Source organism: Schistocerca gregaria, chromosome 9 (genome assembly GCF_023897955.1).
Source record: "Schistocerca gregaria isolate iqSchGreg1 chromosome 9, iqSchGreg1.2, whole genome shotgun sequence".
NCBI lineage: Eukaryota > Metazoa > Arthropoda > Insecta > Orthoptera > Acrididae > Schistocerca > Schistocerca gregaria.
The window spans coordinates 108,212,124-108,354,258 of NC_064928.1; the positions used below are offsets into that span (position 1 = coordinate 108,212,124).

Below are 142,135 nucleotides of genomic sequence, written 5' to 3' on the forward strand. Positions count from 1 at the left end.
ACCCAGCGTTTTAGCTTTATATTTTCACCATGGTTCTCTAAATTATCATTTTGAAAAATACTTTGCTGCCTTTATTCACCATGTTTCTTCAATTTGATTTTGTGCTCCATCTTCATTAAATCTGTAGTTCTTTGTTTGAATGGAGGTAGCTGCTCATTCTTCCACACGCAATTGACCACGGAGCAAATTCTTTTGTTTAAGTAATTTGGACATTCATTAACTTAAAATACCCTTAGAAAACTGTTTGTTTTCAGTTATGTGCAGTGTAGACAGACTGTCATTTGGTTATTCTGACATAATGAATTTGTACAAAATGTATTTATGGAATGTGACTAAAAAGCTGGTCTTTTTCGAGAGGAGGTGCATTTGTACTCAGGTTGAGTGCCAGTTCAGCTAACAACAGTATTTTTATTGAACCACACAACTAATGCCTGTGTTGTGTTTTGAGTAATCAGTCTTCTGGCTGGTTTTATATGGCCCAAACATGAATTTCTTTCCTGTGCCCCCTTTTTCGTGTGAGAGGAGCACTTGCAAGCTGCATCCTCCATTGTTTGCCAGATGTCTCCCAACCTGTCTTCCTCTACAGATTTTAATCACAACAACTCCCTACCGCCTGAGCTACCCAAGCAAGACTCATGCCCCGTCCTCACGGCTTTACTTCTGCCAGTACCTTGTCTCCTACCTTCCAAACTTTACAGAAGCTCTCCTGCGAACCTTGCAGAACTAGTGCTCCTGAAAGAAAGGATATTGCGGAGACATGGCTTAGCCACAGCCTGGGGGATGTTTCCAGAATGAGATTTTCACTCTGCAGCAGAGTGTGCCGGTGAAAGGCAAAGGTCCTGAGTTTGAGTCTCGGTCTGACACACAGTTTTAATCTGCCAAGAAGTTTCATATCAGTGCACACTCTGCTGTAGAGTGAAAATCTCATTCTGGAAACATCCCCCAGGCTGTGGTTAAGCCATGTCTCCGCAATATCCTTTCTGGAGTTCTGAAAGGTTCGCAGGAGAGCTTCTGTAAAGTTTGGAAGGTAGGAGACGAGGTACTGGCAGAAATAAAGCTGTGAGGATGGGGCGTGAGTCGTGCTTGGTTAGCTCAGTCAGTAGAGCACTTGCCCGCGAGAGGCGAAGGTTAGAGTCTCGGTTCGGCACACAGTTTTAATCTGTCAGGAAGTTTCATAACAGCGCACACTCTGCTGCAGAGTGAAAATCTCATTCTAGATAAGCCATTATTGGCATCTATTGTATTTTGCTCCTTTCAAACTGTGCTGTAAATAGCGGTCCTGGGTTGGCCGTTGAAATATTGTACATAAAATGGAAAAAACAACTTGGCGGAATGTCTGAAGCACATTATTATACCCTTTGTGAAAGATTAAACCATGGTTAGAGGTCTGAGCAGGTGCAGATATGTGCAGTGATATATACTACACTGATAAAATCTCAGATGTGAATAACTGCGAGTACCTGCAACTACTTTGTGATTAAAAGTTAAAGGAAAGAATAAGTATTGTTATACAGTCTCAAGAAATTGTGGTACTTGCAATCAGTGAACACAGTAATACTCCTTTACATTTTACTTCATTTTGTTCATTTTATTGCTGTGGTTTCTGTTGATACTTTCTTTACCTTCTTTGTCCCAAATAAAGTAAATAATTATGGATCATGTAGCCTCTGATGTGGGACTAAGGATGTTATTCTTCTATGCAGAACTGGAGGTTGTCGTGGGTGCTGCTCCCAACAGGAAATGTAGGCTCTTACTGGGCAATATGAATGATAAAATAGGAAGAAAAGACTATTCAACTACTGGAAGACACAAGTTACATGAACTCAGCAATGACAATGGCATCAAGCTAATAACCTTTGAAGCATTGCAAGTGATCTTCATCAACCACACAAATACCCTACAGAAGGATATCCCTTAAGGAACTTGGCTGTTGCAAGATGATAAAAATGGTTAATCAGATGTATCACATTGCAACTGAGATCAAAGCAAAGAACTGGGTGGTAGCTGTAAAAATAGCATGAGGTGCAATGTGCAAGTGTGACCATTTCCTAGTAAGAAGCCGGCTACAACACACAGCCAGAGAGGAGAGGTGTAACGAAGTGCAGATCTTTCTCAAGTTAAAGCACAGTTAGAAGAGGTATGGAGAACTATCCAAGCAATTCTGAGGAGAGCAGAGAGAATGTTAGTCAAAGGAATAATAGAGAAGGCTCAACAAGTTTTCCTGGGAAAAGAATCAAAAAAGAAGCAAAAAATTCGTCAAGGACAACAATGGCATCATACTCGTCACTGACTTCAACATTGCTGAGAGATGGAAATTATACTTCAAAGAGCTCCTCAACTGTGATGAACCTAAAAATCTGTTTGTATTTCAACCTCCTGACACTGCAGATTTATATTATCCACCACCTACACTGGAGGACATAAAGATTCAAATAATGTAGCTGAAGAAGAAGAAAAGTCCAGGAAAAGATGAAGTGCAGGCAGAAGTCATTCAATATGGAGGTGGGGGACTGCACAAGTAAATTCACCAATTAAATCAATGGGATCTGGATTTTAGAGGAGATCCCAGAAGATTAGAAAACAGTGGTCATCTTCTCTATACACAAGAAAGGTGATAAAATGGCTTTGCATTAACTTCAGAGGAATCACCCTCATGCTAAAGGTGTTACCCAAGTGCATACTGGAATACTGAATAGAATACAGAAGAACTGATTGGTGAATATCAGTTGGGTTTTAGACCCATACATATTCAAGAGACCCAGGCCAGCGTCTGGTAGTCGAAAACCGATCATTTTAAGGGGTTGTTAGTTTTAAATATCTGAGGTGATCTTTACAGAGGATACCTCATGTGAGGCTGAAATCAAAGCAAGGATCCAAGGTGCAGACCAATCATACTTCAGTCTGACTCAGCTTTTTAAATCCTGCAGGAATTTCAAACTCCAGTTGTGCCGAACACTGATCCAACCCATAGCACTGTATGGTTCAAACTTGCAGTGTCCAGAAAATAGGCATAAACAATCTTGTTTTTGAGGGAAAAGTCTTAAGTAATGTCAATGATCCAATACAATATGAGATCACTGTTGGATAGAGGGCCCAGCACAATTATAAGGTGGATGAAATCTACAATAGGCTAAACATCATGGGCCCGATGAGAAGCAAGCAGCTACTACAGGCAGAACATGTCACTCAGATGGAGAAACACTGCTGGAATTTAAAATCTGTCGATCTTACTCCATACAGAAAAAGACTACTAGGATAACCAAAGAAAATGTGGATAGATGAAATCCACAAGAACTTGCTGCAAATTGGCATAGAAGGTGATGGGCACCAGAAGGCACAAAACAGAATCCAGTGGAAGAGGAGTCTGTGCATGGTCCTCTGGGCCTGATTGTGTAAAGTAAATAGGTTGGTAAGTGAAATACAAAGAATATTCAGGAACAACTTTTCAAACTGCCTTATTGTGCACAGAATTTTTCAGCATATGTAATAATATACATTCCTTCTTTTGTAGTGATGTTAAGTACACCACATTACAGTAATGTTAAGTATACAACATCGTAATGGCGGATATCTGATGATGGTGGACCAGTTATCAAAAAATGTCTTCCTGTTTTCAATGAAGAGCTGGAACTCCTCTGCAACTCTCTCTGCTTTCGAAAGAAGGGAGACAAAAGAATGCATTGAAAGTAAAGTGAATCTTCATGCTGTGTTATTCTAGGTGTTAAAATTATTTAATACTTAAATATTAATATGACTTACTGTTATGTTGGAGCCAAAAAAAAAGCAGAGATACTGGAACATGATTGTGGAAATCAGCACCGCATTTTTGTCATAAGATTAGCTGAAAAATTTTAGCTTGTTGGCAACCTCGGAAGTCTGTTCCCATCCTGGCGTCCCCGTTACTACCACTTTTATTGCACCTACTGCCTATATGTTGTCACGACCTCATCATTAGTGCAGTCTGTGAAGCATGTTTTGGACAACCTCCTCAGCAGCCAGCTTCTTGTGAGGCACGAGCTGTGAAGTTTTTACTACACTCAGTTAATGCTTTGTACAAGTAGTTTATGAGTGACCAAATTAAGAGAGCATCAGACCAAACATTTCTGATAGTGCATTCATAAAATTAACACTATGGACATAATTTCATGTTAGGTCAAGTAATTTTAATGGGAGAAATCTAATTGACATTTCAGTTTGGTGGAAAATTGTGTACATTTCTTACACTTAGGAGATAATCAGACATTTGCATTTAAAAGAAAACCTGTTCTCACACTGGACACAAAACTTTAATAGCTATGGATGCAAATCAGAGACTTGTGTGTGGACTGCATTTCCCTTTTCTCCGCAATCTCTGACTTTGGGCCTCCGCCGACTTCATTCCCCTACTTGTGCTATTCTCGTATAATGTGGGTAACATATGTTTGGAAATAATAGTTAAAAACCAAATTAGTATTGAAATTTGAGTCAGAAATGGAGGCATACTGAGGTAGCTTACAGCAGGGCAGCCACCAGAGTGAAACATTGTGTGGCATGATATGAGGCAAACATCTAGCTTGCAGCTTCAATAGAACACACAGAGTCTAATGGAGGCAGTGCCTACCGGACTGACACAATGTAAATTTGCTGTATTGCATGCCACATGATGGCTGGATGTATGCAACATGCTCCACTTTTTCTGCATGCTACATCTGTGCTACGAACAGTTTATGAATGTTCCTGTTTTGGTTGGCAATTGCCTCTGTACCCAGGAAAATGAGGAACAACCCTGAGTTCAATATTTCTTTTTGTTGGTGTAATGGAAATATATCCTTGTATTTATGGTCATGGAAGTGCTGAATACAGAAGCAGGAATGCTCAAAATAAAGCTTGAGAAATCATTGTGAGTGAAATACCATAGACAGATAAAATAGTCTAAATACATTTAATTTGTTTATGGCAAAGAATGAAAATATGGAACACAAAAAGAATTATCTAAGTTTTTTGTATAAAACATGTCTGCTAATCTTTTTTACTGATTTGCTGGATCTAGTGTAATATCAGATTGTGCTGGTATGTAGCCACATTGGGGTGGTACTTACTTGGGGGTTACAAAAAAATGTCAGTTGATTTAAGCATACATCCATCCAGTTATTTTTCCTTTTGCCATGTTTTAATGATGTGCCAAGTTTCAGTACAATTACAAGGTGTACAACTTTGCTTCCGCTGTTTGCCGATAGGCGGCGACAACGATCAGTAGTGGTCAAAAGAAACAGATCGCAGACGTCAGGCAGTTAGCTTGGACCTCGGTCAACATAACCTCATTCATACATTAGTCAATTTGTGTCTGCATAATAAAGTTGTCCTTGATTGAAATGTCAGTTTACGAGCTTAATTCTCATCATTTGCTGTAGGTGTTATTGTTTTGTTTCCGTATGAATGAAACAGCAGCTGAGTCTCATCAAATACCCTCAAGTACATCTGGTAAGGATGCTATTAGTGGAAGAATGTGTTGTGAGTGGTTTCAACGCTTCAAGAATGGTGATTTTAATGTCGTAGACTGACATAGTGGTGGAAGAGAGAATGTTTTCGAAGATGCAGAATTGGAGACATTGCTAAGTGAAGACTCATGTCAAACTGAAGAAGAATAGGCACAATCAGTGGGAGTGGCACGGCATGCCATTTCAAAACGTCTCAAGGCTATGGGCATGATTAGAAGGAACAAACTTGGATCCTGTGTGAGCTGAAACCAAGAGACGTTGAACAGCGTTTGTATGTTTGTGAACAGTTGCTTCAAAGGCAAAAACAGAAGGGATTGCTGCATCACATTGTGACCGAGGACAAAAAATGGGTTCATTATGATAAGCCTAAACGTAAAAAATCATGGGGGTATCCTGGCCATGCTTCCACATCAATGGCCAAATCGAATATTCACAGCTCCAAGATCATGCTCTGCATTTGGTGGGACCAGCTCGGCGCCATGTACTATGAGGTGTTAAAACCAAGTGAAACAATCACAGGTGCTTGTTATCCAATGCAATTAATGCATTTGAGCAGAGTATTAAAAGAAACTCCCGCAATACAGTGAGAGGCATGATTAAATGGAAACATTAAAATGGGAAGTTCTACCCTACCCACCGTATTCTCCAGATATTGCTCCCTCTGACTATCACCTGTTTAGATCAGTGGCGCATGTTCCGGCTGACCAGCACTACAGGTCTCATGAAGAACAAATTGGATCGATTCGTGGATCGCTTCAAAAGATGAACAATTTTTCTGATGCGGGATTCGTATACTGCCCGAAATATGGGAGAAAGTAGTGGCCAGTGATGGAAAATACTTTGACTGATACATATGTAACCAATTTATTTCATTAAAGCCTCAAATGTTGGGTAAAAATGGCGGGAGCAAAGTTTTACACCTTGTAATTAGTATTAACCCACGCCCTAATGCACTTAAATATCTAAATAAGACTTAAATTCCGAAGAAAAGTGTGTATTTTTCTGTTGGCATAAACAATTTAAATCAGCCTATACATATTTCACAAATTTCCTTAAATATATTTAGATGGAGAAAATTAATTAATTTCTTTATTTATTGTTTATCTATTTATCTCTTGTTCCGGTGATCCATGTTGTGACACTATCACAGGATATGGAATGTGTCAATTTTACAAGCTTTTAGCCAGAATTTATGGTAATACATAAAACAAAACAAAAACAGTAAACAGTTCCTTAGGTCCCACTACAAAAATACATTTTAGAGAGAGATAAAGATTACAAAATAATAAGTGTTACAGAGAAATAAATATTGCAAAATATATGTTTACAATCAAAATATTCGGTATTACAAATACAAATTTGGGCAGACATTTGCAATTTACAATACAAGAGATGATAAACACTGTAGTTCAGGCACTCTTCTAATGTATAAAATGATCCTTGCAGTAGGAACTGCCTTAAGGTTTTTTTAAACAAGAGATCATCATCTACTAAACCCTTAATTCTTGAAGGGAGGGCATTAAAAATCTTGCAGCCACTGAAATGGACTCCTTTCTGCACCATGCTTAGATTTGGCTGTTCATAGTGGATATCATGTTTCTTTCTAGTATTGTGACTGTGATATGCACTATTCAGCTTAAAGATGGATTTTTCTTTTCTTATGCAGCACATCAACGAGAATATATATTGTGCAGTGGATGTAAGTATTACTATGTAACAGAACATAGAAAATGTGTGAATGCAACATAAGTCAGTGCTAGTTTTAGCATGGTCTTCTTGTCAGTGGCTTTTCTTTTTTTCCCAGTCTGGTGATTTTGCTCATATTGCAGAATGAATTCTATTCTTTTTCATTGGTTGTTAATAGTCCATTGAAATCTTACATTAATTTTACTCCTCTCTCATCTGTCACCTTAAGATGTTTCGTAATCTCTTTTGAATTAATGTAGGAAGTGTTTGAATTCCAAGACAATGGAACCGTATTTAAGCAAGCTAAATCTGTGCTTATTTACTTCAACATGTCCAAACTCTTGTGTGAAATGAACTTACCAATTTCCTTATCTGAAATAATAATAAGATTCAGAGCACAATATGTTAGTAGATGTTTTGATATAGTCTGAATAGTGTGTGCAAAAATGCTAAATATACATTTATAAAATTATATTAAGCCAAAAAATAAAGGTATTTAAAAGGTTTTGGAACTGCAACAAGTATCACGATGACTTCTTTTCAGTCCCCAAAGTTTTCCACTGCAGATTTCTAATCATACATGTTTTAGTGTCATTGTTAATATTGTCATCAGTGATAACACACAAATCTCTTCATTTACTACCATAAGTGGCTACAGAGCACTTGACGAAATCCTTGCATGTACTTCTTCCTACAAGTTTTTCTTTTAAAAAGCACACTTCATTGTAAGGTACACCACTTGCTGGTGAACTCGGAAACCACAATTTTGCACATACTTTTAAAACAAACGGATGAGTGTTCTTCAGACCATCCAATTCACTAACACTGAAGGATAGGTGAGAATTAAAGAGAAAAATGTTGAAAGAATAAATTCTTTTACCTATCCACCTTGCATGGTGTGAAGCTCCAGCCGATCTTTCTTGTAGATTCAAGTCCACAATAGTCCCCAGAAATATGATACGCAATTCATGGAATTAACAACAATATTTTTTGAGGTGTACTTCTTTTAGTAGTTTTAGGAAGAAGTTAGGTGCTTCATCAGTTTCAACATCACTGAAAGTCTCATGTAAATGGTAATGACCATATTTATTTATTTATTTATTTATTTCATGCTGTTCCACTTTTCTTTAAGTTGTTTGAAAAATTATCCATCTGGACTAATTGCCACTTGGGGTAACAAACACGCTCCATAGCACTAGCTCATACATGTGATGATGGCAAGAGAATAACAGCAGCTCCCTAAATACCTTGAATTCACCCTATTGTCTCCTGCAGTTACATCATTACAAGAAACTCAAGCTGAATTCATGCAGTGTTCTGTAAAAATTGAACCACCATCAGAATCATTCACTTCAGTGGCTTCTTGAGGTGAATCTCTAGTAGTTTCCAATAACTAAGCTCTGTTATCACTCATCATCTTCCTTGATTTCTCTTTTATAACTTTCCCCCTTTCCCCACCAACTTCCAGTCAGCACCTTCCAGATAACCTCTGCAGGTGGGCACTCTTTGATGTAATAGATGGAGTTTATCCTCTTCTATTTTCATCATGTTCAAAGCTTTAGCATTGGCATCATCAGAGAGAGTATTTATATTTATGGAACACTTATACTCTTGTGTGTCCTTTTTTGTGAGCATTTCTTCCAACAAGCACTTTTTTGCTGACAGTGTCACTCTGAATGCAAGTTTACGAGTTCCTTCGTACAGTGAGGTATGAATGCTGTCCTTCTCCCAAACTATTACAAAATTGTATGACTAAATTAGTACTTTCATGGATAATCAGTTTCACTTTGCTTATGTTATAAAAAATGACTGACAAAACGTATCAATTAGATGGTACTTTATGTCCACTGATCTAGTGCTTAACTTCACAAACTAAATAAATAACTGTATTATTAATTCTTAAACTACTTGCCATAATATAAATAATCATGCACAACATAATCAAATAGAAAGAGGCACTCAATTGAAAATGAACAGTACGACTGTGTGTGTGTGTGTGTGTGTGTGTGTGTGTGTGTGTGAAGAAATTCGAAGAATAAGGACCACCCTAAGCTATATACTTAATTTGTTCTGAAAAGACAGCCCGCATCTCGTGGTCGTGCAGTAGCGTTCTCGCTTCCCACGCCCGGGTTCGATTCCCGGCGGGGTCAGGGATTTTCTCTGCCTCGTGATGGCTGGGTGTTCTGTGATGTCCTTAGGTTAGTTAGGTTTAAGTAGTTCTAAGTTCTAGGGGACTGATGACCATAGATGTTAAGTCCCATAGTGCTCAGAGCCATTTTTTTCTGAAAAGACAAGCTCCACTTGAGCTAAGAAAGAACTTATATGGTGGATTATTCAGCTATAGCCAATTATGAAAAGAAGGCCAGCTCATTATCAAGCTGCAATGTGAAAATCCAAGATGCAAAAGAATCGGATTTTTTCTGTTGAACTATTTCCTCAAAATTGAATGGAAGCAATTGCATAGTAGAGAACACATGTAAATACCAAGACAGTGTTTTTGATTTTTTTTTTTTTTATGGCCACATTTAAAGTTTTACTGAGAAACTAATTATAGAGACTTATGCAGCTTTGCTTCATCTGCACAAAACATTAAGTTGACTAAAGACATGACTCCTTCTGGGTGTAAAAAAGAAATGGTGCCGCATTACTCACCAAATTACTTCTATTAGTGCCAAGTCACATGTGTGCCATGCCCACATTGTGTATCTGGTGGCAAGTTACACATCATGTCACTTCTCACACTACACCAGTGTTTGCCCCACCTAATGGTTAAGAGGACTGCCTGTGAAAAGCATGAAGTACCAGTTCGAGTCCTGAACTGACACAGATTTTCATTTGTCGCCAAATTTTAATTGTTTTATGTATGTCACCTGTAGAATCATAATCCACCTTCTTTTTCTTCAGATTTCACAATTTTATTCCGTGTTGCAGGTTGCGTTGCCTTCTCGGCCTCCTGTCAGCCATGCTGTAGCCCAGGCAAGTGTTAATTCTGGGCCTCGAGTGGAGGCATCGCCTGGTGTTCCAAGCAGCAGTAGCAGCAACAGCAGTGGCCCTGGAGGTGGTGGTGGTGGTGGTGGTGGTGGTGGTGGTGGTGGTGGTGGTGGTGGCACTAGCACTTTGGGTGTGAGTGCGAGTGTGGGGGTGGGCAGTGTTCATAGCAACCCCACCAGCAGTGTTGGCAAGAGTGTTGCCAGTGGCACTGTTAACTGCATTGCCAACACCGTGCCCCTACCTGCCCGGGCTGCAGCTGTTGAGAGTTCTGGCAAGACTGCCACCACCACGAGTTCCGCCACGCGGCACGTCTCCACGTCACCAGTGACGAGCAGTGGCACAGTGCGGACGGCAGTCACATTGGTTAACTTTGTTAGCCAGGCTTCTGCAGGTGCTGCTGCCAGGGCGAAATACCGGACCACGATAGCGACAGGTTAGTTGCCCCCACTCCCTGCGCGTACTGGGAAATATCAGCTCTTCCTTTCCTCATTATTAGTAAATCATTATACTCTGAAGTTGTTATTGCCAGTCTGAAGGCTGATCTGATGCAGCTTTACATGCTAGCCTATCTTGTAAATACCTGTTGAAACACCAGAGCATATGCCATACCTGACTATTTGTGTGTGTGTGTGTGTGTGTGTGTGTGTGTGTAAAAAAATAGGTATACCTGGACTTGATCACAGTAAACAAGTTCAGATGGAATGGAAGTAGGTTGCTCCAGTTATGCAGAGACATGGAAGCTAACACGTGGTATTTTTGTGGGGAGAGCTGCATCAAAACCAGTCTTCAAACCGAAGATGGCAAAACTGGCGAGAAAGGTTTTCCTGTTTTCTGTGTGCTCTAAAATCGATATAATTTATCCTTTTCTGATATGGTGTTTATAAAGCTTTGTGATATTTATACAAAAAAGGCTTACTGGAATAGAGTTCCCGTTCGGCTCTTCTGGCTAAATTGATAAAAGCAAATGACAGACATAATATTTGATACAGCTTGTAGCTTTATCAATTCCTCTAGGGTTGGTTATCTACATATGACTAGACACAACCACTTTGTTTAGAACTACCAGAAATATTTAACCCAACATAAAACCTCGAGTTATCTCATTTTTATTATTGTGATAGAAACTTAAAATCTCAAGTATACTTGGGCAACTTAAGATGATTTCTTGGAAGATAACTTATATCCGTTTCAGCCACCAGCAAAATAGCTGCCACTGTATGTGCTTCACCTGAAAGTCTGCTCAAAATACTGAATTGTACGGTGTGCCCTCTGATGTATCTACGACAGACAGAAATAACAGAGTGAAGGTATTTCATTTATAGCAGTATGGAAAGGATTGATTGCTACTCACCACAAAGGAGTGGCATTGAGTTGCAGACAGGCAAAGTGGAGCCTGGAGACAGTGGCCATGTGTGTGCGAGTTGGCTTGTTGTGTGTATGTGTTTTTCTGTTTTGGAAAAAAATTCTTTTGTCCGAAAGCTTAATATTTTAGCAGTTCTTTTCTTTGTGCCTTTCTGCAACTGAATACCTCATCCAGTGAGTACCAATCTGTTCTTTCCATGTTGTTGATATTCCATCTGGGACTTTCTGTTGTTTGGTATATTATTTATGTAGTATACATTGGTACAATGGATGGGTGGAAATTTCTTGGTATAAAGGGTAATTTAGTTTTACTAACTCATATCACATTTAGGCTGAAGTACAACTGTGGTAATTTAAAATGTAGGTGTTTCAGTGTTTGAACTTGCAACACTGTTATTAATCAAATAAATTTAATTTGATTATAGGCTTTCAATATTAAACATTGCAGGAATTATCACAGATAATATTAGAAATGTGTTACCTTATGAAGCCCAGCAATTGAACTGTTTTTAAATCACAGCCTGTCCTCTATTAAAATGTCAATCAAAAGCAAAACATCTGAACGTGTCAGGTGTAAACAGAATTGTTGTCATCAGTTTGAAAGCTTGTCTTAGATAAAATCCTATCTTGACTTTTCATTGCATTAGTCATTAGTGATAGTCATCCAGGTTGCTGTTGCATGTTTTCTAATGTTATCCACTAACCATTAATTAGTCCATCACCTTGATGTTTTCTTTTGCCTTGAAGCATAGCATAGAACTTCCTCATTCCATCTGCAGTCCACTAGTCTAGCTACCTCTCTCTCTCCTTCGTAACGTCTGTGAATGACTGTAAGAGGAAACAGGATAACTTCAGTAGAATTTTTTGTGTGTGGTATGATGAATGGCAGCTTGCTCTGAATCAGCTGTGACAGCGAAGCCAAATGAGAATCGAATAGAGTAAATAATTCATGAAGTGGCAAATTTTTGTGGTAGGAGGGACTGTTATTCTTGAATAACTCAAAAACCATGGCTTTTAAAAGAAATATTTCCCAGTAAAAAACTAAACTATGTTAAATTTCTTACAAAACAGGTCCTTTTCATTTTTCTCTAGGACTAATAGTTTCTGCATTGCAGGGAATACAAAGTCACAGATTATTAAAAATATTGTTGTAAAAGTATAAAATTAATACGTATATTCAAATTAAGTCAGGTAAAAACAAATATTAAATATGTATACCATGTGTAAGTTCAGTAGAGTCACATTAAGGGGTAAATTGTGTTCCGGGGTTGTAACAGGGTGAACTGAGGGGAGACAGTATGAAGTCTGAGGGAAGGTAGGTCACCAAACTGTGCTCACACATTTCCCTCCTTCCTTCATAGGTCTGTAAACTGAAGATCGAGAAAGTGATTCCTCACTCTATGTACTCCACTCTATCACAAGAAGCAGCTACTGCATGTTTCACAAAATCACACTGACCATTCACAGCACGCCTTATGAATAGTGTGTGCAGACATGCCCCAGGATTGTTGGTTTGCCACAAAGTGGATTAACACTACATGGAATACAAATCTTATGAGCCATTGAATATAATGCATACCTCAATTTTAAGAATTAATACCATAAAAAAAGTGTTTATTGTTGTATCAGTGGTTGGCTGAATTAATTTTACACAACAATGGATATATACATGAACTATTGAAACAACAAAAAATTTTAAGTGACTCACTGTTAAGTGGCAGTTATTATTAAAAAAGAACACCTAAGTTGATTGTCTACATGATGTTCAAACAAAAATACTATAAATTACAGCTATTACTAATCATTATTCACTAATATCATTATTTCTGGTATCCTCGGTGGAGTCTACATCAGAAACAGATTCATTTACTCTTTTCCCATCATCCTCAGTGATGTTCCATAGCACATCATCTTCACTGGCATCCAGAGAATTGGAAGTACAGTATCTTTGATACTTCGATGCTTTTCCAGGCAACTGAAACCCAGTGTGTAATAATGTGGAATGTCAGTTCACAGTTTTGTTCATAACACCATTTTTCATACTGTCCCTGAATGTGCTGTTGAACGATTTATTCACATTAATTTGTGGGTGTTGTAACACAGAGTCATTTCCAGGAAAAATGTCACTGGCTGGGCTATGGATCTCGGTTCTTACAACATATGCGAGATGACCACGAAATGCATTGAGACAAAATGTTAATGAAGGTTTGGAAAGTGTGATGCCATCAGGGAAACAGCTTTTCATTTTTATGGGACTTGGGGCTTGTTTCCTGCTTGAAGATTAAGAAAGGGTGAGGTTTGCACGCATCTGCTGTGATTGCTAGCATTACAGTTATGCCCTTTTTTTCCCCTCACACCCTTATGTTTTGATGATAATGACATAATTAATGAGGAGGAGACAAAAGAATTTAAGTGGCATATTAACCAGATTGGCATCTCAACAGTGTTTCCTTCTTTGGCTCATTAAAAAATTCTTCTCTTTTTGAAGTATGGTGACAGTCCACTGAAATTCTCTAAGTTCTTCTTTTTCTTCAGAATCTTGTGAAAGGTGTTGGTTTACTGTTGTAGAGGTGAGCCCGCATGTTTCATAAAGCGATCAGCCCATTCATGGCTAGTCTTAAACTCTTGACTCAGTATACCAAGAATTGCAGCAACCCCTTTTGCTTTGGTGATGGTGTCCTAGTCACACGTTTCCCATTATTCCTCCTTTTACAGACAAATTCCAAAACTTTTATTTCAGTGTTAGGATGTCTACTTCTGTGGAGGGCCAGTCTTTCTAATAGTGGTAGTAAAAAGTACTGCCAATTTCGTTTCTTTCATAAGCAAACGTTCTTGTCAGCTATATTGGAATTCTCATCCCACCCTCCTGTTACCATATTTTTCAACAAAAAGAATTACTTTACACTTGGAAATAACATCATACAATGTTTTTATCTGTTTGCCTTCCATTTAGTGACCACCTAGTGCTAACACACTGGCGGTGATAGGCCAACGATAATTGAGTGAATTTGTGACATGAGAAACAATACCTAAGTTTCAATGATATTGCCAGTGAATGAAGGATTCAAGTTTGTATGTAATGTGCCATCAGATTGCAAGTTCAGTCCAATTTAAAATACTACTTGTGGTAAAAAAAAGTGTAAATTAGACTTATACAAATACACTACTAATAATACTAGCACAAAAAACACACAAGACTGAATCTATACAAATCTCTGCGCACTGTTCTACACGCCCAGAGGGGAAACTGATTCTTAGTCATCCTGTTTGGCAGCTGTAGCAGTCTTCTGCCAAAGACACATTTCCCCACTGTCGGGGCTCCTCACTTTTCAGTTTACAGAGAGGCTTTACTTCCCTTGCATTTCCTGTCCAGTACTCTTATGTCATAGACAAAAATGTCTTTTTTATATAGTGGAGTTATTTTCAGTTCATTGAATGGATACTTATTTGCAGTTGTCAAGTGAGCTATTATGTTATCTGCCTTCGAATGGCAGACATACAAACAGACCAGGGGTACGGCCATGGGAACCGGGATGGCTCCTTCCTATGCTGACCTTTTCATGGATCACTTGGAGGGCATTTTCCTGGGATCCATAAGTCTTCAGCCCCTGGTTTGGTTTATATACATTGATGAGATCTTTACCATGGACTCATGGTGAGGCTGACCTGTTGAAATTCCCAGAATCTCTGAATAACTTCCCCTAATTAAATTTTTCATGATTCATTTCGAACCCCATGCTACTTTCCTTGATTTGATCTCATCCTCACTGAAGGCCAACTACACACCTCCGTCTACATTAAACCTACCAACAAATAACAGTATTGCGTTTTGACATTCTATGTCGTAAGTTCCCTCCTATACAGCCTTGGCAACTGAGGCAGACATATTTGTTCGGATGTAGACTCATTACAGTAATACACCACCATTCTCACCACAGCCTCCAGTGCACATAATTACCCCACAGCCTAGTTAAAAAGCAGATTTCCTGGGCATTCACATCCAATCCTGGTACTGCTGATCCCTCCAAAACACAACTTCGGACCACACTATGTGACCCAGTATTGTCCTGGTATGGAATGTATTAATCAGCTACTTCAACAGGGCTGAGGTCCATTCTGTCTGAAAATTTTCCCACAGCACCTAGACTACTTTTCCATTGCCCTTCCAATCTCCACAATGTTCTTGTCAGACCCTATGCTCCTTCTGCACCCATCTCCCTAACCTGTGGCTCGTACTCCTGCGAGCATTCTGCTACAAGACTTGCCCTCTGCACCCTACTACCACCACCTATTCCAGCCCTGTAACTGGCAAAACATATACTATCGAAGAGAGAGTCATGTGTTAAACAAAACACATCATATGCCAGCTGTTAAATAAACACTGTTTGGCCTTCTACATCGACATGACTACTACAAATTTATCAACTGTGATGGTTGGGCATAGGCAGAGGGTGTATACTGGTAACTTGCAATATTCTGTTGCAAAGCATGCTCTACAACATGACAGTTGTGACCTCGGCACCTGTTTCACCACACATGCTATCTGGATTCTTCCTCCAAACATTAGTTTCTCGGAACTCTGCAAGTGGGAACTAGCACAATAACATGTCTTTGGTTCTTGCCATGTAACTGGCCTTAATTTATGTTAATTTCTTCAGTCTCAGCATTTCTTCACAATAACCACTCTTTGCTTCACTGTGGTTTAGTTTTCTACATCTTTCATTGTCCTGCCATTCTATTTTTCACCACCACTCCTCCCACCTCTGTTACGTACAGTGTGCTTAGCTTTTCACTCTTATTAATCATCAATGGTTTTAAGCAGTAATCCCTGTCTTCATATTAACCTGTCTTCCACCTTTAAGCTGTCAGGCCTTCAATTCTTGTCCAATGCAGTCCCCAACAATCAATCTTTCCTGCATGGTAAGTCTCCCCTGACCTTTGGTTCTGGGTGACCTTCCCGAAATCTACCCCTTTTCCCAGTCCTCTTCAATCCTAACCCTTCTGCCTGAAGAAGGAGCCATGAGCTCCGAAACCTTGCCAGTTACAACCGTCTTTCATGTGTGTGTTCTCCAACTGCACAGCTGGAGATTTCAACTAAATACCACACTGAAGAGCCTGTCCTGAGTATAACATGCTGTCAGTATGTATTTAATTCTCTGCACTATCAAAGACTGGGATACTTTTCATAGCATGAGGGGTATCAAATATCTCACCCAACATGTGAAGAGGCCCAGGGGCTTAAATTGTCCCCCTCTGCAACCCAGGTCGGTCCCTTTCATGTTATGGAACTTCAGATAATTTCATTGTAAATCTAGGAACTATTTTTACAGACTTGAACATGATCAGTTCCATTTCATCAGATGTATTCACACCCATCTTGCAAGGTACACTGTGAAAGTTAGATAAGTGGTTCAACTTGGTGCTGTCCACTTTGTCAGCAATTCTTGACTGGGAGAGATTTACGAAGTCTACTAGCACAGTTAATCATGAGAGTGGTTCAGTATCTTTCTAGTCAGTCATTAATTTACCACCAAGTGATTACAGCACAAATGCATGGCTTTACAATACACTGTCAACAGCAGACGGCAGCAAGGTGCCACATTTAGCAATCCAGTTCCGTACCCCCAACACTGCAAATGTCACTGACAACATCACGCTTATAAATTACACGCTTCTCAGCCTTTGTTTATAGGAACACATTTTATCTTAAAACTCACTTAACAACTGAAAATGAGTAATTATTACACTGAAAAATAACTCCACTATATGTCAAGAGCTCTGTGATGTCTTTTAAGGGAACTGAACAGGAAATGCTGTGGAGATATAGCCTGTATGTAAACTGGAAAGTGAACAGCAGTTGCGGTGGGGAAACTTGCCTTTGCTGTAAGAACACAACAGCTGCCTTAAATGTTGACTGAAAATCAATATGCCCTCTGGCTGTGTAGAGCAATGTGCACAGATTTAAATAATTTCTGTCCATATTTTTTCTTACATTAGTATTATTAGTGACTCGTGTCTGTATTCCAAGTAGCGTTGGTGCACTTTGTCGCTCACTGTCTCACTTCACTTTTAAACTTGAAAGCCTCTGAAACCTTACCTCTGAACTTGACCATAGATTTTGTGTTGCTTAAGGTCCTTTTAATCAGTTCACTGGATTTTTCAGTTTGTGTGTCTGCTGAATCATAATGTATTTTAAATTTTTATTGGTAATATTTTTGTTAGAAGCTCCAGTTTTTGAGTTAATAAAAGTGACCTTTAAACAACCTCTCCTTACCCCACACACACACACCCTACTAAGCGATTTTTAGGATGTTGGTCATGACACTCCCTTTTAGCACTGTACAAAAATTTGTAGCTATATGGATATTTTCCCCTAATTTTCCTTTGCTGACGTGACTAAAAGTGGGAAAATAGAAGTTAATGCTGATGAACAGGAAAGGCATATGTTCAAATATGATATTAGTAGGGTCTTGTTCAACACAGGCTCGTCGATTAAATATCTGGGCATAGTGTTACAAATTGATATGATATGAAATGAGCATGTAAGTTCAGACCCGGAGAAAGTGAATGGTCAACTTCAGTTGTGTGTAGCTCATCTATAAAGGAAACCACATACAGGACACTTGCAGGACCACTGCTCAAGAGCTCTGGATCCCTGCCAGGTCTAATTAAAGAAAGACATCAAGGCAATTCAGAGCTGTACTGTTAGATTACTTGCATACATCTTTGATCAGTATCTGAGTATAACACAGTTTCTTTGTGGACTCAAATGGGAATCCCTGGAGGGATTGATTGATTTTAACAGGAGAGCTAAAACAGCTTAGGTCTAACCCACCACTGCCCGCACCGAAACTAGGTTTATTGTGTGGTATCGCTGCCTGTATATCTAGTAAAGCCAACCAGTGCCCTTAAATAGTGCAAGGAGTCCCTCTACTAGTTTTTTGTTAGACACAATTTCTTCAGGTCTAGTTGTCCCGAAGATTCTGTATCTTTTACTCTCCAATGCCATGCATTTAAAGATTAGGTGTGATGCAGTTTCTTCACCCTCATCACAGTTCCTACATTTAGGGTTCTCTTCCATTATCCCCATTGTGTGTAGGTGTTTCTTGAAGTTCCCATGGCCGGTCATCAGTCCAGTCATGAGTTTGATCTCTGTCCTGTTCGATCTCAGGATTACCGAGCTTCTTTTACAACATGGCTTGGGCATCAGTACCTTACCATGTTTTTGTTTATGGACCTTGTTCCAATATCCTATGTGCTGTTTCCTAAGCCAGTTCCATAGTTCTAATTTGATAATAGCCTTGGTGATTGTCAAGACAGGTTCCGGTCCAATAAATGGAGTTGTTGCCCCCACCCTATTCAATCTATCAGCTTGTTCATTGCGACAGATCCCTGAGAGGCCAGGACCTACACTAGGTACACCCTATTGCTTCCCCCTAGCTCCACCAGAACCCTGTGGCAATCTGCAACAATCTTAGATCTTGTTGCAGGAGCTGCCAATGATTTCAGGCCTGCCTGGCTGTCTGAATAGATGTAGATGCTACAGCCATTGTAGCACCTATTCATACTCTCCTCCACACGTGCCCTCATTGCAGTAATTTCAGCTTGGAATACAGTTTCCCTGGAGAGATGCTGCTCTCCAGTCTTGGCTGAACCCCGTACAATCCTGTCCCAATGCCTTGATCTGTTTTTGACCCATTGGTGAACCAAACGATGTCCTCCGTATGGTGTCGAACTGGCATTTCGGAGTTATTATATAATGAGCGGGCATTTCCCCAACCATACCTATATTTACCTCACTCACTATGTTAGTGTGTGATTCTGGATATCCGAGTGAGACTCAGTTTTGGCCAGTTTTAAGTCTGTATGCCCCAGCTGCTGCCTCCATCTTAACCCAAAGGTGAATTGGAGGCATATCCAGCATGGCTTCCATTCCAGCAGTTGGTGTGCTGCTAATTCCACCCATTATGGCTAGGCAGGCCAATATCTGCACCTTAGCAAGCTCTTTAGTAGCAACCTGCTGTTCTACCTTCTTCCACCACACTACGGCCCCATAGCAAATCCTAGGTCTAGCCACTGTGGTGTATATCCAGTGCATACCCCTGGGGCTTAGGCCCCAGTTTTTGCCACAAGCCCTTCTAGTACTCACTAAAGTGCTTTTTGCCTTGGAGCAGATACTCTTAATATGAGGGGTCCAAGTTAGCTTCTCATCCAAGGTTACCCGTAGATATTTCACTGTCCCCTTCACAGATAGAGTTTCATCGACAAGCTTTAGATTCCAACTTGCATGCTGAATATGTCTCTTCATAAGTGGCACCACAACAATCTTCTTAGGTTTAACTCTCATACCCTGTTTAATGCACCATTTTTGCACAATGTCTAACCCTCCTTGTACCATATTCCTGACTGTGTCAGTGAATTTGCCAAGTATTACTATGAAAAGGTCAGCTGCGTATCCTTCGCAGAAGCATTGTCTGGAATTTAGTTTCTCAATGAGTTCATTCACCACTAGCTTCCACAATAGAGGAGACAAAACTTCTCCTTGTGGGCAGCTTCTAGTGGTCTTAATTACCATCTTTTCATTCATCATGGTAGCCTCTACCTTCCTTCCACTAAGTATGGCTCTGGTCCAGCTACATATAGTGGTCCCCAGGTCATGCACCTCTGCTGCCCTTACAATGGAATCGAAGGTTGTATTACTAAAGGCCCCCTCGATATCCTGGAAGGTGCAGAAGGCTATTTCTTGGAAGTGAAGTGCTTTTTCCACCTTCCCGACAAGTTGGTGGAGAGATGTCTCACGTGATTTACCTGGTTGGTATGCGTGTTGGTTCAGGTGTAGAGGGACCCTACATAGCCTCCTCTCCCCAACGTATACATTAACCAGTTTTTCCAATGTTTTGAGAATGGAGGAGGACAGACTGATTGGTCTCATATCCTTGGCCTTGGTATGATCAATTCTCCCTGGCTTTGGAATGAAGACAACCTTCACTGCCCTCCAAACATTGGGAATGATTCCTACTGCTAAGCTAACCCTAAATAGCCTGGCTAGGATTGTTATAAGCTGTTGCAGGAGACCTGGAAAAATTCCATCTGGGCCAGGTGACTTGAACGGCTGGAATGTTCCGAACGCACACTGGGTTTTGTTGAAGTTCACACACTCCTTGGCCGATTCTCAGTTCTCTCTTTGAGTCTCTGAGAACTGTTGTCTCCCCGGGGGTACATACTGGTCTGTGTTATCTGGCAGAGCGTATTGAGGAAAGTGAGTTTTGAGGAGCAATTCCAGTGTCTCATGTGCTGTCTTTGTATATTCCCCATCCTCCTTCCTCAATGTACCTCCTGGACTAGTTGGTACTCTACCGAGAATCTTGTGGAGTCTGGCATGTGCAGTCGTGCCTTCCACTTCCTCACAGAATGCCTTCCACAATGCCTCCTTTGCTTGTCTTATTGCAAGATTGTAACTGACAAGGGCCTCAGGATATCTAGCCCATTATCCTCTACGTCTCACAATATTAAACAATCTCTGTACCTGTGTTCTTTGTGTTTCCAATTTGTTATTCCACCAAACACAGTCCTCCTATTTGTGCACTTCCTGGTGGTTATGCAGTTGTCCTGATATGAGGTCACTATGGCAGAGGTAACAGCCTCTGCTACTCCCTCAAATTCTACTGGCTTCCTTATCATGGCTTTAATTTCTGATAAGCCTAAGTCAAGGTCCATCCTATGTGACTCCTGGTCTGTTTTCCTAGGATTTCTGTAAGTCATGTTCTGTCTGATTCCCAATTCAACCTTGAATTTAATGTACATGTGGTCCGAGGAAGATGGCTCCAACACCACATGCTGTTGTTTGACATAGCTACCTATCGTCATGGAACCAAATGTTATATCAATTACTTCTTCCCTTCTGCTATTCTTGAATGTAGGTTCATTGCCCCTATTCAGGACCTCCAAGTTGTTAGCTAAGAGGAATTCAAGGAGGTACTCACCTCTACTGTTGGTGTCCTTGCTGCCCCGCCCTAGGTTGTGGGCATTGGCATTGCACCCCACCAGCAGTTGGTCACCTTGCCGATGGCAAGTCTCTACCAGCCTCCTCACCTCCGAGGGATGGGGAGAACTGTCTTCATAAGGAAGGTATGCTGAATCCGAGACAATTTCCGTCGTGGTACCTTCCTCACATTGCTGAATTTTTAAGGTCACTAAGTCCTTAGAGCAGAAATTCGTCATTGGCATGAAAGAAATGCTGTTTCTAACATAGATGCATGCTCTGGAGTTACTTAGATTCCTAGCATAGATTAGCTTACCTCCAGTGCCTCCAAGGCCCGATACACCCCCTTTGTATAAATAGGATTCTTGTATCAGGGCCACGTCCACTTCCTGTCTCCCCAGGCAGTGGCTCAGGGCAGCAGAGGCCCCTTTACTGTGCTGCAAATTAATCTGCAGCACCTCCAGGCTTCGTCTTACTGCCATCTTTGAGGTCTTTGAGAACCCTGATGGTGACCTGTGAGAACCCTAAAAACAGTTTCAGGTCCTGCTCCTGCATCGCTTTCAGGGACTTCTCACCGACCTTCACCACCAGTGTTCGTCCTTCCAGAGCAACCTTCTGGTTAATCACTCTACAGTCTTATGTTGGGACTTTTGGGTTCTGGGCCCCTATTTTCCCGAACAGAGTCTTGGGAGAGACTTTCTTAAGGATCTTGTCCTTGAGCCATTCTACTGTGTGCATCCCCTCGCAGACAAAAATGAGTGCACCACGATCTAGATAGACCCTCCTGAAGTTGGGACCTGGGCCAGTGTCACCCTCCTCCCCCCCCCCCCCCCCCCCCCCCTCCCAATCTTTTCAAAGAGGACCGTCTGTACTAGTTCCTCCTTCTGTGAGGTAATGGCCACCAGTGGATAAACTTCCTGGATAACTGCCATCCTAAAAACGGAGACTGCAGTACCATAGGTCTGTTTCCCTATTTCTTGCCTCGGTTTTTTCTGGACTCGCTTATCCAGGGAGGAGGGAGTCTTCGATTCCTCTCTTATCCACTTACTACCTGTCTTTGACGTTGTGGGGGTCTGCGTGTCCCCTTCAACCTGAGACGTTTTTTTCGTGGGGGTCTTGGGTTCTAGTCCCTTTACTTCCCTCCACTTGTGTTTAGGAATCCATTATTTTCCTTCCTTTTCACTCTGTTCCCTGAGTAGCTTCCTCCTTTGGTTCCCAGACAACCCTTTGATCTTAATCTGGTCTAGCTTCTCATTTACAGTTCCCACTTCTGGCTCAGGTCTAGACCCTAATACAGTAGTGGAAGTGCCTTCCATCGGTTCAGTCCCCGATGTTTAGGTATCTGAGGTCTCAATTTGCTCCTCAGTTTCTTTTTCTGTAGTCGTGTCCATGTTGGTCCTATGAGATTTGGGGATCTAGAAGGTCCACACCACGAATACCCTGCACGGTGTAAGGCTATTTACTCAGGGAGGTCGCCCGGTATCCCTGAGGCTCCATTTGCGACGCATTTTACCATGTGCCACACACCCCTCAGCAAGGATTTCATCACACCTTTGGTTGGGGCAGAGAATAGGGTAGGACTAGGAGTGGATAAGAAAGAAGGGACGTTGTGGGACACTCTTAGTCTGATCCATCGGCTGAGGCCTTTCCAGTAGTAGGTCCTCTACCTTCAGCATAGTCCTCAGCTTCCTGCGGATACACCAACCTCTCTACCTGCACGGACAGTGCTTCATCAAGGTGGTGTCCCCCGGAGAGGTCCCTCCTGGGAAGATGTTCTTTTCTTGAAACTCTCTTGAGAAAGTTTTCTGACAGACAGCAGAGCAACCCTACTGCCACCATTTTACATCTCACATAAATCCTGTGTAAATAAGAAAGGGAAACCAGGTCTTGTGCACAAATATATAGACAATTATTTTTCCCACGTTCTGTTTGTAAGTCAAATGGGAAAGTGAAGGAATAGTAGTTGTAGAAACTACCCTCCGCTGTGCACCACAGTGTCTCTTATGGAGCATGGATGTGGGAGTGTCCTAGAGAGAGGGATGTAGATAACTGTCTAACATGGCAGTCCTTTCTTGTTCCATCTCTTCATTGGTCATTGAGCAGTGTCCATGTCTACATCTACATGATTACTCTGTAATTCACCATTAAGTGCCTGTTTGAGGGTTCATCAAACCACGTTCAAGCTATTTCTCTAACGTTCCAGTTTTGAACAGTGCGATGAAAACAAACACTTAAAACTTTCCATGTGAGCTCTGATTTATCTTATTCTATTATGCTGATTATTTATCCGTATGTAGAGGGGAACGAGCAAAATATTTTCACACTTTGAGGAGAAAGTTGGTGTGGACCTTCTAGATCCCCAAATCTCATTGGACCAACATGGACAAGACTACAGAAAAAGAAACTGAGGGGCAAATTGAGACCTCAGATACCCAAATATCGGGGACTGAACTGATGGAAGGCACTTCCACTACTCTATTAGGGTCTAGACCTGAGCCAGAAGTGGGAACTGTAAATGAGAGGATCCTGCCGTAGTGAAAGACACATTGTTTTGAATTATTGACAGTCCACTTGGTGTATTCTTTCTGTGACACTCCCACCCCTGTTTCAAGACAATACAAAATGAGCTGCCCTTCTTTGGACTTTCTCACTATCCTCCGTCAATACCTGATGTGGATTCCACACTGCACCCAAGACTTCAGAAGAGGGCGCAGACGTATAATATAAGCAATCTTTTTAGTAGACCTGTGCATTTTCTGAGTGTTGTACCTGTAACTAAAAGTCTTTGGTATGTACAGATAGGCCAAGCTTGAGGTTTTCTTTGATTTGTTACAATGTAATGTATTTGAGACTCTGTAGTTGTTGAGAGGAGTTAGTTCAATTTTCTGATATAGTTTTCTAGAATTTTACTAACCCATTTTCTCTTTCTTTTTAAATATATAATAAAATATAAAGCAAAAAATTTGTACAAAATCGTCACTGCATTCCTCTAAGGCTGTATGTCTAGTTTACATAAAAGATAAATTATAGACTGACCAAAACATTTTTCTGGAACTTCCTCAGAATAGTTTCTGAATTGTAAATTAATGGTCAAAAGTAGGCAAAAATAGAAAATCATGGATAGTAGTGTCTAAATTTTACTTCAGCTTCTCTGTAGTGAACAATGAATGAATGTACGCGGGTCCATGTTAGGGAATGTGGGTTAAAAAACAAAGTGAGCTTTTTAAATGAATGCATGTCAGGTCTAAATCAGATTTACATATTATTAAAAATGGAAAACTGTTGTCAAAATTGTACAGATTCACTTTGGCAGTGGATTTATGGGAAGTTAGTTTTGTACTTATATTATTGATGGCCTGGGAATGCTTTTTGGACATACGTACCACTGCATACATGCCCAACTCCAGTTTAACAGTCATAATTGCTTTGATGTTTGCACAGAAGACTGTGTTTACATAACTTTCAGTCAAATTATGATTTTGAGTACCTTAACAAGAATATTGGCCAAGTTAAACAGATCAACACTTTGACCAAAACTGTCTCAGTAGGCTTCTAAACCTCTTGCCATTTGTCAGCTGCACTGTTTATTGTGCATACAAAAGATGGGAGCTGCACATTGCTTATGAAGCATTCCACGATCTTCCTTACTCAACAGAGGTTTTTTTTGAGACTTAGTGTAAAGTAATGACTGTATTACAATGAAAATAAATTATAGAATTCATGTGTGTAACTGTACAGTGTATACATTAAAGTACTGAAAGTCTGTCAAGAATATTTACACTGTGTGATTCAAAAGTTTCAAGACTTAACTCGGAACTAGAAATTTATTGGATATTTAAGTACAGTGGATTAAAATTCTTCAAAATATGATCATCCAGCATCAACATAGCACTGCCAGCGCATCTTCCACTGTTTGTAGACCTTCTGAAAGGCCTCGAGCATCATGCTATCAAGGGATCTCGTTGAAGCCTGCTGGATGGCATTGATGGAGTCGAATTTCTTCCCTTTTAGGCCTGTCTTGATTTAGGGGAAGAGGAAAAAGTCACTTGGAGCCAAGTCGGGACTGTAGGGTGGCTGCAGCAGTGTTGTCACATTGAACTTGACCAAAACTTCGGTGCCTGCGCATGACGTGTGAGTGGGCACATTGTCATGGTGGAGAAGCCAGTCACCCTTGATCTCCGGGTGGACGTGGTGAACTCAATCCCTCAAGTGGCGGAGCACTCCAGTGTAAAAGTCAGCCGAGTGAGTATGTCCACGAGCAAAAAACTCCTTGTGAATCACTCCTTTACCATCAAGGAAAAAAAAGACAATCAGATGCACTTCACACACAACTTGCTCATGCAAGCTTTCTTGGGCTTCAGCGAGGAAGCAGTGTGCCATTCTGAGCTTTGACACTTCAACTGGGGATCGCGTTTGTAGACCCAGGTCTCATCAGCAGTAACCGCTTTCTCCAGAAGGTTCGGAACAACATTCAACTGTTGGAGCATTTCCTGGCATACAGTCATGCGCCGTTAATTAATCAGCAGTTTCATCAGTTATTCAGACATACATAATGCAGAACGTACTCTTGGCTGCTACCCTACTGCTATAAAGAATATTGCTATGAAAACTACAGTTAAAGTAAGACAATTCTGCAACATCCAACAAAGATGCAATTGTGATGTAGGCGATTCGGTATAATCGATATATACCACAACTCCAAGGACTTTCACATCTTTGATGTAACTGACACTGTAATAGTATTAAGGTTGCCCATAGAGGGCACAACTATTACACATCATAGTTTACCGTTTTTATCTAAAACATAAATAAGCTGTACACATACTAACTATCTGTTAATCAGACATTTTAAATGAATCAATTTTATGTTATTAGTGTATTTCCTATTTTTATACTTTGACAAGTTGTCACATTATGAACGGTGTTTGGCAGTTATGAAGTAGTGTGACAGGAAGTAGGCGGAGCCTCTGCATATTTAAGCTCGTGCTCAGCATTCATAACCATCAGTTGACTTCGTAGCAGCTGAGGAGAGCTCCGCCTACCATCCTAAGGAAACCATGGGTATAATTTATTTTATTTTATCTTGTTAAAGGAATTTTGACGTCACTAGACACTTTCATTTTATTTTTAAGATTGGTTTCTAGTATTTCCTAAAATTAATCCACAGGTCAGATGATGGTTATGTAAAAATAACCGAAACTGGTTACCTATGTCTTTGAGACATAAATGGTGTGATCGAGACTGAACTTGAGTCAAAATATAATAATCTATTGATCACTGTATTCCAAAAATGTTTACCAAAATTGTACATCTTTTAAATGTTTGTTCCACATGAAAACCATTGCACGGGACATGGCTTCTTCCTTAAAGGCCTCTTGAATTATACTGAGAGGCTCCGTGGAAGTTTTGTTCAGTCGCACGCAAAACTTAATCGCATAACGCTGCTCAAAGTGCTGCTCCATTTTCGCCTCTCCCACTTTTCGACCGAGGTCAATGACAAGCACTAACACTGCAAGTGGTGCGCACTCTCCAGGTTTCCGGAGACAACTGCCACAGCGTCAATTCGTTCCCTGAGACCCCCCCACTACTTCCCCCACCCTTCAGAACCGGTCCGCGTGCGCTCCCCTATTCAGAAATTAATAATCCTTGAAGCTTCTGAATCACACCTTGTACACATGTAACAATTGCTTGGATCACAAAATATTATTGTTAATAAGAAATCTCCACAAATCTATAGTGATGAAAGATACAAAGCTGCAGTCAGATCTTGTAATTCACAGTGTCTTGTATCTCTCTCTCTCTCTCTCTCTCTCTCTCTCTCTCTCTCTCTCTCTCTCTCTCTCTCACACACACACACACACACACACACACACACACACACACACACACACCACACACAATATCATGCATTTTAGTCAGGTTTAAAAATTGTAATAAAAAAGAGAAAACACTGAAAATAATGAAAATGCTACATCAAATAACTGCAGCTTCCTGATCCACAGAATAAACATGGTGAGCCAGCCACACTGCAAGACACTAAAATCTTCAGCATAAAAGCTTGGGTGTTCTTTTTCCTGAGACGTGGATTTGTTGACAGGCACAATTTGTGTGTGTGTGTGTGTGTGTGTGTGTGTGTGTGTGTGTGTGTGTGTGTGTGTGTGTGTGTGTTTGAGAGAGAGAGAGAGAGAGAGAGAGAGAGAATCATCCTACATCAGACTAAATCTTTGTTCCAGGTAGCAGTAAAGTGATGACTGTCTCAACAGCATCAGGCACGTCTGATGGTCCTCCCATTCCATCATGCTCTCCCATGGAGCAACATAATCAAAAACAGCTGCAGCAGCAAAAGCACCAACAGCAGCAGCAACAACAACAACAACAACAACAACAACAACATCCACCACCACCACAGCAGCAGCCAAAGCAACCACAACAACAGAAGCAAATCCAGCCACAACAGGCCCAACTGCAGCCTCAGCAGAAGCAGCAGCAGCAGCAACAGCAGCCACAACAGAAACCACAGCTCCAGCAGCTGCAGAAGCCACAGCAACCATCTCAGCCTCCGCCACCTCCTCCGCCGCCGCCACCCCCCTCCACCTCCGCCACAGCAGCAGGCGCAGCATCAACAACAGAAACCACAGCCGCCACAGCCACACCCACAGCCCCAGAGGCCACAACAGCCCGGAGCCACTAATGGGAGCCTATCTCACAATTCACCTGTGAGTTACTTCCCATTTTAATTGTAGGTTAACACTGTCTCCTGAAGTGAGGCCATGTCACCCTGTCGCTTTGAACGGTCCATTCTTGACATCCCCTCCTCTACACTCATTCCCTGACTGTGGGACTCTTGTTACACTATGAGAGACACTTAAGAGAATATGTATGCTATCCCTGCTTTCAGAGCTATTAGTGCCTTGTGGAAGAGAGAGGGATAGGTTATGTTAGCTATACTGGCCCTTGATGAAATCTTCTCGGGTTATCAGCCGAGTGGTGGCGTCGTCTTGTCGCAACGTTTCGATGAGTTTCGTACCCATCATCTTCTGGCGAAGTGTCGGGATGCTGTGTTCCACCTATCTATATAGTTGCTAGACCGTTGTCCGTCTCTGTAGGCCGGCCAATCACGCTTCTCCGGAAGGGAGTGCCGCGTCAGTGGTGGGGGAACCCGTCGCGGCCGGTGGTGGGGGGCCGCTGTGCGGCCCTGGCGTCGAGGCCCGGTGGCTATCCATTCTGTCTGCGGGCGCTGCTGCCTTCCGATTGGAGCGTTCCTGACGTATCATGTCAAGTGTGGGGTTCCACGCTGCGCTAAGCTGAAATCCGCTGTCTCTGTTTACTACATTGTTGTGCGGACGAATCTCCACTGCCTCTTTGAAGATGGAGTCCCAGAAACGGTTGGCGCTACACAGCTTCTTCGTGTTTTCGAATTCGAAGGTGTGTCCCTCGGTAATGCTGTGTTCTGCTACCGCAGACTTGTTAGTCTGTCCCAGTCGTACGTTTCTGATGTGTTCAGCACAGCGCTGGGAGATACATCGTTGTGTCTGCCCGATGTATTCCATCCCACATTCGCACCCAATACTGTAGATTCCTGGCGTCTGTAAGCCCAGGTGGTCCTTGGTTGAGCCAAGAATATCTTTAACTTTCCGCGGTGCGTGAAAGATGGTCGTTATTTCGTGCTTCTTTAATATTCTCGCGATCTTGGCTGTCGCCGGTCCGGCAAACGGCAGGAAAGCTACACGTTTTTCTTCGTCTTCTACTGGTGTCTGCTCCCGCCTCTTGTCCGCACGCAAGGCCCGTCCTATTTGTGTCTCGGTGTAGCCGTTCTTACGGAAAGTTTCCCGTAGATGTGCTAGCTCACGCGGCAAACTCTCACTGTCACAGATGGACCTGGCTCTTTGTACTAAGGTGGTTAGTACCGAGTTACGTTGTGCCGGATGGTGGCAGCTCCGAGCATTCAGATATAAATCCGTGTGCGTCTTCTTCCTGTAAACAGAGTGTCCCAACGTACCGTCCGGATTTTTCTTGATCAAAATATCCAAGAAGGGGAGGCAACCATTCTCTTCTACCTCCATGGTGAATTTGATGCTGTCATGTATGCCATTGAGATGGCGTAGGAACCCTTGTAGATGTTCCTTGCCGTGAGGCCACACCACAAAAGTGTCATCAACGTATCTGTAGAACACCTTCGGTTTGTGGCAGGCGGTGTTCAGTGCCACCTCTTCAAAGTGTTCCATGTATAAGTTGGCAATACCTGGGGCCAGGGGAGAACCCATGGCAACACCATCTGTTTGCTCATACAATCTCCGGCCACATTTGAAGTACGTTGTCGTTAACACGTGACGAAAGAGTCTGAGTGTGTCTTCATCAAAGTGATCTTCGAGTAAAGCCAAGGAATCCTCTAGTGGCACCCGGGTGAAGAGAGAAGTGACATCAAAGCTGACTAGTAGATCATTCTCTTCCAGGCGTAACTCTTGGAGTACCTTAACAAATTCGGTCGAGTTCTTGACATGATGAGGGCAGTGACCCACGAGTGGTTTTAACCGCTGTGCTAGGTGCTTGGCTACCCCATACGTCGGAGAATTTATGGTGTTCAGTATGGGACGTAGAGGGACATTCTCCTTATGAATCTTCGGGAGGCCATACAGTCGCGGTGGAGCCGGTGCCCGAGGGTAAAGCTTCCTGGTGGTGTTTCTGTCGAGTCCTGAGCTGTTGAGAAGATCAATGGTCTTGCGTGTAACAGAAGCAGTCGCATCTTTCCCCACTTCTTTGTATGCTGGATCTTGTAGTAGTGTGTCGATCTTCTGCCAGTAATCTTCTGACTTCAGAAGGACCGTCGCATTACCTTTGTCTGCTGCTAAGACCACTGTATCTTTGTCATCGCGAAGGTTCAACAGCGCCCTGCGCTCTTCTGCCGTAATGTTGTTCTTTGGCATTCTTGCTTTCTCGAGTACCCTACTGGTCTCCCTCCTCACTTCCTTGGCTGCTCTCAGAGGGAGTCCACGTATAGCTTGCTCGACGTTGCTGATGATGTCACGTTTTGGTAACGTCCTAGGAACCAGAGCAAAGTTCAGACCTTTCGACAGCACGGAGATCGTTGGCTCATCCAGTGCTCTTCCTGTCAAGTTGATGACGGTCTTAGTCTTGCTGGCTTTCTCCTCCTGTTGACGTCCGCCCGGAAGTCTGAGGAACTTATCGCACTGTTTGTTGGTATCTTTCTTCTTGTGGAGCTCACTGCTAGCGTACGTATTGCCGTCCAGCCACTCCCAAGTGTGTGCTGGGAGAGTGGAAGCTAGGAACAGGTGGGGAGTGAGCAAAGTCTTGGCGTTCTTGTCGAGTTCCATTCTGGTCACACGTATGTGTTCCCGTACCAAGGCTGAACCAGCCCGTCGTAATATGCGCTTTGTCCTCGCCGTGTTGACAGGGTGCGGCAAGTTAGCAAACTGCGGCATCACGTCCTTATCCCGACACCTTAGCAAGAAGGCTAATCTGCTGAGCAGCTTTCCCTTCTTGATTCGTAGATTCTGCAGCATCTTGTAGCTGCACTGGACCTCCTCCCCGTAGAGGTGTGATATATGCGATTGCAGTCTTTCTCGGCGTATTCCATTGATGAAATCTTCTCGGGTTATCAGCCGAGTGGTGGCGTCGTCTTGTCGCAACGTTTCGATGAGTTTCGTACCCATCATCTTCTGGCAGTGGAGATTCGTCTGCACAACAATTTAGTAAACAGAGACAGCGGATTTCAGCTTAGCGCAGCGTGGAACCCCACACTTGACATGATACGTCAGGAACGCTCCAATCGGAAGGCAGCAGCGCCCGCAGACAGAATGGATATCCACCGGGCCTCGACGCCAAGGCCGCACCGCGGCCCCCCACCACCGGCCGCGACGGGTTCCCCCACCACTGACGCGGCACTCCCTTCCGGAGAAGCGTGATTGGCCGGCCTACAGAGACGGACAACGGTCTAGCAACTATATAGATAGGTGGAACACAGCATCCCGACACTTCGCCAGAAGATGATGGGTACGAAACTCATCGAAACGTTGCGACAAGACGAAGCCACCACTCGGCTGATAACCCGAGAAGATTTCATCAATGGAATACGCCGAGAAAGACTGCAATCGCATATATACTGACCCTGACACAACATTCAGTACCGACTGGCCACTGTGTCATCCTCTGCCGAATGGTGTCATTTGTATGGGGTACAGAGGGGCACAGGATCAGCACACCATTCTTCTGGATATTGTCAGCTTTCCAGACCTGAGAACCACATCATCTTGTTTATGTAGCTCCTCAGCTAGTGTCACAAAGATAAGTGCACACTGTCCCAATGCTCCCAGTTAGGAAAAAACCCATGCCTTATCAGGAATTGAACCCATATCCTCCATACAAGGAGCCCCCCTCAGGGGCTCACAGTTCTTTCAAGAGTTCACGAGTGGCGCACATGGGGCCCCGAGCTATTGGAGACAATTCTTCCTTCCCTGGCTGTATTTCCTTCAGCCTGCTCTTCCTCCCTATCCTTACTCCTTTCCCGTTACCCCCTCCTTCCCCCCTTGCGGTTTTCTGATTTATATCAACCTGGCTATCCACCTGGTTTCCTGTATTGCTTGCAATTTTGTTCCTTCAGTGTGTTCTATCATCCTTTCTGGCATTTAGGTTCCCACTTGAGGTTTGATGTCCACTTCAAAATTTCATATTTTTAGTAAGAACCATTTGGGGAAGAATGTCCTCCCTAACATCAGTGCTGTAGATTCCTCTCCCACCTTCCTTCCCCTCTTGGCAGCATGGATCACACTACTGATACCTGAAATGTCCCTCCCCATGTATGCCAAGGAGTGGTTGCTTGTCTCCTTGGAGCATCGGAACTCCATACAATGGCCGCCTTGCCAGACAGCCCTGGCTGTGGCTGGATGGTGCCCATGGGGAGAGCCCCTGCTCGGAGTGGGTGGTATCAGGACAGAAGCTTGGCACATGTAGTGTATCAAGCTGCAGAAATCTGGCCGTTCTCATACAGCCGTCTCTTCGAATGGCGAAGGATCATTGAATGCTGCTTCATATGAGCTGTCAATCTTACCTTCCTTGGCTACACCATGGGAGGAGGGCCAGGCTTGCGGTCTTGGGATAAAACACTTTCCCCACTGCCTCGTCTGTACTAGAATGGATGGGGACACATTCACTGCCAAAGTGAAGTGGAGTCTTGTAGTAAGATGTGGTCAGGCTGCCCGTTGAACAAGACTTCCTCCACTCCATGGGGGAAGCCTCTGTGTTCCACCACCTGCATGTCTCAGTTGTGCTGAAGGCCACTCCCTTCACTCACCGGATTGACCGGCTTACAAGAGAGAGAAGAAGATGTAAGAATAAAAGTCCCTTGATCGCTTGTCTTATGTTGAGGCTCGCCACAAATATGAGAGATTTCGTCCAGTGTCAGTATCTTCAATGTTTTTCCACTGTTACTTTATTTCCTCCCCCTACCTCTTCCTTACCCCAGCCCCATTCCCGTGATCTCTCGCCACACGATCATCCAGTGGAATTGCAACGGATACTACTGTCACCTTCCGGAAATGAAACGTCACGTCTCCTATTCTGCATTATGTCTTGTTCTTTAAGAAACACATTTCCGTGATGACCACTCTCCTACATTTGGTGGTTATCAGGCATTTTGTCAGAACCGTGTTGGCCCCGGCATAGCATCTGCTGGGGTCTGCACTCTGGTTCGCTCCAATATTATTAGTGACTGGATCCCACCACATACCAACCTGGAAGCAATAGTAGTTTGAGTGCAAATGACTCCAGCACACCAATTGGAATGTCTACCTCCCTCCAGGTAGGTCACTTCCTTACGTTGCACTGTCTATCTTAATCCAGTAACTCCTGCCCCTGTTTCTCCTCATGGGGGACTTCAGTACTCACCACCCACTGTGGGAGAGTATCACTTCAATGGGTAGGGGTCTCCTAGCTGACCAACTTATTAAGGACCTTGATTTGTGCCTCCTCAATTATGGTTCTCCACCCCGCATGATGATCGTTGTGACAGTGACCACTTTCCGGTGAGTCTATCGCTCACCTGCTGCCGCCAGGCAGACAGGCCCCAATGTTGGCATTCAGTAGGGCCAATTGTTGAGTTGAACAGAGCCCTCTTTGTTTCATCCTGCACCATGCTGAGCTCTATAATGAACCCTTCACTGAATGGGAATTGGTGTAGACTCTTACTGCTTCACGAGGCACGGCCCAGGCCTGGATTCCGTCCACAACCAGATGATCCAACACTTGGAGGTTCCCCAGAGGCAACATCATCTCAGGGTCTTCAACTGCATTTGGCTCAGAAGTGCTTTTCAGTCACAATAGTGAGACAGAATGGTTAATTATCCCTGTCCTTAAGGCCGGGAAGGACCCAACATCACTAGACAGTTACCACCCAGTTATCCTGATGAATGTACTATGTAAACTGCTTGAGAGGATGGTTAGATTCAGATAATGTTGGGAACTCGTATCTCATGGCCTTTTGTCCCTGTATTAGTGTGGCTTTCAGGTAAGATGATCTCCACATTGGAAACAGCCATCTGACAGGCTTTTATTCATTGCCGGCACCTTATCGCAGTCCTCTTCGACATTCATAAGGCATACAAAATGACTTGGCACCATCACATTTTAGTTACCTTCCATGACTGGGACTTCTGTGGTTGCTTCAGATTTTTATATGCGAGTTTTTATCTCACTGGCTCTTCCGGGTTCAAGTTGGCACTTCACTCAGCGCCTCTCGGATTCAGGAGAACGGTATCCCACAGGATTCTGTGCTAACTGACACACTCTTCTTCATTGCCATCAATGGGCTTGTGACCTCTGTGGTTACCCCAGCATTGTACATCGACGATTTTTGCATCTTGTGCAGCTCCCACTTGGTAACACCTGCTGAGCACCAGCTCCAAGGCGCCATCCAATGGGCCTCTGCATGGCCCAGTTCCCATGGCTTCCAGTTTTCTCCCTCCAAAATGAGGATTATGCATTTTTGTCATCGACCTGCAGTACTCCACAATCCAGAACTTTATTTAGATGACCAGCTCATCAATGTTGTATCAATGTCTCATTTCTTGGGCCTTATTTTTTATAACAAGCTGACATGGCTGCCCCACATTGTCACCTAAAGACTTCGTGCATGCATATGCCTAATGCACTCCGTCTCCTGGCCACACATCTTGGGGTGCAGACTGTACCACTCTTCTCCACCTGTACCGTACTCTGGTCTTATCCAGACCAAATTGTGGTGGTCAGGTTTATGGCTTAGTAGCTCTTTCTGCTTTGAAACTGCTTGACCCTGATGCCTTTTGCACTAGTTCCGTTGATAGTCTCCTCACAGAAGCAGGGGTTCCCCCTCTACACATACAATGGAGCCAACTCCTGGTTCCTTACTCAATTGCCATTCGCCAATCTCCTGACCACCCCATGTATCCTGTGCTCTTTGGCAATGAGGGATGCCTCCCTCCTGAAACCTGCCCATGAGTGGGATTGCCAGTTGACATGCAACTTACTTCCCACTGTCGGGATCTCCACTCACTGGAATGCATCCCATGTCTTACCTCCCTTGGATGGTGCCTAACCATGGATTAGGACTGATTTATTCCAGGGTCCTAAGATCTCTGTCGCCCGTATGGTTTTCCAGTGTCTTGTATGTGCCATCCTTGCAGAGTAAGGTGCCACCATCTTTTACACTGATGGCTCTAAGACAGTTGATAAAGTGGGATATGCTTCCACATCTATTGGCTTAGAACACCATTTATGACCTGGATCATGTAGTGTGTTCACAGCAGAGCTACTAGCTATTCACAGAGCTCTCCTTTCTGTTTCTCAGGCCTCCCTCCACAGTGTTTTAATTTGTTCAGATTCAATGAGCGGCCTGCAGGCTAAACGACGGATGTTACTCTCTTCACCCTTTGGCCTCTGTTCTCCACCAACTCCTCTCTGCCCTTGGTCATGCTGTCTGTTCCGTTGTCTTCCTCTGGGTCTCAAGTCATGTGGACATCCCAGGGAATCAACTGGCTGACCGTTTGGCTAGAAAAGCAGGTATGTATCCGTCATTTCCTTTCCTGATATCGGCTGCAGATATGCAGATCCACGTCAAATCTCTCGTTGCCCAAAAATGGAATGACATCTGGTGCACTACTGCTCATAGTAATAAACTCTGCACAATCAAAGAGTCTACTGCAGTTCGGCCCTCTTCCTTCCGCTCCTCTCGGAAGGTGTCCACTGTTTTATGTCATCTACATATTGGTCATACCAGGCTCACTTGTTGTTTCCTCCTACGTAATGATCCCCACCCCCACGATGTGGTTGTGGAGCTAGGCTGATGGTATCCCACATATTGGTGGAATGTCCCCTTTTTTTGCCCTTCGTGCTAAGTATAGTCATCCTGATTCCTTGAATTTATATTAGGAGACAATTCATGGATGATTGAACTGGTCCTCAGTTTCCTCCGTGAAAGTGGTTTTTATTTCCAGATATAAGGTTGTACTTTATTCTTGGAGCAGGGGCAAGGAAGTTATGGTTGGGACCTCTTTTTCAGTCTTGGTCTGGGACCCCATGACCATGTTTCCACAGAAAGATTGTCCCCCCCCCCCCCCCCCCCTTTCTCCTCAGTTTTTAGATTTGGTCTCAGCTTGTATGCCTTTCATTATGTCTGTTTAATCTTCCTTATTTTGTAATTTGACTCTCCTGACTGCATCCATCCACAATTAGCAGACCCTCTTTCTTCTGTGACTAACTGTGAGTCGCAGGACTGATGACCTTGTAGTGCTCACACTGATCACTTAGCTGTGGAGGTGGATGAGGGATAGGTTGGAGAAGGTTAGACAGGAAGGAAATGTCATATTACCCCAGGATAAGAAAGGGACTGTCGTGTTCCGAGGAGGAGAGACAGACGTAGTGGGAGGCATCAGAGACAAAAAACCACTTAATCATTTCAGTCTAGAGATTATGAGCACAGAGTGGGAACTAAAGATGGATTGGATGTAGAGAAGTGAGTAGTGCAGTTAACACTTTTGAGTCTGGCCACTCAGAAGAATATCAGGCCTAAGAAGGCAGCCATTTATGCCATATGTAATTGATGTATCTTAGAGTTGTTGTTGTTGTTGTTGTTGTTGTTGCAGTCTTCAGTCCTGAGACTGGTTTGATGCAGCTCTCCATGCTACTCTATCCTGTGCAAGCATCTTCATCTCCCAGTATGTACTGCAGCCTACATCCTTCTGAATCTGCTTAGTGTATTCATCTCCTGGTCTCCCTCTATGATTTTTACCCTCCACACTGCCCTCCAATACTAAATTGGTGATCCCTTGATGCATCAGAACATGCCCTACCAACCGATCCCTTCTTCTAGTCAAGTTGTGCCACAAGCTCTTCTTCTCCCCATTTCTATTCAATACCTCCTCATTAGTTATGTGATCTACCCATGTAATCTTCAGCATTCGTCTGTAGCACCACATTTCGAAAGCTTCTATTCTCTTCTTGTGCAAACAATTTATCGTCCATGTTTCACTTCCATACATGGCTACACTCCATACAAATACTTTCAGAAACGACTTCCTGAGGAATCTATACTCGAAGTTAAAAAATTCCTCTTCTTCAGAAAGGCTTTCCTTGCCATTGCCAGTCTACATTTTATATCCTCTCTGCTCCAACCATCATCAGTTATTTTGTTTCCCAAATAGCAAAGCTCCTTTACTACTTTAAGTGTCTCATTTTCTAATCTAATTCCCTCAGCATCACCCGAATTAATTCGACTACATTCCATTATCCTCGTTTTGCTTTTGTTGATTTTCATCTTATATCCTCCTTTCAAGACACTGTCCATTCCGTTCAACTGCTCTTCCAAGCCCTTCGCTGTCTCTGACAGAATTACAATGTCATTGGGGAACCTCAAAGTTTTTATTTCTTCTCCATGGATTTTTATACCTACTCCGAATTTTTCTTTTGTTACCTTAACTGCTTGCTCAATATACAGATTGAACAATATTGGGGAGAGGCGACAACCCTGTCTCACTCCCTTCCCAACCATTGCTTCCCTTTCATACCCCTCGACTCTTTGTAATTGCCATCTTGTTTCTGTACAAATTGTAAATAGCCTTTCGCTCCCTGTATTTTACCCCTGCCACCTTTAGAATTTGAAAGAGAGTATTCCAGTCAACATTGTCAAAAGCTTTCTCTAAGTCTACAAATGCTAGAAACGTAGGTTTGCCCTTCCTTAATCTAGCTTCTAAAATAAGTCGTAGGGTCAGTATTGTCTCACGTGTTCCCATATTTCTTCGGAATCCAAATTGATCTTCCCCGAGGTCGGCTTCGGCCAGTTTTTCCAATCGTCTGTAAAGAATTCACATTAGTATGTTTCAGCCGTGACTTATTAAACTGATAGTTTGGTAATTTCACATCTGTCAACACCTGCTTTCTTTGAGATTGGAATTATTATATTCTTCTTGAAGCCTGAGGGTATTTCGCCTGTCTCAAACATTTTGCTCACCAGGTGGTAGAGTTTTGTCAGGACTGGCTCTCCCAGGGCTGTCAGTAGTTCTAATGGAATGTTGTCCACCCCCGGGGCCTTGTTTCGACTCAGGTCTTTCAGTGCTCTGTCAAACTCTTCACGCAGTATCATATCTCCCATTTCATCATCATCTACATCCTCTTTCATTTCTATAACATCGCCCTCAAGTACATCACCCTTGTATAGACCCTCTATATACTCCTTCCACCTTTCTGCTTTCCCTTCTTTGTGTAGAACTGGGTTTCCATATGAGCTCTTGATATTCATACAAGTGGTTCTCTTTTCTCCAAAGGTCTCTTTAATTTTCCTGTAGGCAGTATCTATCTTACCTCTAGTGAGATCAGCGTCTATGTCCTTACATTTGTCCTCTATCCATGCCTGCTTAGCCATTTTGCACTTCCTGTCGATCTCATTTTTGAGACATTTGTATTCCTTTTTGCCTGCTTAATTTACTGCATTTTTATATTTTCTCCTTTCATCAATTAAATTCAGTGTTTCTTCTGTCACCCAAGGATTTCTACTAGCCCTTGTCTTTATACCTACTTGATCCTCTGCTGCCTTCACTACTTCATCCCTCAAAGCTACCCATTCTTCTTCTACTTAAAGAGTAATACATATGAAAATGGATCAAATGTCAAAATTTATGATTCATATTTACTTTTTTACTGCAGTGGCTTATATATTTCAAAATAATCATGATAGAAAGGACAATTATCCTCCCAAGAAGGAAGTGTGAGGTGAGTTATTGTGTAATTTCTTCCTTTCAAGTTCTCAACATTTCTTGCTGACTCAACAAAAAACATGTATTTGTAGCAGAATTACGGTAAACTGCAGAACCAAACAAGTACTTGCACGAAATTATGTCAGTGTGATCATATTGGCTCAGCCATTCAGGACGGCAGCTGTTACATTGGCTAATGTTTCTTTAAGAATAATTCTAGAAACTGATAACAAAAGGCAGTACCAGTCAAAGAACAGGTATCTAGATGTTTGGACATTGTTCTCAGATGAAATGAGTCGAGTTTTAGAGCGTTAGAAGACTCACGTGCAGACAAAATCGCGGCCCAACCTATACTAGGGTGCATTATTTTTGACAGAAAGTTGTGGTTTGACCTATGCTGGAGCTTGATCTCCAATGTGTTAAGAACTACACAATGCTTGTATAAGATTGACCACTGTTATTTTGACTGAGTGCACGAATGGGTATCAAAGAACTGTTTGTCTTGAGGACAATTGGTGCCGAGGTGGTGATCGTGCTCTACAGCAGGACCCGAGGAACCTGAGTGCCTGCTACTGCTACATCACATGAGCTATTTTGGTCCTCACACATGATACCAGTTTCCTGTACTCCAGAGATGGACACTTGTCCTGTGACCCAACCTTGCATCTATACGCACTGGGACTTGAATTCCATTAACACATTTCTTCTATTTTCTCTTTCTTCCTATATGCTTCAGTATAATCTTCATTGGTTTTTACATTTTCCTCTTCATCCTTCTTCCTCGCCTGTGCTCCCCCTCATTCTTAATTGCACTACCCATTTCTGTTCCTCTCTAATCCACCTTTAATTCTGACTCTGTCCTCATGTCTAATCTCATCTACAGAATGCCCCCCGCCCTCCCCCTCCAAAAAGTCTTCAATTTCATCTTCAGTAAAGTCACAAAATACTGGTGTACTAGCATTAATTTTCTTGAAACTTCCTGGCAGATTAAAACTGTGTGTGTGTGCCGGACTGAGACTCAAACTCGGGACCTTTGCCTTTCGCTGGCAAGCGCTCTACCAACTGAGCTACCCAAGCATGACTCACGCCCCATACTCACAGCTTTAATTCTGCCAGCACCTCATCTCCTACCTTCCAAACTTCACATAAGCTTATTTTCTTCATTCTTGATCTCTGTACAGATATTTTATTCGGCTGTGTCTGCCGTATAGATTTTTACTGTGTTGTACTACTGTTCCGCAAAAGTTTTCAGAAGTGCAGCCATTTGATTCAGAGTTGGTAATGCTTCACACGGTACTTGCATTTCTTGATTTTTATGTTTTATGTGTAAACAAAAGGGTGAGTGTCCAAGAAAACTGGTAATTTATCAATACAGAGCATCATGTCTGGGAATGTAATTCTTGCTCATGATGCTGTTGAAATAGTCTGCAACTGGTTGCTTTTGTAGACCTGGTGATTATATTTCTATGAGCTGTGTGAAAAGTGAAAAATATTCCTGCTTATAACAGATTGTCATAACAGTATAAAAAGAACCTTTAATCCAATATTCTTTACTTTCATTTCGCACTAATCTGTGTCCCTATTTAATTGCCCCAACCGTGTTCCTTCTGTTAACTGGCTCACATATGCAATTGCTTGTTCCACTAATAATGTAAAAAATCAGAAACGACCCCCTGGGTGGGTATATGGCATTAGGGAAATACAGTGACTGCCTTGTAAAATATTTTGTTGTGTTTCTCATCCTTAGGTGATACAAAATGTACCATTACCATTTTCGACATAGCACCGAAACATCGTCAGGTGATGCGAATATGTTACATGGTAAGTTGTCTACTGAAGATCTCCAGACGCACACTCACAGTGTGACTGTATCTGTGCTGTTATCATAGCACAGATATGCTTACATTGTGAATACCTCTCCGGGCATCTAACAGTTGCTTTCTGTGACGGAGATGCTTTTGTGACGAAGATTTTGTTTCCTTTTCTTTCAGGGCTCAGATATGCGTCAGGCACCTCGACCGAGGCAGGGACATGACATGGGACCGAGGATGCCTCCTGGTGGCGGAAGTGGCTACGGCCCGCCTCGTCCGATGCCTCCGGCACCACCTCCGCCGCCCCCACCCGGCCAGCCCGGGATCAGTGGCCCACCAGCCGGCCGCTACCCTCCACCCCCACCACCGCGCTATGGCCCACCTCTGCCACCCATGCGGCCTCCCCCGCCACCCCCCTTTCGGCCTGCTGCCTCCTGCCCCACCACCCCCTCCGCCACCCTCATCCGGTGCTGCGAGGGCCGCAGCTGCTGCCGCGGCCTTCCTTTCGCGACCTCCCCCTCCGCCCCCACCTCCTGCGTGCAGGGGATACGCTGCACGCTGCGGGGTGCCGCCGCCCGTGCTGAGGCAGCTGCTGCTGGTGAGACCGCCCCCTCCGCCCCCGCGGGCGGCTCCTGGCCCTCGGCCTCCGCCTCCTGACAGGTGCCCTCCCCTTGGCCAGCCTCCCGGTGAGTGAGTGGCACCACCTCTTTTGGAGATTATGTTAATTTTTGATGCCTGCGATATTTTTATTTTTCACTTTGTCTCTCTGTCTTTTAAACTTTTTGCCCTAGGCAGTTGATGGTGCACAGAGTTAATTATTGTAGCAGTTGTAGTGGAAACCTAACAGTTGTTAAAGAACGTGTTTAAGCATATTTTTGCCAATGTCAAAAAAAAAAAAAGTTTTCTTAAAATGATTTTGCAAACTTGAATAATGATTGACAGCTGATGTGCAGATTCCAAAAATTGCACTTGAGTAATAATATTTGTATTGACATTCACACATTATTTTGACCATAAAGCTTTGTTTCTTTGCTTTTACAGCAAATAAAATGCATGCAAGAAAAATGCTGTAAATTGCTTGTGTTCAATGATTCTAATTGAGCTTTGATTTTACTCAGCATGCATTTCGCATGGTTGGAGGGTTTGAAGTTGTGTTTGTAGAACGAAAACAATATTGGAAAGAGTGAAATTCATGTAAAGATGCAGTATGTACTGATGGCAGGGCTTCTGTCATGCAGTCAAGTAAACCATATAAGCAAGGATTCTTATTTTTTTTTTTTACTTTTGATAAAATATTTGTGTTATTTATTGCTGTCTTATAACAGTTTGTGTGTAATATTTTATAAATTTTGGTACTAATTTCGGTCTCTTAGTACTGATCCTAACAGTAAGGTGCCATAAACCTTTAAAGAGTATAATTCTGGGGGTTTCCTTCAATAGATGTCCTGTTTCCAGGTTTTCCTTGGCCACATTTCCTGTCATTGAGGGCTATCCATGGAACAGCTAAATGCCTTGACTACTGTCTTCTCCCTGATGCTGCCTTTTAAGCGATTACACCATGTTGCATTGTCTCCTCCTGCCACATACAGTTCATTTTAGTAAGGCAGTAAAAAAAAAAAAAATTGTTGGCTGTTTATGTAAGCCACTTCTGTGATACCCAGTCTGTGTTTGAGTGGGGAGCAGAAGTGTTCACCTGCAATACTTTCTGTCGTATGTCTAAGGTGCCGCTGGAGGCTCTTCGGTTGAAAGGATGTCACTGCCAGATGACCTCAAGAAGAAATGCACCGATACCCAGTGTGACATCTGCTCTATGACGGTGCGTACACTTTCCAGATTTCGTGCGAAGCACTGAAATATGAATAATATTGTCTCATTTTCCTGTTGATTATTTCAGATAATTTGTTCGTTTGTCTTACTGCGTGATCTTTGCTAGTGAAGTAAGTTATGACTTTTCTTAATGCAGCATCTTCCATTCATTGAACACAGTTGTACAGTACAGGTGTGTTTGGAAGCAACGGCGAGTGCAGACATGTATTGTATGTGTATACAAGAAACTTTGTTGCTTTGTGAAAGGAAATATGATTAGAAATATACAATTGCATTTATTATATTTGTTTATTGCTTGCAAAGCACTTGTGCTGCCCAAACTAAAGTGTAATGTAATTGGATAGACAAAAAATTTACTCAACAAGTGGCAGCAGAACACACACATAAAAGGAGGGTATAATTAAGCAAGCTTTCAGAGCTAGTGGCTCCTCCTTCAGGCAGTAGGTTTGAAGGGGAAGGAAAAGGAGTGGAAAGATTTAAGAAAAGAGGTAGATTTTGGAGAAGGTGTCCGGAACGGAGGGGGGGGGGGGGGGCGGGGGGGACGAGAGACTTAGTGGATGGGATGAGAAGGAAATATAGCTGAAGTGTGCGCAACACATACCATGCAGGACTTACAGCGGTATTTATATCGAATGTATAAAAGTAAAAGCAACAAAAATGGTCACAGGTGTTTCTTTTCCCCCTCACTTGAAAAAACTGCACTGGCAGATGCTTGAAGGTAGACACAAACTATCCCGTGTAAACCTTCTTCTAGAGTTTTGAGAACCACCTTTAAGTGAGAACTATACAGCCCTCCTACATATTGTTATTGTAGAAGACGAGGTTTGACTAATTGTGGGCTGCACAGAGTTGTTTAAGAAATCACCCCTCCTGTGCCCCCATGCTAGTGTGAAACAGGAAGAAACCTTACTCACGGGTACTACGGTTTGTGGAGTTACACAGGAGGAGGAGTCTAACTTTTCCACTGTAAATAACTTGTGTCTTCTTGGATATTTGTGGTCTTTCTTCAACTTGATGAATAGTGACAAGAGATGTATGAAACAAAGACCAAAGAAAATTTTGTGACTCGTTTAATCACAGAGATGCAGACACCATTCATCTCTTCAAAATGGTAACACACAACCAATGAAATATCATTTGTTTCGATGATGCAGGTTACCATTGAGAGTGGAACTAGCATTGTTGCTTGCCTCACCGGTGCTAATTTCCGTTGTTCTGTGACTAATTGAAAACTAAATTCATGCGACTTAACCCGACAAGCCACGGGGACTATGCTTTATCGATTTGTTCGGTAAGTGAATGTAGGTCAAAAATTAGACGTCACTACTGTTCTAAATATTTTTCTTTGGTTCCTTGGAGAAATAAGTTGATAGACCAAAACACTGGTTGCTATTAAGGATTGCTGCCTACTTTTCTCCTTAATCATCAATGTAGAAGTAACATTTTATTTGTATCGCACACAACAATGATATATTCAACCAAGCAGCAACAATATTTCAATTCTGCAAACTTGTTATTAAAATGCCATATCTCGCTTTATTTCTCTGTACACAACATTTTTTTAAAAAGTTAACCAACTTAGCTTGAAAAAAAGCATTTGATTTTTTTCTGTATAGAAATTAATATTGATAATTTAACTGAAAGCAATACAGCATTAGAATATAAAATATGGTAGGAGGTTCTTCATCAGAGATTCATTTATGAGAATCATTGTCTTGCATTTAATTAACATCATTTCAGCAATGTAGAAACCTGGTTCTTGGATATTCAGTCTTCCTGTTTTAATATTTTTGTTTTATTTTAAATTACATTTATTTATAGTAAAGAATTTTAAATCATGTAATGAAAATGTTATTAAATTTGCTTTTTATCTAACATCAAAATATCAGTGTTAGCCAAGAAAGACAACTACCGGCCCCCGTGGCTTAAGAAGTCAAAGATAAAACTGTTCATGATAGCTATCCACTTACTAAAAATTCAGCTTTGGTTCATTTAGTACTTGCTTCACCAGTGTGATAAAAATAACTCTATTCCCACTAATACCTATTGCTTGCAGGCTTGTGTGTCATAACTGTTATGCAAAATAATTATCCCTAATCAGAGGTGCCACTTTTCTTCTACCAAACACTAGTATACTGTTTCATTTCAGGCATGATCTCTCTAGTCTAATCTCATCCCAAAAATAAACTGCACATATTGATTAGTTCAGGTGATACTCCCTCTCTTAGTGTACAGGGCTATTACAAATGATTGAAGAGATTTCATAAATTCACTGTAGCTCCATTCATTGACATATGGTCACGACACACTGCAGATACATAGAAAAACTCATAAAGTTTTGTTCGGGTGAAGCCGCACTTCAGGTTTCTGCTGCCAGAGCGCTCGAGAGCGCAGTGAGACAAAATGGCGACAGGAGCCGAGAAAGCGTATGTCGTGCTTGAAATATACTCGCATCAGTCAGTGATAACAGTGCAACGACACTTCAGGACAAAGTTCAACAAAGATCCACCAACTGCTAACTCCGTTCGGCGATAGTATGCGCAGTTTAAAGCTTCTGGATGCCTCTGTAAGGGGAAATAAACGGGTCGGCCTGCAGTGAGCGAAGAAACGGTTGAACGCGTGCGGGCAAGTTTCATGTGTAGCCCGCGTGAGTCGACGAATAAAGCAAGCAGAGGCCAAAACTTACCACAGCCAACGTTTTGGAAAATCTTACGGAAAATGCTAAAGCAGAAGCCTTACCGTTTACAATTGCTACAAGCCCTGACACCCGATGACAAAGTCAAACACTTTGAATTTTCGGCGCGGTTGCAACAGCTCATGGAAGAGGATGCGTTCAGTGCGAAACTTGTTTTCAGTTATGAAGCAACATTTTTTCCTTAATGGTGAAGTGAACAGACACAATGTGCGAATCTGGGCGGTAGAGAATCCTCACGCATTTGTGCAGCAAATTCACAATTCACCAAAATTTAACTTGTTTTGTGCAATCTCACTGTTTAAAGTTTATGGTCCCTTTTTCTTCTGCGAAAAAAACGTTGCAGGACACGTGTATCTGACATGCTGGAAAATTGGCTCATGCCACAACTGGAGGCCGACAGCGCCGACTTCATCTTTCAACAGGATGGTGCTCCACCGCACTTCCATCATGATGTTCGGCATTTCTTAAAGAGGTGATTGGAAAACCGATGGATCGATCATGGTGGAGATCATGATCAACAATTCATGTCATGGCCTCCACGCTCTCCCGACTTAACCCCATGTGATTTCTTTCTGTGGGGTTATGTGAAAGATTCAGTGTTTAAGCCTCCTCTACCAAGAAACGTGCCAGAACTGCGAACTCGCATCAACGATGCTTTCGAACTCATTGATGGGGACATGCTGCGCCGAGTGTGGGAGGAACTTGATTATCAGCTTGATGTCTGCCGAATCACTAAAGGGGGCACATATCGAACATTTGTGAATGCCTAAAAAAACTTTTTGAGTTTTTGTATGTGTGTGCAAGGCACTGTGAAAATATCTCAAATAATAAAGTTATTGTAGAGCTGTGAAATCGCTTCGGTCATTTGTAATAACCGTGTAGATGAAACCTTGTAATTTGCCATAAGTTTTTGCAAAAATAGACGTACAAGTCTTCCCTAAATACATATCTTCTCAAAGTGTCAGGCTATAGGCGACTCTCTCAACCTTAAATTAAGTCAAATTGAATAAACCTTTGACCCCCCCCCCCCCCCCCCACTTACAACAAAACATGTCACTATGTCATCAATTGAATGATTCCGCAAACTGTTGCCAATTTATTTTAGAGTTGATGAAATACTTTCAAGTTTCCAGCCAGGTGGCTGTGCTAAAATACCGCAACATTTTGAAGAGTAACGTACTCGTCCTCATCTGGGGAAGTGACGAGAAATTACAGGTGTTGTAATATTTATGCTAGTGATGCACTCCATCCACCTGGTTGGCAGCGGCTGAGTACTGTTTGATGTCGAGTAGGGAGGGGCTACCGTTTGGTGTCAGGTGGGGAGGGTTGTGAGGTTGGAGCGGTGTGGTAGTGGGTGCGCCGGAGGCTGTGACGAGCACATCAGGTGCGTTCAACTGAGACACACAGAGAAATCAGTGACAGCAGAGTGTAGCACAAAGGAAGGCCATACTTTTGTCTTTCAGAACACTGAGGTACTTTCTCGGCTATTGGGACAGCGTTACAAAGTAATCTGTAGGAATTAGGATTCACAAGAATCTAGTCCATAGGGACAAATACCAACTGAGTTCGGCGCGGAATCCTGTGGTAGTGGCAATAGTATTGGAGTGCGCCCAGCAGTGTCCAGCACACAAGATGCCTCAGGAATACACAAAGTTCGAGCACAGCCTCTGGCACACTGGCTTCCCCCAGCACTGCAACCTCACCCTGGAGGGTGCACTTAGCTCATATAGATATTAAGACATCAGCAATCTCTCAGTACTTTAGCAAAAGATGGCGACTGCGGCATTCTTAGAAATGTCGTAGCACTTTAACACTGCCACCCACCAGGGAAACGTGAGAACTTTTCACCAATAGTAAATGCCGGAACGTCTACATTTATACAGTATTGTATGATGCAATAAATATTCTGACCTAGCATTGATGCTCTCTGGATTTGCAACTGCTGTTTATTTTAATGCTTTTCCCACCACAGATAGTCTTCCTGTAATTGAGCAGCTTGTAGCTTTCATCACTATGAGATGTCATTTAAGTATGGAACAGATATATTACACAATCGTTCTTACTATAAACAATATTAGCTGCTTATCGTGCAAGTTTCTTACAATAGAGGTTTTCCTCCAAAAACATGCTACCTTTGTAAATAGGGTGTTACAGTCCTTGAACATCCTTTCCCATTATACATCTCTTCCTAGAGTGTCTATAATCTTTAAAAACTCACTCCAAATGTAGCTTTTCACATCAAAGGTGCTGAAACTCATTTGTCTTGCATACATTGAGTAAACATTGATGCTGTCAGTCCCTACACTTGTTCTGTGCTAACTACTGTTTCTTCTGAAGAAGTTCTACAAAAACCACAGCAGCAAAGTGGGGTACATAATATTAGCCATTACAAGCAATACACACATTGAGAGAGATTTTCTCTTTGACTATTCAGAAAATGGATATACTGTTAAACAGTGTTACAACAAAATACTTCTGTAGGCAGAATTATTAATAACAGTGTTGATAATATCAAGAGTGTAATAGAACTCAAATTTATTGAGTGTATGTCCTGTCTTTTACAGTAAATGCTCTTATTTGTTAGGTAGTCCTCAGATATTTCTAGTTGCCACTACACGATAAAACCAAACTCCACTAACAAAATTGTGGAGGTTGTTCTGGGATACATTCGGAGTATTTTGGAATGAGGGACATGCGGTCTCCATGGGCTCATCACAAAATAATAATGTAATTGTGACTTATTCAGTTTGTTACCTCAATTACCCATGTTCGTATGAAAATACCTTTACAGCAGTAAAAAGGCAGTAATTAAACGAGATACTGAAAATCAAATCTTTGTTACTTCTGTAAGCTGTTAGATGGGCAAATGGGATGATACATCCATCTGCCCGTTTTAACCATTTAGTAATATAGGTGTGCAACAGCAGTTTCGGCTGGGACAGGTGCTGCACTCTCGATGGTTCCTGAAAACGAGTACTCTATTCTGAATTGCTACAGAGAAATAACCTGAGTTATTCACTATCTAACTAAATCATCATCACTATCAGTGTTGCTCCAATCATAGGCTTCAATGTAATCTGTGGTAGTAAAGTTATAATGTACCTGTACTGTCCAGTGCATGAAAAGGTTTTTGTCACATGAGTACCTAAATGTACCATGATTAATGGAAACAAGTCATCAGATCTGAAGATCAGTGCTTGCTGATAAAGCGTAGATAGTTACAACCTGATCTATTGCACTAGTGTTTACTGTGCAGAACAATGATAGAAATGTTAAAAGAACATAATAAGGTAAACTTTCACTGTAGTTAGCCATAACTATATATATGTAAATGGTTTGAATGAATTTAGATTGCAGAATAAAAACGGTGGCCAGCTCCAAAGATGAACAAAAGTTAAATTTGGTAAATGGCTGTAATGACTTTGAAATTGCGCAAATACTGAGCAAGAATGATAATTACGGAAACTGAACAAAATAGATTCACATGAGCTTAGACGTAGAAAATATGTGTAACATAAACACTAAAGACATTAATTTTTAATGTGATGATGTCAATTATAATTTTGAAAACCAACATTTCATAGAAACTGTACTGTATTACGTAATTCACAGTACTGCTGTCTGTTTGAATGGTAGTGCAATCATGACCAAACTTAAATAATCTTCTTCACTGACTACTTTTCAAATGATGCCGTTTAAAACTTTCTTTCGTGGCAACTATTTATCAGCACTAATGTTATTTAAACAAATCCACAAAATGCAACATAAAATCATAAAATAATTTTGACTACAAGAAATCCAGCAGATTTTTGTCATAGAAATATGAACTGCATACAAATCACTTTTAGTTTTACCGATTGTGTGCAGTAGTAGTGCAACACTGTATGAACAACTATAGTTATCACTGAATTTTATTACAAGAATCACTTGATTGAAAATCAACTGTCAATTTTAAATGAATCTGTTTTCTTTTAACGTATACGGAACTCATGGTAAGGAAGATAAGACCCCGCTGATCTTTAACGACTTGGGTCTATAAAGTTTCTGTCACAAACTTTAGGCTTTGCGTAAACACATTCCGGTGTTCCAAAAAAGTTTGTTACACTCGCATGACTATTACACAACTATAAAATTACTGACTGGATCTGACATTGCAATGAGTTGCTTGTGACGTGATGTAGTGTTTATTATCAATGGCAATATGCTCTTCTCAATCAATGAGCACCTTGAATAAATTTGGATCACACAGTATTTCTCATTAATTCCAAAATATCCTTGTGACCCTGTTGCTGTGCCCACATAGGTGCTCGCTTAGTTATATTTTGCCTTGCCACATACACCACCATTTCCAGCACAATCTCCATATCGCATTTGTGATCAATGCACATCTGTACCACACCACAGATTCTTTGCAGCTCATCTCTGTACTCATTTGTACAACTGCAAGGTCTCATCAACGGTGTTACTTTTACATGAAATAGATTCTCTGTGTGTCATATAGTATATATGTCCCTGACATTGCCATTGTGTTTACTACAATGATATGATGTAATTATTTCTTACTTATTCTTTTAGGTTACATTACATTTTCATAAATACTAACTACTGACAAAATTCATAATAGATGTAGCTACAAAAAGTGGAAAAGTGGTTTTACACTTGTGAAATGAAGTAGCTGAAAAATATTTGTAACACTGGGCTGCAATGTTACAAAGTGACTTGCTTTCAATGTAACATGGCCAAGTACCATATGGCTTTTGGGTAACTCCTGATGAAAACAACAGAGGTAGTAGAAGCAGCTTGAGAGTATATGTACTGATAAGGCAGAACATCATGACCACGGACGTAGTATTGATATAAACCTGTCCAGTTGATAGCAATGTCGCCTGGTGAGGAATGACTCCTATCAGACACATGCACAGTGTATGTAGTATCAGTGAATGTGCTGTTTGTTCATAAAATGGGAAAAACTCATATCTAACTGAGTGTGACCGAGAGCAGATTGTGATGGCCCGGAGGCTTGGCATGAGCATTTCGGAAACCACACAACTTGTCTAGTGTTCTAGAACAGGGCAGGTGGCGAACTATGGTGGAACTATCATCAGACTTCAATGCTGGGCAGAGTAGAATTGACACTGAACACACACAGCACCAATCACTACTAACGATGGGCCTCCACAGCTAGTGGCCAGTGCATGTGCGAAAGTTGACATTGGCAACTAAGACTGAAAGGAGCACTGGACGTTCTGGCAGTGGCAGAGCACTGCAGAGTCTTATGAATCCTGATACTTTCTTTATCGTGCCAGTGATAGGGCATGAATCCATCATATTCCAGGGGAACACCACCTTGAAACCTGTACTGCAGGACAGAAACAAGTTTACAGCAGCTCCGTTGTGCTCTGGGGAATGTTCACAAGGGCATCCGTAAGTCCAGTGGAGCTCATGCAAGGCACCATGACGGCCAAGGAATATCGAATATCGTACACTGGTTGCTGGGTTGTACACCCCTTCATGATAATCATGTTTCCTGGCAGCAGTGGCATTTTTCAACAAGGTAATACACCATGTCCCAAGGCCAGTAGTGTTATGGGAGTGGTTAGAGAAACACCGTGGCAAGTTCCAATTGATTTGGTGGTCCTCCAGCTCACCATATCTGAAGCTGATCAAACACGTCTGAGATGTGGCTTCAGAGCTAATCGCCCCCTCCCCACAATATATGGGAATTAGGTGACTTGTGTGTACAGGTGTGGTGTCAGCTCCCTCCAGTGACTTATCAAGGCCAAGACTCATACCCATTGTTATCCATGCCAAATTTGGACATACCAGCTATTAGGTAGGTGGTCATAATACTCTGATTAATCATTGTATAAAGCTTATGTGGCAAGACATCAGTGAAGGTTGCCCATTAAACTTATCTTCGAAAACTATTATTTCCCAGTGTTGAAAGAGGGATAAACAACGGAAGCTTAGATGGAAGTGGGTGGTCACTCAGACACCAGGATGAGAGAGATCCATGCATTCAGAGTGATGGCCACCAGTCTCCATGCACGCTTTACAACCTAATCCATTGTCAGAAATAAGCTCTGCATTCAGAATCATTCAGCCACCACACTGCCTGCACACATTGTTTGCAGTGACAGTACAGTTGCTGCTCCATCAGTACTCGCCCAACTATAAACTTGAAGTGTGTATTTAGTGGACAAATTGTATTTTGTGGACAAATTGACAGAAGGGTATTACTGAACTCTCCATGTATTCCTCAAATTCTACTGCAGGAACAGTTGTTGAAGTTTGGGGTCTCAATGCTTAAAAATTGCTGCAATGTACACCAAATGTTTGTCTGCAATTTCCCTTACAAGTAATGCTCCTCTTTGAGCAATACATGTGAACCATGTTGTTGTTGTTGTTGTTGTTGTTATTGTTGTTGTTGTTGTCTTCAGTCCTGAGACTGGTTTGATGCAGCTCTCCATGCTACTCTATCCTGTGCAAGCTGCTTCATCTCCCAGTACCTACTGCAACCTACATCCTTCTGAATCTGCTTAGTGTACTCATCTCTCGGTCTCCCTCTACGATTTTTACCCTCCACGCTGCCCTCCAATGCTAAATTTGTGATCCCTTGATGCCTCAAAACATGTCCTACCAACCGATCCCTTCTTCTAGTCAAGTTGTGCCACAAACTTCTCTTCACCCCAATCCTATTCAATACCTCCTCATTAGTTACGTGATCTATCCACCTTATCTTCAGGATTCTTCTGTAGCACCACATTTCAAAAGCTTCTATTCTCTTCTTGTCCAAACTAGTTATCGTCCATGTTTCACTTCCATACATGGCTACACTCCAAACAAATACTTTCAGAAACGACTTCCTGATACATAAATCTATATTCGATGTTAACAAAATTCTCTTCTTCAGAAACGCTTTCCTTGCCATTGCCAGTCTACATTTTATATCCTCTCTACTTCGACCATCATCAGTTATTTTACTTCCTAAATAGCAAAACTCCTTTACTACTTTAAGTGTCTCATTTCCTAATCTAATTCCCTCAGCATCACCCGATTTAATTTGACTACATTCCATTATCCTCGTTTTGCTTTTGTTAATGTTCATCTTATATCCTCCTTTCAAGACACTGTCCATTCCGTTCAACTGCTCTTCCAAGTCCTTTGCCATCTCTGACAGAATTACAATGTCATCGGCGAACCTCAAAGTTTTTACTTCGTCTCCATGAATTTTAATACCTACTCCAAATTTTTCTTTTGTTTCCTTTACTGCTTGCTCAATATACAGATTGAATAACATCGGGGACAGGCTACAACCCTGTCGCACTCCTTTCCCAACCACTGCTTCCCTTTCATGCCCCTCGACTCTTATTACTGCCATCTGGTTTCTGTACGAATTATAAATAGCCTTTCGCTCCCTGTATTTTACCCCTGCCACCTTTAGAATTTGAAAAAGAGTATTCCAGTCAACATTGTCAAAAGCTTTCTCTAAGTCTACAAATGCTTGAAACGTAGGTTTGCCTTTTCTTAATCTTTCTTCTAAGATAAGTCGTAAGGTCAGTATTGCCTCACGTGTTCCAACATTTCGACGGAATCCAAACTGATCCTCCCGAGGTCTGCATCTACCAGTTTTTCCATTCGTCTGTAAAGAATTCGCGTTAGTATTTTGCAGCCGTGGCTTATTGAACTGATAGTTCGGTAATTTTCACATCTGTCAGCACCTGCTTTCTTTGGGATTGGAATTATTATATTCTTCTTGAAGTCTGAGGGTATTTCGCCTGTCTCATACATCTTGCTCACCAGCTGGTAGAGTTTTGTCATGACTGGCTCTCCCAAGGCCGTAAGTAGTTCTAATGGAATGTTGTCTACTCCGGGGGCCTTGTTTCGACTCAGGTCTTTCAGTGCTCTGTCAAACTCTTCACGCAGTATCGTATCTCCCATTTCGTTTTCATCTACATCCTCTTCTATTTCCCTAATATTGTCCTCAAGTACATCGCCCTTGTATAAACCTTCTATATACTCCTTCCACCTTTCTGCCTTCCCTTCTTTGCTTAGAACTGGGCTGCCATCTGAGCTCTTGATATTCATACACGTGGTTCTCTTCTCTCCAAAGGTCTCTTTAATTTTCCCGTAGGCAGTATCTATCTTACCCCCTAGTGAGATAAGCTTCTACATCCTTACATTTGTCCTCTAGCCATCCCTGTTTAGCCATTTTGCACTTCCTGTCGATCTCATTTTTGAGACGTTTGTATTCCTTTTTGCCTGCTTCATTTACTGCATTTTTATATTTTCTCCTTTCATCAATTAAATTCAGTATTTCTTCTGTTACCCAAGGATTTCTAGGAGCCCTCGTCTTTGTACCTACTTTATCCTCTGCTGCCTTCACTACTACATCCCTCAGAGCTACCCATTCTTCTTCTACTGTATTTCTTTCCCCTATTCCTCTCAATTGTTCCCTTATGCTCTCTCTGAAACTCTGTACAACCTCTGGTTCTTTCAGTTTATCCAGGTCCCATCTCCTTAATTTCCCACATTTTTGCAGTTTCTTCAGTTTTACTCTACAGGTCATAACCAATAGATTGTGGTCAGAGTCCACATCTGCCCCTGGAAATGTCTTACAACTTAAAACCTGGTTCCTAAATCTCTGTCTTACCATTATATAATCTATCTGATACCTTTTAGTATCTCCAGGATTCTTCCATGTATACAACCTTCTTTCATGATTCTTAAACCAAGTGTTAGCTATGATTAAGTTGTGCTCTGTGCAAAATTCTACTAGGCGGCTTCCTCTTTCATTTCTTAGCCCCAATCCATATTCACCTACTATGTTTCCTTCTCTCCCTTTTCCTACACTCGAATTCCAGTCACCCATTACTATTAAATTTTCGTCTCCCTTCACTATCTGAATGATTTCTTTTATTTCATCGTACATTTCTTCAATTTCTTCATCATCTGCAGAGCTAGTTGGCATATAAACTTGTACTACTGTAGTAGGTGTGGGCTTCGTATCTATCTTGGCCACAATAATGTGTTCACTATGCTGTTCGTAGTAGCTTACCTGCATTCCTATTTTTCTATTCATTATTAAACCTACTCCTGCATTACCCCTATTTGATTTTGTGTTTATAACCCTGTAGTCACCTGACCAGAAGTCTTGTTCCTCCTGCCACCGAACTTCACTAATTCCCACTATCTCTAACTTTAACCTATCCATTTCCCTTTTTAAATTTTCTAACCTACCTGCCCGATTAAGGGATCTGACATTCCACGCTCCGATCCGTAGAACGGCAGTTTTCTTTCTCCTGATAACCACCAAGGAAGAAGCAGACAAATTCATGTTGTTGTTAAGGTAGTTCTAGTGACATCAATGTGGCAGGCAGTTTTTTGTTGCAAAACTAGGGAGACCAACATTTGATCATAGTTTTAAGAGAGATGACCAACATCTGACCTCGATTTTAAGGGAGGTTTAAGGGGGAGATACAGATGCAGTTAATTTCAACTGCACAACTATGTCACATTTTTGTGGAATGGATGACAGACATTTAGAAAAAAAACTGGCACAGTTTGCTTCCTTTTAGTCTGTTATGTTACATGTGTTGTGTAATTCAATTGACAAATAAATAATACAATGAGTGTGTTTAAATATAAATGTGTCTACAATTGACTTTCACAAGTCATTGTTATATACTATAGCTGCTGATTGGATGAGGCAAGTGTATTTGTTGGTTGCCAGTACTGACGGAAGAATATTTCCCTTCTCACAACTTCTCCAGATGTATAGGCTGTCATTTTGACTCTGCTCCTCACATTAACTTGATCCAAACCATCTTTACATAGAAATCTGAAGGCAGGAAACTTGAACAATCAATAATACTTCACGAGACTAATATTTATAAGAGTGAACACTGATGAAATATATGGGAGAGACAGGTGGACAATACGGGAGTCCGGAGGATTAAAAAATTGCTATAATACGGGAGATCCTGGGAAATATGAGAGAGTTCAGCACCCTATGTGAAACATAAACAGTTTACAAATGTGTGCCATGTACATATTGCTCATTCAGGACATTGTATCACCTGAATGTTTTTATCCAACTATTCTCAGTGTGCTGAGTTAGTATCCAGTACCGTCTGTATAATTTTGCTGCTAAAGGTTTTATGACACCCTGAATGAAAAATATGCATTTTATTTCCCACCATCCCTTCAATGAACAATCGGTATTGTTGAAACAAGGTGGCTTGCATTCCTCAACAATAGGTGTGACCACTAAGGAGAGTTGTTTGTGGAAGAGCTAAGACTAACCTGTGATTCCTGAGGAGGAGCAGCAGCAGGAGGAGAAGAAGAAGAAGAAGAAGGAGGAGGAGGAGGAGAAGGAGAAGGAGCAGTAGTAGCAGCAGCCTTTCCATTAGTTGCATGGGCAGCAGTCTGGATGACTGACTAAGCTTGCCTTGTAACATTAGTCAACATGGCCATGAAGTGGTGGCTTCTGCAAATGGTTGAAAGCAATGGTTCAAAGCCACTATTCTTTTGCTAAGGGCATGCAGCTCATATTCTAAGGCTTAGTAATAACAACATCCTTCTATGTAAAATATTATGGAGGTAAAACAGTCTCCCCCCACCAATTTGAATCTCTGGGAGGGGAGTATTTGGTAGGACATGATCATCAGGAAAATGAAAACAGATTATCTTCATGTCAGAGCACTGAACATTAGATCCCTTAATTGGGTAGGTAGGTTAGAAAATTTATGGATAGCATGAAGTTAGAGGTGGTGGGAATTAGTCAATGCAGTGGCAGCAAGAACAGGACTTCTAACCAGGTTGGTACAGATTTATCAACACAAAAGCAAACGCAGATCATTCACGTGTGGATCTAGTAATGAATAAGAGAGTAGAAATGTGGGTAACTTACTATGAACAGTATAATCAATACATTGTAAGGCATGTAGCTAACACCCACAACAGTAGTCCATGTTTGTATGCAAACTAGCTCTTCAGATTATGATGGTTTTGATAGACTGGATGGTGTGGTGAAATAAATTATTCAAACAATTTGGACAGATCAAAATTTAGTTGTGATGAGGGACTGGAATTTGATAGCACAATGTGGATTAGGGTAAGGAAATGAAAGAGGATTGATTGTGCATGCAACCTCAAAATGACTTGTTGCTGAGTGAGGTATTTTGGTAATCAATGAAGAAAATAAATATTTTGTTGATAACTCGTACATCATAAATTTGAACATATTTTCTGGATAAGAAAATTTCACCTGTTTCAAGAAAGTAAATTGCTGTATTCTGGTCCTGATGAAAATTAAGAACAATTTATTTATATACTTAGAGATCCATTTGTACTACACTACTGGCCATTAAAATTGCTGTACCACGGAGATGATGTGCTACAGACGCGAAATTTAACCGACAGGAAGAAGATGCCGTGATATACAAATGATTAGCTTTTCAGAACATTCACACAAGGTTGGCGCCAGTGGCGACACCTACAACGTGCTGACATAAGGAAAGTTTCCAATTGACTTCTCATACACAAACAGCAGTTGACCGGCGTTGCCTGGTGAAATGTTGTTGTGATCCTCATGCGAGGAGGAGATATGCATACCATCATGTTTCCAACTTTGATAAAGGTCGGATTGTAGCCTATCGTGATTGCGGTTTATCATATCGCAACATTGCTGCTTGCATTGGTAGAGATCCAATGACTGTTAGCAGAATATGGAATCAGTGGGTTCAGGAGGGTAATACGGAACACTGTGCTGGATCCCAACGGCCTCGTATCACTAGCAGTCGAGATGACAGGCATCTTATCCGCATGGCTGTAACGGATCATTCAGCCACTTCTAGATCCCTGAGTCAACAGATGGGGACGTTTGCAAGACAACAACCATCTGCACGAACAGTTCGACGACGTTTGCAGCAGTATGGACTTTCAGCTCGGAGACCATGGCCGTGGTTACCCTTCACGCTGCATCTCAGACAGGAGCGCCTGCGATGGTGAACTCAGCGCCGAACATGGGTGCACGAATGGCAAAATGTCATTTTTTCGGATGAATCCAGGTTCTGTTCTCAGCATCATGATGGTGGCATCTGTGTTTGGCGACATCGCGGTGAATGCAAATTGGATGCGTGTATTCGTCATTGCCTTACTGGCGTATCACCCGGCGTGATGGTATGGGGTATCGTTGGTTACACATCTCGGTCACCTCTTGTTCACATTGACGACACTTTAAACAGTGGACTTTACATTTCAGATGTGTTACAGCCCATGGCTCTACCCTTCATTCGATCCCTTCGAAAACCTACTTTTCAGCAGGATAACGCACGACCGCAAGTTGCAGGTCCTGTACGGGCCTTGCTGGATACAGAAAATGTTCGACTGCTGCCCTGGCCAGCACATTCTCCAGATCTCTCATCAATTGAAAACATCTGGTCAATGGTGGCCGAGCAACTTGCTCGTCACAATATGCCAGTCACTACTCTTGATGAACTGTGGTATCTTGTTAAAGCTGCATGGGCAGCTGTACCTGTATACGCCATCCAAGCTCTGTTTGACTCAATGCGTGGGCGTATCAACGTCATTATTACGGCCAGAGGTGGTTGTTCTGGGTGGTGATTTCTCAGGATCTCTGCACCCAAATTGCTGAATCACGTGTCGGTACTAGTAAAATATATTTGTCCAATGAATACCCATTTATCATCTGCATTTCTTCTTGGTATAGCAATTTTTATGACCAGTAGTGTAGTTAAGATTTTTTTTACATACTTTTTGTAGAAGTTAGACTTTCTGGTGATTTTTTGCCCCGTGGAGACTGGGGAAGTGTAATCTTGTAGGTAAAGTTGTGTTTTTGAATAAAATACAAAATATAGGACTACTTTTTAACAGCTCAACTGTAGTGGGAAGTGGAAAGAGATAAAAGGCAGATAAAACAGAGATGAACATTCTGTTTTGGTATGGAGCAAATTACCTGTTAGGAGAATGCCAATGTGTCTTAAAAATACATAAAAAGTTGCAGCATTTAGCAATAAAATATGAATTTATTTTAACTTTCCCAATGTGGGCTTTCAATTTATTTCCTCTCTGGCTCCCACTAAATGGTGAATCCACCCTGCTCTTTCTTTTCTGATGCTTGTTAAGAGAATGTGTACTGTAGTACACTTGTGCATTGCCATTGAATGTTTGACAGTCACTGGCTTTAAAATTTACAAGTTATCTGATTTTAAAATGCTTTCCAAATCAAATAATTTTTGGATGGGATTTAAGTATGGTTCAAACTACAGAATTTCTTTGTATATGCATCTTTAATCTTGTCTGTGGCTGTACCTTTTTTACCTAACTATAGTGACATCTTGTGGTATTATTTGACCTTTGACGTGTAAATTTGGTAACTGAATGCTGAACTCCCTCGTGGTGTTCATTATAGTTTGTCCCGTAATCATATGCACAAGAATACAGAGTTGGGTAAAGACATTCAAATGCTGCAAATTGGAACAACACTCAATGTAACTCACGACATTGAATATTTTTTTCAATGAGTTTCTATTTGGATGACTTTCTTAGATATTGTTTGGGATTGTAAATGACCTCAGTAAATAAAAGTAAGGTTTTAATTTATTATTATTTTGAGGGAGGTACTGGTGTCAGCTGCCATTGAATATTGAATCAGTTATGTGACAAAAGTTGTAAATTTGTGCCAGACCAGGACTCAAACCAGGATTTCCTGCTTTATGCAAATGGTCACCTTAACTGCTTCAGCTATCCAAGCACACTTTGTGTCTGACCCAAATTCTCAACCTACCAGCCACTACTAAGTAGTATCCCTGCTCATGTACCTGATTTGCTTGCAGCATTTCCTGTATTCCACTCAAGAGGTTCGGACATTATCATACATCTGCGTTGAGGATACCACAGCAGTCAATCTTACAGGTATACTACATATGTGTGGTGTCTGTTCTGTTAGACATGTCCAACTAAACAGACACCACACCTATATAGTATTCAATAGATTAATTTTACAGCTGTGGGTGTGATGTCATTAGTTGGAGATACAGGCTTGAGAGATCTTCTATTGTATTGCATCATGAAATTTAGTGTTCTGGTTTATTTATCTGCATTGTTTCAGCCTTTTGCCATCAAGAGTGATTTACTTAGTAAACCTTCATCCAACCCAGCACCTGTTGATTTTCTTGCTTTGTCTGATTCTTGTTGCTTCCTTGCTCTCTGTTTTGATCTTTATATCAGTTCAGATTTTTTTAACCTGTAGTTCGACCTGTAGTGCATTGCTGTTGGATCCCCACCCCCCCCCACCCCCCCTCAATACCCCCTTCCCCCATACCCCCATCACTTTCAAATACTTTCAGGCTTCTTTCGTCAAATTGTTCTCTGTTAATCATGTCATATTCCACATCTTTTGGGTCAACATGTTGTCGTCCTTCCTCATATTCCCAGTTAATCTTCTCTTCTATATCATGCTTGGAATTGGTTCTACACTCTGGTGCATCTCCTCACTTTGTTTATTCATGTCAAAAATGTCTCTCAGAATCATAATAAAATTCTCCTCCTCCAGCCAGATTGTGGAGGGAGGTGAGGTGTCTCAGTGGTAGAGCTGTAGAAATTTCCACCAGAATGAAGCTGAACTTAATCCAGATAGCACCTGTGGTGGAGTTGCTATACTTCTTTTAGATACTGAATTGAGAAATAACTGTATGGTACTTGGTATTGAGCTGATAATCATTTGACAAAATAAGTATGTCAACTAAAGCAAATATATCTTTTTGTCCATAGCATAAACAAGGAGAGCCAAGTTGTGCAATGGTATCAAAACATTGCTTACTCGAAGCTTCATCAAAACACTGCAGGATGTTTTAAGTTCTGGAGGCCTCTTCTATATTGTTCCTGGTGCATCAAAGGACCTGCTCATTGCGTAAGCTTTGTGCATCCCTCGTGAGAGCGTCAGGAAGATTTCGACTCGGAGGATAGCACTGCCTTTATCATTTCATCCAAGCCACTAAATAAAGTCTTGACCACTAGCACCTCACATTATTTCTCATACCATTCAGTCACTGTGCTACTTAACAATCTGGCTGCCAGCCTGTCACCACCATTGTAGTCTCTTGCCGTTTATGCGTCCACCAACATAGTCCAACAGCCACAGTTGCCAAACGCGTACTCTTTGTTGTGTTTGAGTATTTAACTACCATTTTGGACTCAGCTGTACAGTTCGTTATAGCGGTGCAGATTGCATGTCGGGCATCCCACTCTGTGATCACGTTGTGTGGCCGGCCACCCATTTGTCACTGTGCACAACTCACATACCCATTGCTTCACTCGTGCATCACTGTCTTTGGTGTTCCGACCTAATAGTGTTCCAAAGTTCACTGTTCAGTTGAGCAGGGATTAAACACAAGTATCATATGATTCATGCTTCAAGACATCAAGCATTACGAAGCTTTAATACAACCAATTTCTTTACTGGTTGCTGAATTGAAATACACCTTAAGAGGACAGTGTCCGCATAAGGAACACAAACACTATACAATATAAAACCACAAAACAAGGTGGAGTGGCATTTGCTGTAACACACTGTCAGTAACATCAAGTATTGTTAGTAACAGAAAGTACACTTAAGTGATAAAAGTCATGGGGTATCACATAATATCGTATCGTGTGGCGTTTGGTTGGCATAATGCAGCAACTCGACGTGGTATGGACTCAACAAGTCATTGGAAGTCCCCTGCAGAAATACTGAGCCATGCTGCCTCTACAGCCATCCGTAATTGGGAACGTATTGCCAGTGCAGGATTTTGTGCACTAACTGACCTCTCAATAATATCCCACAAATCTACACTGGCATTCACGTTGGGTAATCTGCATGGCCAAATAATTCACCCAAATTGCCCAGAATATTCTTCAAATCAATTGCAGACAATTGCGGCACAGAGAGATGGCGCATCATCATCCATAAAAATTCCATCGTTGTTTGGGAACATGAAGTCCATGAATAACCATTTCCAGTCAGTGCAAAGCAGATTTCACCACACTATCACAATGGATACATGCGTCATTCATCCCACATTTATTTGCGTGTGCATTTCATGCACAGTTGTTTGCCTATTAGCACAGACAACTCTATGCAAATGCCGCTGCTCTCAGTCGTTAAGTGACAGCCATCAGCCACTGCTTTGTCCATAGTGAGAGGTAATGTCTGAAATTGGTATTCTCAGCACATTCTTGACACTGTGGATCTAGGAATATTGAATTCCTTAATGATTTCCAAAATGGAATGTCCCACGCATAACTCCAACGACGTTGGTAATGGTAATTCATGCTACATGGGTTATTCTTTAGTAGATTTCCTTCAATTTAGTAGATTGTAAGTATTTAAATAAATTGTTTGTCTGGAATCAAATTAAAGCATCGGCATAAGAGGAAAGTGTTTTTGTTAAATCAGTTCTTTTTTGACATTGCTTGTTATCTGTCAGCATCTGTCAACATCTTTCAGGCTGATGATTTTTTAAAAAAATATTTACTTTACAAAGAAAAGTTAATATTTCCTAAAATATCAACCACATTCTCACATGCGAGTTCCAGTATTTAAAATATGTGTGTGTTACATTTTTCACTTCTAATAAATGAAGTTCAACCATTAAATGCATCAATATTGTAGTGCAGTCCAGTTACAGTATCACAGCAGTGAACCAGAAACTAAGTATCCACATGAAAGACAAGACAGTAACTGATCTTTAATACAGATCAAATAATACATTTTATTTTCTTAACAATTAAAGAACAATATGTAATGATATTGCAGTCACCCAAAGTTGACACTCTTGGAACTGCAGACTCCCACCACATGTTCATATCATGACCAGCTCTACGGGCAGACTATGACTTGCACTGGATGGACTTGACTCGGTCTTGTCATTCAGTGAACTATTTTAAAATATAGAAAGCACATGTCAAGAAATCCATTCTTAGGCTTTACCAACTAGTACTTATACAAAAGATACATTCTTCTCTTTCATAACCATACGTTATAGATGCAGTAGAAATAAAGAATGCAGTCGTTTACTTTTGTGACACTACGGTATATAGTCCAAATCAGAGCATATTTATACCAATACTTGAATAATTATTTGCATAGGGTTATTTTTTATGATTTATGCTAATCTGATATTATCATAACATTATTAAAATACATTTGATTGTATGTGTCAGCAATTCATATGCCCTTTTTAAATATGAATGATTTCGATCCTACTGTTTTGTAGCATAATTGACACAGTATTTATTACTATGCTGTCATGTAAATAGTGAAATCTTTAAATCAAAGTCACTTCATAATTACTGCATATTAAGTAAAAGCAAATTTCAAGAAAGTTAGTGCTATAACTTAGTACAGGTCAATTTTCAGCAAAAGTTTGTTAGTTGATTAGACATTTTTAGAGCACATGACACTATTAAATTTTAAATATTGAGGTCCTCATCAATATTAACTATTCCATAGAAATAAGCATAACATAAATTAATGTTGGAGCAATAAGAATTTGTAAAAATATCCTGTTAAGAATTTTTGACATTTACTAAGTAATGGTAGTCTGAAAGTAAATTGCAAAAAGAAATATACACTCTAGGAGTGCTGTCAGAGCTAGTGTTGATGCCCCACTTTCCTACATTCACACCCTGTGTGAACCAAAATATGATATGAAAAGCCCATGTCATGGTTAGGGGCTCATCTGAAACTCACTCAATGCTGTATGGGACCTTTTCTCATGGAGGTGGTGTGTTGGTTGCAAAGGAGACATTTACATGTGGGTGTTTTATAAACACAGTTGGAGTAACTGTAACAATATTCTGTATCTAATTATAGAAATGGCATTTATGAAATATGTTTTACCTTGAAGTAAAATATCACTTTGAGGTGAGGTGGTAATTAAAAATTTATCAGTAATTCCATACTTGGCAACAGATTTTATTCAGTGGAACTGATTTTTCATATGTAATTTTATTTTATTGCTTATAATTGCTGCTGTATCTGTTTTCGTGTTTACACTTTATTTAGTGATTTTCCATTGAATGAGCTTGATGTAACAGGGACCTTCCTGGTCAAACAGGAGGACACTGTTGCCACCTCTCTGGTCTCATAGGTACATCTCCTTGGAGTTCAAACACATTCATTTACAAAATTCTTTCTTACTGTTGTAATTTTCCCTAATATTAATGAAAAAATATTTGAAAAGACCTGAAGTACCCTTGCCTTTTTGTCACTGATTTTTTTGCACTGTTTCTCCACTAAGTTTTGCTTTTTTCAAAGTTACTTTCTTTTTTGTTATCACCATCATCATCACATCGCAACTGATTTGCACTCTGCATGTGTCATTTAATATTTCCTTTGTTCAAATAAATAACTGCCAGCAATTGCTTTTTTTTTATTTCTCACGAAGGTGTTTTTTGGACATACTTCGTAGAAATTTTTTGGACTTTTGAAGTTAATATCATTGTGGTGAATTTGTTTTTGCTAGTCATATCATAAAACCAAATTAAAAAACATTATAAATATGGCTTTATAAAACAGTGGTTTTGGTACATTTTGCACGAGATGAGGGCTTGTTTAGTACATTTTTTTAAACTGAGGTATTGTGTTTCTCCTATGAACTATCATTTGCTAGTTATTGTTTTGGCTGTTGAAAAAGATGTACTCTTTTTCTGTCATGAGTGCTGGTAGTTTCAATTCTTGATTCTGCAAAAATTTCGTTGTAAAATTAAAGAAAGGCCAAAGGCTGGGACAATATACTGAAGCACCAAAGAAACTGGTATAGGCATGCATATTCAAATACAGAGATATGTAAACAGACAGAATATGGCGCTGTGGTCGGCAATGCCTACATAAGACAGAAAGTGTGTGGCACAGTTGTTGTTAAATTGGTTACTACTGCTACAGTGGCAGGTTAACAAGATTTGAGTGAGTTGGAAAGTGGTGTTATAGTTGGCACACGAGCAATGGGACACATCATCTTAGAGGTAGCGATGAAGTTGGGATTTTCCCATACACCCATTTCACAAGTGTACCGTGAATATCAGAAATCTGGTAAAACATCATATCTCCAGTATCACTGCAGCCAGAAAAAGATCCTGCAAGAATGGGACCGACGACGACTGAAGACAGTCGTTCAACGTGACAGAAGTGGGACTTTTCTGCAAATTGCTGCAGATTCAAGTGTCAGTTTGTGAACCATTCAGTGAAACATCATCGATATGGGCTTTTGGAGCCGAAGGCCCACTCATGTACCCTTGATGACTGCACAACTCAAAGCTTTACACCTCGTCTGGGCCCATCAACATCGAGATTGGACTGTTTATGACGGGAAACATCTTACCTGGTCAGATGAGTCTCATTTCAAATTGTATCGAGTGGATGGATGTGGACATGTACAGGTTTGGAGACAGCCTCATAAATCCCTGGACCCTGCATGTCAGCAGGGGATTGTTCAAGCTGGTGAAAGCTCTGTATAATGGTGTGGGGTATGTTCAGTTGGAGTGATATGAGACCCCTGATATGTCTAGATACGACTTTGACAAGTGACATGCACATAAGCATCCTGTCTGATCACCTGCATCCATTCATGTCCACTGTGCATTCCGGCAGATTGCGGCTATTCCAGCAGTTCACTGTGACACCTCAAACATCCAGAATTGCTACAGAGTGGCTACAGGAACACTCTTCTTAGTTTAAACACCTCTGTTGGGTACCAAATTCCCCAGACATTAACATTATTGAGCATATCTGGGATGTCTTGCAATGTGCTGTCCAGAAGAATCTCCACCCCCTCATACTCTTACAGATTTATGGACGTCATGTTGCGGCACTTCTGCATGCTCATGGGGCACTACACAACATTAGACGGGTGTACCAGTATCTTTGGTTCTTCAGTGTAATTCAGCTGTGTGCTGAGGATGAGCAGAGGTGAAAAAGTAGCTACAGTTTATGAATGTGAATTATTGTAAGAGGATTATGCAACTGAGTATCAGAATAACCACAAAAAGAAATTTAAGGACAATGCAGAATATTGAGTAAAGGAATTGCTATGTATGCTCTCTGACTGTTGACTTTTTTTCTGTTTAAAAGAGTTAAAACAATATAAATAATGGGATTGCGCGATCTACACTGTATTAACATTTTGTATTCTGTATTTGGAAAAAAGTCTATGCACATCTTAAATGAAATGTTCAACATACTTCTGCATCCAATAGTGAGTTAACAGTGTGACTAAATTAATCATGTATTTCAGTGCTCTGATAAAAGTATACATACATACTTGACGCAATACAATATTTGTATCGTAATTGTAGGAAAAGGCAATTTTGGCTTGTTCATTTATGAAGGAGAATTAAATTGTATTTTTAGCATGAGCCCCTGCACCACTTATATATTTGAAGTCCCACTGTACACATGCATTTTTGTTTAACTTGTTAACTTTCTAGATACAGTACCCTTTTTCCGGAAACCAGTATTGAGGCATTTAATATTCAGGCCAGAAACAAGTACAGAAGACAAGGGTTGGATTGGATTAGATTAGATACACTTTAAGTGAAATGATCTTCACATATGTAGAATAAGGAAAAAGGAAAAAATCTGAAACAAATATTTATTTCTTAGTAATAAAAAACTTGTCACAAAACATATAAGTGTATAATACAATGTGGTACATTTGATATTTGTGGAATGTGGGGAATGAAAGTGATACATTTGTTCCCTCTGTTTGTTTAACGCTCTGCCACAGTTCCATCATATATCAGGTATTTCAAGAACAAGAACACAAAATTAAGTTAATTATGGCTCATGCAAAATAAATAAGTGCACCTCTTATAATGAAGGGAAGTAGAGTTCAGATTGCAAGTGTAACACCTTGATAAGACTTCTATAAATCCCTCTGTAATCCATTCACAGCCACTTTAATTTAGCTGTCCTTCCTAAAAGTTTGTAACTTCCCACCCACTACATTGCGCTGATTCTCAATTTAAATGGTTTTCTTTGTGATAGTTTGACGTTGGTAATAGATGGTTAACAGAGACAACACACTTAGTACGAAACCTTACCGCATTGTCGAAAATGAAAATGAGTCTCTTTTCTTTACGTATATTAAAGTCATCAGTTGTTCACTGTAAATAAAAGGGTTTCTTTTGAAAGCACAATAGTTCATACTGTTTACTTTGTTTATTGAGTGCATAGGTAAGACACTTCCTAACAACAGATAAGTACATATATGCTCAGATTAACAGTTGAACTTAGATCCACTTTCACACTGAAGTTTGTCATTCCTGTAATTTAATTTTTTTTTTTTTTTTTTTTTTTTTTTTTTTTTTTTTTTTTTTTTTTTTTTTCCTATCACACTGTAATTGTTCACCGTAGCCTTAACACTTCTTGAATTAATAATGTAGCTCCAACAAATAATACTGACTTAGAATGACGATACAAATTTGTTTACTGATTGCATTTGTAATTACACGCAACCTCTGCAAATAAACTGTTTAATCAGTTTGCCTTCCATTTGATAGAGAATTTCCAAAATTATATTTTATCATCATCAACAAACTTCATATTTTTTGCTGCAACTCAACTAGCATACAATTGTTCCACATGAAACCTCAATACCGGCTATCGCCTCATGTGGGAGGTGCTTGAATGGTGTCTGGCATTGTTGATCAAAACAAACCTCCAGGAGAATGCTTTCTGCCCAAAAAGGCATGTTGAGCACCGTATGCTCCAGAGAAGCAGTGGTGCATGTGACTGTCATACCACTATTGATAGTAATACCCCTTACGACTTACATTCCTAACCTTAATAATTATCATTGAGAGTAAAAAACACTAGTCATAATAACTCATACCTAGAAGTAGCCTGCAGTGGCTGCTTTTGCCTTTTAATATACAATTTGACTTGATCTACACTCATGAACTCTCACATTCATGATGGGATTTACAGAAGACAATGTGTGAGTTAATGATTGAATGAATGAACAGCCAAGGAGGCATGTGAGAGAGTGAAATGTAGGTTCTCTCATCAGTAACATTCATCTTTTATGTAACTGCCAGTTAGAATCCTGTTCCTCAGCCCATGGCTGTAACTGCATGCTATTGTTACAGTGTCATTTGTTAATATTTTCAAGAGGCATTGAGAAACAGCTTTTAAGTATTTTTTACAAAGTTATTTTGAACACAAAACTGTATGATTGATCTTTTATTGTAACTTGTTTTGACACACTTTGATTATCTCTGTGGCATCAGAATATACGTTTGTGCATGAATAAGAAAGTAATGAGCATATGAACAAAATATTATTACAATATTTACAGAATACATCTGTATATGTATTTACTTTAATGATGACACATTAAATGTGTATCGTGTAATTTTATGGTTCCGCCGTGCGGTCTGAGGCACATTGCCACAGTTCGCGTGGCTTACCCCATTGGAGGCTCGAGTCGTCCTTCGGGCGTGTGTGTGTGTGTGTGTGTGTGTGTGTGTGTGTGTGTGTGTGTGTGTGTGTGTGTTGTCCTTAGCTTAAGCTAGTTTAAGTTAGATTAAGTAGTGTGTAAGCCAAGGGAGCAATGACCTCAGCAGTTTGGTCCCGTAGGAACTTACCACAACCATTCCGTTTTGTGGTTCCATACACATTATAGCTAAGATTTCATGTATTCCTCTGTTAAAGACCGAAATAAACATTACATAGTAATGAACAAGACATTAAAGTAATAAATCTGCTGAAAAGGAGAGACCACGATCTGCAGGCAAACCTCTGTATTTTGACTGTTCTTGAATACAACCATACACATTGTTAGATGCCCACTTGGAGTGAGTGGAATTAGAATATACAAATACTCATCTTGCATGCCCAAGAATGCTTGACAGGACATCACAGATGTATAATAGTTAAAGTATTATGAAGATGATCAATGTAGATTGAAACTGGTGGTAATAAAAGACCATTCATACAATTGCTCATTCAAAATGATGTCTTTACTGTGACACTTGTCCATTTAATGTATGAAATAAAGAAATATTACCAAAAACTGTAGATGCTTGTCACTGACACTGCTTGTCACTGACACTGCTTGTATGGCAACAGTGCTCTTGATTCATGCAGCTTGAAGCAAACTTAGTTATTAATGGAGTTATGACTGACAATTCTCTACATTATTTATAGGTTTTTCTCGATTGAGGTGTAGAGCAAGGATGTTACAATCTGGGAAGAATCCAGAACAGGTGGATCTGGATGATTTCTTTTCTCACTCTTACAGTCGCAACTTTGCTTCATTGCATTTGTAATGAATAAAGCTTCAGTAGCGAAAAAAAGTTACAGAATGTTCAGCGGCTTTTGTGGATAATTAAATAATAAGGGAGAGGTGATTGTGCAGAGAAGATGGTAGGCATTTCTTAATGTTCGTATGGTTTTTTTGTTATTGGGAATGGTAGCTACTAACTTTCCTTGCTTATTTCCTTTTAAATTTCCTAACAGTAAACTTTCTTAGGTAAATAATTACACATGACTAAAATTTCTAAAATGAGGGTTTACTTGCAAGAACTATATCAAATTTGTTTAAGTCTTACTGATAAATTTTTGAGCTGCATATTTTTCAACATATATAAGCTTATTATTCTGAAGTTTCTACCTCTCCATAAAAATGATTAACATTTCTTATGTGGAATACACTGATGGTTACAATTCTAATTCTAAAACCCATATTTAAGAATATATGTGAAGGACTGTCTTCAGTCTTCATTGTTTCATGAATGAGAGTACCGTAGTTTATAAATTTAACTTGTCATGAAGAATAATTTGTTGAGTTATTAAAGTATTTTTCCTGCTTTTTATATAGGATGTAATAATACTTAATTCCTCAATTAAGAAACTAAATATCCAGTATTTCATATGTTGGAAACTTTTATCTCTCAAATAAGTTGAAGATAATACATGATGCTGAATTACTTTACTTCAAGTGCTTATTTCACTATGGGTACTGCATCTGAACATGATATCTCTTTTTGGAATCAGTGTTGCTTATTTTGTAACTCTTGCTGTTTTAGGAACTAGAGTGACATGCTTTTTTTCATTGGGAGTGTTATGTAGTAAATTGATGTCCATGTAGTTTCCTCATTTTTGTTTTGTGACCTTTTATAGAACTGTTATGATAGTTTTTGCACGCAATGTCTTACAAATAATTTGTGGTGTGAATTATGCCAGAGATCATGTGTCATTATTCACATGTAATAAAAGTGATGTTTTATAATCAATTCCACATTATTGTATTCTCAGTTTTCAAAATGTTTCATATTAAAAAAAAATGTTTTCCAGTTTAAATAGACTCAATGTTTCAGCCTTAATGATATGATTTGGAATAACTTTGTAGACTCACTGCTTCCAGTGAATTAATTCTGCCTTTAGTAATTTTACACACAACATTGCTATGTTGGAGTTGATTGGAAGCACACAATGAAGCAGTTGTATTTTCTATTTCAGTTTGGCTCCCCATTTCAAGCGAAGCAACATTATTCATCGAGAAAGCATGTTCTGAAAGTTCAGAAGCTGACAAAAAGGACACCGGACTGTGGCGAACCAGATGCCAAGAGGCCACGCCCAGAACGGAGACAGGTCTGTGCGCCTACATACACTGCTTGGCACTGGTAATGAACAGCTGATACTTGCTAGGGAACAACTTGCAATTGCTATGGAACATGCAACCAGTGATAGTAAAAGGAAAACTACATCAAAGCCTGTGCATGAATGTCTTGTATGTATTTGACAATTCATGCGGTGTGGTATTTAATGAAGGTCGTAGTGGATCCAATTAGTGCAATATTCCATCTGATACAACACCAACCCTGCAAGACATCCTTTGAGAGCTTGCAATCATGGAAAATCAGTTGGATGGCTCAAAGCTGGTCAGATATCACTATTGTAGCCAAAGTAATTGGCATGCCTAAAAGTGTCATCTCGTGATTAGAAAAGGCCACTGAAGGTGGAAATGCTATGTGAAAGCAAGCTGGTGATCATAGATGGATCACCATACTGCAAGAGAACAGATATATGCAACCCTAGTGACACCAAGGGACAGACATCACATTGGGTTGTATTCTGGGAAACCTGTTAAATGCATCCCATTTCAACCACAGCATTGTCAAGATATTCATTAGTGTAGGGAGCATGTTGGGTGGGTTCAGCAATAGTGGTCCAGAGTGATGTTCACTAATGACTGCCACGTCACCATGGCAAATGATTATGATCACGTCTGTTCAGGGGTGCAGTAGGTCCTGACAGCGCCCGCCCACACGGGATTAGTGAGGTGCCGGAAACACTGGAAAGTGAAGATATGGAATTTACGGAATAACCTGTTTACTGCTTGGACCTGAACACTATAGATCATGCCTGGGATGCTATTGGCAGACATGTTCCTCAGCGATCACCCCCTCCCCAAACTGTTCTTAACTGAAAATTGCCTTGAGAGAGGAGTGGGACAATATCCCCCAAGGACTCAACAGTTTGGTAACTAGCATGAATATCAGATGGAAAATGGGAATCACTGCTCAAGGAGGGCATATTCCGAACTGAGAGTCCCTTTATATTGAGTCTTATCTGGATCAAACAGGAACATTATGCATGACTATTATCACATTTTCTCATGTGGTGAAAACTATATAAATGTATCACTCCATCTCAATTACTTGTGCACTGTGTTTCATGTCCTTCATCAGGGCCTGTGATTATTCCTGCCCAACAAAGTCTCTGTTTCTTAGCAGTTGTCAAGCAGTGTATTAGTAGTATCGATTTGGCAATGCGCATACTTCGATTACTAATAATAAGAGTGAATTTAGGATGAAATTAGCTTCAGTTTACAACCACAGTATTAGAAGTAACAATAATTTCCCTACAGACTATACATACTGTAGTTTTATACTCTGGTGCAAAAATTTAATAGATTTTTACCAGTGGACATCGGGTTTGAGACAGCTCTCCACAATAGCCTTTTCATCTCCATGTAAGTGCTGCAACCTACATCCATTTGAACCAGCTTACTTTATTTGTACCTTGGTGTCCCTCTGCAATTTTTACTCCTCCTACAGTCTCCCATTACCAAATCAGCAATTCTTTGTTGCATCAGGATGTGTCCTGTCAGCCTGTCCTGTCTTGTCAGATTTAGCCAAAAATGTCTTTCTTCCTCCTGTTTAAATCTATACATCTTCAATACCTAATGGATCTGCTCATCTAATTTCTAGCATTTCTTTTTGTCCACATTACACTACCATACAAGGGTACACAATTCCAGAAAGTAGTTCCAAACATGTAAAACATATATTAGCCAGCGGAAAAATGCTCCTATCAGAGCACAGAAATGTGAATATGTTCCTCCTTATTTAAAAGTCTCTGACTGAAAAGTGGGGTACTTGCTGCATCAGTCTACCTTCCACAGCACCTTTAAAAAAGTTTCCAAAACTTTTGGCATTATCGTCTTTGATAGATATTTTACTTCAGTCTTTACTGGAAATTCTAGCAAGAAAAGGTGTTGCAGGTTCAGGAACAATTATGAAATCTTGAGCACCACGGGAAGTACACCTCACAGCAGATAAAATTTTAAGCAGGATGCACAGGAGATCTCTCATGAGTCTGTAAGGCAAGACAATGTATTGTGTGTGATAAAGTGTTATGACCAGAAATCCATTTTGCTTGCATACCCAAAACTTGGACAGTTTGTGAGAAAGTTTTGTCATGGCTGGCTCTCCCAAGGATCTCTATTTCTGACAAAATGCCATCTACTCCAGGGATCGTGTTTTGACAGGTCTTTCAGTGCTCTGTCAAATTCTTCACACCATATCGTATCTCTTATTTCGTCTTCACCTTTTTACTCTTCTGCTACTCTAATATGGTCCACAAGTTGTTCTCTTTCCATAAAACCTAATATACATAACTGGTATTGGGCCACACGGAAGTTGAATGTCTGCTGGAACAAATGGATCTTGATGGCTGATGGAGGACACTGTCACCGTGGCACTGCACACGTCTAGTGAGTGCGCCACCGTCTCGCAATGTGAATACACTACTGGCTGGTGTCCCTTGCGGCTGGCATAAATACTGACGCTTCTCGACCACTCTGTCAGTCGTGTACTTCATCTGACAGCATTCATTACTATTTCCACTATACTACTGACTGCTCGCCAGTGACTCCACTTGATATTGGTTTTCCACTCTGGTCTCGATTTGGATTGTGGCTCGTACTTCATCTGTCAACAGCGTTGTTTCAAAAGTTTGTCACACTTTATTGTAGCCTAGATTGCTATTGACTTGCTCTTGTTGTGTCGGGCCCACCGTTCATGTACCCGTTGCTCAACTCTGGCGTGGGTTTGAGTGGCAACCCCAGATGGTCTTCCCGCCTTGTGTGGTCATTGTTTCTCACCCTTTCTATGTCGTGTGCACTGGTATCCAGCAACTTGCGGATACAGCATTTTTGACCTTTAAGATTTTTTTATATTTTCTGCTTTCATCAATGAAATTAAGTATTTCCTGAGTTATCCAAGGATTCTTACAAGGCCTTGTCTTTTACCTATTTCAACCTGTTCATGTCTCTTAAGTTACCCATTCATCTTTTGTTGCATTCCACTCCCCTGTTTGTCAGTCATTGCCTAAAGCTTCCTCCAAAATGCTCAACAATCTTTGGTTCTTTCAACTTGTCTATGTCCTGTCCCCTTAATTTCCTATGTTTCTGCAATCTTTCAGTTGATAACCAGTAAATTATAGTCAGACCACATCTGCCCTTGGATATTTTTTGCAGTTTAAAGTCTGGTTTCAAAATCTCTTACTATTATGCAGTCAATCCAAAACATTCCAGTCTCTCCCGGTTTCTTTTCTGTAATCAACCTTCATAGATGGTTCTCAGATAAAGAGCAATGATTCTACCATGTAGCTTCCTCTTTCATTCCTTGTCCTTGTAGATCTCCTCCTATTATTGAACTCCAGTCACCCATCACAATTAAATTTTCATGTCTCTGAACTGTCTGAGTAATTTCCTTTATTTCATCTTCCAGCTTTCAAACTCATCATCATCTGCCAAGTAGTGGGTTACTGTCGTGGGTGTTCTCTTCATTTTACCCACATCTACAGTGTCTCATTTATTATTAGACCCACTCCCACATTACCTCTATTTGATCCTGTACTACTCACTTGACTAAAAGTCTTGTTCTTCTTGCCACCACACTTTGCTAATTGCCACTATATCTGACTTCCCCCTTTAAATTATCTAACGTACATACTCAATTAAATATCTAAAATTCCCTGCTATGACCTATAGGACCCCAGTTTTTACCTCCATAATATTTGATCTGAGTGTGTGGATACCATCACTATTAAGCCATGCTTTAGAACTGCATGCCTTTGGGGAGGGAGACATGTAGTTTCCCCTGCTTTCAGCCATTTGCAGTGCAAGCACATCAAGGCCATATTAGGTAATTTTGGAAGGCCAGATCAGTCGATTGTCCAGTCTGTTACGCCTGCAGCTACTGTGAAGGCTTATAGGAACCACGAGATAGTCTGGCCCCTCCACAGATACCCTTCTTTTGTGGATGTATCTACAGTATGGCTTTCGTACCATTGAAGCACATAAGCCACCCCACCTTGCCAGGGTTCACATTTTATGGGGAGCCTATAAAGTAATTTAGAAGTAATTCTCATTATAACCAGTTTTAGTAGATTAGCACTAGTCATACTTGTTTGTGATTTAGCCAGGAAACTTTGCTTCCACCTATTACTGTATAACTTCACTTAGTCCACATGTCAAAAGGAAGACTCAGTTGATGGTGGAATTTTCAGATCAGAGTTTGTGTGAAAGATAGAATGTAAATAATGAAGTAGCATTACATGAGAAATTAATCTCTTGAGGCGCAGAGCTATTTTACCAACGTATTAATAATGTAATCCTCAGAACTGTGTTAAATCATTACAAACAACATATTAACCATCGCACTGCATTTTTTTTCACTGATTTCCATTGTAATTTACACTTGATGTATTGGCAGTGTTTTAATGATCTAACGTAATAATATACATTACAACTGTTTAATGCAACAGTCATCATTATATTTTCATGAATGTTACATTCAAGAATTAAAAAAAAAAATTCCCCAGTGGTATTCAGTGTGATAAACAATGAATAAATTTTAATACAGTATGTTGTAAATATAAAACTGAAGAAAACATTATTGGATACAACTGAGTTAGAGGGAAAAAGTCATATATTTCGAAAATAGGTGCTCTAAGAGATATGTATCTCCATTGTGCATATTTTGAAAATAGTAACTTTGAAAACAAGGGAGATACATATTTCCAGTATGTATATGGGGTCATATTGACCCCAGTGGTACTCAGTGCAAAAATGATGTATAAATTTTAATGTGTTGTAAATATGAAAATGAACAAATCATCTTTGGATACAGTGGACTCAGAGAGAAAATAATACATTTTGAAAATAAGTTTTTGAAAAGAAGGATATGTGCATTTGCAGTGTGCTTGTGGGGCCCAGTGGTACAAGGGGGATTAAAGAGGTGGACATTAGGTTTGAATAGATAGATATTGCTGGACTTACAAAGAGTTCTTCCTTGATATACAGGGATGAGTAAGCTTGCTTATATTTCTTCCAAAATGAATTGATTGTATATTTTAGCAAGATCTTTAACTTATTTTTGTTTTGTTGTGTAAATGTAAGTTGTTACCTGCACAGTATGAATGTTATTAGTAATAAAATGTAAAGGAAATGTAACATTTATAATTTAAGCTTAAGAAAAATATATCAAAAATATGTAACACTAAACACAACACTGCAGATCATTAACTCTTTTCCAAAATAGTGTCTCATGCATCTCTGCAGTTTTTATGCAGAGAGAAAAATATGCTTCACAAATTTGACACATTTTTTTTATTTTTTCTGCAACCACTGCCCTCAACGCACACGCCCCCCCCCCCCCCCCCCCCCCCAAATTCATTGTGACTGGAAGATTGTTTTTCCTCCTCTTTGGTGGTGTACAATCGTCATTACTTCTCTTCCTTTTTCATTTATCATTCTCTGTTATATATGTCAAGGAAAGTATCATAATCTTTTTTTACGAATTCCTTTGCCAAAGTTATCTTGCAAGCCATGAAGTGCAGAATATTCTTTTCGGGCTCATTTAGTTTAATCGTGTTCACCGTATATTGCACTAAGATGTTTGCAATTACTAATCAAGAGAATGAAAAATATTTCTTACAGTCCACCTTTTTGTTTGAGCGTTGTCCCTGTAATAGCTAATCATGTTGTCGACAAGGTTAATGCCACCCATGTTGAAATTGTATTGAGACACAAGTAATTTCTTGTCATCTGAATCTAAATTAAATTATTTATTTTATTTTTAACTATTTATTCTCAGGCTGTACACTTAGTTTTGTAGATGCAAGCAGAATGGACTTCAGGTCATACCATTTTATCACACACAGTATATTGTCTTGCCATACAGACTGAAGAGCCCCCTGGGCATTTTGCTTAAAATTTTATGTGCTGTGAGGTGTGTTTCTGGTGGTGCTTGTAATTTCATAATTGTTTCTGAACATGCAATGGCCTTTCCTTCTAGGGTTTCCAGTAGACAGTAAAATAAAATACTTATCAAAGAAGATAAGTGACTGTTTCAAATTGCCTAAGTGCTGCGGACTCTCGAACACCCAGATTATTGTCATCTGTAGAACAAGGAAATGTTCTTTTCCCAGGTACACCTACAAATCCATAACAAATACTACAGGAGAAGCCAAAACAAATTTCTTTAATCCCTAATGACTGGGCTTGCCTTGAGCAAACTGCTTAACAGTGCAAACGCCTGTAAACAAAATAATCTGTTTTCAAATGGCCAAGGTGGTTTATTGTGGTAGTTTTATACATCCTTCTTTCACTCTGTCCATTAAGGATCTAAATTTCCAAAGTTTGTTTTCCTCTTCTTCTGAGGTGCTGTGGTCATTGACTACTTTTTCATTACTATAGATAGCAAAATATCTATTTTTGTATAAACTGGTTGGCTATAGCTGCCACCTGTGCTGATTTTTTCAAGTACGTTGTTATTCTTGAGTATTAAAGACAATACATTAGTTTTATGACTCTTAAAAACACATACATTTCATTCACAGTCAATTGCAGTGACTTGCCAGTAATTTCAGCTCAGCTCATGTTAGTAAACTAAGTCTTTTCCTTCCATCATCAGCATCAAAATATTGTGTAAAATAGTCCCATTGTACCCACATGTCCCATACATGGAATGTATCCTTTCACTGCAGGAGAAGGGATACTGGTGCGAGCAAATGCGAAATCAATTAAAAACCTATTATAGCAAAAGCTGCCTAAAATGCCCAATAAACAAATCTATTTCCGCAATTTTGTCAAAGACATGATTGGAGACCGTGACTGTTACATGAAATAAATAGTTGATGATGTACAGCAACCAGCCACAAAATGATTTTAGGTTGCTTTATTGAAAAACTACCATTACTGGTTTTAAATTTTTACAGCTCATCATCAGAAGGTTTTTTTTTTTTTTTTCATGCTTTCACCAAAACAAACTATACATTGGTTTCTTGTGAGCTGCTCTAGGGTGAACAGTTATTCAATCACAAATGTGTAATCAAAATGATTGCACTGCAGACTTGTAATTGAATGCAACTGAGATGCAGTGCCCACCTGGCACATTTGTTTTTGCAGTTTTCTTTCAGTGAAATGCATTCTCAAGGATGTTCGTATTTTCACAGTCAGAAACAATGGACTGCATTGTTAACCACTTTCGTTCAGTCACAAAATGAGTTTTCAATGTGCACGACATGTTTTGATTTACAACATATGAAACCAAATACACGGTTTACAAAGTACACGAGTGTCAAAGATGCTGCAATCCAATGATAACAAGATAAGGCATATTTTTTAGGAAATGAAGCATAAGTTATTGTTATGTTACATCAAAAAAGTGTTTTAAATTAAATTGAGTGCATTAAATGCAGACAGAAATGATAAATACATTACTTTTTTAATTACAGAACTACAGTCTTATTTTTTGTAACATAAGAGATACAGATGTGGTCAAGAAGCATGTGAAATCCTTATGTTATATTTGGACACTGATGATTATAATACATTAAAATTTATTAGTATTTAGTGCCATAAATAATATTGACTATTGTAGGAACATACAATATGATTAGTTACTTGACCTGCAGGTAAGTGTTTATATTGGAGCATAGAAAGTACTTTCTTTAAGTTTTTCAGGAAATTAGTGTTGGCCAATTCAATCTGCTCATTTAGGATATTATCAGAGAAAGTGTTTTTGTGTGTGTGTATTTCTATTTTCTCTAACATATTTATGTTAAATGCAATATTTTCATGTTACTTTTAGTTACTGTGTGGTTTTCTTCTGCAATGTGGGTTGCATTTACTGATTTGTCATATTACATAAAAAGGATATGTAGAGAAAACACAATTTTTCCATAGCAACAACATTACTGAAATAAAGTCTGACCCCACAAGGAAATTACAAACTAAACTTTGTAAGCTTTTAAGTAACAGTAACTTTTTACCAAATACATATGAAATGTGTAGCTGTATAACAATGAATCCTCAGCTCTTGAAGTATGTGCACAGCCAAAGATACATAAAGAAAGCTGTCCTATTCTCACTGTAGTTAACTAAAGAAGCAGACCTGCATATTTTATAAGCCGTAATCTGGAAGACCTCATTGCCAAATGTTGTACTTTGAAAATAGCACTACCATACACAACAATCTGCTTAGGTATAAGAAAATTAGTACTGCAGAGTCCTGTGAATTCATAGAAATACTCACACTCACCCTGAAGCACAGTTTTTGTAGCTTCAACAAGTTTTACTAACAACATGACGGCTTGACAGTGGGAAGCGGCTTGGTTGGTATATTACCTGACATTTACATCAACCACAAAGAACAGAAATATTAAATTTCCTGGCAGATTAAAACTGTGTGCCGGACCGAGACTAAAACTCAGGACCTTTGTCTTTCGCGGGCAAGTGCTCTACCACTGGCCTGTGAAAGGCAAAGGTCTTGAGTTCGAGTCTTGGTCCAGCACCCAGTTTTAATCTGCCGGGAAGTTTCATATCAGTGCACACTCCGCTGCAGTGAAAATCTCATTCTGGAAACAGAAATATTTCTCAGCTATTTGATGAATCACAAAGAAAGTTTTATAGTGCAAAAGATATGTTGTTGATACAATCCTGTTTTTTGATAGCACAAACAGTGAAATTTATGCACTGACAACAGACCTCAGTAAAAGGCATAAAAATATCAAGTTCACAGTTGAGCATGAAACAAATACAAGCAAAAATTATCTTGATCTTAAAATCTGTAGCATTAACCATAAACATCAGTTTATCATCTACAGGAAACCCACCACGACAGATGTCGGCATCAACAACTCCTTATGTCATCCCAGCCAACAAAAAATGTCATATTTCAGGGACATGGTACACTGAATGTAAAAGGTACCTTTGGATCACACAGATAAAATCACTTTAATTTAAACAGTTGTGTATAGTAATGGCTATAATCGTATAATAATAGAGAAATCCACAACACAATAAAAACAAAAGCCACAGTATTCAATTCAAAACACATCAGCTTCCTGCAGAAGTCAAACATAAATATACAATTATCCCATACATAGTCCCAATATCGTAACAAATTGAAAACTTATCTAAAAAGAAAAATACTAATATCAGCTTGACTACTAATAATAAAGTACAACAAAAAGTGATAAATGGCGTAAATCTTTCCAAGGCCTCCCTACAATAAATTAGGAATATATGAGCTCGAATATGTTTCATGCCCAAAATTCTAGATTAGTCAAAGAGGCAGAATGACACTTTGATGCCTGAAGGCTTGGGAACTTGAACAAATTTACAGTTGCAGCTCACATTGCAGAAGAAAACCACTCAGTAAAAAATCACTGAAAGCAACAAGAAAATATTACATTTAACAGAAAAAGGAGTCATTACGGATAAGTTGGAGGGAAATAGAAATAAATACACACAAAAACTCTTCCCCTGATTATGTCATTAATGAGCAGAATGAATTGGCTAACACTCCTTTCCTGAAAAACTTCCAGAAAGTACTTTCTGTACTCCAATATAAATAATATTTGTACACCTATTTGGAGATAAAGTACCTGATCTTATAATATTTCATGTTCGTACAATAGTCAATATTATTTATGGCATTAAATACTAATAAATTTTAATGTATTATCATCATCAATCTTCAAATAGTACATACAGTTTTCGTTCACTTCTTGCCCACATTTGTATCTCATATCATTATATAAAATATGACATAATTCACAAAATCCCACATATTTATCATTTCTGTTTGGATTTAATGCGCTAGATTTAAAGTAAAGTACTTTTTCAACCTAACATAACAGTAATTTAGGCTGCCTTTCCCCAAAAATAATGGAGTATCTTGGTATCATTGCATAGCAGCATCTTTGACACTCCTCTACTTTGTAAACTGTGTATTTTTTTGATATATTGCAAATCAAAACATGTTGTGCACATTGAAAATTCTTTTTGTGGCCAAATGAAAGTGGTTTAAAAAGCACTGCAACATTTGTGACTGTAAAAAAAACATTCTTGACAGTGTATATCAATTCAAGAAAACTGCAAAAATAATTGCGCCAGATGGAAATTTCATATAAGTTGTATTCCGGCACAAATCTGTAGTGCAACTATTTTGGTTACACATTTGTAATTTTGAATTATTGTTTCTCCTAGGGAAACTCACAGGAAACCCATGTATAATTTGTTTTGATAAAAGAAAAAAACTAAAAATGAAAGAAAAAACTATCTGATAATGAATTTTGAAAAATATGAAACTGGTAATGGTATTTTTTGAATAAAGTAACCTAGAAACAATTTGTGGCTGGTCACTGTATACCATCAACAATTTCTTGAAATCTCATTCTGCTTAAAATAAAGGGTGGGTTTACTTCTAAGAACATATTCTCACATTTTTTTCAAAAATTTCCTCCTATCATTGCCTATGTTTTCATTCGGAATTTCATCACCTATACTTTTAGCATCATTATCATTGGCGTCATTTTCTTCTTCTTATTCTTCTTCTTTTTCTTCAGCACTATCATCACTTGATGAATCATCTGCATGTTTTGGCTCTTGATGTATTTCATCCACAACTGCTTGCTGCTAATGACTGCAATCTATAGGGTCATCTTCCTCATGATTGCAAGAGCGCTCAGGTCAGAACATCCTCCATTCACCAACAAATCTACTAGTGATTCATCTGTAAGGGCCTCTTTCACAGTAAAACATATAGGGTATTGTAAACAGGCATCTAATCAGAATTGCAATGCTTTACAATATTTCACACACTCTGGTGTTAGGCGGTTTGAGTTTTGGGTTATGTGAAGATTTGTTTCTTTTTAGCAGTGAATTCCAGTGTCCATTAAAATGGACATCTACTTCTCTCAAAGACAAGCTGTGAAAAACTGTACTAATTTTTTAGTAAATTAATTATGACTTCTTAGAAGCTAATATTTTCCAGTTATTTGGGTATAAAACATTATTTGCTAATAACCCATACACTCTCATCAGCCATTTTTGCCTTCCAAGGAAATTTTAAGATGGAAGCTCAGCTGTTCATGTAGTATGCACAAGCTCCAGCAAATGGAAGCACCAAACAGTCCACTTTGTTGAACAGTGGCTTGTGCTTAGCGAAAACTTGTATCTTTAAAAAATGATAGAGCAAAATGTACATGTCTATTTTAGTGAACAAAGGGACTCGGGGAAAATAAGGGAAAAGCACATATGCTAAACTTGGAAGGTATCTGGAATGTTAAATGTGCCTAGATGTACAGGGATATTTTTATCTCAAAAAATCAGAATACCAGTGACATTTGTTAACTGAATGGGAATAAGGCATATTTGATGCGGCTCAGAGGAATAGTGATGTATTAGACATTGTTTGTCACACGGTGTTATAAAAGAATGAATAAAGGATGTTACTCTAGGGTTAGCAGCAGTCACACGGTGTTATAAAAAAAAATGAATAAAGGATGTTATTCTATGGTTAGCAACAGTAGTCTATGACGGAAGTGTTATGATAGTTCAAGGCAGGAGAAGAGTAACAGTTAAATTTGACACACAGACTAGTTTTAATTTCACATGGTATTTAGAAACCAGGAATGTTAACTGCTAGCAAATTACTGCTGAGCTAATAAATTACTAGTGACAACATTTGAGATGCATTTGCTAAATGCTGTGGAGCCGAAGTGCAGGACATGGTACACAATGAACAATGGATCAATCTGATTTCTGTGTATTATATGGGAAATGTGTAACATGTATTACACCGCCCCCCTCCTCCCCCCTTTCTTTCCTACTGCTGTTTCTTTTCCCTAAACATATGTTTTCACTGACTGTTTTTTGATGTCGTATACTAGCCCAAATGACTTCTTCCAACTTATTTAGGGGCATTAGTATTTTTGTTAATTTTATAATTGCAATGGAAGATAGCACTCAGTTACCATAAACTGACACCTTTTCAATTCTTTGACTACTTAGTTGTACTTCAGTCCAGATGGTATGTATATATATTCAAGTTTTGTGTATGGTGTCAAGTTCGAAAGAGTTACATTAGTCTTATGGTCATTATTGCATTATGCACACTCTAAGAAGGCTCTTGGTGATTTGGTTGATAGGAGCAGTTAAATCGATAACAATCAGTTGGTAGTGATCAGTATTGATTGCTCTTTTATTTTCAAGAACTCCAGTTAGTGGTCAACACTGTGCTAAAAGTCAATAAATGAAATGATTTGAAATTCAGTTACAGGTAACATTTCAGTAATCATTAACACCCCTTATCACTCCTGTTTTTGTGGATAATACAGCAATAAACACAGCACCAATATTAGATTATGGCATTTGACATATTTTGATTCAGTCCCCTCATCAATAGTTTTCTTACAGTGAGCGCTTTGTTATTTCTCTGAGGAAAGACATTATCCAGAGAAGATGGTACGATATGAGGAGATAGAAAGTGATCTGTGTTAGAAGTGGAGACTACTGGGATCTGTTACAAAAAAGATAAATTGAGATAGTTAAATAACTACACAGATGACAGTTGATAGTCTACAAGGTGAAATACAAGTTGGCAGTGGAGACAAATGAGAAAATCTAAAGTAGGATTCGGTATGCCAAGATAGGTTCATAGAAAGTAATGAGAAGACATATTAAAAATGACAGTGAAAGAATTAACATAATGTATGGGTGGTGAGAGGAGGAGTGCGCACACGAAACAAGTAATTGCTGACTTCATGGAGATGCTTATCACACAATGGGTACTAAAGTGGTTAAACTTGTATTCCATTTGGAAATGATGTCTGTTCATTAATATCAGCATGAGGCATGGCTCCTACAGGGACAAATACTCCCATGTGTGTGTTGGCAGCAAACAGCCTCCAAATGTTCCTGAAACGTATGATGTCAGTCCATGAAGAATTCTGGCTGGAGGCTGGTGTGAAAGAATATGTTTTAACATTGCTTCCCAAACATTCTCTGTGGGTGGCAAATCAAGGGACATTCAAGGATATGTACAATCGTCAAGGCATTTGCGGTGTGAACTGAAGTGACGTGGTCTCACATTATCCTGCTAGAATGTGCCCACCAAGGGTTTGAAGGGTATTTCAGTAGAGCTAAATATTCTTGCCACATACTGTTGAGTATTTGGCTTCTCCTTGATCACTACCAAATCAATCCTGTTGTCTCATTCGATAGTTCCCCACACCATGATTCTGAGAGACAGAGGTTTGGGTCTTGAGAATCGGTACTTTCTCGAACCTTTTGAAGTGATGCCTCCTGATTAATTATGGCACAGTGTGCGCAGATAAAAATAGCAACCAACACAATAATACTATTTTTTTCACTTTTCTGTACAAATTGGCACCTCATTTATGACTGACAGAGCACACAAGATTTTAGTTTTTTTTAGCTGTCAACATGGGTACTGACATGCAGAAGAAAACTTTAGTTTGAGCCACACTGCGCTGCATATATGGCCCACAAGTAGTCCTTCTGTAGCTGTCTCAGCATGAGAAATTTAAATACAAAACCTCTGTTGATCCATCATGGCCAGGGGACATGGGCTGGTTAAGTAATTGTCAAGTCAAATTTAGCAACAGCTGTGTGACACCACCTTGCAAACGTATGGTGCATGGCAGGGGGTATCCTGTACCACTACTATTCATTCGCTTTCCTGTTCCACTCGCAGATAGACCGAGATAAAAATGACTGTCGATATACCTCCAAATAAGCCCTAATTTCTTGTATCTTTTGTTCACTGTCTTTAGGCGAAATTTATATCGAAGGCAGTAGAATCTTTCTGCAGTCAGCTTCAAATTTCGGCTCTCAGCATTTTCTCAATGGTGTTCCTCGAAAACGATGTCGCGTTCCCTCCAGGTATTCCCATTTGAATTCTCAAAGCTTCTCCATAATACTTGCATGTTGTTCGAACCTACCAATAACAAATGTAGCAGGCTGCCTCTGAATTGCTATGATCTGTTCCTTTAATCAAACCTTGTGCAGATCCATCACTTGAACATTTCTCAAGAATAGTTCGCATTAATGTCCTGTGTGCGGGCTCCTGCACAGGTAAACCACACTTTCCCAAAATTTCGCCATTAAACTGAAGTCAACCATTTGCCTTCTCTACCACAATCCTCACATGCTCATTCCATTTTATATCGCTTCGCAACATGACTCGGTCAAGCTGGACACTACTAATGTTGTACTTGACCGTTATGGGTTTGTTTTTTGTACTTATCTGCATTAACTTACAGTTTTTCACATATTGAATAAGCTGCCATTCATCATACCAACTAGAAATTTTGTCTGAGTCATCTTGTGTCATCCTACAGTCACCCAACTTTGACACCTTTTCGTGCACCACAGCTTCATTAACAAACAACTGCAGATTGCTGCTCACCCTTTCTACCCGATCATTTATGTACATAGGAAATCACACATAACCGGGGCACTCCTGATGATACCCTACTCTTACGAACACTCACCAGACTTGATTTTATTATTTAAGAAGTCTCTGAACCACTCACATATCTGGGAACCTATTTCACATGTTTGTGCCTTCGTTAACAGTCCGGGCACAGGGTGAAGCATTTTTGTAAATCTAGAAATGTGGAATCTCCCTGTTGTCCTTCATTCACAGTTCATGGTGTATTGTGATAAAAGGGCAAGTTGAATGAATACAGTCTCTCAGTGATAACATTGAATTAAATGTTCTCGGGTTTCCAATTGCGTCAGTTGCTTAAAACTACACGAGCCTTCGTTCAAGCACTCCTTGGCCATTGTCAAGTGGTATGACTGCCAGTAGGCTGTTAGTGCGCCATTATATATGCTAGCCGATGGCTGTGACGTCACTGGTGCCCGTGGCATTGCCATATATGGACGTATTTTGAGTCGGTGTTCGATGTGCCCTCTTCAACTGCACGATTGCTGGATCACATGCAGCGCTGAGCTGCAAGCCACTGTCTCTATTCAGGGTGTTTGCGGTAATTTTTATTTCAATAGCTTCCTTTATTAAACTGTCCCTGAAGCTGTTAGTGCGAGCCACGACAGAGGTATCGTCAAATTTTATGTGGCAACCATTTTCGAACACATGCTAAGCTAACGCAGATTTCTCTGGATAGCGTAGGTGATAATACCTCTCGTGTTCTTTCCTGCATTATTCCACAGTGCACACAGTTTGTCCGATGTACTTCTGGCCGCACTCACAAGTTATTTCATAGACTCCAGATGTTCTGAGGCCTACTACATCTTTAACTGGTCTCAGTAATTGACGGATTTTCGTTGGATGCCTGAAGATTGATTTGATCTTGTGTCTTTTTCAACAGGCGGCTTATCTTGTCTGACACAGAGCCACAGAATGGCAGCAAAGCAAGTTTCTTTTCCTGCTCTTCGTCGGTGGTGTTATTCTGATATTTCTCAGAAATCACTTCTTTCAATTGATGGGTGCTGTAGCCGTTATTCCTGAAAACCTTGTGTAGGTGGCTCAGTTCATGGGGCAGGTTATCGTCATCTGATATTACTCTTGCACGATGCACCAATGTTTGTAATACTGTGCGCTTCTGTGCTGGATGATGATGGCTGGTGGTGTGCAGGTACAGGTCTGTGTGTGGGTGGGTTTTCTGTAAACGCTGTGGCCGAGGCACCCATTTCGTTTACGGTGGACAAGGATGTTGAGGAAGTGCGGTGCATTATCTTTTTCCACCTCCATGGTGAACTGGATATTAATGCCATTCAGGTGCTCCAAAAACTCTTCTAGTTTCTCATGTCTGTGTAGCCAAATGACGAACGTGTCGTCAACGTATTGAAAGAAACATACTTTAATGGCCCAGTATCTGTGGCAATATCCTCAATGGGTAGCCCGTTGGCTCCAGCTGTTGCAAACCTCTTCATGGAGAATTTTCCAGGTCCATTCTTTTATCCTTCTTATATACAGTTGCTCGGGATTTTACACTGGGCAAGAGATTCATTATAAATGGAAGCTAAGCCAGGGGCCAATGCGCAGAGTGCTTATTGTAAAACTGAATTGGGATTCCATCCGGATCTGGCAACTCACTTGTTTTCTACTCTTTCAATTGTTTCTGTATGCCAAGGATGCTTATTCCTGTGTCACCCATAAGGGAGTCTGTTAAACAATGCTATGTGTGTAAGATTTACCAATGTCAACAGTTCCTTAAACATGAAATTTGAAACTTCGGCTTTCATTTTGGTATCTTCAGCTGTCTCTCTAGGCAGGTTGACAAGTGACTGGAAGCCTTGGACCTGCTTAACGATTTAACATAGGTCCTGAATTTTCTTAGGTTCTTGGCCAGATTCGTTGCTAAGGCAGGACTGTATCAGTTGTATGATATGTGCATATATCTTTTCAGAGACACACGAGTCTCTACTAACCGTTGCCAGTTGTGATTTGTACATTCTCTTTTGAACTGAGACTGCAATAGCTTTTGCTTCCTCAGCATTTTTTGAATTTTGATGTTATACCACGATGGGGCTTTTCCGTTGTTAATCCACTTACTAGGCACATCCTTCTCCATACCGCAATTTAAAATTTGTTAAACTTTGGCAATGATTCCTGTGTGTCCCTCATAATGATAGGAAATCATTTCAGTTCATTGTGTAAATGAGATGCTGGCAAAGATACATCTGCTGTTTCTATCAGAAACACACTCCTAGCCTTCTTGAGTAATTTATTAACTTTAGTAACCACAGTTGCTATGGTGGCGTGCTGCTGGCTGCAGACTGCCTTCGGATGGTTGGAGAGCTGTCACGGCTGAATCGTGTGGACAGTAAAAGCATCCAGCAGTTCACGTGGTTTCCCTCCTACCTGTGACACGCATACACCTGAATTCAGTATCACAATCAACTTCAATAGAGACAATATTTTTGTCAACTGCAATGAACACTACCCCTCCTAAGCCATCTAACCTCTCTTTCGTTCAGTGACTCACTTAATATATCAGAGCTTTCTATGTCAGGCTTCAGGCAGCTCAGCTCCAAGAATAATGTGAATATGAGAACTTTACTGGATGGCAGTAAATTCAAAACTCTGATACGAATACAATGACAATTTATTGTTAAAATTTTGACCGTTGAAGTGTCTTTACTTGAACACAGTCTGATTTAGCTATCTGTGTATTAGTCGTGACAAAACTCTACCAGCTGGTGAGCAAGATGTATGAGACAGGCGAAATACCCTCAGACTTCGAGAAGAATATAATAATTCCAATCCCAAAGAAAGCAGGTGTTGACAGATGTGAAAATTACAGAACTATCAGTTTAATAAGTCACAGCTGCAAAATACTAACGCGAATTCTTTACAGACGAATGGAAAAACTGGTAGAAGCGGACCTTGGGGAAGATTAGTTTGGATTCCGCAGAAATGTTGGAACACGTGAGGCAATACTGACCTTACGACTTATCTTAAAAGAAAGATTAAGAAAAGGCAAACCTACGTTTCTAGCATTTGTAGACTTAGAGAAAGCTTTTGACAATGTTAACTGGAATACTCTCTTTCAAATTCTGAAGGTGGCAGGGGTAAAATACAGGGAGCGAAAAGCTATTTACAATTTGTACAGAAACCAGATGGCAGTTATAAGAGTCAAGGGGCATGAAAGGGAAGCAGTGGTTGGGAAAGGAGTGAGACAGGATTGTAGCCTGTCCCCGATGTTATTCAATCTGTATATTGAGCAAGCAGTAAAGGAAACAAAAGAAAAATGTGGAGTAGGTATTAAAATTCATGGAGACGAAGTAAAAACTTTGAGGTTCGCCGATGACATTGTAATTCTGTCAGAGACAGCAAAGGACTTGGAAGAGCAGTTGAACGGAATGGACAGTGTCTTGAAAGGAGGATATAAGGTGAACATCAACAAAAGCAAAACGAGGATAATGGAATGTAGTCAAATTAAATCGAGTGAGGCTGAGGGAATTAGATTAGGAAATGAGACACATAAAGTAGTAAAGGAGTTTTGCTATTTAGGAAGTAAAATAACGGATGAAGGTCGAAGTAGAGAGGATATAAAATGTAGACTGGCAATGGCAAGGAAAGCGTTTCTGAAGAAGAGAAATTTGTTAACATCGAATATAGATTTATGTATCAGGAAGTCGTTCCTGAAAGTATTTGTGTGGAGTGTAGCCATGTCTGGAAGTGAAACATGGACAATAACTAGTTTGGACAAGAAGAGAATAGAAGCTTTCGAAATGTGGTGCTACAGAAGAATGCTGAAGATAAGGTGGATAGATCACGTAACTAATGAGGAGGTATTGAATAGGATTGGGGAGAATAGAAGTTTGTGGCACATCTTGACTAGAAGAAGGGATAGGTTGGTAGGACATGTTTGAGGCATCAAGGGATCACAAATTTAGCATTGGAGGGCAGCGTGGAGGGTAAAAATCGTAGAGGGAGACCAAGAGGTGAATACACTAAGCAGATTCAGAAGGATGTAGGTTGCAGTAGGTACTGGGAGATGAAGAAGCTTGCACAGGATAGAGTAGCATGGAGAGCTGCTTCAAACCAGTCTCAGGACTGAAGACAACAACAACAACAACAACAACAACAACAATGTATCAACTGGCGAGTGTTCATCAGAGTACTTCAAACTACTACCTAGCCTAAAATCCTGTGTGTGTTCTCCACTGGTACTCTGCTACCTGAGCAGCTGCTTCCTTTGTGTAATGTACCCTTGACTTATTAAGGGAAGTCCCACAATTCCCCACCTGGTAAAGCAGGTCCAGAAATCTGCAGCCAGGACAGTCTTGTGGTATAGTCTTTCAGGAAGGACCCTGCGCATGCTGTTGTTGCCACATTGTTGTCTTCAGACCATCTCATCATCACTCATTCTGCAGTCATTGCAGTCTGTCAGTGTGATACTTCTGTGCCCCTCACACCAATGATTTGTGGTCTTTCAGGATCTGAAAGATGACAGTAAGCTATACATGCATGTTCTGTGAACATGCTGCATTGTGAGTGCCATCTGAAAAGTTTCATTAATATTAGACACATCCGATAGGAATGGGTTTCATCTGTACTGAAAATAAGCTCACATAAAGATGAAATTTTATTAACACATCCCACAGGCCTCGAATTACTTGGTCATAGCATTCATGGTGGGTCTGTCTCCATTTCAGTCAGTGTATCATCAAAATATACTGTGGTCTCGAAAAATAAGAAATGTACAAGTAAGTGTAATCTTCAATTGGCACTGATTGCTGAGACTAATTCGCAACCCAATCCTGTACCATCGTAAATGCTTTTCAGATCTTCTGATGCCTGTCTGTAACAAATAGTATTGGAATTGTATAAGGGGTGATATCCATATTGCATGTTGTAACAGGCTACTGAATACTCACTTCCTCCACTTATCTTTCCTTCCTTCCAGCACTCCATTCTTAATCATTTCATTGTACTTTGTGTAATGTTCATCATCCATTATGTATATTCATTCAATCTTTGGAGTATTTAAAACTTATCATTCTGCCTTTAAAACTTATCATTCAGCTCCTGCCAAACTCTTCTGGCTTCAACATTATCCCTTTGCTAATGTCACATATGTTCAGCATTTAATTAAAAGTACCATATTGCTTGTATGAGAAGTTGATGTTTTTGGTAGTACCTCTAAGAAAGATGTTTACAGTGATACAAATATTTTGTGTTGCAGATCGGTCAGCAGACAACTCCTCTCCAGAACAACCAGGATGCATCACACCAAAAAGCTGGATGTGTCGGGTATGTGTAGCACGAAACTATAGTTTTCAAAGTAGGTAAAATCCTACGGTTCTTCATATGTGCTGATCATACCCACAAATATATGGGGCAATTCCAAATGATTGGTGATTACAAACAGTTTTAACTATTTAATGCATAGTAATACATCAATAAGAACTGCAGGAAGTTCAATGTTTTTCATAGTTCATAGGTGTTCTACATGACTCCCCTTGGTCACACAGATCACAAGAAAATAAAAATCCATTTTGTGCTGTATTTTCCAAAGCATATGCAGTCACTCATGCAAGAGCATTAGGAATGCCCATTTTGAGTTCTGGGATTGTTTATGGCAAAGGAGGCACATACTCAAAGTCTTTCACATAACTCAAAAAAGAAATCTGTGAGTATCAGGTTTGGGGGTCTGGATGGCCAAGAGCAGAACACAGTGTTGTCGTGTCCAGCAAGACCGATCCAACTGTTACGAAGATATCAGTTTAAAAATGTGTGCCAGCTTCCAATTCACTGAACTCGTGCAGCAAATGAAATCTTGAACTTTCTTCTACATTTTTTGTAATTCTCATAAAACTATCACTGTGCATTAAATACTTATAGCCATTTGTAATTCCTATATTCATTTTCAATTGCTCTGTTTATTGAAAAGAAAAACTAATGCAAATTTTGTGAAAAGGAAAGATTGCTAATCGTTATATAGAGGAGCTGCTGAGTCACAGAAAGACTCAACAAAAAGATGGCCACACACACACACACACACACACACACACACACACACACACACACACAACTACTGTCTCTGGCCTGTAAGCGGTCACTCGTGTGCAAGTTGTGCTTGCTTGAATGTGTGTTAGCTCAACATGTACGGCAGTGCTTTTGTTGTCTGTCTGCAACTCAACATCTCTATATGGTGACTAGCAATCTTTCCTCTTCATAATATTGTCATCATTCCATTCTGGATATTCCATTGTTTAAAAAAGATGTATTTCTTAATCTTTGTAATTACAGAATTTTATGTCCCAGAATATGTATGATTAAATGTCACCAGCCATCATATGTCCTTTGTTGAAAGTTGGCAATTATTCAGTGTATAAAGTTTATAGCCACTAGTAAATTTTTTGTGCCACTAAACTTATGAGAACAACAAACTTTAAAGCATTTTGTCATTACACAACAAATGACCTTTTCTCAATTTTGGTAGTAACTGACTCAACCGTTATCCGTTAGCCAAAAGATTTTGAGCTCCATGCAGTCACAGGGTCAGCAAAAAATTGATCCACATTCCTTACTGTTACAAATTGCATACCACAGCTATCACATAGCGTGTCAAAAACACACTAACATGAAACATTGAACTAATGACAATATTATGAAAAGGATAAACACTATAAGTAAGAGTGATTTCAGGTGTGCCACAGGGGAGTGTCGTAGGACCGTTGCTATTCACAATATACACTCCTGGAAATTGAAATAAGAACATCGTGAATTCATTGTCCCAGGAAGGGGAAACTTTGACACATTCCTGGGGTCAGATACATCACATGATAACACTGACAGAACCACAGGCACATAGACACAGGCAACAGAGCATGCACAATGTCGGCACTAGTACAGTGTATATCCATCTTTCGGAGCAATGCAGGCTGCTATTCTCCCATGGAGACGATCATAGAGATGCTGATGTAGTCCTGTGGAACGGCTTGCCATGCCATTTCCACCTGGCGCCTCAGTTGGACCAGCGTTCGTGCTGGACGTGCAGACCGCGTGAGACGACGCTTCATCCAGTCCCAAACATGCTCAATGGGGGACAGATGCCGGGTGTTGGCCCTGTGTGCCTCTGTCGTATGTAGTCCTGATTGTGGCGCTCACCTGCACGGCGCCAAACACGCATACGACCATCATTGGCACCAAGGCAGAAGCGACTCTCATCGCTGAAGACGATGTCTCCATTCGTCACTCCATTCACGCCTGTCGCGACACCACTGGAGGCGGGCTGCACGATGTTGGGGCGTGAGCGGAAGACGGCCTAACGGTGTGCGGGACCGTAGCCCAGCTTCATGGAGATGGTTGCGAATGGTCCTCGCCGATACCCCAGAAGCAATAGTGTCCCTAATTTGCTGGGAAGTGGCGGTGCGGTCCCCTATGGCACTGCGTAGGATCCTACGGTCTTGGCGTGCATCCGTGCGTCGCTGCGGTCCGGTCCCAGGTCGACGGGCACGTGCACCTTCCGCCGACCACTGGCGACAACATCGATGTACTGTGGATACCTCACGCCCCACGTGTTGAGCAATTCGGCGGTACGTCCACCCGGCCTCCCGCATGCCCACTATACGCCATCGCTCAAAGTCCGTCAACTGCACATACGGTTCACGCCCACGCTTTCGCGGCATGCTACCAGTGTTAAAGACTGCGATGGAGCTCCGTATGCCACGGCAAACTGGCTGACACTGACGGCGGCGGTGCAGAAATGCTGCGCAGCTAGCGCCATTCGACGGCCAACACCTGGTGTGTCCGCTGTGCTATGCGTGTGATCATTGCTTGTACAGCCCTCTCGCAGTGTCCGGAGCAAGTATGGTAGGTCTGACACACTGGTGTCAATGTGTTCTTTTTTCCATTTCCAGGAGTGTACATATGGATAGCATCGGAAGTTCACTGAGGCTTTTTGCGGATGATGCTGTGGAATGTGGAGAGGTTGTAACAATGGAAAATTGTACTGAAACACAGTAGGATCTGCAGCGAATTGAAGCATGGTGCAGGGAATGGCAATTGAATCTCAATGTAGACAAGTGTAATGTGCTGCGAATACATAGAAAGAAAGATCCCTCATCATTTAGCTACAATATAGCAGGTCAGCAACTGGAAGCAGTTAATTCCATAAATTATCGTGGAGTAGGCATTAGGAGTGATTTAAAATGGAATGATCATATAAAGTTAATCGTCGGTAAAGCAGATGCCAGACTGAGATTCACTTGAAGAATCCTAAGGAAATACAGTCCGAAAACAAAGGAAGTAGGTTACAGTACACTTGTTCACCCACAGCATGAATACTGCTCACTGCTGTCCGGTCCATACCACATAGGGTTGATAGAAGAGATAGAGAAGATCCAACGGAGAGCAGTGTGCTTCATTACATGATCATTTAGTAATTGTGAAAGCGTTACGGATGTGATAGATAAACTCCAATGGAAGACTCTGTAACGTGCCGGGCTAAATCCTTTTATTAGTGCCTCTTAAAGTTCACGTCACAACCGGATGCAGTGAAACATTTCCTCACCCAGTAGATAGTGTGCAGTGTTCCTGACCTACTTTGCTTTGCTTATTCAATATTGTCTTCTCGGTAGCTGCGTCCGTCTCACTTAAATCACACTGCAATTAAGAAGCCGGGATCCTAGATTACGTTTTCCAAAACCAAAAGTCAACAACGTATTCATTGTTGAACACTTATGACAACCACAGTGCGATTTGTTTGTTATCATTCACACACACACACACACACACACACACACACACACACACACACACACAAAATATTCATGTGACCAGGCCTCTTACACTGAATAATCGTCACATTAGGTAGGTCAAAAACTTCCAGTCTTTAACAATGTTCACAATACGCATTAACTGTTCAAAGCTGAATACAATTACACTTTTTTGGTACTGACCGGAAAAGTTAACCGACTTGCTGCACTTTTGCTCCATGAGAATCTGACCGAGGACTAACCGAGAACTGCACCAGCTTGGACCTTATATAAACGAGTGCTTGAATATTTGACTATTTCTGTTAATATATTATAGTTTATAATTTACCAGGATTAAAATGGTACTTTCTAATTGGTTACGAAGTTAACTATTGGGTTTTATTACTTGAATAACACGAGTGAGCTGTATCAATTTAAATACGCAGAACTAACTTCTGCATCCGCAGTGGTAATTCCCGACTTATAACCAAATTAGTCAGTAGTTTGGCCACAATTGGCACTGAAAGTCATACATGCTACAGATTTCAAGTCTTAATATCTATTTAACTAATAGACTTTAGGTTAATTTAAACACTTTGCTGGAATCAGTAAAATTTAGGCTTTCTTTTGGATGCAGTCTTATAGCTGAATTCGATCTATTAGCTCACTCAAATTTTACTTAATATGTATTGCACAATATATGTCATTGTTCATAACTTTTAATAGGATGCATTTCCAATAAAACTAATTAGCTCATTACTTTCAGAATAGACATTAGCATGTACTGAAACAATAGATTCTACTAGGGGAATTTTATTGAAACTATTTCTAAATTCTGTGCTATGAGCCTGAAGGCCACAGAATCTGTAGTCGGAATCTGAGTAGTGAAAATGGGGGGAAAAGAAATTCATTGCTTAACTAAGTTGCTGAAGGGGTGTAAAACCAAAACAGGATAGCAGTGGGTAACCCTGCTTCATTACAACTCTGCAAGAGAGACGCTCGGTATGGGCTTTTGTTGAAGTTTCGAGAACATACTTTCACTGAGGAGTCAAGCAGTATATTATTCCGTCCTATGTATATCTCGCGAAGAGATCATGAGAATAACGTTAGAGAGATTAGAGCCCACACACAGGCATACCAACAGTCTGTCTTTCCACGAACAATACGAGACCGGAATAGAAGGGAGAACTGATAGAGGTACTCAAGGTACCCTCTGCCACACACCATCAGGTGACTTGCAGAGTATGGATGTGGATGTAGATGTAGATGTAGTCATCATATAGCAGAGATGGTCAGTCATAGGTGTGCACAAAGAAGAGAATGTCAAACAAAGCTTTCAGCCAAACGGGTCTTCATCACAATTGGACATTTCCCCCCCCCCCCCCCCTCCCCCCCACACACACACACACACACTCTGGCCTTGGTAGCCACACACTGTGTGTGTGTCTGATAAAGGCCTGTTTGGGCAAAATCTTTGTTTGATATTCTTTTTGTTGTGCCTATCTGTGTCTCGGCATCTCCTCTATATAGTTAGTATCAATTACCCCATAATTCCATCATGAATTTTCCATTGTTTGAAACACTAAACTAAGCTATGCTTGAAGACATTTACACTGTCCCTTGTGATAGGAACCGAAAACCATGAGTTTCCCCATTCACATTAATGTTATTTTAACGAAACTAAACTTTTGGACAGTCTCTCTGGTCAGAACTAACAGACAAGCAAAAACACCCATCTCCGGAGTTCGGATAGGTTGGTGTTGGTGGGAAGTATCCAGATAACCCGGACGGTGTAACACTGTGCCAAGATGTGCTGGTCGTGCACCAAGGCATGATCCTCATTACCAACAAACACTGTCTGCCTGTGTCCATTCATGCGAATGGACAGTTTGTTGCTGGTCATTCAAACATAGAAAGCGTCATAGTGTAGGCAGGTCAGTTGGTAAATCACGTGGGTGCTTTCACACGTGGCTCTTCCTTTGATCGTCTACACCTTCCGGGTTACAGGACTGGAGTAGGTGGTGGTGGGAGGGTGCATAGAACAGGTTTTACACCGGGGGCGGTTACAAGGGTAGGAGCCAGAGGGTAGGGAAGGTGGTTTGGGGATTTCATAGGGATGAACCAAGAGGTTACGAAGATTAGGTGGACAGCGGAAAGACACTCTTGGTGGAGTGGGGAGGATTTCATGAAGGATGGATCTCATTTCAGGGCAGGATTTTAGGAAGTCGTATCCCTGCTGGAGAGCCACATTCAGAGTCTGATCCAGTCCCGGGAAGTATCCTGTCACAAGTGGGGCACTTTTAGGGTTCTTCTGTGGGAGGTTCTGGGTTTGAGGGGATGAGGAAGTGGCTCTGGTTATTTGCTTCTGTACCAGGTCGGGAGGGTAGTTGCGGGATGCAAAAGCTGTTTTCAGGTTGTTGGTGTAATGGTTCAGGGAATCAGGACTGGAGCAGATTCGTTTGCCACGAAGGCCTAGGCTGTAGGGAAGGGACCGTTTGATATGGAATGGGTGGCAGCTGTTATAATGGAGGTACATAATGGAGGTACTGTTGCTTGTTGGTGGGTTTGATGTGGACGGATGTGTGAAGCTGGCCATTGGACAGATGGAGGTCAACGTCAAGGAAAGTGGCATGGGATTTGGAGTAGGACCAGGTGAATCTGATGGAACCAAAGGAGTCGAAGTTGGAGAGGAAATTCAGGAGTTGTTCTTCACTGTGAGTCCAGATCATGAAGATGTCGTCAATAAATCTGTACCAAACTTTGGGTTGGCAGGCTTGGGTAACAAAGAAGGCTTTCTCTAAGGGACTCATCAATAGGTTGGCATACGAGGGGGCCATCCTGGTACCCATGGCTGTTCCCTTTAATTGTTGGTATGTCTGGCCCTCAAAAGTGAAGAAGTTGTGGGTCAGGATGAAGCTGGCTAAGGTGACGAGGAAAGAGGTTTTAGGTAGGGTGGCAGGTGATCGGCGTGAAAGGAAGTGCTCCATTGCAGCGAGGCCCTGGACGTGCGGGATATTTGTGTATAGGGAAGTGGCATCAATGGTTACAAGGATGGTTTCCGGGGGTAACAGACTGGGTAAGAATTCCAGGCGTTCGAGAAAGTGGTTGGTGTCTTTGATGAAGGATGGGAAACTGCATGTAATGGGTTGAAGGTGTTGATCTACGTAGGCAGAGATACGTTCTGTATTACCAACAAACACTGTCTGCCTGTGTCCATTCATGCGAATGGACAGTTTGTTGCTGGTCATTCCCACATAGAAAGCGTCACAGTGTAGGCAGGTCAGTTGGTAAATCACGTGGGTGCTTTATCACGTGGCTCTGCCTTTGATCGTGTATACCTTCCGGGTTACAGGACTGGAGTAGGTGGTGGTGGGAGGGCGCATAGGACAGGTTTTACACCGGGGGCAGTTGCAAGGGTAGGAGCCAGAGGGTAAGGAAGGTGGTTTGGGGATTTTCTCCTTCCCTCTTTCCTGACGAAGCAACCACCGGTTGTGAAAGCTCGAAATTTTGTGTGTGTGTGTTTCTGTGTTATTTTATTGTGCCTGTCTACTGGCGCTTTCCCACTTGGTAAGTCTTGGAATCTTTGTTTTAATATATATATATATATATATATATAAAATAGAAAGAAACTTCCACATGGGAAAAATATATTAAAAACAAAGATTCCAAGACTTACCAAGCGGGAAAGTGGCAGTAGATAGGCACAATAAATAAAATGCACAAACACACACAGAATTTTGAGCTTTCGCAACCAGCGGCTGCTTCGTCGGGAAAGAGGGAAGGAAAAGGAAAGATGAAAGGACGTGTGTGTGTGTGTGTGTGTGTGTGTGTGTGTGTGTGTGTGTTACAACCTGTTTTAGTCATTTATGAAACTATTTTTGCTGGTTTCAGGGTATCTGGGCCAACAGACAAACCCAACTCAGTGCATCCGGAGGCTACTGCGAGTACTAATGATGGAAGGTAAGCAAGTAGCAGACATACTTAGTAAAACTTGAACATAACATTACTGAAATGAGATTATAATTGTTCATTGTCCTATGCAATTTTGTGACAGAGTAAATCATTTTGCAGTAGATAACTAGTCTGTGTCTAGGTCGCAACATGTCTGGAAAATGGGGAATTTTCAGGTTTTCAGGAGAACTGAATTTACTGGAAAAGTGAGAAATCTCAGGGCCTTTTGAGAGACTCTAGGGAGAGTAGATCTATTCATTGTCAGGATGAAATTGAGATTCTGTTTCAGAAAGAATTGGCTGTGGTGACGCACAAGGAAAGGTGAAGAAGTGTATTGCATTGTTGTAATGTTTGTTGCTAGATCACAGATACCTGTGGCACACTTGCCAGTCTTGAGGAATCTTTGTTATTGTTTGTGGATTCTCAGGTGCCTGGTTCCTTTCTCATCACATGATTGTGAGTGCAATGGAATATAACTTGTGTGAGGATGTGTTGCGTTACTGTGAATTTATCATTTACACAAAAGCAAACTTTTTAAAATGTGATGCACCATTGGTACCAGAGGCTGTTAATATTACATTCCAGTGTAAACCATTTGAAGTATGCTACTATGAGAATTTCTTGTATTCTTGGGATAACTGAACAATCACATTACACGGGACAGATGGGCGACAGATGGATGTCATGAATGGATTTCCAGGGATGACACAAGCTTATAACTTCCAGAATAGTTTGAAAAACTATAAATTCTAGCTGAGCTCAGAATAACCACTAATAAGTGACTTGGCAGCTTTAACAAAATTTCATTTGTGTGCATCGTTAATAATTTCAGTCTTACTTACTATATTTGCAGAAGTATAAGTTACACGTTTTCATGAAAATTTCTGGTGCTGTACTGACCTTGACCCCCTGTACTGCCCTGACCAGAGGTCCTATTCTTCCTGCCACCACACTTCACAAATTCCTCTTATAGCTAACTTTAACATATCCCTCTCTCTTTTTAAATTCCTTAACCTATCCACCCAGATAAGGCATTTAACATTCCAGATTGTCATCTGTAGAATGCCAGTTTTGTTTCTCCTGATGACATGCTCCTGAGTTGTCCCATCGTGGAGATGTGAATGGGAGACAGTTGTACCTCAGAAAATATAACAACTCGCTTTCAGCTATTTGCTGTAGCAACAATGCAAGGGCACGTTGGCTAAAGTTAAAATGCCAGATCAATCATACAGACTGCTGTCTCTGCAACTACTGAAAAGTTTGCCACCCCCTTTTCATGAACCATAGGTTTTCTGACCACTCCACAGATACTCATCTGGTATGGGATAGCTGTTTGTTTTGTAGAGACATGCAAATCCTCCCACTTGGCAAGATCCGCAGTTCGTGGAGCACAGACTCTCAAAACATTTTGCAGAAAAGAAGACTATTCGAGTGCAAATACAGAAGAACAAATTTAAAAAAAAAGAAATCTTATATTTGGAATTGGCAGTTTCTTTGCTGCAAGACAGTGCAATTCCAAAAAATTTTGGATTATTTGCACCTTGCATATTGCTCAACAGTATTACTTTTTTATTTTATTTATTTATTTATTTTGTGCCAATTTGAAAAATTAGGGATTTGATGTTTTATGTTTCTATTAATGCTGGATAAATAGTTCATATTTTTGTATGTACTCTTCTGTGCACAATAAGGAAGACTACTGGACCGAAGATAATTAGTGACGTGAGGAGATGACACTGAGTGGTGGAATGACATGTGAGAAGGTGGCAGTAACTGTAGTTTGTCTTCCAAACATCCATTCACTGTCATTGTTTACTACTTTATTATGACCCATCTACTACTCAATAAATCTTCACTTAGGCCAAAAAAAAAATTATGTTAGGTTTTATGAATGAATGCAAATTTTGTTATGTTGGGTATTAGGGGCCGTTAGAAATTGAATTGTCATCTTGTGTTTTGAATAGCTTTTGATACTGTTTCTTAACCCAAGCTGTTACTTGTTAATGTGTAAACCATTGAAAATTACTGTCTTCTTTTTGATTGTTTCTGTGTTTGTGGTGCATTTATTTCTAGTCATATTCATCACATTTAAGTCTTACTCGTGTGATGTAATATGATAAAAACCCAGCCCCTCTCCCATTTTAGTTCCTAAAAACTGATTGTTGTCATTCATTCAGTTTCTGCTTTGGGTTTCTTTATTGTCGAATATATTGTGCTGATTTTATAAATTTTTAAGTCATTATGCTTACCTGTTATTTCACTTGAGTGTTAATATATTTATTGGTGTAGGGTACAAGAAATATAATTAAAACTGTATATTTGAGTTTTATTGAAATTGTCTTAAAGATTTATTCTTTACTAATATTTTCTACTGTGAACAATGTTGCAGGGTGTTGCTGAATTCATCAGGTGAAAATAGTTAGCAACACCGTTCTAGCAATGAGAGAGTCCGTCAATGATGGTATTACTTGTGGATATAGGGAGAAATGATGTGGAATTGGAAATTTTCTAGAGAGAAAGTGTGGGTGATGAATAAAATTAGATATCATCACAAAATGATGGATTAGTTTCCTGTATTTATGTTATAATGCCGCATTAACAGACTGATGCAGGATGATGAATGTGCACGTCGGGCATTGCTTTGGGACTGTCTTTCACATGATACTGTGTGGTAAAAAAAAAAAGGGAAAAAAAATGTTGTGTGTTTAGTGTGCTGTTCAACATTATTATGTGAGATTTTTGTTTGAGTTTGCTGAATGTGCATTATTCTCAAATGCATGTGCCAGAATACGTTAGACATGTAATCAAAAAATTGTGACATATAGAACTAATTATATGTTAATGATTTAACAGTTTGAAACTGATAAAATTGAAGCTGATCACCCCTTGTCATTTTCTTCAATATAGTCATCAAAATTCTATCTTTTATAAAATATTGATCTGCTCTTCCAGAAAGAGACTCTTGGCAATGTTGTCTTTTATTAGCATGTGCGTAAAAAAGACATTTGGTTTAACATAATGATTCATTGGCACTGTAAAAAAATAGTATGTATTGCGTGTCTCAAATATGTTAAGTTATGTAGTAGAGTTTCAGCTTGGCTATTTAAAAATATAAAATGAGAAGTCAGTGAGCACAAAATTGTGTTCATCTGGTCACCAAGCTATCAATGTTTTCCATGTCATTCTGCGTATGACGTGGTGGTGTATATATGCTTCTGTTCTCTTGGAACTACCAGAGCAACTTGTTAATGTACCAGTTTGATTTTGTATGAAAGCAGAGGAAGATCTGCTATTCAGATATGTAACTTGCACCAAATTTTGCAAGTTCTGGAGTATTATGAGAGAAAGTAAGTGAATCATTGTAGATGCCCATGAAAGAAGTTGTGGTTAGCCATATATGTAGCATTGGAAGATATTATTTCTCATTCACCAAAGTTCACAATAGAGTCATCTAGCAGCACACGAAGCTATAAAACTAATTATGTTAGTATGACTGCCTTGTTAATGTTTTATTTATTTGTAGACCAAAATATACTGACTGCTTTTGTCATGTAAAAGATGCTTGGAAAGGGTCTCAAGCTGTAGCATCACATGTTATGGTACAACATTATTTTCTATGTGTTTTTCATTTTTTATCTCTCAGTGGGTTCTTTTATGCATCACACTGGCAAGAAGCCAAGGAGTGACAGTGACTTACATATGTGTACAGTATTGTCATAAATGAACAGACATTAGATATCACTTTTTCAGTATACCTGACGGGGAAAGAAAATTTTAAAAGATCCCAGTTGTGTTCATCTAAAGGAATCAACTGCCACCAGTTAATGTTGTCATAGTTGAAGCATCCTCCTCTTTCCTTCACCTTTAATGAAGTGTAGTCTATGCTTTCCAACTGTTGTGTTCTGTAAACCTATAAGTTAAAGAGCTGTGAAAAGAGTTCATGAAAGTACATGCAAAGTTGGTGGTGTTGAAGGTCTGTAAAATGTTATTTTAACCATTTTTCCAGAATACAGTCTGTTGGCAGTCTTTGGATGTGTAGGCATACTCTGACCTTAGCAGCTGTCATTCATTCTGCAGATTTAGTAACTAAACATATATGTCCAAAAATGACAACACCAATGGTAGACGGGGCTTTTATATGAATGAGAAATGTTAACTTCAATGCAAGTAACATGTGTTTATCAGAGTGTTTGTGAAATTCACAGTGGTGCATATTTTTCAATACACCATTGTCTAATAATTTGTGAACTGTGAATGTCAAAGAACTTGTTACTTGAGCCAGGTTTTTTACTGGTTCCCTTTAGTCAAAAGTCAATATTTTATGTTATGTGTGTAATGGTGGTTCTCTGTGCAATGTATGATTGAATAGCTGTTTAGTTTGAATGTATGTTGGCAGTGTCGTGACAGAAGACAGTGCTACGTAAAATCTTAGAAGTAGATTAAGTGCTTCATATAAATTTCTAGTCACTTTTCTAATGCAGAAAACAATATGAGTTATTGTGTACCAGCTAGCCATTCTGTGTTCTTTAAGCACCAGTAATGCGCATAGAAGTAAGTTACAATCCTGTTTTCAGTTGTTGGTTTGTTTATTTTAAGGTACAGTGAGACCTGTATACTTTTGTAAAATATTTATGAATAAATATATAGATGATGTTAAGAATCAAATATTTAATTAGTTGATGCTTCTCCAGATTCTCTCAGTTTATGCTTTCATAGTGCTTCTTAAAGACAGGCTTACATAGAATTAATGAGGCGTATTTGACAAGCATGGTGTGGTTAGACACCATTTGTGGTTGCCTTGTACAATGTTATAGGTATCTGTTTGATGGAAAGTGATAGTGTATGTTAACTAAGATGCCCACATGAAGAGAGACGTAAAATACAGTGAGAAACATGTATTACTTTATTACTAGTTCTGCATTGGTTTGCCGGTTATGATGGGACAGCCTGCTTCAAAATAAATAATTTATCATTTTACATATGAAGGAAATTGTGTAAAACAAGAATATATAAAACAGATGCAAAACCATTGCACTTCTGGATGCAGTGTGTTGAAAATGTTAAGAGAACCTGTAGAAAATTGTCCTGTGTTCCAGATAGCCAGCAGCTTTGTATTTCTTTTTGATGCAGGTGTCATTATTGTCTATTTCTTTCCTCATGCTTGGAAGCCTGTTGGTTTTCTTTTACACTGTTGCATAAAACACATTGACTGAAAATGGTAATTATTCCTGGCTTGCAGTGCTCCTGTCTTTCACTTAAGGTTTAATCTCATGTTTTTATAAGTGTAAATAAAATTAACTCTGCAGTGCACTTGTTGCTCATTTGTTCTGTTTTTGAAGAGAGCGGTCCATTTGTTTAGTAAGTCAGTCAGGCCGCAGCTCTCCGCTGACATACATATACAGTGGGGCAAGTTAAAGTTCATCTTTTTCTGTGTTTTCAAAAATTATATTTATTACAGTTCGTGCGTGTTCTTTATGTTTAAGGGGTTTAATCTCATGTCTTTGTAAGTGTACATTCACACAGTCTGCAGTGCAATAATTGCTTACTGAACCCAGCTACATAACTAACTAACACAGCAGTGTCAATTGGTGACAGATAAGGAAGGTGTTGTTGCTGTCTTCAGTCCTGATACTGGTTTGATGCAGGTCTCCATGCTACTCTATCCTGTGCAACCTTCATCATCTCCCAGTACTTACTGCAACCTACATCCTTCTGAATCTGCTTAGCATATTCATCTCTTGGTCTCCCTCTACGATTTTTACCTTCCACACTGCCCTCCAATACTAAATTGGTGATCCCTTGATGCCTCAGAACATGTCCTACCAACCAATCCCTTCTTCTAGTCAAGTTGTGCCTCAAATTTCTCTTCTCCCCAATCCTATTCAATACCTCATCATTAGTTATGTGATCTAACCATCTAATCTTGAGCATTCTTCTGTAGCACCACATTTCAAAAGCTTCTATTCTCTTCTTGTTCAAACTATTTGTCGTCCATGTTTTACTTCCATACATGGCTACTCTCCACACAAATACTTTCAGGAACGACTTCCTGATACATAAATCTATATTCGATGTTAACAAATTTCTATTCTTCAGAAACGCTTTCCTTGCCATTGCCAGGCTACGTTTTATACCCTCTCTACTTCGACCATCATCAGTTATTTTGCTCCCCAAGTAGCAAAACTCCTTTACTACTTTAAGCGTCTCATTTCCTAATCTAATTCCCTCAGCCTCACTCGATTTAATTTGATTACATTCCATTATCCTCATTTTGCTTTTGTTGATGTTAATCTTATATCCTCCTTTCAAGACACTATCCATTCTGTTCAACTGCTCTTCCAAGTCCTTTGCTGTCTCTGACAGAATTACGATGTCATCGGCGAACCTCAACATTTTATTTCTTCTCCATGGACTTTAATACCTACTCTTAATTTTGCTTTTGTTTCCTTTACTGCTTGCTCAATATACATATTGAATAACATCGGGGGGAGGCTACAACCCTGTCTCACTCCCTTCCCAATCACTGCTTCCGTTTCATGCCTCTCGCCTCTTGTAACTGCCATCTGGTTTCTGTACAAATTGTAAATAGCTTTTCGCTCCCTGTATTTTACCCCTGCCACCTTCAGAATTTGAAAGAGAGTATTCCAGGCAACATTGTCAGAAGTTTTCTCTAAGTCTACAAATGCCAGAAATGTAGGTTTGCATTTCCTTAATCTATTTTCTAAGGGACAGTATTGCCTCACGTGTTCCAACATTTCTGTGGAATCCAAACTGATCTGTGTCGAGGTTGGTTTCTACCAGTTTTTCTATTCATCTGTAAAGAATTCACATTTGTATTTTGCAGCCGTGACTTATTTAAACCGAGCGAGGTGGCACAGTGGTTACCACACTGGACTCGCATTCGGGAGGACGACGGTTCAATCCAGTCTCCGACCATCCTAATTTAGGTTTTCCGTGATTGCCCTAAATCGCTTCAGGCAAATGCTGGGATGGTTCCTTTGAAAGGACACGGCCGATTTCCTTCCCCATCCTTCCCTCACCCGAGCTTGCGCTCCGTCTCTAATGACCTCGTTGTCGATGGGACGTTAAACACTAATCTCCTCCTCCTCCACTTATTAAACTGATAGTTCGGTAATTTTCGCATCTGTCAACACCTGCTTTCTTTGGGATTGGAATTATTATATTCTTCTTGAAGCCTGAGGGTATTTCGCCTGTCTCATATATCTTGCTCACCAGATGGTAGAGTTTTGTCTGGACTGGCTCTCCCAAGGCCGTCAGTAGTTCTAATGGAATGTTGTCTACTCCTGGGGCCTTGTTTCGACTCAGGTCTTTCAGTGCTCTGTCAAACTCTTCACGCAGTATCGTATCTCCCATTTCATCTTCATCTACATCCTCTTCCATTTCCATAATATTGTCCTCAAGAACATCGCCCTTGTGTAGACCCTCTATATACTCCTTCCACCTTTCTGCTTTCCCTTCTTTGCTGAGAGCTGGGTTTCCATCTGAGCTCTTGATATTCATACAAGTGGTTCTCTTTTCTCCAAGGGTCTCTTTAATTTTCCTGTAGGCTGTATCTTTCTTACCCCTAGTGAGATAAGCCTCTACATCTTTACATTTGTCCTCTAGCCATCCCTGCTTAGTCATTTTGCACTTCCCGTCAAATGAATTTTTGAGACGTTTGTGTTCCTTTCTGTGCTTCACTTAGTGCATTTTTATATTTTCTCCTTTCATCAATCAAATTCAATATTTCTTCTGTTTCCCAAGGGTTCCTACTAGCCCTTGTCTCTTTACCTATTTGAGCCTCTGCCGCCTTCACCACTTCATCCCTCAAAGCGACCCATTCTTCTTCTACTGTATTTCTTTCCCCCATTACTGTCAATCGTTCCCTTATGCTCTCCCTGGAACTCGGTAAAACCTCTGGTTCTTTCATTTTATCCCGGTCCCATCTCCTTTAATTCCCACCTTTTTGCTGTTTCTTCAGTTTTCATCTGCAGGTCATAACCAATAGATTGTGCTCAGAGTTCACATCTGCCCCTGGAAATGTCTTACAATGTAAAACCTGGTTCCTAAATCTCTGTCTTGCCATTATATAATATATCTGATACCTTCTAGTATAAGGAAGGCAGCAAGATGTATATCTAGGATTATATCTGCTTTTATAGTTTAGTTCTTCAGGTAGTCTTCGTAGAATGGACAGGACGTGTGCATGCTGTATGCAGACACAGGAGGAGTTGGTCGCAGTTTTCGAACAGCTGAATGTGATTCTGGCTACGGTCAGTCACCTTAGAGCTGCTGTCTTGAGGTGTGGTGGTGGCAGAGAATCTGGTGCGTCGCATGAGACACCTCAGGTGTTGCCTGTGTTGCTTCAGAGGCATCTCCTAGTGTACCCGACTTGGTGGGTCTTCCCCAACAGCACAGCGAGTTGTGAGTGGTAGCGCATTTGTGTCACTTAAAGTGGAGGGCTGATATGGAGACTGGCCACCTGGCCTCATCCATTCACCGCGTGAGTGGACAAATGGCCGCTCCTTTGGCAGGGTCTGAGCAGGCACGAGACCGGCAGGGGGAATTACTGGTTATCGGGAGCTCCAATGTTAGGCACATAATGGAGCCCTTTAGACAGATGGAATCCCAATTTAGTTTATTGCATTTATCATGAACCTCTCGCCGAGCAGAAACTTCAAAGTGACTGGAAAAAAGTGCAGGTGAGTCGTGTTCATAAGAAGGATGAAAGAGCGGACCCACAAAATTACAGATCAATATCCCTAACTTAAGTTTGCTGCAGAATCCTTGAACATGTTCTCAGTTTAAATGTAATAAACTTTCTTGCGACTGAGAAGCTTATGCCCACGAATCAGCATTGCTCATGTGAAATTCAGCTTGCCCTTTCCTCACACGTAATACCATGAACTATGGATAAAGGACAACAGCTGATTCCATATTTCTACATTTCTGGAAAGCATTTGACACAGTGCCCCATTACAGGTTGTTAATAAAGGTATGAGCATATGGAGTATGTTAAAAAATACGGAGTGGCTCGAAAACTTCTTAAGTAATAGAACCCGGTCTGTTGTCCTTGGTGGCAAGTGTTCATCGGAGACAAGGGTATCATCAGAAGATCCCCAGAGAAATGTGATAGGACTGCTATTGTTCTGCATGTACATAAATGATTTGGTGGACAGAGTGGAAAGCAATCTGCAGTTGTTTGCTGGTGATGCTGTAGTGTGTGGTGAGGCATTGAAGTTGAGGTACTGTAGGAAGATACAAGACGACTTAGACAAAATTTCTAGTTAGTGTGATTAATAGCAGCTAGCTCTAAATGTGGAAAAATGTAAGATAGTGCAGATGGGTGGGAAGAAGAAACCTATAATGTTCAGATACAGTATTAGTAGTATCCTGCTGGACACAGTGAAGTCATTTACATATCTGGGCATAACATTGCAAAGCGATGTGAAGTGGAACGAACATGTGAGGACCTTGTTAGGGAAGGTGAATCGTCAACTTCAGTTTATTGGGAGAATTTTAGGAAAGTGTGGCTAACATATAAAGTAAACTGCATATAGGGTGCTAGTGTGACCTATTTTTGAGTACTGCTTAAGTGTTTGGAATCTGTACCCATTCAGTCTGGAGGAAGACATTGAAACAATTCAGAGGTGGACTGCTAGCTTTGTTACTAGTAGGTTCGAACAACAGGTAAGTGTTACGGAGATGCTTCAGAAACTCAAATGGGAACCCTTGGAGGGAAGACAATGTTCTTTTTCAGGAACACTATTGAGAAAATTTAGAGAACCAACATTTTAAGCTGACTGCCAAATGATTCTACTGCCACAATGGGGTTTTGGTAGGACTCACCATAGGCCACTCCATCGTTTCAGTGTCCAGGCTTCGCAAGACATCCCTGCATCACTGACCACATAGAACCTTGCATTAGAAGGAATTAGGGCCACCACTGTATGCAGCAGCCACCACATGGTCCTAAAGGATCTGTTCAATGTTCTGCCTGCTGGTAAGTCAGCTGTGGACCACGACAAGATGGCTGTCAACACTGAAGCCTACACACACCATCACAGTACCTCACACACATACATGGCTGTGACCTTGCATCAGAGGATATCTGGACTCGTCTACGAATAACATGTTTCGCCAGTGAAGAAGTTGCCTGTTGACATGGAAGAGCAGAACTGAGGGTGAGCTGTAAGATGTTCTCATGTCAAGTGGAGTATTTAAACAAGACATGTGCATTTTAAGGGTCTTTCTTGTAATCTGTTCATTATAGTATGATTGGTCACAGTGGGTCTAGATTATCTTTCAGTGCTCTGGCAGTATATGTATGACACCACGATGCTGAGATGGCAAGATTTTGGTCTTCACTTGGTGTCATAATGCTTTGGCGACCTTGTCCAACTCGCCTTGTCTCCCTGTAGCGTGTCCACAAACCGTGGATGACTATAGAGAGGCATCAGCATTTGCAGCAACATGATCGAAAGTCTGTCCTCCTGGGATCAAACTAACTGCCCTTGAAATTTACGCTGCATTAATATGTCGCAGCATCGCATGTGCTTGGTTGCATACAATGTCCACAAATAAGAACTGCCATCTCTGTATCTCACTAGAAACACAGGGACACCAGTACTCAGTTTCTTATGAGGAGTTAACTTACACTGTAATGCAAAACACAACCAGTAGGTGAAAAATAATTTTAATTGTTGCTTACATTGAAAACAAATATCTCAAGTCATACAATGAGACCACAGGTACCACCTGTATCAAAATAGATTCAACATAATGGATGTCGATACACACATTCCCCTAATTACTTTCAACAGTGCAGCACATAATACACCTTTGTAAGTAACTGGTAAATTAATACAGCCTTTAGTTTTCTCAATAGTTGTATCACATGGGAAAGATTGGCACGCACATGCCCAGTGTACTCATTCAATGACAGTTTGCTGTCGGTCATAAAGCACAGCAGTTTCGTAGCCTCCATATTACCATGATACACAATGTTGTTGAGGCTGTGTATCAGATGATGTGTGTTTTCTTTGTTCATTTTAATTTTATTTTTGATGAGCCACACCTTGATATTTACAGAGAGCACACCTGTTATTAGTAGAGCTTGTGCAGCAGTTTTTTTCCTTTAGGCCTAATGATGGTGTTATCAGCAAACTGCAATGTGTGGTTGTTACAACATTGATATAGATAAGGCATAGGAGAGGTCCTATGACAGATCACTGGGTATGGCATGGTACAATTTTTGTTCTCGTAATATTGGTCTGTAGACCTTTCTTTGGGCTCCAAATGCAGATTGCAGTGTTGCCAGATCACCCCCTTCAGTATTGCAGTACTGTAGCTTATTAAGCAGTATCTTGTGTGAAACGCAGTCAGAAGCTTTTCTGAGAGCACGGTATGTTAGTGCCACACTTTCTTTTTCTTGGAATGCCTGCTTTATCTTTGTAATTAATTCCAGTACTGTTGTAACCATTGTCTTTCCTCTGTGAAAATTGTGCTGTGTGTCCTGGTAGAGTTTATTGTCTTCAAAGTAACTTAATGTTTGGTATTTCGTTACAGACTCCATAATATTAGGTAAAATCGTGATTACAGAGTTTGTTTTGTGTAACCTGTAAATTGTACCAACATAGCATACCTTTCCCAAAAAAAAGTGAATGGTACATAAATGGATGAAAAATACGGAAAACCTTCTTGAGTGGGATAGGTCTTCTGCAGTGTGCTGAAAAATAAATAAATAAAAACATTTCTGCAAAATTCCAAATTAAAGTCCGAAAAGTGAAGTAATAGAATAGTGGAGCCATAACTGCCAAATAGAAACAAGAATCTGAGCACATTGAGGAACACTTCATTGAAATATTGCAGATAATTGTATTCTGAGCAACAGACTAAAAACACATGTTGTTAAGTAAGGGAAGAATTGAACTATCTGAAAAGTGACTGAAGTGTGGTGTTCAAAATTAATAAAAGTGCTGTTGGAAACAGGCAGTTGCCACAATTACTTTGTGGAGAAAGAATAGAAAAGTAAGATGCCACAGCTGAATTATAAGAATTACGTTGTGTGTAAAAAGATTTTCTCAGTAGATACAGTTAATTCATATGCAACACTTGATTATAACTGACAGTACTGGCATGGGGTTTTGACAGATGGTTTTGAAAATTACATATCTTCCTTGCTGAATTAAAATACCCACAACAATGTGTGTTCCTCCTTAGCTTTTTCCATTTTCCTTTCTCTTCCTCTGAAATAAGAAGCTGGAATGCAAGGCAGATAGGAAGATGGAGAGGAGATGGTAAGAAATGGGGGCAGCCCAGAAAATAGTGGATTAAAATTGCAGAATAGGAGCAGCAGGGCACCAAATCCGGATAAAAAAAGGGAGGTAAGTTATAATGCTTAGTTTTTTAATAGCATTACAATAAGGAACATTTCATATGATAGCTGAACTATTATAGAATTGGTTTAAATCTAACAAACAAAAAATTTTAACAAAGAGATAGAGGGGCTGGCCAGTACTTACCTCAGCCATCCCCCTGGACTGAACCTACCTTAAACAACCTTACTCCCATTTACTCTTCAGTCTTCTCCTCTTTCCCTTTCCTCTTTAGTCATTCATGCATCTTTTCATCCTACATCTTTGTATTATATACCTCTTTACTTCTGTATGCATCCTCTTTGGTTTGAAGCTGGCACAGTACCTATAGTAGAATATCTTTGGCTTCCATCTGACAACAATGCCTCCATTCTTGCTACCCTTCCTGCTTTCCTTTCCCTGTTGCTTCATAACCTGGGTTGTGAGTAACTAAATCCACTTTCCCTTCTTCCCTTTCTTTCCCCTCTCTCTCCTCCCTGATGAAGGAACATTTATTCCGAAAGCTAGGAACGTAAATTTTTGGTTGTTTTTTGTGTATCTATCGGCTGTATTGAGCTGAGGTAAGTACTGGCCAGCCCCTCTATCTCTTTGTTAGTATTTCTTTCACATCTTTATATGAGATTTTCATTTAATTATTTAAACAAAAAATTTTGTAATAAGTGTCCTGCAGCCTTAATGTAGTTGATGAGTTACATTATTCACAAGGCTGCTGGTTTACTTTTATTTTGCACTGGACTGGTATCGGACAGTATGCTCGTTTCCAGTGGTCCTACAGAAGTTAAACAGTAACACAGTACATGCTATAGAATACACTACATAATACTTTAGGACTTGATATGTGTTCACAGTTAGGAGATTTTACTTTGATTTTAAGTTGGTTTTTAGCATGTTGTCATTATATTATACATACCAGCATTGTGTTTTGTCATCAAAGATATCAATCTGTGCATTTTGTTTTCTGTGATTTAGGTGCCCACAAAAGGCAAAGGTCTCGGTTTTGAGTTCCAGTTCGGCAAACGGCTTTAATCTACTAAGTAGGTTCCTGTCGGTGCACATTCCACTGTGAGTGAACATTTGTTCTAGAAACAATCTCCAAGGCTGTGGCTAAGCCACGTCTCCACTATACCCTTTCTTCCAGAAGTGCTAGTCTCACAAATTATGTAGAACTCCTGTGTAGTTTGCAGGATAGGAAATGAGGTGCTTCTAGAAGGATAACTCTGAAGACGGAATGTGAATTGTGCTTGCGTAACACTGAAGATCTTGTGTCAAGTCACAGTTTTAATCTGCTAAGAAGTTTCATATCAATGTACAGTCCCTAGCAGAGTGAATATTAATTTGTGAATGACAAAGTAACTGTAGAGTATGAGACTGGTATACTGTAAACTGTGTTTGACATTTAGATTAAGTCACAATATAGTAAAAGTGTGTCATGTCGTCAGTAGTTTTGAGTGGATTTACTGAACAAATATTTCATCTTATTTCTAACTCAAGGAGCAACTATTTGAAAAATTGTCCAGACATGGATTTTTTTAATAACTGTAGTAGAATCAGTTTTACAATATAGATTATGCAATATAAAGAAACTGTAATTTTCCAGTCAATGGTGCAATTTGCCAGGAGGTTCTCACATTTACGTTTTACATTTGTTCCATCAAAATACACTGCCTGACAAACATAGTGAAGCTCCAAGAAGGGAAGGAGGAAATGAAATGAAACTTAATGGCTTGCATGGGTATGTGATGTTATTTCAGTTATAAAAAATCAAGATAAATTTACTAATACACTACTGGCCATTAAAGTTGCTACTCCACAAAGATGATATGCTACAGATGCGAAATTTAACCAACAAGAAGAAGATGCTGTGATATGCAAACGATTAGCTTTTCAGAGTATTCACACAAGGTTTATGCCTGTGGCGACACCTACTACGTGCTGACATGAGGAAAGTTTCCAACTGATTTCTCGTACCATAACAGCAGTTGACCGGCATTGCCAGGTGAAACGCTGTTGTGATGCCTTGTGTAAGGAGGAAAAATGCATACCATCACGTTTCTGGCTTTGATAAAGGTCGGATTGTAGCCTATAGCGATTGTGGTTTATCGTATCGCCACACTGGTGCTCGTGTTGGTAGAGATCCAATGACTGTTAGCAGAATATGGAATCGGTGGGTTCAGGAGGGTAATACGGAACACCGTGCTGGATCCTGATGGCCTCATACCACTAGCAGTCGAGATGACAGGCATCTTATCCTCATGGCTGTAATGTATCGTGCAGCCACGTCTCAATCCCTGAGTCAACAGATGGAGACATTTGCAAGACAACAACCATCTGCACGTACAGTTTGACGACGTATGCAGCAGCATGGACTATCAGCTCGGAAACTGTGGTTGCAATTACCCTTGATGCTGCATCACAGACAGAAGCGCCTGTGATGGTGTACTCAACAACGAACCTGGGTGCATGAATGGCAAAATGTCATTTTTTCGGATGACTCCAGGTTCTGTTCACAGCATCATGATGGTCCCATCTCTGTTTGGTGACATCGCGGTGAACGTTTGTTGGAAGTGTGTATTTGTAATGGCCATACTGGTGTATCGCCCAGCGTGATGGTATGGGGTGCCATTGGTGTCACCTCTTGTTCGCATTGACGGCACTTTGAACAGTGGACGTTACATTTCAGATGTGTTACGACCCGTGGTTCTACCCTTCATTCGATCCCTGTGAAACCCTACATTTTAGCAGGATAATGCACGACCGCATGTTGCAGGTCCTCTACTGGCCTTTCTGGATACAGAAAATGTTCAACTGCTGCCCTGGCCAGCACATGCTCCAGATCTCTCACCAATTGTAAACGTCTGGCCAATGGTGGCCGAGCAACTGGCTCCTCACAATATGCCAGTCACTACTCTCGATGAACTGTGGTATCGAAGCTGCATGGGTAGCTGTATCTGTACACTCCATCCAAACTCTGTTTGACTCAATGCCCAGGCATATCAAGGCCGTTATTACGGCCAGAGGTGGTTGTTCTGGGTACTGATTTCTCAAGATCTATGAACCCAAATTGCATGAAAATGTAATCATATGTCAGTTCTAGTATAATATATTTGTCCAATGAATACCTGTTTATCATCTGCATTTCTTCTTGGTGTAGTAATTTTAATGGCCAGTAGTGTATCTTTGCAGCTTGATCCTACTTGTCAGTATGATGATGCAGCACCTCTGACCGGGCTACATGCACTAATTTGGTTGGGAAGGGTTTCATAAAGTCATTGTAGCCTCTCCTGAGGCAAACTTGCTTACAACTGTTGAAACTGGTTTTTTATATCCCAGATATTGGCCATGGATGGGAATTGACGTCTGAGCTGGACACACGTGTTCAATTGGGAAGAGATCTAGGGATTTTGGTGTTCATGGCAGTACCTCCCAACAATATGCAGACAATTTATAGACACTTGTGCCATGTATGGGTGAGCACTGTCCAATAGAAAAATGGCACCACAGTAATCTTGCATGAGACGTTACACTTGAGTGACTGTGGCTTACCATTTGGTAATAAGGATCTCGTCAATCACTACCAGCTGTCACCTGAAGTCATACCTGACGGCCACTGACACCAGGAGTAGCTATGGGACTGTACTGCTAATGGAGGAATGAGAACTCTCCAAAGGTTGGCACCGTACTCGCTGAAGATGGTCGTCTGGGATAGTGTAGAACTGTGATTCATCGCTGAACGTGATGTGCTGCCATTCACCGGCAGATCTTGCATCCCAGTTATGGCTCCACTTCAAGCACAGCCATTTGTGTAGGGGTTATTATAGGCAGCCTATGCACGGGACAGTAATCCACAGTCTGGCATTGCTAGTCTCCGACAAATCGTGAGAGATGACACAGAACATTCCGAGAAGTCCAGTACTTGCTCTGCGATGGCAGGTGCAGATGTGAATGGGTTGCAATGTTCTCGGTGGACAATACGGCGATCCTCCCTAGTAGTAGTTGGATGTTGTCACCTAGAATCTGGATGAGTAGTAAACTTGTTCTCACATTCGCATTCTTGTGCAGTCCGATGCATCCAAATGCCCCATAAATATGAATATTGCACAATTTGACCAGCTGACCAAATGGAGACCCACAATGAGTCCCCTTTCGAACACATTTCTATGCTGATAATGCTGTTTCATGAGAGTATGAAGCACCTCCATGTCTTTAGCAGTGATCACTCAACATCTGATGCCGTTTGCACCTCGGACATACCTACTATACCTGGTAACAACACTAAAAATGAACAACACTAATGAACTCTGGTGGCCGTTGTACCTGTCACAGAGAATTGTACCGAGCGAGGTGGCTTGGTGGTTAGCACACTGGACTCATGTTTGGGAGGACAATGGTTCAAACCTGCATCTGGTCATCCTGATTTAGGTTTTCCTGATTTCCCTAAACACTTCAGGCAAATGCCGGGATGGTTCCTTTGAAAGGACACTGCCGACTCTTCCCCATCCTTCCCTAATCCAATGGGCCCGATGATATCACTGTTTGGCCCCCTCTGCAAATCAGCTATTTACGTACTTGCCAATGTTGTGTATGTGTACAAAGATAGATTCACATCCAAGCATGTCCTCTGACTGCTTCACTTTTTTGTCAGGCAGTGTATAATTTCGTACAGCACATAATAGCGGTATTGTGACTCCTGCACAGAGCTCAGTCTTCAGAGAATATATCTATGATGAACAAATGTATATCAGAATTTTGAAGCAGGCTTTTTTTGGAAATATTTTAGTAACTGATGCAAACTTGTTTTATAAAAACAATTAAAATACTACATGCAAAAAAAGGACACTTTCTCCCTTACAGTGTCAATTTTTTATCAATGACATCTGAGTGTTGTGTCATAGATAAGTGTTAGACTACAGAGCCAGAGGTCTGGAATCCTAGTATGCTGGGTGCTCTGCAGCTTGTCTGTATTTAGCCCTTATGCAGTCGCACGACTTTTTGTAATGTTAATAGTCATGCGGGGTGTTGCTGACACCCCAAATAAAAGTGGCTATTATTACAGTGATGTGCAGCATATCACAGATATTCATATGTTTACTTCACAAATAGATATTTATAATGTTATTTCCCAGTGCATTATTGTTTTATTTAATATTACTTTCGTATCAAATTGGGTTATTTGAAACATATGCAATAATTCCCATTTTCTTAAAATATTTTGTTTAATTATTTATTTCTATTATTTTTCATACTGTATTACAGGCAAAAGACATTATACATATAATTAGACATTTGTTCAGTCGACTCGTACAAACATCTTATGAAATCAGTCACTATAGCTGGCTGCAAGGGGTGTATTACCGTAACACTTTTCACACACATTTCTCGTGTGTTTCACACACATAACTTTCTAACATAGAGCACAGTGTGATTTAACTTTTATATCTTTACTCCGAGGACAAACTGTGCAGCACCTGGGCATAAGTATTCTTTGTTCAGAAGGTGGTGTATTGTTGCTGTCTCCAATTCCTGGCATTTTAGCGACTTTCTGTCTAACTTGTTTAGGCAGGGAGTGAATGGCTGCTCTCTTGAACACTATAGGATATAGTAATTACCTTCTGACATCACATAAATACATTCTTTGGGAAATCCTCTCATTGTTATTATTTGCATATATGATGAAGCCGTTAATGCAAGCAATGACTATCATTCAGAAAAATAGGGCAAGTGACCCATGTCTAGTTTTTCTTGAGGTTGAATAAGTCGCACACATTTCACCTATTGTGTCCACACCTGTTTTGGTCTTATTATACCTTGTTAAAATTTCTGTTATCTTTTCTTCCGCAGTATTAGTGTCAATGGCACCATCATGATGGAAAGATGAAAGGAGAACAACATTTTTTGCCCTTCTTTGGCACAAATGAAACTATCGTGATATCCTTTCTGAATCCGAAAAGACTGCTTCTAAGTTCACAACCTCTTGTGCAAACAAAGTCTGGAGTGAGCTCCCTCTTATTCTTTCTAAGAATTCCTACTACAGTAAGTTTCTTTTTCAGGAGCTCTTCAGCGAGTGGTACGGAACAAAACCAGTTGCCTAGTGTCACATTGCTTCCTGTACCTTTGATAAGCCGTACAAGTCTATTTACTATCTCCTTAGTCAAGTTTGACAGTGCAGAGGACCCTCTGGCTGTTTCCCAACCATGTTCTTCTGTCACATGAGTTGAAAATTTTGAAACCACATTTTGCAAACCCTGTGGGTCCGAGGGTTAGAATAGGACCGAGGTATTCCTGCCTGTCGTACGAGGCGACTAAAAGGATTTTTACATGTTTCGGCCTTTATGTGATGGTCACCTGTAGGGTTTGATCTCCATTCTTCAAAAATTTCCCAAAGAGCAAGCCAGTTGGGGAAGGGCGCCTTACAAGGTGCATCGCGTCCATCATGCATCGAGGCCTTTAGCCCAGTTTCTCATAGTTGCATTGCAGTCCTGCCCATTCTCCATCTCTTGCGTGTGTTTTCCACAATGCACTATGCAGTGTAGATTTTTGCGTCGATGATGACCATGGACTTCTTTGCACCTAATATCTAGCACGGTAGCCAGTATGTTGTGGTGGGGCCACCCTGTATCCTGTTCGTTGCAGCCCCCTGACCACACAGTGATCGCTCTCCTGATGCCTGTGCCATTACCTCCACACTTATGCCAAGGGATAGATGCCTGTCCCCCTAGGGCATCGGGACTCCTGGCAATGGCCATCCTGCCAGGTGGCCTTTGTTGCGGCTGGGTGGCGCCCGTGGGGAGGGCCCGTGGATGAAGTGGGTGGCATCAGGGCGGATGACATGTGATGAAGCGTAGTCCATCATCTCCAGCTGGTGGTAAAACACCAACAGTCTGGTAGTGAAACACTAGCAGTCTCTAAGCGATCATGACCTCACTTTAATGGACAGAAGTACGACCCCAACCCGTTTCCCTCCATGGCCACACCACGGGAGGAACATCAGGCTAAGGATGGCAGCAGATCTTATTTGCTCCGGTACCTTGTTTGTTCGAGACCAATGGGGAATATTTCATGATGATGAAGCCTCAGTTTTTTGTTGAGCGGTTAGAGGACAAGTTCGGGGAGGTGGAGGGCTTCTGCAAAATGAGATCTGGGTCAGTCTTGATCAAAATAGCATCCTCTGCCCAGTCACGGGAACTACTCACTTGTGACAAGCTGGGAGATGTTTCTGTTACCATCGAGCCCCATAAGAGCTTAAATATGGTCCAGGGTATCATATTTCACAGAGAACTTCTGTTGCAGTCTGACAATGAGATGCGCGACAGTTTAGAGCGGCGAGGTGTACATTTCTTCCGACATGTCCACCGGGGCCTGAAGGATAATCAGGTTGCCACTGGTGCCTTTATCTTGGCCTTTGAGGGTGATACATTGCCCGAGAAGGTCAAGGCGATGGTCTACCGGTGTGATGTAAAGCCGTATATCCCTTCCCCAATGTGGTGCTTTAAGTGCTGGAAGTTTGGCCATACGTCTTCCCGCTGTACTTTCAGTGTCACATGCCGAGATTGCGGATGCCCATCACATCCCAATACTCCATATGCCCCACCTCCCATCTGTGTCAACTGCAGAGGGCACCATTCAACTTGCTCACCTGTCTGCAGGATTCTCCAGAAAGAAAGGAAAATTATGGAGTACAAGACCCTGGACAGGCTGACCTGCACTGGGGCTAAGAGAAAATTTGAACGCCTGCATCATGTGTGTATGACATCATTTTATGCCACCACTACAGCAGTTCTGGCACCATCAGCTCTGCCAACTTAGGTCACCTCTCAGAGCCGGAAGACTACACCTGACCCCCTTGTTGGTGGGGGCCATTTCCCCCCCTTTTGCTCCTGCACCACCTAATTCGGGAGCAACAACCCCCCAACCATCAGGGACATCCATCCCCACTTCTAAGCCGGAGAAGAGTAAGTCTTCTTCGGCTTCTCTCGCTAGGTAGGGGTCCCTTGGGTCACTCCCTTCCCAGATTTCTTCTAGTGGGAAAGACGAAACCCGCCAGTGGCTGAAGATCCCAAAAGCAGCGGGTCGTAGAGCTTCACACTCACCCTCAGTCCCAGAGATTGAGCCAGTGAAGTCCTCCCAGCCAGCGAAACCCAAGGAGCAGAGAGAGAAATCTAAAAGGAAAGCCCCTAAGACCAAGGAAACTGCGGCGGCACCCACACCACCGCTACCTACGAGCTCTGCGTCTGAGCATGAGATGGAGATTTTGGCGTCCACTGAGGACCTAGATCTCGCCAGACCCTCAGACACAATGGATATAGACTGCTCAGGCAATAAATCGGTGGCTGCAGGTGACTCTGAGGCGCAAATTTGCCTCATTGATTGTTCCATGCCTTCCCAGTCACACGGTGTCATCCTCCAGTGGAATTGCGGCGGGTTTTTCCACCGCCTGGCAAGCTACAGCAACCGTTAAGCTTTACCCCTGCTGTATGCATTGCCCTCCAGGAAACCTGGTTCCCAGCAATGCGGACCCCTGCCCTCCATGGCTACAAGGGATATTACAGGAACCGTAGCAACTATAATCGAGTGTGAGGTGGAGTTTGCGTTAATGTCCTGAACTTGATCTGTAGAGCACATGTGCCCATTCAAACCCCTCTTGAAGCTGTGGCTGTCAGAATAAGGATGGTGCAGGAAATAATTCTCTGCAATGTATATCTTCCTCCAGATGGTGTAATACCCCTGAATGTATTAGCTGCACTGATTGATCGACTCCCTAAACCTTTCTTACTTCTGGGAGATTTAGTGCTTACTGGCCGAGTCAGAGATGTCAAAACTTTACTCTCACAATTCGACCTCTGCCTCTTAAATACTGGGGCCACCACACATTTCAGTGTGGCTCATGATAGTTACTCGGCCATAGATTTATTGATTTGCAGTCCAGGTCTTCTCCCACCTATCCACTGGAGAGCACATGATGACCTGTGTGGTAGTGACCACTTCCTCATCTTCCTGTCACTGTCCCAGCTATGAACAAGGTGGGCTGGGGAACTTTCACCTCTGCTGTCACCGCCGAATCTCTCCCACACAGTAACATCGATGTGATGGTAGAGCAGGTGACTAGCACAATTGTTTCTTTGGCAGAAAGTGCGATCCCTCGCTATTTAGGGTGCCTGAGGTGTAAGGCAGCCCCTTGATGGTCGCCGAAAGTCGCATGAAGCAATTACGGAGCATTGACGAGCTCTACAGCGGCATAAGCGGCGCCCTTCCCTGGAACACCTCATAGCCTTTAAACAGCTCCGTGCCCATGTTTGCTACCTCATCAAACGACGGAAGGAGTGTTGGGAGAGATGTGTCTCCACCATTGGGTGCCACACATCACCTTCACAAGTCTGGGCAAAGATCAAACGTCTTTTCGCGTACCAGGGTCCAACACTATCATTTAGGAAGGTAAACCTGTCTTCGCCCACCACATAAAAAAAGTTTTGCTGTTAACACCAATAGAGTCAATCAAGCAGAAATTAAAAAACCCACAAATACGTTAGCATCCATATTACATGCGAGTAAAACTGCAGAGAAACACTAATTGATCCAAGCGTCTTTAAATAAAACATATGTATTGTAGCTGTTGAGGTATTTATTTATGAAAAAGCAATTAATTGTAAGCTAACATTTAAGGTAATTATAATTTTTTATTATCATTATTAATCATTTATATTAGGCAATAATATTATTATATTAGTCTTTGTATTTAAATTGTGACACTTTGGCATTTTGCTGTAACTTCAAGTCGTAAATTAATTTAAAAATAAAGATTTATTACTTTAACTTGAAGTATTATGTTTAGCCTTTTACGTCTTGATGCTAAATTAGTAATAATTTCTTCACAATCTAGTTGCACCGCCAGATCACAATGAACACTCATTAGAGCAAGACCAGTAAGTCTTTCACCTCCCATTTTATTCCTTATGTAAGTTTTTAGCCTCTTCATAGTCGAGAAACATCTTTCAGGGGTCGCCGTTGACACTGGGAGCGTGGCTAATATGATAGAAAGCTTTTTTTGATCGAAGGGAAAAACAGTTCATCACACTGATCAGTAACTTCTATTGCAGTGACAGGTTTTTCCTCTACAGATTTCCAGTGATTGTACCATGTCTCGTATTCACTCAGAATTGTTGTGCCTACATTCTCAGCAAGAAATCTTTGCGCTATCTTCTTAAGATTTTCTTTTGTGCTGCAGTCATTATTGGTTTTCTCAGGCAGGAGCATCTGAATTCCTTCGATTGTTTCTTCATGTGGTTTAAAACGAGAATCAAGTTCTGTGATCACATGTTCAATAAAAGGATAAAATAGATTTCGACGATAATATATTCCAGCAGTTTCTCCTGGTACATTGCTGCGCTGGGTTTGCCTTCCAGTCGTTCTTGGAACAGTTATGTCACTTGAGCTCATCTGCTTTGCCTGCTCGAAAAGGACTGAGAACTCACTTTCATTCCGAATATTTTGTAGACTAGTTTTAACTGTTTTCACATAACTGCAAGTTTTCATCAGGTCAACATTGACTTCTGCATTGATTTATTCAGTTCCGCTGCGTATGAAAAAACCTTTTCGTAATATATCAAGCGACATGATAAATTGACTATTTTCCATGGCAGTCTGCAGTTGGTGTGCTTCAGTGGCGACGTCCCTGCTAGCAACGTCTTGAAGGGCCTCAAGTGTTACGCGTACTACAGAAAGCATTTCTGCAAATCTCTCAACAGCCACATGCTTTTCTGTCCACCGCTTCTCACAAAGGGAAGTTAGAGTTGAATGATGTAAGTCAGTTTGATCTGAAATTTTCTTTAAAAGGTTCCGATGTGGAGATTGTCGAAAAAAGTTTACTATACCTCTTATTGTTCCAATACAGTCCCGTATCATAGGTATTCCACACGAATGCGCAAGAACTAAATATTGTTCCGCAATTATTGTTCTCACGCCTCGTAACCGGGCGCTCATTACTGCAGCGCCATCAAAGCCTTGCCCTACCAATTTGTCCATTTCCAAGTTATAAGATATGAGGTGTTATGATCGTGTTTGCCAATGCTTGCGTTGAAACATCTTCCACGTGGATAAAGTCAAGAACATCCTCCCTGATAATCAATTTTCCAGATGAGCTGTCTAAATATCGTAAACATAACCCTAGTTGTTCTTGGCATGACATGTCTTTTGCGGAATTCCGCTACGGTTGGCAAGATTGCACTCAATTCCGTTGGACACATAGCAAGGGTGGGGGTAGACACCCCGCCGCAGGGCACAGCTATTTTTTGCAGCATCATTCCTCCATGACTTGTCACTATGTCAACCAAGCGCAGTGCGCGACTATTTTGTGGCATGGGGTTTCAAAAGCGGGTATTCGTCTAATATTGGCGTTTTTTGTGTAAACTAAGGAACGGGGCGGAGGGGGGGGGGGGGGCGTCTGGACCCCCTGACACCCCCCCCCCCCCCCCCATATATACGTCCGTGAACTTCAACCTTATTTGTAGCCCACTCGGAATCTTTGCAAATCTTGGTGAGAGACATATCAGTAAGTTGACATATTTTCATTCAGTAATGTCACGTGGAATAATGTTATGGGCTAAATCATCTTTAAGGAAGAAAGTCTTCATTGGTCAAAAAGTGATGTGAAAATAATTCAGAATGCTCACCTGCTACCATCTTGTAGACATCCACATAAATAGTTGGACATTTTGACTACTGCTTCACAGTACATTCATTCCCTCATGAAGTTTGTTGTAAATAATCCAGTGCAGTTCAAAAGGAACAATGATGCGCATAATTACAAGAAGAAAAAAAACATTCATCACACCACATTAAGTTTGTCTTTAGAACAAAAACAGGTACACAATACTGCAAACAAAAATTTTGGTCACTTGGGCCTAACCATTAATATAAAATGCGTACAGACACCAAATGGAAAAAAAAATCTCCTTGACTGTTCCTCCCACACTGCAGAAGAATTTCTGTTATTATTCTACTGGTGGGTAGAAATTACTAACCTACATCTGTATATTAAAACAATGGTCAGCATGTAGCCATATTTACAATCTCATATATCATTCGAATGTAAAATGACTCCATCAGGGTGTATACGAGGACAAGGAAAAAAAAATCCCGGATTTTTCGCCGATTTCCAGGTTAAAAATACACTTTCTCTGGGTGTAAATACATTTTTTCCTTGGTAAGTGACAGTATACTCTCCTTCGGAACTTTAAAACTTATCAGTTATTTGAATTGTTATGGTTTTATACAGGGGCGTAGAATTTCCCGGCACTTAAGAAAAAGATGATGAATGGATGGATGGAGAGGGTTTTAAGGGCGCACAACGTCAAGGTCTTCAGATTAAGATGGGTGTCAAGAAAAGACTCAGAACAGTAAGATAAAAGAGAACATAAGACACAGGAAAAGAAAAACATGTTTTGGAAAGATCTTTGATGGGCAGCAACATTTACGCTGCATACGAAACTATAAATTCGAATTCCATCAGATACCGCATGTTACTTTTCGAAGCATTGGGATCGAGTTTGCGATGGGCTTTTGTAAGCCATGTCACGTGATCTCTTCAGCCGATGACAGTGGATATTAAGAGGATAGAACACGTGATGTAGTCAGCCAACAGCAACATCACAGTTAAGTAGTGAGAAAAACACACAACAGAAAAAGTTAATGGTTTAAATTAATATACACAATGTTGCTACAAGAAAAGCAAAGCTTTCACATATAATATTTGTTTCGAAGATTAATAAGCTACAAGAGAAGCTAAGCTGTCACAAGTAATGTTCATCTTTTTCGCGCCTGTTACGCTTTAAGGAACATCACACAAATGTGGCCATAATATTCTTTTTTATACAGACATAAATCTCTGTTGTTCTGGGCTCGAAATTCTTCTAAATAGCTCGTCATGAAAGAGTTGATTTTTAAACGAGAGTCAAACGCTCTGTGATTTAAGAAATTCATCGTAAATTCTCGCACATAGTTCATCTTGTGGAAAAGGGAATTTATTTTGAAAATAACGCTTTTCATTCCACAATTCGCAATATTTTCCCGCAACTTGTCAGAAATACATTGTTGCAGTAGTTGCCAGAGAGCACCAGATACGAGGCGTCACCGCGCTTGTGCAGCTACGATGACGTAGGAAGGCCGTATGTTCATACGTGTAAGACATTAAAAGATCTTACATGATGTCATAAAAGAAACAAGACATCAAAGGATACTCAAAGACCGTCGGAATTTCGTGGACCATATTAAAATGCATAATTCGCCTTAAAGTGCACATTCATACGTCCAGATTCCCAGTAAAGTAGGCCTCGACCTGATTTAAGCTTTTCAGTGTGGTTTTCGGGATGTAAATTTTCTTGGAGTACCAGTACTGTATTACCTCATGTTTGGGTCTTTATTATGGCAATGCCACACGTGCTAGAATATAAAAACGTGCTCTTGAAATACAGCAGACAGTTGAAACTAGCCAATAGTGTGGAATTAAACGCTTCGTTTCAAATAAATTGACTGTCTCAGCGGGAAAGATTAACAAAAGGCAAATTTCTTAAGCAAACTGACCAATATTAACTTCATTGTTGTGCAAGGCAATTAATGCTTGAGTCAGACAGTTGGAAATAAAATAAAATCTGAAACTAATAACATATTTTAGCCTTCCGTAATTATGTGAATGTGTTTTAATTCATTCGATAGCTCCCAGGCCAAGAAATCCGTTTTGTTTTCATTTTACGTGAGAGCAGTGAACGAAGAGGAAACAGCAAAATCACACAATGTAAACACGGGTCACGTGGAGACTAGCTCCTCCCCCTTAACTACCACTCATCGCTCGACCGTTTGAGATGGGACGTCAAAAATTTAAAAGGAAGCGACTTTACAAAAATATGTTCATTTTGTAGCGCACATCTTTCTGAAGAGTCTGCTAAAAAAACCATATATCTTCGAGGAAATGTAAGGCATGTTATTTGGTCTTACGTGTTCCAAAGTTCAGTGCCACGCTCTTCTCACAACATTCTTCTACCGCACGTCACCGTATTTCGCTCTGTGGAACTCAAACGTGTGTATTTTGTAATGGATGTCATCAAACTATATTGAGGACGGTACAGATTAAAATGTCCTGTGGTGCCTCTCCAGCTCCCAGTCGCCGATTTGACATCTTGCACCTCTTTAAAAAAATCTCGTAGCTAATACTGAATAGGATTATTTGTAACCAAGAGAACAAGAACTCTTCAGAAAATTTTCACTCTTTATTGGGTATTAGCTAATAACTCGCTGTTCTGTGTGACATAAAATTAAATTTAGGATACACAAAATCGTTAAAGATAAGAGACAAGAAAGACAAACATTTCTTCAGTCCCTAAGTCCTAGCGTTTTCTTCTCTTTAATCCGGCTACAGCTTTGAATAGCGTGGTTTCCTTTCTGCGAAAGGATCTATTACCTCAACAAAGTTCGTCAAACGTTTTGCTACATGAATCAAAATGTCGTTGTCTAACAGGGGAAAAGTTGTTAATACAAATAGCACTGCTGTGGTTTATCGATCTGACTACGTCTATTTTGTCACAGTCTGCTAGATAAAACAAAATAGGTCTTTCTAATATTTCTGCAGCTGTAACGCACACCAATAAGCGAGACTGTTTTGGTAACAATGGTCATTTTCATAACATGACAGAATATAATTCACGAAGTACCAATATGAAATGCTTATTTGATTTACAATAAGCAAAAAGCTTTATGTTAGAAAACAGTTTCATATTTCATTCATACGCTCCAGTTTCTCAAGCATGATATCGAAAAGTAATAGTACGAACTGTTCGTATAAATTTGGAATCATCATATTCTTCCATATTATGTGAGGGTCCCAATTTCTACGGGTAGCATGTTGCATCTTAGTGCTACTTATTACACAGCCAACAGCCACATTTCTGTAGCCAAAACCGGGAGAAGATACTATTCATACGCGACTAGCTGCGCAAGCGCATGACGCCGCTTGTAACTGCTCAAATGAATCTAATATAAACAGTTACGACGTCACGCTCATCGGAGGCAGTTTTTTTATTACGAAGCATTGCATAGTCTTCCTTAAGTCTTTGACATATTTTGCAGCTGTCAGACGCTTGTATGAGCACTCACGATATATATATCGTATTTCATTTGCAATTTAAGCTTTATTTTCGTTTTTTCTCTCATTCATGTTTTATTGCTGCAGTATTATTCTGTTGCAGAGGGATACATTAATGTCCTTTGATAGAGTATCTGTTCTTACCAGTCACAATTACAAAAATTTAGCTAAAACAATGAAAAATTCCTGGAATTCTAAAAAATTCCATGTTTTTCCCGGTTTTCTCCCCGATGAAAAAATTCCCAGTTTTTTCCCGGTTTTCTCTCCTATGAAAAAACTCCCGGGTCATATGCATCCTGCTACATCCATATTAGGATGCATCATGAAATGGTTCATGGAACATCAAACATTATGGTAATGACCTGGAAGTGCGGTTGCTAAGACAAGTGACATTGCACTTCACATACAAATGATAGAACATTTACATGTATTTTACAGAGAGGTCAGTTTTATTCCATTTATCGTTTTACTACAATGTACACACGGCAGTCTGTGTACCGTAGAGACTGGAGTAATTTATGATGATCATAAAGATATTAGATTTAACAGGAACATTGTCTGATCTATATGTACAACATTACACAATATCTGATCAAAAGTATCCAGACAGCCCTGTGTAATGTGAAATTGACCACTATAATTCACCTAAAATTAGTTGATAGTTGACTATTCACATGTTGGTGCCTGGTTGCCTCCAATCAGAGTGCTCAATGTCACGTGCGAACCATAGGCCATTCTTAAACTACTGCAACAGTTGGTCATTTCACTTTCACTTCCTTGTGCGGCATTATTTCTTGATGTGTTTGGATCTTGGGTCAGGGATAACCACACCGAAAACATTGTGTACACTCAAAATGATGCTTATGAAATACACACATTCCATACACAGTGCTAACCAAATAATACTGGATACTTACACAGAAGACATGATTCATCGCCACATATACAGTTATCATAATTTCAGAGACTGGCTTACATTAGATAAACTTCGTACGACATTATAAGAAGCTGGATATTTGAAGGCTGCAATTCATCACTGCAACTGAACCCATGACAACCATAAATATGAAGGCTGCTTCCAGTCTTGTGGTTTAGTGCAATGGTTAGCACATTTACTCCATGTATGAAAGATCGTGGTTTCAGGATTTGTCAACTGTAGAGAACTTCTTTTTTTTTAATTTGTAAGTGAAGCATAAGGTTTTGATTACATTTAAACCAATTAACTAAATGAAAACAGCATTTTTTAAAAATTTCTGATTCTTTGCCGCGTCAGTTTCGTCATCGTACTGACTTTATTTGCTCTTATTTTTCTGCATATCGTTCTTTTTTCGTTTGGAATATGCCTGTGTTGTCTATAATCTGCAATCAAATGCCAAAGGAAGACTGCTCATCAGTTGGTAATGTGGCAGCTTGTTTAGCTTGCGTGAGGGTAGTTTCAGGTAACGAGTAATAGTTATAATGTAGCTTACTTTAATTGTCGTGAAGAAAATGATTGTGATTTTAGTTCTGCTGCAGATTATTGACCAGTACTGCCAGCAACCCAGTTAACACACAGACCGTGTGACAATTGGTAAACAGTTCTCCATAAATCACTAATTTCTGCAGTTAATGTTAAGTGGCATTTGAGGCAGTGTAAAGACGATGCCCCTGGAAACTAGTGATTTGGAGTGATGCATCTCACTATACAGTGTGGCAGTCCAACAGTAGGGTCTGGATTTAGTGAATGGCTAGAGAACATTGCCTGCCATTATGTGTAGTGGAGCAGGTGCTCTTAAAATATGGGGATGTTTTCTGTGATTAGTGTGGGGTCCTCTGAAATGAAATGAAATGATTGTATGGCGTTGTTGGCCGGGAGGCCCCATGCGGGGAAGTTCGGCCGCCGTATTGCAAGTCCCTTTTAGTTGACGCCACTTCGGCGGCTTGCGAGTTAATGATGATGAAATAATGATGAAGAACACACAACACCCAGTCATCATGAGGCAGAGGAAATCCCTGACCCCACCGTGAATCGAACCTGCGCCCCCGTGTGACGGAAGCGAGAACGCTACCACAAGACCATGAGCTGCACCCTGTGGTCCTCTTATTGCATGTAAGAAAATACTAAATTTGGAAGGATATGAACACATTTTGCATCACAGCGTACTCCCTACAGTACAGAAACAGTTTGGAGACAATGATTGTATCAGCGTGACAGGGTGTCCTGTCAAAAAAGCAGCATCTGTGAGGCAATGGTTTATAAACAATAACATTCCTAAAATGCACTGCCCTGCCCAGAGTCCTAACCTGAACCCTGTGGAACACCTTTCGAATGAGTTAGAGTGTTGACTTTGCTCCAGTCCTGAGCATCAACATCACTATATCATTTCAACTCTTCAGGAAAAATAGGCTGCCACTCCTCCACAGACATTCAGATACCTAGTTGAAAGTGTCTCCAGCAGAGCCAAAACCATTGTAAAGGAGCAGGGTGAACACACCTCATGTTAGTGTCTGCTAATAGGTTCCCGCATACTTTCGATCAAATTGTGTATGCCATACTTTTGAAGTGAAGCTCGTGGCACACAAGACATCCTTTACCTGTGGTGCAATCCTCAGTCAGCCAAGGCATGATTTTGTCACTTTTCACTTCTTTCACCTCTGGCAGTGGTTTGTGTATGTGAGGTTACATCATGGTTCTGAGTCAATGTTACATTGTAGGTTCAACAATAACTGGCTTTGTAAATCGGCTAACAGGTCAGATTGAGGCAAGAGCATACCACCCTCAGTAGGAGTACACCTCGCAACACACTATGGAGTTCTGACTGATCTTCAGGTTGACGACAGCGTCCCCTTTATTTAGGCAAAATTGCAAACCCACTAGAAGTTTTGAGCAGTACTCTGCAGAAAATTAAAGTAACTATAACTTGATAGGCAGTGTCATAGTGTTACTAGCAGGAGATTTTTGCACAAGGGGAATGTCAACTGATGAAATAAACATATGCCTAGTGTTGTTCTTTGGGGTCTCAGCTAATATTATTGTGCTTACCAAAACTGTGGAAAGAGGACATCTGAAAAAAGACATAACAGCTGTTCATCTTTCGCATATTCTGGTCAAGACTGGAAGCACTGATCCTTGAGAAATAAACAGTGTGATAATTATCCAGAGCAGATTGTGCACTGCAGAGACCACATCTGATATCAACAACTGATCCAGACATTGCACACATTAAGGACAAGCCTATGAAATGCCTGTGAAATGTAGACATTCTTTCTTCAAGTACAAAAAAACAACCAAGCAGCTGTCATGAAATGCTGCTGAAATCTGCAAAGCACCTGAAATAATGTACAAACTAACAAATACAGCTGTAAGTACAGAGAAAACAGTTCATTACTTTAGAATTTTTGAACACTTCAGACTCTGCAGGTTTCCCACACCACTTATTTATAGTTTCTATCCTCACACTTGTGTTTTTGCTGCAAATTTTGAAGTCATTTATACACTTTAATGGCAATAGGGTGCCATTTCACTTGTAATGTAATGCTGGACAATGTGTTAAACCAAATCTGATAGTAGAGGAATTGTGTTATTTCACATATTCCGATTTGAGAACACTGTGACTGTTTTTGTAAACATCACTGATGAAAAACATACAACTGGTCACTTTTTGAATGAATGATTTATTTTATGTCATCTAGCTTCAGGCCTGGACACATCAGACAACAACAAAGATTTTTTGTACAAATTTCTTATTGAAAGTGCTCTACCATCTGAGCTACCCAAGCACGACTCACGCCCCGTCCTCACAGCTTTACTTCTGCCAGTATCTCGTCTCCTACCTTCCAAACTTTACAGAAGCTCTCCTGTGAACCTTGTAGAATTAGCACTCCTGAAAGAAAGGATATTGTGGAGACATGGCTCAGCCACAGCCTGGGGAATGTTTCCAGAACGAGATTTTCACTCTGCAGCGGAGTGTGCACTGTGAGGACGGGGCGTGAGTTGTGCTTGGATAGCTCAGTTGGTAGAGCACTTGCCTGCGAAAGGCAAGGTCCCAAGTTCGAGTCTTGGTCTGGCACATAGTTTTAATCTGCCAGGAAGTTTCATATCAGAGCACACTCCGATGCAGAGTGAAAATCTCATTCTGGAAATTTCTTATTGTCCAATAATATAACAGGGAGAGTGGTGTGCTGACCACATGCCACTCTATATCCCCATCTAGTGAAACCTGTGGGCTGAGGATGACATGGCGGCCGGTCGGTACCGTTCGGACTTCATGGCCTGTTCGGGAGGAGTTTTTAGTTTTTTAATAATATAACAGAATATTCATGATTTTTCTGTTTACAAAAGCTTTTACATATTTGCATAATGGTTATGGTGAAACGAATCATTCCTTTAAAGCATGACTGGTTGTAGTCTTTTTCTTCAGTTCTATTTGAGAAACAGTGTGTCTGCCAGGGGTTTCATTGGTCTCCTGTGACCCCACATCTAATTTCAAGAGACTGCAGCTCCCTCCCCATAATGTACACTGCACTGATGACAAATAAATTACAATAACACACACTGAAAAATCACAGGAGTTGACATGAGGCAGGACTGTTCCTCCCAAGAGCAGCTTTATATGGCTGGCTTGTGCACTGATCAGCCAGAACATTACGACCACTGACATACTATTGATATAAACCCGACCAGGTGATAGCAACATCACTTGATGAGGAATGACTGCTTGTCAGATACACGCATGATGAGTGTAGTATCAGTGAACATCATGTCCGTATGTAGAATGGGGAATCCAATCGATTATCTGTGTGTGACACAGGGAATATTGTGATGGCCCAGAGGCTTGACATGAGCATTTCAGAAACTGCTTGACGTGTTGGGGGGGGGGGGGGGGGGGGAGGGCTGAAGAAGGGTGCTGTGGTGAGTGTTTTAAACACATGGAGAAACCAAGTTGAAACCGCGTCCAGATGTTGTGGGGTTGCGTAGCCTCCCTCATCACATATGTCAGAGGTTGCAGGCTGCACAGACTGGTAAAATAGGGCGAGGTGGTGAACTGTGACGAAACTTACATCAGACGTTACTGCTGTGCAGTGTACAATTATGTCTGAATACACAGTACACCGGACACCCCTAATCTACATCTACGTGGATACTCTGCAAACACACTTAAGTGTCTGGCAGAGGGTTCATCGAACTACCTACACAATAATTCTCAGTGGTGAAAAAAATGAACACCTATTTTTTTCTGTGTGAGCTCTGATTTCCCTTATTTTATTATGATGGTTTCTCCCTATGTAAGTTAGCACCAACAAAATATTTTCACATTCGGAGGACAAAGTTCGTGATTGAAATTTCTTGAGAAGATACCACCGCAACGAAAACCGTTTTTGATTTAATGGTGTCCACCCCAAATTCTGTATCGTGTCAATGGTACTCTCTCCCTGATTTTGCAATAATAAAAATGTGCTGCTCTTCCTTGAACTTTCTCAAATTACACCGTTAATCCTATCTGGTAAGGATCCCAGACTGTGCACCAGTAATTCGAAAGAGAATGGACAAGTGCAGTCTTTTTGGCAGACCTGCTACATTTTATAAGTGTTCTGCCAATAAAATGCAATATTCCGTTTGCCTTCCCCACAACATTTTCTATGTGCTCCTTTGAATATAACTTGTACGAAATTGTAATTCCTAGGTATTTAGCTAAATTTACAGCCTTTAGATTTGATTGATAGACATGAGTTCACAGGTAGATGCCGTGTTTCTCGACTTGCAAAGCATTCGATACAGTTCCCCACAGTCGTTTAATGGACAAAGTAAGAGCATATGGACTATCAGACCAATTGTGTGATTGGATTGAGGAGTTCCTAAATAACAGAACACAGCATGTCATTCTAAATGGAGAGAAGTCTTCCGAAGTAAGAGCGATTTCAGGTGTGCCGCAGGGGAGTGTCATAGGACTGTTGCTATTCACAATATACATAAATGACCTGGTGGATGATATCGGAAGTTCACTGAGGCTTTTTGCGGATGATGCTGTGGTGTATCAAGAGGTTTTAACAATGGAAAATTGTACTCAAATGCAGGAGGATCTGTAGCGAATTGATGTATGTTGCAGGGAATGGCAATTGAATCTCAATGTAGACAAGTGTAATGTGCTGTGAATACATAGAAAGATAGATCCCTTATCATTTAGCTACAAAATAGCTGGTCAGCAACTAGAAGCAGTTAATTCCATAAATTATCTGGGAGTAGGCATTAGGAGTGATTTAAAAAGGAATGATCATATAAAGTTGATCGTCGGTAAAGCAGATGCCAGACTGAGATTCATTGGAAGAATCCTAAGCAAATGCAATCCGAAAACAAAGGAAGTAGGTTACAGTACGCTTGTTCGCCCACTGCTCGAATACTGCTCAGCAGTGTGGGATCCGTACCAGATAGGGTTGATAGAAGAGATAGAGGAGATCCAACAGAGAGCAGCACGCTTCGTTACAGGATCATTTAGTAATTGCGAAAGCGTTACAGACATGATAGATAAACTCCAGTGGAAGACTCTGCAGGAGAGACGCTCAGTAGCGCGGCACGGGCTTTTGTTAAAGTTTTGAGAACATACCTTCACCAAAGAGTCAAGCAGTATATTGCTCTCTCCTGCGTATATCTCGCGAAGAGACCATGAGGATAAAATCAGAGAGATTAGAGCCCACACAGAATCATACCGACAGTCCTTCTTTCCATGAACAATACGAGACTGGAATAGAAGGGAGAACTGATAGAGGTACTCAGGGTACCCTCTGCCACACACTGTCAGGTGGCTTGCAGAGTATGGATGTAGATGTAGATTTATTATGTAACCAAGGTTAAATAGATTCCTTTTAGCACATTTGTGGATGACCTCACACTTTTCATTATTTGGGGTCAATTGCCAATTTTTAGACCATACAGACAGTGCATTCACAGCCAACGACCTGTGCGTATGCCAATGATAACACAACGACATCGGCAACTACTACTGAAATGGGCAGGTGACCAGAGGCACTGGATGCTGGTGCAGTGGCAGTGTGTTTCACCATCTGCTGAATCCCAACACCTTCTTTGTCATGACAACACGAGGGTGCAGATCAACCATCTTCCAGAGAACAGCTCCTTGCCACCTGTACTGCGGGACAGAGACAAGCTGGCAGTGGCTCCATTACGGCCTGGGGAACATTCACATGGGCATCCGTGGGCCCAGTGGGGCTCGTGCAAGGCACCACGATGATCAAGGAGTATCATACACAGGTAGCAGAGAACAAAGAGCCCTTTGTGTGCTGCTCTCCGTTGGATCTTCTCTATCTCTTCTATCAACCCTATCTGGTACGGATCCCACACTGCTGAGCAGTATTCAAGCAGTGGGCGAACAAGTGTACTGTAACCTACTTCCTTTGTTTTCTGATTGCATTTCCTTAGGATTCTTGCAATGAATCTCAGTCTAGCATCTCCTTTACCGACGATCAACTTTATATGATCATTCCATTTTAAATCACTACTAATGTCTACTCCCAGATAATTTATGGAATTAACTGCTTCCAGTTGCTGACCTGCTATATTGTAGCTAAATGATAAGGGGTCTTTCTTTCTATGTATTAGCAGCACATTACTCTTGTCTACATTGAGATTCAATTGCCATTCCCTGCACCATGCATCAATTTGCTGCAATGCCTCCTGCATTTCAGTACAATTTTCCATCGTTACAACCTCTCATTATAGCACAGAATCATCCACAAAAAGCCTCAGTGAACTTTTGATGTTATCCACAAGGTCATTTATGTAAATTGTGAATAGCAATGGTCCTACGACACTCCCCTGTGGCACACCTGAAATCACTCTTACTTCAGAAGACTTCTCTCCATTGAGAATGACATGATGTGTTCTGTTATCTAGGAACTCTTCAATCCAATCACACAATTGGTCTGATAGTCCATATGCTCTTACTTTGTTCATTAAACCACTGTGGGAAACTGTATTGAATGCCTTGCGGAAGTCAAGAAACACGGCATCTACCTGTGAACCCGTGTCAATGGCCCTCTGTGTCTCGTGGATGAATAGCGCGAGTTGGGTTTCACATGACCGTCTTTTTCGAAACCCATGCTGATTCCTTCAGAGTAGATTTCTAATCTCCAGAAAAGTCATTATACTTGAAAATAATATGTGTTCTAAAATTCTACAACTGATCGACGTTAGAGATGTAGGTCTATAGTTCTGCACGTCTGTTCGACGTCCCTTCTTGAAAACGGGGATGACCTGTGCCCTTTTATGGGAATCGAGTGACTTGCATGTACAGATGTGTTGCCGACCTCATCCAGTGAATTAGTAAGGTGTCATTGCTTCCATCCCACAATGTGTCGCCACTGTTGGCTGTGACAAAGGTGGGCATACCAGCTGTAAGATAAGTAGTCATAATGTTCTGGCTGATCTGTATACGTGAGCCCATTGAGCAGTCTGCTTGTTGTGGTGACACATTATAAAATAGTAGATAAGATTGTAGAAAGAGAAATACACAAATTGATACTTACCTATAAATCCTTATAATTTATCCACCACCATTGCTACCGACACATCCAGTGGAAGATGATGTAACTACACTGCTAACCATTAAATTTGCAACACCAGGATGTCTAGAAAATGATAAAATTTTACATGGCCCAGTCACATTGATGTCTCCACCACTTATTTTCAATGTCAATGTGCAGTAACCAATTACAGATATAAGATGGCAACACTAGCAGTGGAGTGTACATAAATATAAAGCACGTTGAGAGGAGGGCAACTCGGGAAACAGTGCAGTCACTGTAATTCAGCGATGGACCGATTTATCTGACATCCAAAAGGGCATGATCATTGGCTTTTGGGCCAAGGGTGGAAGTATTTCTGCAACAGCTAAGATTTTAAACTGTTTGCATGCCTCTATGGTTCAAGTATATCATCTATGGCAAAATGGGGCTATTCAGAACTTGTGCTGAGACACCATTGTTTGCACAACGGGCTATAGGTAATAGGGATGAATGCGGCTGCAGAGGTGACTATGGGTGAACAGGTGTGCAACTGTTGAATAGGGCGAATAGATGTGCAACTGTTGAGCAACTGACCACCCATATGAACCAAGGGACTACCAACAGTGTCTCCTCAGCGACCGTTCAGCCGACGTTGCTGCGTATGGCTCTCTACAGCAGGCATCTAGTTCGTGCACCCATGCTGATGGCTGCTCATGGGCAATGAACACTGTACAGTGTGAAAGCAAACAAGGAGGGAGCATTATGGCCTGGGGAATATTTTTGCATCATTCCCTGGGTGATCTTGTCATTCTAAGACACAATGGATCAAGAGTAGTATGCATCTATCCCTGGGGACCACGTCCACCCCTACACACAATTTTTGGTGTGATAGTACGTACCAGTAGGACACTGCAGCTGTCACACAGCTCGCAGTGTATGTGCGTGGTCTGAAGAACACCAGAATGAGTTTATTGCACTCTCCTGACCACCAAATACACCAGATTTAAACCCATCTGAGAATTTGTGGAACCATCTTGATCGGGCAGTTTGCACCATGGAGCCTCAACCAAGGAACCTAGTGCAGCTGGCCACAACACTGGGGTCGGCGTGTCAGTACCATCCAGCACCTCATTGATCTTGAAGCGGTTCATGCTGCAAAAAGTGTTATTCACACCTGTCACTGGTGGTAACATTAATGTGACTGGACAATGCATTAATTGTGCATATATAGTATAGAAGGAAGAATACACGATTAAATTTGTAGGTGATTTGGGGATATACAGGGTACAAATAATATACAGAGGTGCCATCTCTGGCAGGAGCAATGGTTCTAAGCAGGCCAGGCATCGAATTGAATTGAACTTGAATGGTAGATAACTCATAACGATGCTTAAAATTTTAACTTAGCATTAGTTCATGGTTGTATTTCTTCTGAAGGTGATAACCCTAATGGTACTGAAACCTGGTCAAGGCTTATTACAGTAAACTTTATGCAACCAGTTGGCTGTATACATAATTTATTGAAAGATATGAATAAGTTATCCCACACTTTCCCAACTCTATGGCAGAGTACATTGACTGTAGTGGTTGGCAAGCAACAATCCGTGACCAGATTTTTTTCAATGGGTGAGAGTCTAGAAATCTGCCACCCAGGACAACAGTCAAATACTCTACATGTAGAGCTAGGTCAGGGCAGATCAAGCAATATGTATTCATTGAGAACATAACACCAACTGTTGAAATTATCAGTTATGTGAACTGGAGGTGACAGTTAAGTGCACCTAATGGCCCCTGGTCACAGTAATAAATGTAATATAACGATGTTCATTCTTCTTAATGTCTATCAAGATGCTGTGGGCAGAACCAGGATTTGTCTGGAAAGATAACATAGGGCTACTTCTGTTGAGTGCACCCTATTGGCGTGTCTTTCTCTGCTGCTGCATCATGAGCATTCACAACAATGATTGCTGTGCTGAGAGCCTGTGATGTGCCAGACTAGTAGCACTGTCTTTCTGTAGACTAGTGGCGTAACGAGCATAAATGGTCCCCGCGGCATGACGTGTTATTGGCAGCCCCCATTGGCACCCTGGGCTCCCCCTCTCCCTGCCAATTATGACTATACTTTATTGGCATCCTACCCCCCTCCAGAAACACATATAGTAATCTAATGTATAGATTTTACTCTAATAATAATAATAATAATATATCCCCCCCCCCCCCAAAGTACAATGGACCTTGCCGATGGTGGGGAGGCTTGCATGCCTCAGCGATACAGATAGCCGTACCGTAGGTGCAACCACAACGGAGGGGTATCTGTTGAGAGGCCAGACAAACGTGTGGTTCCTGAAGAGGGGCAGCAGCCTTTTCAGTAGTTGCAGGGGCAACAGTCTGGATGATTGACTGATATGGCCTTGTAACACTAACCAAAACGGCCTTGCTGTGCTGGTACTGCGAACGGCTGAAAGCAAGGGGAAACTACAGCCATAATTTTTCCTGAGGGCATGAAGCTTTACTGTATGGTTAAATGATGATGGCGTTGTCTTGGGTAAAATAGTCCCCCATTCGGATCTCCAGGCGGGGACTACTCAAGAGGATGCCGTTATCAGGAGAAGAAAACTGGTCTCCTACGCATCGGAGTGTGGAATGTCAGATCCCTTAATTGAGCAGGTAGGTTAGAAAATTTAAAAAGGGAAATGGATAGGTTAAAGTTAGATATAGTAGGAATTAGTGAAGTTCAGTGGCAAGAGGAACAAGACTTTTGGTCAGGCGAATATAGGGTTATAAATACAAAATCAAATAGGGGTAATGCAGGAGTCGGATTAATAATGAATAAAAAAATAGGAGTGCGGGTAAGCTACTACAAACAGCATAGTAAACGCATTATTGTGGCCAAGATAGACATGAAGCCCACTCCTACTACAGTAGTACAAGTTTATATGCCAACTAGCTCTGCAGATGACGAAGTGATTGAAGAAATGTATGATGAAATAAAAGAAATTATTCAGGTAGTGAAGGGAGACGAAAATTTAATAGTCATGGGTGACTGGAATTCGACAGTATGGAAAGGGAGAGAAGGAAATGTAGTAGGTGAATATGGCTTGGGGCTAAGAAATGAAAGAGGAAGCACCTGATAGAATTTTGCACAGAACACAACTTAATCATAGCTAACACTTGGTTTAAGAATCATAAAAGAATGTTGTATACATGGAAGAAACCTGGAGATACTGACAGGTTTCAGATAGATAATATAATGGTAAGACAGAGATTTAGGAACCAGGTTTTAAATTGTAAGACGTTTGGAACTGTAGATTAAAAATGAAGAAACTGCAAAAAGGTGGGAATTTAAGGGGATAGGACCTGGATAAACTAACTAAACCATAGGTTGTACAGAGTTTCAGGGAGAGCATAAGGGAACAGTTGACAGGACTGGTTGAAAGAAATACAGTAGAAGAAGAATGGCTAGCTTTGAGAGATGAAGTAGTGAAGGCAGCAGAGGATCTACTAGGTAAAAAGACGAAGGCTAGTAGAAATCCTTGCGTAATAGCAGAAATATTGAATATATTTGATGAAAGGAGAAAATATAAACATGCAGTAAATGAAGAAGGCAAAAAGGAATACAAACGTCTCAAAAATGAGATCAACATGAAGTGCAAAATGGCTAAGCAGGGATGGCTAGAGGACAAATGTAAGGATGTAGAGGCTTGTCTCACTAGGGGTAAGATAGATACTGCCTACAGGAAAATTTAAGAGACCTTTGGAGAAAAGAGAACCACTTGTATGAATATCATGAGCTTAGATGGAAACCCAGTTCTAAGCAAAGAAGGGAAAGCAGAAAGTTGGAAGGAGTATATAGAGGGTCTATACAAGTGCGATGTACTTGAGGACAATATTATGGAAATGGAAGAGGATGTAGATGAAGATGAAATGGGAGATATGATACTGTGTAGAGAGTTTGACAGAGTACTGAAAGACCTGAGTCGAAACAAGGCCCCAGGAGTAGACAACATTCCATTAGAACTACTGACGGCCTTGGGAGAGCCAGTCCTGACAAAACTCTACCATCTGGCGAGCAAGATGCATGAGACATGCGAAATACCCTCAGACTTCAAGAAGAACATAATAATTCCAATCCCAAAGAAAGCAGGTGCTGACACATGTGAAAATTACCAAATTATCAGTTTAATAAGTCACCAATGCAAAATACTAACGCGAATTCTTTACAGACGAATGGAAAAACTGGTAGAAGCCAACTTTGGGGAAGATCAGTTTGGATTCCGTAGAAATATTGGAACACGTGAGGCAATACTGACCCTACGACTTATTTTAGAAGCCAGATTAAGAAAAGGCAAACCTACGTTTGTAGCATTTGTAGACTTAGAGGAGGCTTTTGACAATGTTGACTGGAATACTCTCTTTCAAATTCCGAAGGTGGCAGGGGTAAAATACAGGGAGCGAAAGGCTATTTGCAATTTGTACAGAAAGCAGATGGCAGTTATAAGAGTCGAGGGACATGAAAGGGAAGCAGTGGTTGGGAAGGGAGTGAGACAGGGTTGTAGCCTCTCCCCGATGTTGTTCAATCTGTATATTGAGCAAGCAGTAAAGGAAACAAGAGAAAAATTTGGAGTAGGTATTAAAATCCACAGAGAAGAAATAAAAACTTTGATGTTTGCCGATGACATTGTAATTCTGTCAGAGACAGCAAAGGACTTGGAAGAGCAGTTGAACGGAATGGACAGTGTCTTGGAAGGAGGATATAAGATGAACATCAACAAAAGCAAAATGAGATTAATGGAATGTAGCCAAATTAAATCGGGGGATGCTGCGGGAACTAGTTTATGAAATGAGACACTTAAAGTAGTAAAGGAGTTTTACTATTTGGGAAGCAAAATAACTGATGATTGTGGAAGTAGAGAGGATATAAAATGTAGACTGGCAATGGCAAGGAAAGCGTTTCTGAAGAAGAGAAATTTGTTAACATCGAGTATAGATTTAAGTGTCAGGAAGCCGTTTCTGAAAGTATTCATATGGAGTGTAGCCATGCGTGGAAGTGAAACATGGACGATAAATAGTTTGGACAAGAAGAGAATAGAAGCTTTCGAAATGTGGTGCTACAGAAGAATGCTAAAGATAAGATGGGTAGATCACATAACTAATGAGGAGGTATTGAGTAGGATTGGGGAGTAGAGAAGTATGTGGCACAACTTTACTAAAAGACGGGATCAGTTGGTAGGACATGTTCTGAGGCATCAAGAGATCACCAATTTAGTATTGGAGGGCAGCATGAAGGGTAAAAATCGTAGAGGGAGACCAAGAGATGAATACACTTAACAGATTCAGAAGGATGTAGGTTGCAGTAGGTACTGGGAGATGAAGAAGATTGCACAGTGTAGAGTAGCATGGAGAGCTGCATCAAACGAGTCTCAGGACTGAAGACCACAACAACAACAACACAATATATTTTCTAGAAAATCTTGCTTGTCTTGGAGATCATTTGGCACCCATGTGCAAGTGGCATTTGGGACCCGATAGACTCCCTTGACCCTTCCCTCCACCTCACTAGTGGATATTTTTGTCGTCGTAAACATGTCCACTTCCTAAGTAAAGGTACACAATACAGCTGTACAATCCTGCATGGCCTAGTGATGGAAATGTCTGTCCTGTAAGTTGATAGTCTCGTAGGGCCATTAGGATCCTGCTAGGTATTGAGTATGTCTCTCCTGAACCCATTGATTCCATATTCCCAAGAGAGTCATGTGGTTTTCAGCAACACAGACAGCTGTATCATGGAACGATAAAGCATAGTCTCAACAGGCCATGACTCTCCCACTGTTGAAGTAAGGCATAGGCTTGCACACACTATTCTTTCTAATGCGAGACATAAAACAATCCCACAAACAACATTCAAGTGTGTAACCCTTTCTTATGTACAGAATGTAAATATCTTTAGTCCTGAGTATTATGTGTGTGTGTATTGAAATGTTTATCATTTGCGTATCCGAGCTTACCCATTTGACCTCAATGACATGTCTGTCTCAGCAGCAGCTTTGGTAATGGGAAGTTGACGATGGAATATAAATAATCGAAGGAGTAAAGTAGTTGGGGTGCTGAGAAGCCAATAGCATGTCTACCAGCAATTATGGATTTTCTGTATCTGTTACAGACTCATCACTTTAATTACACTGTTAAGGGAAGTTATTAAAAAACTATGGAAATAGACATTTTAAAATTTACTGTTTTACAAAAAAAGAATGAAAAGGTGATATTTAAATTTTGTTAATCATATTATATCAAAGTGTTTTATAGATTGTAATTATTTCCTTCCTAAGTACACAGTAAACCTGTCTATGAATGATTTCATCACCACAGCTTACTAAAGTAGGCTGTGTCGTTTTGATTGCCTATCATCCTGCCCTGAAAAGAGGAACATTCTACCCAAGATCCTTCCCAACCCTCCTCAAGTGCTGTACCGTTGCCCAACCAACTTCCACAACACGCTAGTCCATTCCTGTGCCACCCGAAATCACAATCCCTTGCCACATGGACCACATCCCTGTTGAAGACCCAGGTGCAAGACCTACCCAATTCACCCACCCACCACTTCCTGTTCCAGTCCTTTCACAGGGTTATCCTCCCCTATCAGAGGCTGGGCCACCTGTTGAAGCTGCCATGTCATATGCCAGCTCTGCTGCAATTGTTGCCCAGCTTTTTACATTTTTATGACTAGCAACCAGCTGTTCACAAGAATGAAAGGCCACAGCCAACTGTGGCCATGAGCAAAGTAGATCACCCTGTGGCACAACATGTAGCTGAACATAACATTGATTTCAATGGCTGCTTCATTACCCAAACCATGTCGGTCCACCCTTCCTCCACCAGCCTTTCCGAAATGTACAGATGGTAGTTATCCTTACAACACATTCTCTTCTCCCAAAGCCATCCTGGCCTCAACCTACAGTAATTTACTCTCCCCACACTTTCCAACTACTCTGTACTATCCCCTCTCCCTTATTCTCACCCCATAACCCTCTTTGTGTGCCATCCTATGCCGAAGCACCTACCTGTCTTTTCCATTCCCCACTTCTCTCCTTTTGTGCTCCTCTCTCCCCATAGCCTCCCGACGCAGTGTCTGTTGGCAGTCTAATCCCTGCACACTCTGCCAGACAGTGCTCTTCTCTCCCGCCCACTCGTACCCTGCTATCCGTTCTCCTTCCTTGCCTCCCCCCTGATTGCCCCCTCTGTTCTACGTGACAGTTGCATTCTGGTCTGAGATGCCGGAGATGGTGGTCATGTGTGCATGAGGTGTGCTTCCTCTGTGAACGAATGTAAGTGTGTTTCCTTTTATGAAGCAGGCTTTGGCCAAACTAGTGGTGTCTTTTCATTGTGCCTGTCTGGAAGTCAATGAGTCATCTTTATGGTGAGTAGCAATCTATATTTTCCTTATATTGTTTATTTTACAGCCTGGTGTTTCCACTGTTTGATTTCACCTTAAATCAGGATACGAACAAAACTGCTCTAAAAACAAGAAAAGTCATAAGGCTCAAGGCATTTGTCTGTACGCTGTTTTTTTTTAATTGCTTTTTTTTTTTTTTTTTTTTTTTTTTTTTTTTTTTTTTTTTTTTTTTTTTGGTCCGGATGGTGCCACAAGATACACTGTTCACCTATTTATCCATACTTATTACTACACACCACAGTGTCACTATCGTAGCAAAAGGCCGTTATTAGAACACAACAACATTGGATTTTGATCTAATGTGAATATAGCAACCACGACCATACAGCCAAAAGGAAACTCACCTGGCTTCACAGCAGCTTGCCCAGTGAATTAGGTGGAATTTTTTTGTCCATGACTGTGACAATACCCGACACCCCATCTTCAGATGTTTATTTTTGCGCCGTACTTTAAATTGGCATTTTTGTTCCTTCCAGTACATACTAATAACTCATAACCCAAAATAAAAATTTTCAAGAGGAAAAGGAGTTTGCATGGAAACCCACTGTGTCCTCGGTTTGACACACATTTGTTGTTGCTTGTTCAAATTGAAAATTAATGACTTAATTTTGTCTTTCCGCAGTTGCCCTGTAAGCTGTTGTTGAGCAGTGTATTTTGTAGAAAAGTTCTTTCACAACAGGTAATGATTCACTACACAACAAACAGCTTTATTGTTGTGCATCGTGGAGTAATTCTCAGTCCATTTCTCCTGGAATTGACAACATTAAGCTTCTAATTTCCTCTTATTAACGCCAGACATTTTGTGAGTAAACTTGACACTGCATGAAATTAAGATACAACTAGCACGGAACTTTACGTGCGAACTGACAACCTAGAACTAGTTTGTTCAGTGGGACCTGCTGCCATTGTTGAAGTCAGCACATTTCGCGGGCACTCTGTAATTTTCTTGGCATGGTTGCCTACTACAAGCATTTGTGCTCTATCAATGTGTAGCATAGATGTAGGACGTAAATAATGTATGCATTTTACTGCTATGCTGCAGCAGCATCCGCAGAGGGCAGCTCTTGCCTGTGTGGCATCTCTTGCCTAGTAAACACCAGCTGTCCGCCACGGTCTGGAGCATATCACCAGGCTGCATTTTTGTCTGGTCAATTCTTTAAGCAAGACATTCACTGATCTGCATCATGAGCTGCAAACCTGTGCCGAGCCTAGCCCAGTGTCAGCAGGAATACCTGAAAATGCGTCCCGGTTGGAGTACAGTGTGAGTGCCTTATCCTCTCCCACGAATATCGTCTGCGTTGTGGATTGAAATCGACCACGGGCTGGATCTGGCCCGTGGGTCTCCAGTTGCCTACCCATGATCTAGCTGGGGTAAAACTCTTTATTCTTATGTCAAGCTGGAGGAGACACATTTTCATGATCTCATACAGTGGGTGCAACCTGATGTTGACTCAAAGCATCTTGTACCTGGTACAGCAGTGGAAGCCATGCCTGAAGACGATATAGACGGCTAACAGGCATTGAGCTGATGCACTGTGCTGGTGGCAACACAGTGTCCCTGGAATCAGGCTCGGCTGCAGTTAGCAGAACGTGTGACGACTTGACAAAGATCAGCAATGCTCACAGGACAGCCCTGCGGTGTCCAGCCTCAGACTACATTGAGTTTGGCTGTAGCTGTCTGAGACCCAATACACAGGTCTGCTGAATTCTGTAGCCAAACTCTCTGCTGATGGGTGGCAGGGGTGGGGACACAGAGCCTCCTATTCATAGCATCCTTGATGCCGCATTGTTTAGCTGCTTGAAGGAGCGATGCT

At 40.8% G+C, this 142,135-nt stretch overlaps 2 protein-coding genes across 2 annotated transcripts; both read left to right on the plus strand.

Annotated features, from left to right (window-relative positions):
- The first annotated feature begins 7,119 nt into the window (after nucleotides 1-7,119).
- Nucleotides 7,120-10,592, plus strand: LOC126291452 (dachshund homolog 1-like). Its single transcript, XM_049984965.1, has 2 exons — nucleotides 7,120-7,176; nucleotides 10,095-10,592. Exons 1-2 carry the CDS (start codon nucleotides 7,120-7,122, stop codon nucleotides 10,590-10,592), a joined length of 555 nt encoding a protein of 184 aa, XP_049840922.1.
- A 17,326-nt stretch (nucleotides 10,593-27,918) lies between these two features.
- LOC126292264 (uncharacterized) lies at nucleotides 27,919-101,533 on the plus strand. The gene is made up of 7 exons (XM_049986163.1): nucleotides 27,919-28,214; nucleotides 40,727-41,232; nucleotides 42,268-42,362; nucleotides 69,598-69,729; nucleotides 89,401-89,468; nucleotides 96,809-96,877; nucleotides 99,258-101,533. The coding sequence occupies exons 1-7, from the start codon at nucleotides 28,189-28,191 to the stop codon at nucleotides 99,289-99,291; spliced, it is 930 nt and encodes a 309-aa protein (XP_049842120.1). The 5' UTR covers nucleotides 27,919-28,188; the 3' UTR covers nucleotides 99,292-101,533.
- Nucleotides 101,534-142,135: the final 40,602 nt, after the last annotated feature.

What these genes read in the sequence shown, in the direction of transcription:
- LOC126292264 (XM_049986163.1), top strand. Translation starts at nt 28,189, where the DNA reads ATGGGAGCCTATCTCACAATTCACCT. An exon ending in GTGACATCTGCTCTATGACG is followed by an intron (nt 42,363 to 69,597) that starts GTGCGTACACTT and finishes TTTCTATTTCAG; the next exon opens with TTTGGCTCCCCATTTCAAGC. An exon ending in CAAAAAGCTGGATGTGTCGG is followed by an intron (nt 89,469 to 96,808) that starts GTATGTGTAGCA and finishes TGCTGGTTTCAG; the next exon opens with GGTATCTGGGCCAACAGACA.
- LOC126291452 (XM_049984965.1), top strand. Translation starts at nt 7,120, where the DNA reads ATGGATTTTTCTTTTCTTATGCAGCACATCAACGAGAATATATATTGT. An exon ending in ATATATATTGTGCAGTGGAT is followed by an intron (nt 7,177 to 10,094) that starts GTAAGTATTACT and finishes TCCGTGTTGCAG; the next exon opens with GTTGCGTTGCCTTCTCGGCC.